Here is a 144,179-nt window from a genome sequence, read left to right on the forward strand (position 1 = left end):
ACTTAATAGTCCTCAAACAAATCAAGGATTGTTCATTAATATATCACTCAATTTATGGATGGTTAACTTGAGAATAATTTGACTACTTTGATATCCAATTAAAAAAATATGATTACGTGTAACATATATGGATAGTTTGGAGAATACAGTGACAATGGTGATTTTTTTTTTTTTTTTTTTCTGATAAACGATCACGGTGATTGATGGTCAAGAGAATATCATGATGATTAATTAGTAGCTTAGTTTAGCCATTTGTGACAGAGAGATATAGTGACTTTTGGCTAATATTGCTGTCTTGGGATGGTATTTTGCTGACTTGTTCATAGTGCGATGCTCGTGGGCTCTACATTGACATGGATTTTTAACTGAGTAAAGATCAGCTTGTACCTAATCTAATAGGAAACTACTTACATGTAAGACTGTCACTTTAACTTGCAAATCTCTAATTTGAATCTGATAGTGAATAGGTTGGGTATGAAAACGACATCATACTAGCTGAGATTTTTGAGTTGGATGAGAGTTTAAAATTTTTGTACGTGACCTATCCATACCTGTATAAATTTGGCGATTTATTATATATGTACATACATACATTTACATACATATATAGTATTAGTTATATATATATATATTTCAATTGAAAAGAAAAAAAGTAATGACATGTTAGAACATGTCTGGATATTTATATTTGATTTTCAAAAAATTAAGTATATGTTTTTAGCTTCTAGTGTATTATTTTACATAGTTAACTAAGAAATTCTTATAGTTCATGATTTAATTTTTGGAGCATGTATGGGATGGTTATAAACTTTTCAAAGCATGGACTGTTTAGTTTGATTATCTCTTCAAGATAGTAATATTTGACACCTAATTAGTACCATGACCTAACCTTTGTATAATCCGAACCTAATACCTATATTTGTTATCCATGCTCGAATTTGATTTGATCATTCAATGGATTAGATATTAAAAGTTAGACCCACTATCTTAATGGGTATGGCTTTGAATTTAGTAAAACTTGGACATAAGCCGGCCCAGCAACACCCCTATTTATATGTAGGGTAGCAATGGGTTAGGTATTGGTCAGGTTGACCAATACCCATATTTGCTACATTTGGAAAAAAAAACATACTTGTATCTATCCCGTAGCTTCTTGGGTCGGGTCGGATCAGGCTCCAAAGACAAATCGAGTCAGATCAAATTGGGTATATCTGAATCGATCTCTCATTTTATCCTTCTCCATTCCACATCTCTGCTGCCATCCCATCCGGCCATTCCCACACCCTACAAAATATCATACTTCCACCAAGATTAAGCTCTCAAAACCTCAAGGGACCAACTCACACCTCTACAACTCGCACGAAATCCCATATGCTTGAGAAAACCCCCAACTAGAACCTAAAAACCACTATGATCTCTCGCAGGTGCTCTCCTTCCCCATAGATCTCTTAAAAAGAGAATGAAATGAAAAGAATAAGAAGCAAAAGGAAAAAAAAGATCAATTTATGTGGGAAAAAATCTTACCTTTTAATTTCTTTCCATCTTTCCTTTGTTTTGATAGATTTTTTCAATATTTTTTTCCGATATTTCCTCTATTTTTTTGGTGCTTAGGAGTCTCAATCGGGTGGGAGGCTTGGAGTGGCCAAATAGGGAAACTCAGATAATTACTAAGATTTTGTCGGAACCATAGCTATCGAGTCGCCGCTGCTAAGGGTAGGGGGTGAAGATCCACCGAGCCGCTGCCGCTAAGGATGGGGGGTGGAGACTCACCAGGCCGTCGGGTCGCTATAGTGCCGCTTGGATGTCGGGGTGGTTGGATATCAGGTAGGGATGTGAAAGCAGATTTCATATGAGAGAGAGAGAGGGTGGAGAGGAGTGGGGATCCATCGGCCATCAGACCACCGCAGCACCGGTTAGGTGTCAGGATGGTCAGATCACTTGATGGGGGTGGGGGGTGGATTTTAATGTAAATGAGAGAGAGAGAGAGAGATGTTAATTAATTTAAATAAGAGGTATTATCAAGGTGGATTAGAGATACATATGCCATTATCCATATCCAACATGAATCTATTTCGAATATGTTTTCTAAAATCCATACCTACCTTGTCTCTTAATCGGATCGGATTGGGTCAGATATCCATCGATTGGAAAAAATTACCACCGCTACTTATACATGGACTATTTGTTCAAAGCACAAGCATTGATCTATTCTAGTCTCAAAATAAACCAAAATTTGACCATATTTACATTATTGACTCAAAGAAGATAGTTGGAGCTACGTTGAAATTTGGAGGTGTTCATTGCTGTAGTGTAGTCACAAATCCAAAGTGCCATCATTAATCTTTCATAATTTTATTATGGAGCTTGAGAAAGAGAATTAGATGTACATATATCTAATGGTTCAATGGATACAGTGGTTTTTGCCTCTTGATATATTCTATTCCAAAGCAAGATTGATGAGGGTACACTCCTATCATTTTATACCCAATCGTGACCTAAGATAGCTGCAGAGTCAAGTGATTACTCTAACTAAGAAATAATCATCCAAAATTATTTATATATAAATTTAAAATCAAAAGTATGCAATTATTATAATTCTTTTACTAATATTATTAAATTTATTATAATTATAAATATTTGTCTCAAATTTTTTGTTCTACATTATTTCGTTTTTGTTGATAAAATTATCATATTTTTTTAAGCAAATAAGAGTTATCACTTGTCCTACTTCTTAAGAAGAAGAACTATGGATTTAAATTTGATAGAGATGGCATGGACCACTAGTCTCCAAGAGCCTTTTTTGAATATCTCTAGTTGTAATTAACAAAAATATTTAATACTAATTAATCAGTGGCAAGTTCAATAGTAAAGAGATAAATCAATTGCGTATGATAACATCATAAAAGGTAAATTATTTCTTAATTTTAAAAATAATTTTAGATCATTATATTCAAACATTTCTTATCTTAATTTCTAAGTTACCAAAATTTTTAATTATTCAAACATTTCTTATCTTAATAGGTAAGTTGGGTAAGCCTAAGTTATATAGATGATTGAAAGAAGTGCATTTAAAATCAAAGAAGTTATTTCTATTATAAGTAATAGTTAAAATCCATTTCATTTTATCATCATGATCCCATTAGAAATCCTAGATCTTACATCCTACATTATGTTAAATAATTCATCCAAGTATACGCCAAATATTGCTTATTTATATGCGTACTGATCTTAAACCCTACACAATATTGAAAATTAATCCAACATAAGCCAGATATCAACGTTGATAACTATTATTAATTATTTTAATTTATTCATTATTGTTCAATAAAAGCCACCTTATGTCTCATGCAAACTTTGTCGGCAACACTCACAATTCTTAGTCTTGTATCTTCGAGCCAATTTTGGTTTAGATTATTTTTTGTATATAAAAATGGCTAACCTAAATATATAAAAATAAAAATCTAACCGAACTTTCTCATTCTATTATCGCTTATCACTTTTTTATTTAATTTTTTTTGTTGTAGCTAGAAGCTGTACATATTACTTTTAAAGAAATCGACGGGTCTAAAGTAGGTCCAAGTTGGATAGAAAATGTATAAAAAAAAATCTAAATCTAAAATATATAGTTCTCGACAAAAATACTTAAGCTAAGCATGAAAAGATTTTATTATTATGAATATGTAGATAAAAAGTGTAAAATCAACTTTAAATCCAAGCTAGTTCCTGACAAAAATTACTTTTATAGTTCATTCATTTGTTTAGTTTTATTTTTTATAAATTAGCCAAAAAAAAAGATTAACTTATTATACAAAAATAACGGCCAAACTGAACTTTTACATTTCATTGTCATTTATCATGTGTTTATTTAACTTTTTTGTCGCATCCAAATGCAATACATAATAATTTTAAAAATTGCCTGTTCTCTAGTAGATCTAAGTCAAATAAAAAATATGCAAAAAAACTAACTTAAAGTTATATAATTCTCCATAAATATCAAGCTAAGCACTAATTAGATTATATTACTATAAATATATAGATAAAAGTGTGAAAAACTAACTTTAAATTCAAGCTAGTTCTTGACAAAATTGTCAAGCGATGGTTCCTTTGATAGTCCATTCATTTGTTTGGTTTTATATTTTGCGAAACAATAAATAAAGTTTTGCTTTATTAACTACTCACTAAAATTATATATATACATATATATAATATTGTAGATCTAAGTTTACAATCTTTTGTCGGTGAATAGATTTTCTTTATCTTAGTGCGATAACCACACCACTTGATATTAAAAACTCTCCTTGACATATCTCAAAAAAATCAAAATATCAACATCTTTGAAAATATCAATTTTTGTTCTTAGACATTTACCAACGCAGCATTATTTAGTTCGAGTCTTTTGGTTTAACACCATCAATCCATATTTAAATACATTATAAAATGTAAAGAGTATTGGAAGGGAATTTTCTTCTTAGCCCGTCAGCTGGCTAGTCAGACTATTTTATACTAATAATTTAAAAAATATAAATAATTTTTTAGTTATCAATAAAATAAAATTATAGGTGATTTTTTACTGTCCCTCCAAAAATAGAAAAAAAATTTGTGAGATAAAAGTTAACTAATATAGATCCTCCATTGCAAAGTATTTCCGCGCTTCGATGCCAATAAAATTATGCAAGATATCAAAAATAGGGCATTTTGATAATTATATGCTTGTTGGTTAATCATGAATACCAACCATCAACCACAATAATCCCCATTAATCCGCACATCATTTATGTAATTATGCATTTTTTAGAACATCGAGAGCTCCCAAAAATATTAGTTGTTCATTTTGAAAAAAATAGACATATATATTATTTTTTTAAAAAGAGTTAAATAAAGAGAGTTAGACAAAGTGAAAACAATCCCATCATAAACCATTCAAAATCTAAAGAGTTTTTTATATATATATCCTTTCAAATATTTAAATTTATATAAATATTTTTTAAAAATTAATATCTAAATGTATACCCTCATAAAATATTTTTTTACATATGTACCCATATCATCTAGCACTGTTAAAAATTAATGATTTAAAATTAAAATGACTAAAATATTCTTATAAATAGATGTGTAAAATTTTTTTTATAAAAATATATACATAAATAGTAATTTTATGAGAATATTCACATAAATTTGAATATTTGAAAGAGTACACGTATAAAAAATCTTTAACATAAATACACCTCTCTTGGTTCGTTAATTCTTTTCTTATTCTAATAAAAAATAATTAATATATATAATTAAAATAATATATATACTTAATTTATTAATTTATATAGATAAAATGATCTTTTTATCAAATGATATATCAAAATTATTTTATCTAGAAAAGAAACAGATTGTAACCATTCATATTTTTTTAATATATAATAATATATTTCTAAAAAAATATCTAAACCTGATATTAGATGAATAGCTTATATATTTACATAAAATAGAAATAGTTATGAATTTGGACATTATGTAACGATCAAAATTTATAATCTTATTATATTTTATTTTAAAAAAATTTATCGAAAATATCTTTATGAAGTGTATAAGATATATCATATTGTTATAAGATGGACATAATCGTTGCATCTTGCATAAAAATAAAATAAAATATAATATTTTAATATATAAAATATTATATAATATCATCATCGTAGTATTATATCATGTAATATGTTACTACATTGTAGAGTAAGAGGATCTAAATCCATCTAGATGAAATAGATAAAAGTTAAATAAAATATTTTTACATATATATCTTTCTAAACATTTAAATTTAAATGAATATCTTCAAAAAATTATTAATTATATATATATATATATATATATATATATATATATATATATATATATATATATATCCTTATCAATTTTTTTTTTCACGTCTATCCATTAAGATATTTTAATCATTTAAATTTTAACTATGAATTTTTTAATAATATTAAATGATATGGATATATATGAAAAAAATAAAATATATATATATAAAATAAATATTTTATGAAGATATATATAAAAATATTAATTTTAAAAAATATTTATATAAATTTAAATATTTAGAAGGATGAACATATAAAAAAATTTAAATCTAAAAATATCTCGATCCACTCAAAATTGAATTGGAGAGTCTGCTCGGCAATCAAGCACCATCCATGTACTCCATTAAGACCCGTGATCCAAATCCATTTTTAATCACAGACCATTGAATATATACAGATCGTCCATGATGGAAAATCTGGAATTCCAACGTACTATGTGTGCATGTTATATTACAGAATTTCTTTGCCTTATTAACCAGGTGACCTTTACCAAAAAAAAAAAGAACAGGTGACACTCGGCCTCGTGTTGCGCACCCACATAACACTTCGTTCGTCCCAGACTGCCCCTCAAAGTTTGCTTTCCTCGCCCATAAATACCTCTCCCGTGGGACCCGTCTCCCTCACTGCCTTCCACCCTCTCCCTAGAGAGAACGACAGAGAGAGATCCAGAGAGAGATGTGGTGACACCTCTCTTCTCTCTCAAGCTTCTTGGCACAGATCCAGAGGAAGATCGGAAAAGATTTTTTTTCTTTCCAGTAGTTCGCCATTGGCAAGTCCTTTGCTTCATTATTGCATAAACATATATATATATATATATATATATATACGTATATACGTACCTGAAAAATTTTGGTTTGAAACGCTTCAGTTCCTTAGGGGCTATGTCCATTGATTGGTTTAATTGAGTTATTTATAATCTAATCTATATTTTTATTTTTCGTTGCGTGCAGGCGGAAGACGGCGGTTACTTTCCATCAGGGACGGCTTTCCTATCTGATATAAAATTCCAAAAATTTTGATACTCTTACCCTACGTTTCCCAGAATTGAAGAAGGGTAAGCTTATCTATTTACTTTCCTCATTGGTATAAAATATGTTATCTCTTTTTCTATGATACTAAAATAGTAGAATAAAGGGAACCCCCAATCAATGACCCATCTCTGCAGCTATTTTGAGCGTTTGGTTTGTAGATTAGCACTCCCAAAGATTATTTCTTTTTTTTTTTAATTCCAACAAATAGATATTCTGTTCATACTTTTTATCGATAAATAAAACAATATGTTATAAGTCAGTATACACAAACAAAATCTATCTACCTTAACAATATCAATAAACTTATGAGGCAAAGTTACCGATCCCCACTGATAGGTATAACACCAAAAATAGCAGGCAAATCAGTTGATTAATTGGCATATATACAGTGATCAATCATCATTTCAAGACTAAGAATTTTAATAATTTATAATAAAATATTGATTTTAATTTTAAATAGTCAGGGAGATGACTTTCATATGATCTGAATGACAATTTTATAGTAATTGTTAGTGTTGCAAATTATAAATATATGCAAAGTAAACTTAAAATACTAAAGTACATTTACTTTTGCGTAAATAGATTTCTAAAATTTGAAGTACTTTCGAATTTTAATTATATAAATTGTTTATTTGAAATTTTTGGAAAAACCGACCTCACGCTTCCAACACGACATGATGCCGATGTGGGCAAGGTTACTAAGGTGGTCCCATGTGTCAGTGAGAGGGTGTACTTGTGGGTGGCATAAGAGGCGGTTTGTTAAATAATTTTGTTTGCTTCCCATAGCTTTGGACACGAGTGAGGGTCTGGCAAAACGTCCAAAAACCCCACCCTGGACCGGGTTCCCTTTGCGACGAGCGTTTTTCTCCTTTGAGATTTCCTCTTGGGTGAGAAATGGGGTGCTCTTACACATTACAGATGGAAAACGGAGGGGGGCGAGTGTGCCTCTTCCTTGATCAATATGATCACACCCGTCCAGTTCATCTGGGGGGATCACGCACTTTGGCTGTTCAATGGATCAGACGGCTGTGATCTAGACCGAACAAGACAATTCTTCAGCTAAACCTAAGCTGTTTCAATCTTTTTCCAGTTTAGCTAATAAATATTGCATCATTTTTTTTTTCCTGTAATTTTGCAGATCAGTTCCTCCAGTGTGTTCCCATGCTGTGAAACCTCCAAATATTTTCTCAAAGCGCACCTTCCTATCTTCTAATATCATATGTGAACCCTCTAAATTAATTACCAATCTGCTTGGTCTCTGGTGACCTTTTTCCATTGGAAACTACTAGTCTTAGCTGATATAATGCTCTCATCTCTGTTGTGGAAGAAGAAGAACACATATGCCACCACCATTCAAGCTTCCAAACAAAATCGCACCTTCATCCCTGAGCCACTTGGCCTAAAAAACTTCGATGATGCTCGTCGCGACAACCTGCATTGCATCAACCGTCGCATTTGTTTGTCTCTGACTACATCTGTGCACAAGATAGAGAGGAGGTACAATTTCGACCTCGACCGAGCTTGCGTCGGCTCATATGGGAGGAAGCAGCCGGTGGTACTGTTTCCACCTCCTTTGCCAAAGTTAGCCAGGACCCAGGATCAAAAGAGCTACATGCCATGGAACTATAGGCGGCGTTACTATAATGATGGTCGCATGGTGATCAAGGAGTTCAAACTTGATCACCATGATTATTTCCAGGTGAGTAGAGAGAACAAGCAGTTTTCCCTTCAGAAGGTGTACATAGACAAGGAATCCCTTGCGAATCAAGAGAACGAGGCGCCAACTCATGACGAGCAATCCCTGTTGCACCAAAAGATGGATAAAGAGAAGATGACAGTAGTGGTAGATATGGAAACAATGGCGGAGGAGTCTCCATCACCACCAACACAGTCATCTAGTGACTCGGGATCATCATCATCATCATCTGACTCCAACTCATTCCCATCGGACATAGAGGAAGAGGAGAGTTGGACCGATGAGGAGGACAAGTGCATGGGTTCTGGGAAAGTCCTCCTGGAGCTACAGCAGCCTTTCAGGAGGGAGATGGTGGAGGATGAGACGAATACACTGGCTTTAACACCATTAACCTCAGCTCCCCCATCGCCTAAGCCGGCATTCCCAGAGCTCTGTGAGGAAGCCTATGCCATCGAGAATTCAATCTTGTTCAAGGGGCAGCTGCTGGCCTAGAAGGCTTGACCAGAATTTTGCAGAGCTACCACTATATAACTTGTTATTCTTATTTAACTTGTTCTCTCAAAAACAATAAAAGAGTTTCAAGATACAAGAAAAACCATAGACGGAAATGAATGTTGAATATAGCATTAGAAGCTTGAGCTCAAATCATGAGATAAAACATGTTTATTGTAGACATAGTAATGGTGCAAAAAGAGAAAAAGCTTTACATAAATAAACCTGGGAATACTGCCGAACCATTTTCTCTAGGATCAGGTTTGAGCTAAAAGAACTAGAACAGACTTCCCTAACCTGAAACAAATCAACATACTTATGGAAACTCAAGGAAAAGACTCACTCCATGCATCTAATGTGTAATTTTGAGTACCGCCTCTTTGGGAATTTGGCGGCTAATTTTCCAACTTATTATATTGATCTATAATAAGAATTCTAGAATTCTTTGGCTTCAAATAGTTCTTCCCAACAAATATAAACAAAAGCGCCTAGTTTTACTAAAACCGAAGTCCTAGCTAAGGTCAACCAACCTACTATTCTGCATGACAAAAGACACCTCGGTTCGGGAAGATCACAAAAGACATCTCGGTTCGGGAAGATCACAAACGGTGCCATTCTGATCTCTCGGATCGGGAAGATGACAAATGGTGAGTGGCGGTGCTGTGTCTGGGCTCCACCGTTTTGCTAAAGCAAATCCATTCTAACGATTGTAACGATTTCTTGGATTTGAAAAGAACATAATTTTATGAATTTGAATAGACTTCTGAGATCCATTTTGATGTAACTGAAACTGAATCAGATACCAATATATCCACGCCGGTATTTTTTTATTTAATAAATATAAATATGGATACAGACATTAGTCCAATGTAAAAATTTATATTTTATTTTTTTAAAATAGATATAGATACAAATCAATGTATAGATAGAAATAGTAATATAAGTCAGATAATTAAATATTATGATACAAAATAAAAAAAATTAGTAAGTGAAAAATACAGAAATCATGTTTATATATAGTATGTTAATATGATCATTTATTTTTCTTAAAAATTTATGATTGTCATATAAAATTAATAGAATTACAAATAAAATTAAATATTTAGATATAAATCAAATAGTTGTCTATCTATATCTATATTTATTTTTCTTTGATAGCTATGTATACAGATATAATGTTAATCGAATGCTCAAATTTAAATATATCTGAATATATTTAGATACAAAAATAAATTTAAACAAATATTATCCAATTCATGACTTTCACCTCTTTAATGTGAATAAATTTAGCAACACAGTGTCTTATAAAAACAACAAGAGCTAGAAGATCAAATGATAAGAGAAAAAAGCCAGAAGGGCTATGATGCATATATATAATCTGCACTAGGAGGTTTAGTTATGATTAGGATGTGGTAGATGCTATGGTTCACAAGCATGTGACATTATATTCCCTAGATGCCCTTGAATATGAAATGAAGACAGTTCTAACACTTAGTCACCTAGGCATTATCATTTAATGAACAAATTGTAGTCCAAGTTGCACATGATCATGTGTCAATTGTAACATCCGGCCCATTGGGCCTTAAACCCAGCCAAAAAAAAAAAAAAATGAAGAAGACTCCCGCAGAGAGTCTTCTTCTCCCGATCGGCTCCTAATCGGAGTCAGAAACCTCATCGGAGAAGAGTCAAACTCCTCTCCTCCGGTTCTATTTAAAGGGGAGACCCTTCTCCCTTCTTCCTACCAAAGAATCCTGGAGCGAAACGGCGAAGATCGCCAGAAATCGCTCGCAGAAATCGTCACTGTGCCCGTCGCAATTCCTCGCCGGAGAGGTCGCCAGAACTCGAGGTAAGTATGTGGTTCTCTTCCTCTTTTCTCTTCCTTCCTTTCCGTGTCGGTGTGCACGCTCGTCGGTGATCAGAGTCGCCGGATTTTATCGTGGGAGAGGTTTCGATTTTTTTTGTTTTTCGGATGTCGGTAGTCGTCGCCGACCACCGATTTGGGACCCTTGGGATGGCTGTGCGCTCTCCTTCGGCTACCGGCCATTCCTGTGCCGGCCGATCGTCGGTCGGCCAACCGTATGAGGGGACCATTCGGTCCCCTGTTTCATTTTTTTCACCCAGGGAGGCCACGGGAAGAAGTAGAAGAAGGAAGAAAAAAAGAAAAAGAAAAAGAAAAGGAAAAAGAAAAAAAAAAGGAAAAGAAAAGAATAAATAAATAAATAAATAATAAAATAAAAATGAGAGAGAGTTTCTCTCTCTTATTTCAGTCTGAACCATTACTTTCTCTCTCTAGAATTGAATTTTCTCTCTACTTTCTCTCTCTAAATTTTTTTCTTTCTAGATTGTTTCTCTCTCTTGATGGATTTCTCTCTCTAAAGTTATCCTTCTAAGATTAGCGTAGTGAAAGACTTCATTTTGATGATTTTGATCAAGTTTAGGGAAGAGTCTGATTCTAAGTGAGGTTTTGATTTGGGATTTGATTAGATTTAATTTTGAATTAAAATTAATGTAAAAATATAATTTTGGATAATAGGCACTGAAGAATCTCCTAGAAGTTAGTCGATATATTCATTCAGTGCTCTGTGAAAGGTAAGTAATGAACCATCTTTTCGAGATATTTCATATTTATTCTGAAAATAAATAATTATTCTCTGAAATTATGCATGATTTATGAAATTATGTTTTGAAAGAAAAGTGCTTTTGAAATATTATGGTACGTCGATTATGCACATGTTCAGTAAAAAATTATGATATATTATGATACAAAAGTGTTTTGATACAGACCGGATTTATGCTCTCAGCCTAACTATGTTTCAGTGGGCTCCGCCAATGAGGATTATACGTTGGTACTCAGTGGACCCTACCAGTGGGGGTTGTGCGCTGGTATTTAGTGGACCCTACTAGTGGGGGTTGTGTGCTGGTGTTTGTGGACTCTGCCAGTGGAGGTTGTGCGCTGGTATTCAGTGGACCCCGCCAATGGGGGTTAAACGTTGGTCATAGTCGAGGCTGTTGAGTTATGAGTATTTTGAATTGAATCGGATTTATGATTATATTATATGTGAATATTTGAAAAGATTGAATTTGTATAAAATCAGCATGAAATATACTTTTATGTTTATTTGCAGCATTGTTCTTAAAAATTATATAATATCTGAAATATCTAGTTGAGATATTTGTTACTTACTGGGCTGTCTAGCTCATTACCTTTCTTTCTATTTTTCAGATTCAGATAATTAATTACGAACGTGAAAAAAAATATTGGGACAGAGATTTTAGAGGCAAGATTTAGCATTGTCAACTTCATTGAACTTAGATCTATTATTTTATTTTTAGTAAAATTTTATTGGATGTAAGATATTTGATTTAATTACTTGAATTAAAGTTGAATAATAATTATTTGAATTTATTCCGCTGTGATGCATTGATATCGTGATGAGATGCCTTGCATGTTTATGGAAAGAGTTCTTCATAAGTATACGGTGGTTGCCGCGACCTCCTGCTCGCGATCTCGGACCGGGGGCGTGACAATTAATATGGTATCAGAGCATAAGTGGATAAATTATGACATATAGAATTAGACATAGTATGAGTGTAGGTGGGTAAACATTAGAAATATTGGGACGTTAAAGTATGAGCATCATAATAAACCCATCCTAACAAATAGATAAATGAATCTAATAAAGTTTTACTACTACAAGGTTATCATGCCTCTCCGTAGAATGACAAGAACTACTCAAGGAATTGCAAGAGAGACATCACAACCACGAGATGGTAGCACTCCCCATCTGACCAGTGGCACCCCTCAGGAGGAGGGAGTCGTAGATCCTAATAGGAGTACTTCGAGAGCACGTCAGGAACCAGATATGGCTCAGTTAATACAGACCCTAATCAGGATGGTACAAACGCAACAACAAATACAGCAACAAATGCTTGAACAACAGCAGATACAATGAGATACACAACAACATCAGCATCCACCATCACAACATGGAGAGCAACCAGTACAACGGAACAACATTTTAGAGTTTAAAAAGCTTGCTCCTCCAGCTTTCAAGGGGACTACTGAACCTTTGGAGGCTGATAACTGGATAATGGAGATGGAGAAAGCCGTCACTGTCCAAGAGTGTTTTGATGAAGAAAAGATTCGATATGCAGCTTATTTACTACAAGGAGAAGCATACAATTGGTGTCAGCGATTACAGCGCAAGTATGAACAAGACGGTGAAATACTTACCTGAGAAAGATTTCGGATTGCATTCTACGATCAGTATTTTCCTCAGAGTATAAGGATCTAGAAAGAGCAAGAGTTTATTTATTTGAAGCAAAAGGGTATGAGTGTGATTGAATATGAAGCAAAATTTACAGAGTTAGCAAAATTTGCTTCGAGATTAGTGGATGGTGAGCAAGAACGTGTTCACAAGTTTGAGATAGGACTGAGAACTGAGATTCGAAAATAAGTGGTTCCATATGAATTGACAACTTATGCAGATGTGGTAAACAAAGTACTGATAATTGAAAGAGAAGTCAATGAAGAACGCATGGAAAGGGAAAGAAAGCAAAGAAAGAGAGCAAAATCAAATAATACACAAGGGCAGAATAATAAAAACATCAAAAGTTCAGCTAAGAGAGCAATAGATAATAAGACTCAACAGATTGATGGTGAGCAGTGCTCCAGATGTGGCAAAAATCATACAGACAAGGATTGCTATTGGAATACAGGTGCTTGTTTCAAATGTGATCAGATAAATCATAAAATTGCTAGCTGTCCGCTAAATACTGAAAATCAAGTTAGCCAAAGAACTTATGAAGGATAACATAAGGGTGGTGGACAGATTTCTAAAACCCTGGGAAGAGTTTATGCACTTACTCAACAGAATGCACAAGCTTCCAATACAATGGTGACAGGTAAGAAAAATTTTGAGGACAAAATTTATTTTTAGGAGGAAAGAATGTAACATCCGGCCTATTGGGCCTTAAACCCAGCCCAAAAAAAAAAATGAAGAAGACTCCCGCAGGGAGTCTTCTTCTCCCGACCGGCTCCTAATCGGAGTCGGAAACCTCATCGGAGAGGAGTCAAACTCCTCTCCTCCGGTTCTATTTAAAGGGGAGACCCTTCTTCCTTTTTCCTACCAAAGAATCCTGGAGCGAAACGGCAAAAATCGCCAGAAATCGCTCGCAGAAATCGTCACTGTGCCCGCCATAATTCATCGCCGGAGAGGTCGTCGGAGCTCGAGGTAAGCATGTGGTTCTCTTCCTCTTTTCTCTCCCTTCCTTCCCGTGCCGGTGTGCACGCTCGCCGATGATCGGAGTCGCCGGATTTTATCATGGGAGAGGTTTCAATTTTTTTTGGTTTTCGAACGTCGGTGGTCGTCGCCGGCCACCGATTTGGGACCCTTGGGATGGTGGTGCGCTCTCCTTCGGCTACCGACCATTCCTGTACCGGCCGATCACCGGTTGGCCAACCGTATGAGGGGACCATTCGGTCTCCTGTTTTATTTTTTTCACCCAGGGAGGCCACGGGAAGAAGTAGAAGAAGGAAGAAAAAAAGAAAAAGAAAAGGAAAAAGAAAAAAGGAAAAAGAAAAAAAAAAGAAAAGAAAAGAATAAATAAATAAATAATAAAATAAAAATGAGAGAGAGTTTCTCTCTCTTCTCTCTCTTCTTTCCGTCTGAACCCTTACTTTCTCTCTCTAGAATTGAATTTTCTCTCTCTACTTTCTCTCTCTAGATTGTTTCTCTCTCTTGATGGATTTCTCTCTCTAAAGTTATCCTTCTAAGATTAGCGTAGTGAAAGGCTTCATTTTGATGATTTTGATCAAGTTTAGGGAAGAGTCTGATTCTAAATGAGGTTTTGATTTGGAATTTGTTTAGATTTAATTTTGAATTAAAATTAATATAAAAATATAATTTTGGATAATAGGCACTAAAAAATCTCCTAGAAGTTAGTCGATCTATTCATTCAGTGCTCTGTGAAAGGTAAGTAATGAACCATCTTCTCGAGATATTTCATATTTATTCTGAAAATAAATAATTATTCTCTGAAATTATGCATGATTTATGAAATTATGTTTTGAAAGAAAAGTACTTTTGAAATATTATGGTACGTCGATTATGCACATATTCAGTGAAAAATTATGATATATTATGATACAAAAGTGTTTTGATACAGACCGAATTTATGCTCTCAGCCTAACTATGTTTCAGTGGACCCTACCAATGGGGATTATACGTTGGTACTCAATGGATCCTGCCAGTGGGGGTTGTGCGCTGGTATTTAGTGGACCCTGTCAGTGAGGGTTGTGTGTTGGTGTTTGTGGACCCTGCCAGTGGGGATTGTGCGCTGGTATTCAGTGGACCCCGCCAATGGGGGTTAAACGTTGGTCATAGTCGAGGTTGTTGAGTTACGAGTTTTTTAAATTGAATCGGATTTATGATTATATTATATGTGAATATTTGAAAAGATTAGATTTGTATAAAATCAGCATGAAATATACTTTTATGTTTATTTACAGCATTGTTCTTGAAAATTATATAATATCTGAAATATCTAGTTGAGATATTTGTTACTTACTGGGCTGTCTAGCTCATTATCTTTCTTTCTATTTTTCAGATTCAGATAATTAATTACGAGCGTGGGAAAAAATATTGAAACAGAGCTTTTAGAGGCGAGATTTAGCATTGTCAACTTCATTGAACTTAGATCTATTATTTTATTTTTAATAAAATTTTATTAGACGTAAGATATTTGATTTAATTATTTGAATTAAAGTTGAATAATAATTATTTGAATTTATTCCACTGTGATGCATTGATATCGTGATGAGATGCCTTGCATGCTTATGGAGAGAGTTTTTTACAAGTATGCGACGGTTGCCGTGACCTCCTGCTCGCGATCTCGAGCCAGAAGCATGACACCAATCATTCATGCTCTCAAAAGTACAAGTGTCACATATGCGTCTAAGAGTAGTAGTGCTATGCCTAACAACTTGGCACGCCGAACTCAATTGAAATTTTATGACAATCACCATGTCTAGTGTCCATGCACAATTTTTGCATTCCAATTTATACACAAACATGATACTGTGTTCTAGGAAGCTTTCTCATGCATTATCATGTTAACATGTAAAACTTGTGCTTAACTTTGACTTCAATTCTTCTAATTGTGATACAAGCATGCTCTAAACTTTTAAGACAAGGTATTAATAGGCCAAAATTTGAGATATTAGTTTATATCAGTATTTGGCACCCTCGGGTACGATATATATATATAAATATCTTAGGCCTTGACCTTATTATCTCACCCAATATAAACGATTAAGTCCAAGATATCTACAGATGCAATATATCATAGTGCTGAAATTTTGATATCTCGATCTGACCACCACCTAGGAATCTCTTTGTTCCTCCAAATTTTTTCGCTTACTATATTGTCCGAGATCGCCTCAGATCTGAGCTTATAACCGTCACCGATATGAACAAGGGAACGGAAGGGTTGGGCCATTCCTATTTCTTTGTCCAAAACCACAGAGTTCTTGTGATTGCTTGGGTCCATGATTTCAATTTGTTGGGTTGGGCCATTGCTATTGGCCCGTCAGGGTTCACCATGGACGCTTTTTTTTTTAAATAATAATAATCGAGCAAATTAGGTAGCCTTCTTCTTCCCTAAAAGCGGCTTCAACCCCGAAGGAAGAAGGCTCTCGTCCACATCTCGGATACCTCCGACAAGGAGAGTTAGCAAGCACGAAAGGGAGAGGGAGGGTGGGGGATAGGGAGATGGATCCCGATTCGTTTCGCTCGACCTTGTCCGGCCTCGCGCTGGGGAATGTGATGGCCGCGGCAGCTAGAGATTACCAAAAGGTGAGTTTTTTTTTTTTTCCAATCAGATCCACTGTTTTTTCTCGCTATTTTGATTCCAATTTAGCGAAATCTCCACCTATTTTCGATATGGAAAGGATCGAACAGAGCTCGTGTCTTTATCGATGAAAAAGATCCTTGTTTTGGTGGTTTGATGACCAAATAAATCTATTGTGGTTTTCCTTCTAGTAATTGATTGGGTGATCACTGCTCAGCTATGCAAAATCCTTATTTTTTAGCCTAATTTAAAATAAGTTTCGTGATTATCAGTTGTTTTTATTTCAAAAGATGGGATTTCCGTTGTGCTAGTTTTATTATAATTAGATGATGTATTCTGAGATCATTATTTCTGTGTTTAATGTGCAAGGTTTCAGCTGATCAGACAAGGAAACGGGAAAAATTATTTTTTTTTCCTAGCATGCTATATATTGGCTGCATTCAAGATTTAAGAACAAGGTTGCTATGTCCTACTTACATTGATTTTGAGAATAATGAAATTACAACTGAATGCACTAGCATAGAAACTCGAGTAGGAAATTTGGATCGTGTCAGTTTATTTTAGAATTGGAACCATTGGATGCAAAAATGAATTAGAATTTGCAATATTTTCAAGTCTAGTTGTGATGTCTGATGCTCTCAGGCCTCAGCTATGCATGTAGAGGTGACCATGTTGGCTTGATTGGAGTGGCCATCAAGAAGTTCAGTGCATGGTTGATATATTCATTATCTGTGAAGAAAAGGAGCAGAAGATCTTCAACCTCTTGGCTGTCGTTTGGGTGTTCTGAATTATTATTGGGTATAGATGAAAAGTCGGTACTAAGAGTGTTAATGGTGTTCCATACATTCAAAATAATTAATCCTTCCCTCTTGGTGATGTAACTGGGTGTTTTTGTTGAATAGAAGGTGGAGAAGTCAGATCTGATAATGTCCATGAAATTAGCAGTAAACTAAGCTGGTTTGAAAGCAAAATTTCTTGCCTTTGCAGGTCACAACTGCACTTTCAGGGCTGAACCTTATAAATCTGCTGATTTAGTCCTTTTCCTTGTTGATTTCTGTATTTCTAATAAAGCAGTAGAGAACATTGAAATTGTTAGAAGTAAATGATTTGGAGGACAATTTCTTGATCACAAAATCATATTACTGATTCAGCACAATTATTCTATGGGAAATGAAACCTTCCTTGGTAGATAGTTTATCCATATGTTAGTGAATTTGTCTTCTGTCTTCTGGCAGTATATTGCATGAAGACAGGAGTAAGGAGTTATTTATGGCTAGACGGTGATAAAAATTTTATCCTATTCATGAATGATTGATAGTCTGAAGAATTGCCTTGTTAGGACCATTCTTTTAACTTTTGCTGCTTACGGTTCATGAGGATAGGTTTTGAGTGTAAAATTTATGTGGTTTCTTGGAACTCAATGCTGAAAAAAGGCTGAAGGTGGACTACAGAATATTGATCTGTCTAGCTTGCTTAATGGTCCATTTAGCATCCTCCTACCAAGCATGCTATGTAATGTTGAAAGAGAAAATGGATTTTTAGGAAAGATTTGTCTTAATTTCTTTAAGATGGCTTTTCTTAATTGGGAAAGAAACATTCCATATGACAGTAGAACTTGCTGTGCTCATTCTGGATGGGTCTAAGATTTTGCAGTTGATCTTAAAAGGTGCTTCAAAAATATGTATTTTAAACATTCTCAAAGGTCAAGGTTGGACTTAAGAGGTGGTTCCTGCATTGTGACTGAGAGAACGAGACCATTTGGCATGTGTTCCTTGACTGTCCCTACTTTCAAGTTAGACCATTGCTTTGTGAAGAGTGGTACCAAGTGTAATTGATTTCGATATCTTGGGAATCTTTTTTAAGGTCCAATACTCATGCAAATTTGACATTAAATAATAACATTGGTAGCTAATTATGGTATACCAGTACTTTAGGCATAGTTACTTGGATTTGTGGTTTCTGTTTCGAGTGTTAGTAAATTGCTTACTTGGTTGGAATTCTTTTGGGACAATCCTTGTAAATTTCAAGCATTTGGTGTTTGTACATAGGGACAACAATCACTTATTTATATAAGAAAATCAAGTACATTTAAACCTGTACTAGAAGGAATTTTGCTAAATGGCTCGATGTGAGCTAAGCCTCCCTTTCTCACTATGCATTTTTTAATACCTCCATTTATTAGCTTGAAATAGTTTATCAGGTGACTCCTCTTAGATACATACTAGTATATAAATAAAAGGGGGAAGACAAAGATGTTTGTTAAAGGCATGGTAACCAACTATTGAAAGTGGGTCCAGCCAGGTTGGGTTTCCCAACTGTCCTAGCCTTGCCTAAAAGAAGTTTCAGGCTTCAGGCCAAGCCTAGGCTGGAAAACTTACACACAGTTAGGCCTAAGCTCGGCTGGGCAGACTTGAGCTTGACACTGGGTCTTACATGGTGGAGGGTATCGATGGCAGTCCTGCAGAGCATGGCAAGCTTTCTTGCATCCTTGCTAAAGCTGCCGTATCTGCAGATGGAGGTAGTGAGGTGGGAGGCAGCATGAGTGTGGATATCACTGACAGGTTGGTGGTTGACCTTGCCGTGGACAAGGTTGAGGGAGAACAGTTTTTGAGCATGACTGATGGTGGGCTCAGCAATGTTGGTGGAGGCAAAGTCAATGGCAAGGGCAAGGGTGGTGTAGGATAACCTATAGGGTATGCATGGGTTGGGACAAATTGTAAAATGTGGGGATTTGGGTTTGGGCTATAAAAAGGATAGCAGATTTCAAGTAGGGATTAAAGGATTAAAGGACAAAAATAATCCATGAAAGCATCCTTCATTCATAAAGAGAACATAAGCAATGAAAGACAAGAAAACTTGAGTACAAAAAAAGGTACTATAGAACCAAAGAAGAAGGGTTACTGATTTTTTGCAATCCACCGTGTTCTCGAGGTTGAAGTCAAGCCATCATCATCCTAGGAAATCAAATGCAACATTCCTTCATCAATAGAGGACGTTCTTCTTGAGATTAGGAATTGTTCCAAGGGTTGTGGTTGCTGGTTTTGATGTGTCAATGTATGGATGTAATGTGGGATGAAGAGAAAAGGCTTTGGGGGTGGATTGGTATGGGCTGCAAGGACGTTATAAGGCTAGCTTTGGCAGCATGCTGGAATATAACATATGGAGGGATTTTGGTTGAGTAATGATGGGCAGGGGTATTGGAAAGGCTTTAGGTTAAGGAAGAGAAGTAGTGAATGCAAGGGAATTGGACTCACTCTAAGTCGTCCACACTCACTCCGAGAGGGAAGTCATGGCTCACACCACTCAATATGAAGGCAAGAAGAAATTTTAGTCATTGCACTGTGCTTCAAACTTACATCAATGGGGCTTTTGTTGCCATTCTTATGCATCCAACAAAGGAAAATACATCGAAATGAAAAAAAGGAATAGACAAAATAAAAGCATCATGATATTGCTCTGCTAAGCTTTCATTTTTGCCTTGATTTGAAAAGACCTCAATTCTTGATTGATTGCCTCCTATAATAGATATCCTACATATCCTTCATTGAAAATTTTTCAATTTCTGACTACAGACTTCTTTTTTTTTTTAGCCAAGATCTTAAAGATTCTTTGACATCTTAATTAGATCTTAAAATATTGCACCTCACATTTCAAAAGTATCTAGCCTTTCCTTGTTTGTCTTTCTTGCCTTCCAAGAAAAGGATCTCGGCTGCTGAATGAGATTAAGTCTTGGTTATTATTACACTACTCCCTAAAATAGCTATGATCTTGCCATATGATTACAATTACAGGATACCTCCATCAAGCTCCAATCATGACAAAGATGGTTGGCCGTCAATCCAAACTGGTAGGAACCGTGGAGTCATCTCTTGCCATCTTGTATGGACACGAATGGTCTCCAAGTCCCGTCAGAGGGGTGGAGGATGGAGTTACTGTTGGAGGGAGGAGGCGAAGGGGGATTAGGGGAGTTGGTTATAGAGTCGAGGCAATCAAGATGACATTGCAGGTGGTGACGAGGTTGGAGTGCTTTCGGCCAAGGGTGGGGCTACCCGAGGTTAGGAGGCCACAATAGACGCTAGAGGAGATTAAATCAGAGGGGAGAAGGAACTTGTGGATGAATTGGTATTAGTGTTAGGGTTAGGAATTAAGATCGGAGGGTAATGAAGCCATGGAAGGTTGGGGGAGGTGGGAGGGAGAGGAGGAGAGAGAGAGAGAGATTTTCTAGTTCCTTCTATCTAGGGCTGGCAAAATATGACCCGACCCGTCAATCCGATCCGTGTTCGATCCGCAATAAACAAGCTCGGATTTAGGCTAAACGGATTTAGGTCATAAATGGATCGATCCGTTTAACCCGTTTAATAATTGGATCGGATTTGGATTTTAGATATCTGACTCGTTTAATCCGTTTAATATCCAGATCAGATTGAGTCAGATAACCCATTTAACTTGTTTAACCTATTTCTGACCCATTTAATCCAACCTGTTTAACCTGTTTAACCTATTTAAGATCCGTTTAACCTGTTTAAAATCCGCTTAACCTATTTCTGACTCATTTAACATGTTTAACCTAATTTGACCTATTTAATAAATGGGTTAAACGGATCGAGTCGGGTTACTTGTTTAATAAGCGGGTCGAGTTCAGGTTTGAATGTTTGATCCGTTTAATAAACAGGTCGGGTTTGGGTTGACGATTTTCTGATCCGACCCGTTTATGATCCGACCCGACCCAATTGCCACCCCTACTTCTATCTAGATGAAATGGTGGAATGAGGGGAGGGCTCTTGGCGACGGAGGTTGAGGTGACCGCGCCCAGGGTGGGGGGGGAGGGTGCAGAGAAGAATGGGATGGGGGAGAGAGAAGGAAAGAAGGCATATAGGATGGGGCAAGGTATGCTGAACCGGTACCACCGGTCGTATCGGCCGACTGACGGTATGATTCGGTACGGTTTCGTACCGTACCGAACCGACGAAGGCAAGCAGACTCGAACCAGAAGAAAAGAGAGAGAGAGAGAAATAAAGAGAGGGAAAGAGGAAGAAAGAAAAGGAGGGAAGGAGCCAGTGGGACCACCGGACAGCCTCCGACTGGCCGTCGTGGCTGTCGGAGGGTGCAGTCCATGCAGACGGCGCCGCTGGTGTGAAACAGCGGCGTCGCCCCTGTTTTATAAATTTTTTTAAAAAATCTAATTTTAAGTGAAGCCGGTAAATAGTTTGCTGGCTTCATGATTTTTGTATTTTTTTTTAAATTCCTTAAGTCGGCAATTAGGTTGCCAACTTCATAAGTTTAAAACCAAAAAAAAAAAATGAAAAACCGAAATAGACGGTCGTCTGTTTCGAAAAAGAAGGGGGCGGAGCCGCGGAGGGCCTCCGCCTGCTCGACCGCCCTCAGGCCGTCTACGTCGGCTCACCGACCACCGGGGGCCTCGTGACGGAGGCGCCGTCCGTCCTACCCCGCCCGCTCGATCGCCCTCAGATCGTCGGTATCGGCTTGCCGGCCACCGAGGGCCTCATGACAGAGGCGCCGTCCGTTCGATAGGTCCCTCCCCCCTCCAAGCTCTCTCTCTTTCTCGTTCTCTTGAAAGCCCTATCGGGCGATACGGGACTCGAAAGCCCTCCGGCGGCCGCAGTCGGCCATCGCCGGCTTCCGACGGCTCCCACCTTTCTTCCTCTTCTCCTCTCTCTCTCTCTTTCTCACTTTTTCTCTTTTTTCCTTCCGTACCGCCGATATACCGAATTTACCGGCCGAATCGTGCCGGTTCTCCATCGGTCCGGGGTTGGGGTGGGGAACAATGGGTTGGGGTTAGATAGAATTAGAGTGTGGAGGCAGCTAAGCCAGATAAGACTTTGAATCAAGCATTGGATTGGACTCAGTATGGGCCAAATTTATTTTGGCTCTACACTCCAAGCCTCAATTTGAAGTGAACCCTCTCAAGCTAGGCCCATAGCCCAACCCCAAGCTGGTCTAGCCTAATGGACCTCAGGCTGGTCTGGGCCCATTTCCAACCCTAGGCCTTGTATTTTAGTAAATTGAACCAAGATATGACAAGATTGATGGTGATGATTTTAGTTCTCATGTTAGATTGAAGATTCTTTTCCTTCTATTCCAAATTTACTGTTTCAATAGACATGCTATTCTGCCATTTATATAATCCATCTTTCATTGTTTTCAAAAAATAAATCATTCCTTAAAATTAGTATTTTTAATAAATCAATCTTTTTAAAATATCACTTTGTGTTTTAACCTTTTCACTTTTATTGCACTAGCAAGGTCTGCATGGATTTTATCTATCTACTTAGGTATATTGAAACATTTTAAATTCTTTCTGATATTTGTAGTCAGTGCTGCTTAGTATCATATATGTCAAAATATTCAAGTTCAGTCTCATGTGTCAGTATTTCTATCTGTGAGGCATAGATTTTCTCTCTTTCATGTACATTTCCCTTGTTATTTGCCTAGTGCATTACTCTCTGAAACTGCCACTACTTTTTTTTTTGGACTAATTTATTCAGAAATGGGTCATCTAGTTTCTCATATTTCTGTATAATGAACTCAGTTTTGCTTGAAAAATCGCTAATGCATGTTTATGTTGACCATTTGGGATGTTTTTCATCCTTGACACCCATACAGTTTTTGCTTTTTATCTTTTTAAGTGCATTATATTTTTTTCTCTAAATAAAGTGAACAATTCTAAATATCCTTTCTTAATTTTTCCACCCACCGAGTAGGACTCTTCGTCAGCCCATAAGTTTGTGTATGTGTTCCTTTATCATCTGATCAGGATGATCCTAGAGGACTTTCTTAAGCAAACAATCCCATAAGACCCTAGACAATTTAGTCCTAGAGGCTCCTCATAAACCATTTTCATTCCTTGCAAAGTATTGATAAGTACAAGATAAAGATTGGAAATTCATCCAAGATGAAACCTCGAAGAACTGAATGAGAAGATTTTGGGATGGAGGCTCAAAATTGCAGGTCTTTTACAACTGCCTAATTCATGTCTCAGATACAACTAGGTCAAACTATGTGATCCACAAAGTCCACAACCCAGAAAGTCAAGCCCTTGCTGATGTGGATGCCCAAAGAGAACTTGTCGATACTCTATTATAATGGATGCTTGTTGGAAAAATTTTCATGCATTAGATTTGAAGTTATTATAGATTCTAGTCCAGTGCTATATTTGCTTACGCCAGCAAGGCTTTCAGGAACAGTGAAAGAATCAAAATTATGTATTGTGGCAAGGATGAAGGAGATTAATAAGATGTGAAAAGACCTGATAAATTTTAAACAACAGACACCTTTCAAATTTTGTGTCTTGTCTGTGATGATTGCTTTGGCTTATAGAATTTGGATTTGATATAAATATATGAAAGAATGGTGCACATCGATAAGATTGCTCCCTGTGACCTGGAGGTTACATGTACGAAACACGGAAACAGCCACTTTGCACATAGGGGTAAGGCTGTGTACATTTGGCTCTCCCTAGACCCTGCAATTGCAGGAGTCTCGTGTACTAGGCCATCCTTTGTAGAGAATGTTGATGTGCTATTTAGTGATCAATTATCACATATTGTTCAAAATATGAGTTGTGGAGCACTTAAATCATGTCCCAGCATGGACCATGGTCCACTTATTCATGTCTAATATTATTGCTATCTTGCACTAAATCATCAATAATAAGTTAGAGGTTTTAACTTTTAAAACTATGATCACCAATGCTATAACATATAACCAAATGCTCTGCATTTGAGGTGAAGCTAGCTTTTGCTGTGATGCCTCATCATGTATATACAAGGATTTATGAATACCATGACTGTAACCATCAAGGCTTATCCCAACTATATAGGGTTCAGCTCTATGGATCCTCATTTTGCCTAGAATAACTGTTTATGGATACATATCAAATTTGGATCTTTTTCATCATAGTTTTGACATGTTCTCTTGACGAGCTTTCAATCTAATGTCAACCCTCCACCTTTCGCACTTGGGCTTTTGATTGGCAATGGTGGTATTGTTTATGAGTACACATTATTATTTTAGTTATTATGCTCCTCTTTGGTCTCTCTAGGAGAGTGATGAAATAACGTGGTTCAACTGTCAAAAATTTGGGAGGGGGGCATTTATAATTTCCTACAAAAGACCTGGACCAGAGAACCTCAAACCCCAAATGTTTGCCTTCATATCCACCATATCTTTTTGTTTAATTCTCAATTGCAGAGTATATCATAACCATCTGTTCCAGGTGCCTCCTGACTGACATTAAGGTTAGGAACCTTCACTCTTATTACTCATTTCATGTGTCATCACAGCTTTTCCTTTTATTACCAGTTCTATGCATGGCCCATCAAGATTGCTATATACCTTGCTCCAGCCGCTGATGGGGCAGGAAGTGAAAATTTCATTAGGTTGTTAGGCAAGGATTGCTGAGAGAATTTTTTTAGTTTGGACATTTTGCTCTCCATAGGAATGCCATGTACTGGGTTTAGAGAATAAGATGCATCTGTGATAAAGTATTTAGCTGTCATCATCAATTTTTTCTTTAAGATGGTTAATTTTCATATTTCATTAAGAATGAGAACTTTACTGGTTTTGTAGGAATTGTTAGCCAAAGAGAAGGCCCAGGCAAAACCAAGTACGAATGAACAGGTTGATCTTGATGAACTGATGGACGTAAGTTGTATGGCATTTGATCTAAATCTTTAAGCACGAACTTAAATCCTAAATGAAATTATTTATCTTTAATTGATTTGTTAATCAACTAAATTTTCTAAATTATAAATCAGGATCCTGAGCTGGAAAAATTGCATGCAGAGAGAATCGCAGCTCTGAAGGTAATTTGAGGACCCTACCCCTTGTTTTTGGAAGTTATGCATGTACGTTTTTGCAATATACCATTTTCAGCTAATATGGATTTATGGAACACTTTATTATAACAGAAAGAGTGTGAGAAGCGAGAAGTCCTAAAAAGGCAAGGTCATGGAGAGTATAGGGAGATAACTGAAGGGGACTTTCTAGGGGAAGTCACTGGTAGTGAAAAAGTGATTTGCCATTTCTACCACCGTGAATTTTATCGTTGCAAGTAATCTATCTCACATAATGTTCTATATAGATGATTGCCGGTTCCTATTATTGACAGGATTGTCTTAATGACCCTTGTAGGATAATGGATAAGCATCTAAAGGCCCTGGCACCATTGCACATTGATACAAAGTTCATCAAGCTGGATGCTGAAGTTAGTCGACACTAACCTTTTTGCCTTTGTGTAGCAAAAGAGAGACTAATTGCTTTGGTACTTGATGCAGAATGCGCCCTTCTTTGTGACAAAATTAGCAGTCAAAACCCTGCCTTGCATTATATTGTTCAAGTGAGGGCTCCTTGTTTTTTGCTTAGCATCTAAGCTTCTAAGTTCATCTCTCACCCGATATTATCGTGTCCTTTTAATGGTTCTAGCCTATCAAGGGATAAATCACTATCATCTCTCTTGAGGGCCAACTTTCTGCATTTTACCACTACTATGAATGACTTCATATGGTTAATTCTGCTGCTCTGACGCATCCAATGGCAATTGTCCCAGAAATGGCATTGCCCTCGACAGGCTGATTGGGTTTCAAGATCTTGGCAGCAAAGATGATTTCACCACGGGAACCTTAGAAAATCTTCTGAAAAGAAAAGGTAACTTTCCTTCAATTATCTTTTGCACGGCTTATCTTTGGGGGATGCATAAAAACTAAAAAGCCTCCAAAAATTTCAGGCATCATAGATGAAAGGAAAGGACATGACAATGATGAAGATGCAGATGATGATACGGACAGTTACAGACACAGGAGCATCAGGTCTTCTACAGTTCAGGATTCTGACTCAGACTGAGCAGAAAGTAATCCCACCATGTTTTTAATCTTTATGTCTAACTTGACCATATACTCTGAGAAAGATATTTTTGCACATGCGCTAGTGGTTCTTGAACCCATAAATTCTGACAAAGCAGCAGGGCTTCAGATCATCTAGGATATGTACTGATACACCACCTTTCTTATTTTGTCTTCATCCAGTTGCCCTTCCTGTTCTTCTGTCCAGACTTGAGATTGCTAGCCTATTTTCAGCAGTTATTATTGAGGAATTCCCTTCAGAAATCCAGAGGTTAAGATAGAGAAAGAAAGTTGGTGTGTAAAGCTGGTTAGTATCTTATGGTATGTTGTGCTGCCCCTGTTCTCAGAATGATATATGGTTCAAGAGTAAACATTTTATTTTTACTTTATTTTCCAAATTTTTAGAGAGTTGCGTGATTATCAGTAGAGGTGTTCCTGAGAAGTTGTCCTGCAGTTCTTCCAAATCTGTGGGCTTAAATATTGGTAACTTGGTATATAAACTCTGGGATCTTCGATAATGTGTTCCTTGCAATCTATTTGCAGCTGTGGCATTAGGATGTATAATCATCTTGATGTATGAATATAAATTCAGTTTCATTAAATTGAATTGGAGTTCTGTAGCTAACTTTGCAAAACAACTACATAATTTGAATTCGAAGCTTATTATATAACCTCTTTAACATGCAACACTGAAGAATAGTAGGTGAATTTTTTAAAATACTGTCATTGTTACTTTAGCCAAATCACTCAGAGTCAATCGGATGTGAAATTTAGGCATGAAAATTTTGCACCCAAGTGCCCAGCCCCATCAACCTCCTTTAAAACTTTCTGACCCAGCATGACTAGGTCATCATAAAAGGTTGACTGGATTAAAGAGGCTTAACTCTCTAGTTACAATCACTGCTAATCAGAAATTTAGCAATGGTAACTTAACCGAATCAATTTAAAGCGGTTTCCTAAAAGCAAAGACGAACCGACCATCTACAAGGACCGCTTGAAATTCGATCTAAAAAATTCAATTTGATTTGATCTATCAGTTTCATATTCTATTTTATATTAAAATTGTTAAAAACTATTTTAAAAAAATTAAAAGTTATATATATGCATGGACAGATATATATATACACACATACAGACACACGCACGTACAATCAAACAAGCCAATTGATCATGCAGATACGTGCGTGCGTGTGTGCACGCATACATCCAACCATTATATTATTTTCACACATGCATGAGCACATATACATTCAACTATTATATTATTTTTATTAAAATAGAAATAATGATATTAGGACATATTTGTTTGAATATTTAAACTCTTTAACATAACATCATCTAAATTTTATTGTTTTATGGAATTAATTATCAAGTGCTTATTACACACGATTAACTGATACAGAACAAAATTTAAACCTAAAACCTCACTGGTCTGGGTTTCACAAAATCCGGACCTAACATTACCCCTGCCATGAACCACCCATTAGTAAAAGGAAAAAATGCCCATTTTTATACTCCACACGGAAGCACCATATTAGCAAACAAGCGATTCACAACCGCACTTTCTGGTGCACCTACCATGTCTATCTCGCTGCCAGTTCTCAAGATACCGCAAGGAAAAGAATGATCCAAGACAATCATGAGGATATCAGTAGCGCGGCCGGTAGCTGTAGCAAAGAAGGGCTAGAATAGCAGTTAAAAGCGGTGGTCCGGAGTAAGAAGAGCTAGCAATAAGTGGTTCACGCTGAGCTAATGGGCGAGCTAACCATTCATTATGGAACTCGGGGACAACCATTTTGCATCACATATTGTTCAGACACAAGCCAAAACCTATATTTTGCTAAATATAGAAGAAAAATTCCCCAGCTCATAAGATTGTCCTCAGGGCCACGAGAAATTGATTAGTCCAAACATAATAGCCCCAGGAATCACCTGAACTGGTGAACAGAAAACCAAGCTCACCAAGATGACTAACCTTCTCTGCAAAAAGTAACCCAGATCGATCTGCTGCTGGTTATGATACAAAGTCACCATGACAAGAGACGAGAGGCAAGAACATCCTTCACATACATACTGACATAGCAATCAAACACAAGGAATCACTACTCTCTGATGCTTTTGCCCTGTGCTGCAAGTTTAGCTGACACCTGCTCTTCAGACAAGGGCAGATAGTAGATCCTTGGAGAGGCTTTTGTTTTCTTGAAGAGATCATCAAGTGTCATGACAGCTTGTTCCGGTTTCTTCAGAGGAGGTGGTGCTAGTGGTCGTTCTCTCATAGGTGGATCGAATGCAGGTGGTGGAGGGGGGAGGGTTGGTGGGGGAGGTAGCTGCTGCCTAACGGTATGTTGAGGAGATGGTTGCGATGCCTGCGGTTGCTCGAAGGAAGATGCCTTCGGTGTCATGGGGCTGGGACTGATGGGTGCAGGTGACTGTGGTGGGGCTTCAACATGATGCTTTACTTCCTGAGGGTCAACAAACTCAGCCAATAGAAGTTTCCCACCATTAGTTGGCCACTGGAGATTGTAGACAGCATTTCGAGTTGCTACAGCCTCCTCAACAGATGAATACTGCAAACAGTAACCATATTGAATTTGTCATTTGAGAATTAAAAACTCGTAACATTGAAGAAGTCCATGATCCAATCCATGAAACCCAACAAAAATGTTAATCCCACCTCTTTGAATATTTTCATTGGCTCTACAAGCAGTTTATCAACACATAGTACTGTGCTGAAAATCAATTAAAAAAATCAGTAGCTGTTCGTGACAAAAAAGAACAAGCAAGCAATAAATCCAGAATACTCTATCTTCTGCTTTAATGGTTACATTTAAAAGATACATCTTAGAATGGCTTCTTTGATTCAGTCCCAAAAAAAAAGGTTTGAAAAAAGAAAAGTTTATCTCAGTTCTGAACTGAGATAAAGCGGCAGATACTTGTAAAGCACATCTACAGATAGCAACCTTGTCCCCCTTGATATTCCAGCAGGAATGTAATCATGGAGGGCGGTGGTGCTGGAATGATGCACAACCACCATTACACCAAGGATGACTATGTTTACAGCTTTTTTGCCATCTTAGAGATTCTGGAGTTCCAAGCAATGATTATTAGAAAGAATAACATTCACCAGATTTGCAAATATCAAATGTGTGCAACCAAATGGTCAAATAGCATAATCAAATGCACAAAAATGACTTAAATTTTGACACTAGGAACATCCATGCAATAACCTTGGATGACAAATCAAGTGCAAGACCCGCAAACAACACCCCCCCCCCCCCAAACAAAAAAAAAAAAAGCTACAAATTATGTAAGAAGTAACTCAGGAAAAAAAGGAAAAAAGAAGTGACAAGGAAACATACAGTCACATAGCAGTGGGTCTTGATTTGGTCCATCCAGAAACTGCAGACAGTTCCAGTTTTCGCAAGCAGCTCTTGCACAGCTTTCAGAGTAAACGGACGCAAAAAACGATCTATTCTCAAGGAAGTTGTTGGCGGCTTTTGTGATGGTGGCACTGCAACATAATCATAAGAATTAATCCTTTTTGTGGAATATAATCATCTGAAACACAAAAATCAAACCTAGCATTCTTGATAACTCACCAACACGCTCCTTTGGAGAATCTCCACTAAGTGTTGAATCAGACCTAGTGAATGTACGTTTGGTAGCAGGTTGTAAAGCATCCTTGAGTGTGGTTGAGGTACTGATGTTGGATGTTTGCTGTTCTGGAAATTTAATGTTCTCTAAATTCCACCGCCGTTGCCGCTTTATTGGCTCATTGATCCTAACAGCTTCATTGTCTGTCAAGAAAGATTAATAAAGAAGATTGAGAATTTCTTAGGTTTTTCTTTATCCAATAACACTTGAAAGTATAGCACTCGTACAACATACTACCTAAAATCTCATCATGCAACTACTTGTTAGAAAAATATTTGCACGAACAAAAGTGCATTAAAGAAGGATAGACTTGGATGCAACAGTAAGGTTGCTCTATTGTGACCTAGATGTCACGAGTCCGCAATATGAAAACAACCTTTCTGCATGTGAGGGTAAGGCTTTCCTGCAGTTGTAGGAGCCTTGTGCACTAGAACACCCTTTTTATTAAAGTGCTGTTGCAAATGCAGATAAAAGATTTACTATTATATTTCATGGATCATATTTGCGTAGCCACTATATATGAGCTTTTCAACAAAAGGGATTAAAGAATGCATTATAGTATAGTTGCCAACTACAGTACTACAAGTAGAGAGTGAAACTAACCATCAAGACTTTGAAACTAAAATAATAGATGGAAAGCAAAATTACTACTAATTGAAAGAATGACAATTATCACAACATAAATTGGCAAAAAAACCTAGTTAGCACCTTAGTGCTCCACAAGCTCACAGCCTGCCAGCACTAACAGTTCAGTTTATCAAGATAAGATATGTCATCCAATCTGTACTTACCATACATGTTACTCTAACTTCGCTAGCTACAATTCTCTTCACCAGACTGCATAAAAAATTATAGGTGATAACGTGGCTGGTATTTCCATGATAACATGATGGAGGTAGCTAAATCAGTGGAGAGGAGAGGTTTTACTTGCTCTTAATTCTATAATTACACTCTTTTGAAAATATACAGATCAAGTAAATAAATCAAGAAGAACGAATACCAATGGTATGGCAAAAGGTAAATGTTAGGAGCCAGGTGGGTGTTAGTTCCATCACCTCAACTTAAAGGGCACTATCTGACCATACGTTAACAGTAAGCATATGCACCCCCCCCGCCCCAACAAAAAAAAAAAAAAAAAATCTTATATGTGGAGGATCATCCTATATATTTGCACATATCCAAGGTTTACCGCCACTTCAAACAAAAAATATAATTACTGCCAAGAAACCATCCACATTATCTAACTCACTGTATCTCTTAATAACCTCTTATCACATAATTTTGCTACTCATGCAACTAGGCATTTTAAACCCCCATTTTGGTCCTGCAGAAGGCATCTGCCTCCACAGAAACAATACTATCTAATTATCATCTACATGTACGAAGAAATACAAGCACATATGAATCTTCCTTCAATCAGTCAACCGCACTTGGGGGGAAATATCAATTTATTGACAACCACATTCAAGGGAATGGACGAACGGACAATCATCAGGAAGCACTGAACAAATCATAGAGAATATTAGGGCATGCTTGGCGTTGCATTTAGAAAAGTCCTTTCATAGCTTTTAAAGCAAAAAAAAAGTACCTCCCAAACAAAGAGTGTTTGGTAACAGCATCTGCGAAGTGCTTCCAAAAGAACAAAAATGTTAAAGTGCTACTAAAATAAGCTAAAAAGAACTCTAGCTTTTGGCTTTAGAAAAGCAGAAGGAACACGAAACACGCATTTAGTATGATATAGTGTATGGTTAAGTCAATTTCTTAGTTAATTGAGGTCAAGCCATATAAGACTTGCATGAAAAGTATCTTTACCCACCCTCGGAAAAAGTACAAAGCAATTGAGAACAAGCTGTTCCAACAAACAATTTCTAAAAGCCATTTTAACCCACCCTATATTTAGAACATTAACCGTTAGCTATATCACATTGGCGAGGTGAAGACTCCTATAAACCAAAACTGGAAACTGGTTTTGTTTGCAGCAAACTCACCAAGTTTAGTTACATGAAGAAGTTAATGCAGCACTATCACCAAGGTCCTCCTCCACTGCTATTTGCACATCAGCATTTCTGCTGAGCAAGAATATGCATGATATACCAACAGTGTTGCTGCTGAGTAATAAACAATAAAGCATATGAACAATGGTACAGCTATTGTGTGCAACACTAACCATTGAGCCAATAAGAATCTTTAGCTAGCTTCCTTGGAAGATAATATCCATGTAGGTACTAAAAACTACCCTGATTTAAAGGGCTAGGTTTTCCCAAGGAATAACTGGGAATTAGTGATGTCTTTAGACAACTCTAAGACTGCAGTTTCAAGACAAAGCCAAACGGAAGCTAAGCTTTATGTGAACAAATGGGTTGCAGAAGGCTATTTCCAGTCAAAATGCCATATGAACAAATTTACAAACAGGTAGTTTCCATTTCTATGGGTTCTAAGGTTAAGGAGATAGGTGTCTAACAAGAGAGGACAGAGCTTCTCTGGGTTATGGTTTAATCAGAAACCCTGTAGCATGGATTAATGGAAAGATAGAGGGGTTTGAGAGAAATTCCAGTCCTGAGGATGAAAAAACGCAAGCTTTTTATTTAAATAATAATAGAAGAGTAAATGGCAGTTGCATCATGTATATTTAGTGTTGGAATATTTACTATGTTAAGACTTCGGCTTAAGTTTTCAAAATTCAGATATCACTGATTGGTCATTGACATGAACCGAGGCTTGCCTCAATGGTTGCACCCCCTTTGCCTAGCAACCAGAGGTTCTAGATTTCAGTCTCAGGTAGCACATCGACCTAGGTAATTATAGTGTGGGAGGGTCTCCATCTCTCCCTCCGAAAAGAGAGATAATGCACGCACAAGTGAGAGAGAGTGGGAGAGAGAGATCACTGACTTTGAGGCTTTGGTAGTATTCTTAACATAGAACCTCTTGTTTGTCAGCTTAATGGCAGCCCTCCTAACATAACTGAAAGTTACAACAATCCTAACCATAATACTCACAATCTTTAGAGAAAGAAACAGGCATTTAGAGCTCTAAGGCGACACACAAGGATTGCCACATAACTCCAACAATGAAATCTTGGCTACATAAGAATAATCAAACAATCAACAGATATTAATTCATTGTTTCCATCCTAATTCTAATAAAACAAATTGATAATACATTAGTAATGATGTTAAGTAAATTTGGCATTAGAGAACTCCACATGTACAACTTAATGGACAAAAGGATAACCAATGCCGGAATTAGCAATTTACATTATAAGTCTAATATTGGCAGCCAACAAAAAGGTAATCTCAATGGTGAAAATTCATCTAGCTCTCTTTCTATATCTAAGGAATAATACATCAATGCTTAAACACTCAACAACTGAGGAATTCAAGAATGCCGCCAGAACACAGTTCAAGAAGTGGTGACCTCCTAAAGCCTTCCTTTTTTTACAAAGTCTGTTCCAGGCCCAGTCGACTAATGTTCTGACATAATTAAAACTATGTATATATTCTTAACCATAAGCCTAATATCTCCACATATGGTAATCAAGGACTTAGAAAGATTTGTCAGTTCCTAACATACATAACCACATTAAAGAACAATTTCAAAAGATGCCCATCAACTGATAGATGAATGCTCTTACAGTATGGTGGTCAGTCAGTGCCATATTAAAAAGAGATGACAAGACGGAGAAATCAGGGCTTGGTTCCTCAGTTCTCTGGTCGACCGACCAGGTCAGTGCAGTTCTGATGACAAACAATATGAAGCCATAGTTGATTTGTCGAACACCCAAATACCCTCAAGGCCACCAATCCCTAAAGGTTCACCTATATAGAAACCTTCAGAAATATATGCAGTAAAGGGAAACCCTAATTCTTCAATAGCAACAACTTTGACAAGAGTTCTTATGCTTAAAGTGGTTCACACAGCAGTCTCTTAAAGTGAGTCTACAGAATTAATGCTCTTGGAGTTACATGTATCAAAATTCAGTCCTAAGTCATGTAGAAAAGATCTTTTTTCATGTAAGTTGGAAAGGGAATAGTGTTTCAAACTTAGTTTAGAAGTCCCAAAGTTCACACTGATCATTACAACCACGAACCAGATATGTGAGCGAATGGTTTTTGCAATCACTAAGTCAAAATTTCTGAATCTTCAGAAATTTCTTGATGTCAAATATTATATATGGTTTTCGCAATCACTAAGTCAAATTTCTGAATCTTCAGAAATTTCTCAATGTCAAATATTATATATGGCACCATAGAGAAGCATATCTATGACAGTAGCAATGGAAAATCGAGACCGACAGAAATGAAGTTATATCCTGTGGAGCTTGCTTAAACCATTTCTAAAGAAAATATAAATCATTACAAATCAAAACAAAAGAAAAAAGAAATGATTCACATAAATAAGAAAAGGATTCATGCTTCATGTGAAACTAGCAGAATAAGAGGCCAGTAATGCACATGATAACAGAAGGAAGCATAAAGGTCTAAAAGAACTCCATTAAGATTTGAGAGCAATCATGGTTTAATTCCAGGTTGGCTAGGTTTTGGAGCCTAGGGCGCGAAGCCTTTGTGTCTGTGCAGATTAAAAGACCACAATAATAGTTGTAACATCTGATATGCAGTATAAATAGACCCCCAGCAGGGGAAGGGGGGCAAGAGAGATCTGCTTGTTATCCCAATGTAACTTGTAGAAAATCTTTAACTCATATAGCCTTTCCAGAAAAAGGAGGGGGAAAAAAATAATATGTAGGTAAACCTGATCGACTGCACCAATATTATTAAGTGCTCTAAATCTTTAAGGTGCATTTGCTATCCTACTATAAAGCAATAGATCAAACAAGATTAGTAATACGATAGTCAGTTCCCACTAATGTTGACTTTTCTTGCAATACAAAGAATGCTTAAGATAATTTTTGGCATACTTTTTGCATTATTACCTAATATAAGAAATATTTTTGCAATCTAACTTATTTTTAAATAAATGAAGCATCTAAATTATAAAGATCAGAAAAAATGTTACTAATGCAAAATGATCATAGTGATCTTATTGACATTTCATCTCATCCAATGGAGATGTCAAGGTAGATTTGTGGTGATCTTAGGAAAAGTGTGGTTATAAAAAGATATATGTACAGAGACAATGGATACAGAAGACAGAAAGTTAAAAAGGTTACACTTCACATAATATGGGTAACTTTTTTAATCATATCAAAAAGACAAATGCGAGCAGGAGAGAGCAAAGAAAATTTGGATGGGAATGGTAAAAAGGATTTTGGGGCAACTAATCCATTTTGATGCTTCAGTTCAGCTCCTCCCCCCTCCACACAAACCCAAAAAAAAAAAGAAAAAGAAAAAACACATTCAGAAGAAAAACTGGTCTAATAAATATTTTTATTCCCTATTTGGTTTGGACCATTAAATTCTGATAAATTCCACAAAATAATAAACCATGGTTTGTGATTACTTACTACACCAACAGCTTAGCAATATTATGCTTTCACAAAATGGTTTACTAGCAGTACTGTTATATTGATATTAATACACAGATTATTTCTATTTCCTAAAAACTAATAAAAACATTAATGGCATACCAAAAGCTCCTTTCCACCCAACCAGAAAATGTATGTTGACAATAGACATACGTCATAGAAAAAGAAATAATCAGTTAACCAACATACCAAAGGCATAAATAGAAATTCAAATGCATGGACATATAAAAATATGGTGAGAGATGATAAGAGCATTTCCTACAACTAGACAGGTGAGAAAGGGAGGTAGCTAATAAAGGAGAGATTCAAGGATTTAAATTCACGAAAAGTTGCTCCGTATTGCTTCCAGGCAGCTAACAATGTTTATCTGCACAGGCAGATATCACATAACATGCTCAGCATTGCTAAATAGATGTTGTGAATGGAGCTGAGCAGGCTCACTTTATTTCAGAGAACTGATGTATTATTTACTTTTCTGAATCACTTATGCATACTATTTAGCAAACCAATAAGAAAATATGGAAATTTCTTTGATGCAAAAATTGCATGAGAATAGCTACTAATGTATGGTGTATATAAACAATTAGATACCCCGATACCAAAGAACATGTCATAATACCACACGAACAAAAAAGGGGCAAATCAGCCTACAAAAGACAAGTGACCAAAAACCAATGAAAAATAAGAGGTTATGACTGATGAGAATAACATGAATATAGGTAAACTTAGTAGGAGTACCTTCAAGTTTTCTCTTCTCAGTAGGAGCAGTAGGCCCTACCTTCTCTTCATCAACAGTATCCTTCTTTTCAAGAGAGGACCCACCCACCGCAGCAACAACAGAGGTCCCCATTTCTACAGTGTGCACTTCGCTGGCCTCAGTTTTTTCCCCCAGTTCATCAGACTTAATATTGGACTCAATATGCTTACTTTCCAAGACATCCTCCTCCATCGACTCATCACCTGAACTCCTGTCTAAATTTAATTTTTCTGGAGAACCTCCATCTGCACTATCTTCATTCTTGCTAAGGTCCAGATTTGTCGCATATTTGGCATCTGTTTCTTCCAAAGAGACCTGGTTCTTAACTAGCTCTTTATCATCATCCAATGGGTGCAAATCATCACAAATGGGAGGATCATTGCAGGATGATAGTTGCACCATCTCTGGCTTAACAACTTCTAAGTGACAATTATCAGCATTCAAATTATCCTTTAGTTCATTTTTTTCAATAATTGACACAGAATCAGTAGAAATTGACTCACACTTTACTTGGGACCCTAAATTTGGGCTGACCTCAGATACCTGATTGTTTGGTTCCGATGGGCTGAGCTTGACATCCTCAATGGAGGGCTTTGATTCCTCCTGCTTTTTGTCATACTGCAAATCTTGGCCACTTGAATCATTATGAAGGGTCACGTGTTGGCTTTCTGTGATGGTATCTTCCACAGAAGCTGCAGCACTGCCTTCCATGGAAGCTGCATTGACGGATGGTTCCACAGCTTCTGCATCTGATCCCAAAGGAGGCGTTGGATCCCCATCTTGAATGTTGATGGCTTGATTGACATCTGGAAGGCTGCCATCCATGTCAACCATAGTGGCATCCTTATCAGTTTGCTCAACTTTATCTGTCATGACTTCAGTATAAGCCTCTGCTTGTGGATCTTCTCCCTCTTGATCACCATTGTCCTGAGGATCTGGAGCAGGATCCAAGCTATTATTCACTTCTTCTTTAGGTGATTCTTTCTCATTCCGAACTGCTTCATCTAACCTCTTCACCAGGTCCTCCTTGAGACCCTTGATGGGCAGCTTCCTTCTACGAAGCTCTTCCTTTAATTCAGTAACCTTCCATTGATCGATGGGTTTGTTGTTCAGTACACAATACAGTGACGACATCCTCCGTAGGTGGCTAACACCAAACTACGATTTATCTTCACAATCCTAATAAACAAAGTAAAAAATGTTTCACATTTTATTGTAGGTGAATTATATCAAGCATGAAAACGTAGACAGCAGTATCAATAGCTCAAGAAGGTCTCAGATACCAACAAACAAATAGTTTATCAATCCGCTTGATAATCATCATTTGAAATTTTTTTTATATTGAACAGAAATTCCAAAACAAAATAAAGCATATTTTATTTTATTTTTTTTAAATGACGGACACATCTTGAGGAGGGGAGAAAAATATTCCCTCCTGGAACTATCTAATGATTTGATAAAGCATCATTCTGAGAACTTGAAACCAAATAAAACGAGAAACCTTGAATAAAAGAACTACGAGACCAACCAATTTCATCTACAATGAGTGCTTAAAATGAAAGACGGATCATGCACACAGCGCAAAATCCCTTTGTGAATCGAATCAAGATGAAAGAAGGATCCAGGCTAACAGACGCAACTAGAGCATTCCAATTTCCACCTAAAAATCCAAAACAAAAGCCATACAAGGTCCGATACAAATCCTAATCCTCGAAATAAACAAAATAAAAACAGCGCAGCCGAGAAGCCACAACCCTGACAAAGGCTCTAGATTCCATCTATCTGGAAGAGTGCCGATCAAGAGAACTCACCAAACTGGTGGCTTTCCGGACGGGCGCGGGCGGCAAATTAGGAGCTCAGGTACAGAGCCGGACGAAAAACCCTAATTCCAGAACAGAAAACAGGCATTAGATGGAAACCAATGAAAACCTAGTTGAAGAAAAAGGTCGGAAAATTCAATCTTTAGACCCGATTACAGCCCACGTAGGAATCCATCCATTCTCCGCTTAAAAGAAAAAACCAAAAAAAAAAAAAAATCCACAAAAAAGGAAAAGAAAAAAAAGATAAAACGGAGAAAAAGAACAGCAAAAGAAGGAGAAGGGAGTTCGATGAATTCTTTTCGAAGAGGGTCGAGATGGAGGATCGCCTCCCTCTTTCGAGTTTCGAGGGTTTCGCTCTCGGGCACTGCGGTCTCGGTCGCGAGAGCTTCGAATGGCGCTCGAGAGAGATGTGTGGGTTTGATGCTGTGGATGGCGATGGGCTGGGTTGGGAACTTGGGACGTGGAGCATGGTATGGACAAAAATAGGCTGGCTACATAATGTTTCGGTGTACATACGGCGAGGGCGGGCGCGGGGGAATCGACGAGCCGTTGGCAGTGGAATCGACGGTTTAGGATTTTATTATTTGCCCGCAAATTGCTTGGGCATGACTGTGACACGTAAAAGGGCTGATGATTTGTCCCATAACAGTTCTATCGTGTAGTGCGCCAAGCCGGATTGCGCCGATTCATGCATGCGGCATGGATTTTTTTTTTTTAATAATTTATTTTTGTAACATGGCTGGAACCTATAATTTAGTGCGATGATGAGGGGTGGATTAGGTGCGAGCGGCGACAGCAACATCACACGCAAGTTTACATTGAAATTGTTTTGCTATCGAGTGAATATATTTGTATAGTATGCATGGGAAATTGGATTAACAAAAATATGCATGCTTCTAATATGAGTGTTTAGTACGGTGACATCATCTAGCTAGCTTGATTATATTTTTTTTATTAAAAAGCTCGATTGATTAAATATTAATAGTGAAATTTATAAATACAAATGATGGGAATGAGATTTACAATATCTTATTTTTATAATAAAATAATTAAAAAAATGTATATACATATTTCGCCCAACATGTTAATGCAAGTTGAAGTGAAATGAAATGATTTCAAACGTGTCATGACATATAGCATCGTTCGAGTATATTGACAAAAGTAGTTTTGACGTAGATTAAAGATTAAATATCAAATATATATGTAAGGCATATGCATGAATGAACTATGATCCCTCTCTAATCTTTTTTTTTTCAACTTAATTTTGTTTCTCAACTATGATATTTTTAGTATTTCTTATATTAGGTTCTCATGGACTCTAAGTTTGTTTGTTTGTTTCATTTCTTTATTATATTTTAATCATCACATTTATTTTTATAAAAATATTATTATTAATTTATCTTGATCTAAATTTGAAATGATAAAAAATTATCATATTTTAACTAGCATCTAATGATAGAGCTCACCCAATATTATTATGAAGCAAAAAATAAGATTTAGAAAACCCTTATCTACATAGAAAGGATATAAAATATCCAAAATAAGACTGAAAATTTCTAGTCTAAAAAAAATAAAAAATTCTTAATGGTTTTGAAGTTTCCTTCTTTCTTCACTTTTGAGTTAATATTTGTTGAGTTCACGCGCACCGGATTGGATCGATCTAGGCTTGTGATCTAATATATAATCTCTTTGAGATAATTCACCAAACACATTGCAGGCATAAATAAACAAAGACAGAGAAATCAAGATTTACGTGGTTCGACACAAGAGGCCTACATCCACGGGAAGGAGAAGTAATCCACTATAAATCCGTCCCGAAAAATAGATACAATATGAGGTATAAAATATCTTTTTCCGAAACCAACAAGAAGGCAACAAAGTATCGAATAGAAGGCAACCAAGATCCAATCGGATCTACCAATCTCAGCCTCGACAATAGATCAAGGTAAAATAATACCTGAGGTGAAGATACCTTTCTCAGTCCTCGGCAAAAAATCAAGATGAATACCTCCATACCAACCGAAGCAGAATAGGGCATCCGTGAAACCGAGAAGGAAGAAGACAGGTAGACCACCAACAGAAAAAACCAATCGGGAGAAAGCCAGGAAGCAACCCGCATAGAAGTACAAGCAGGAGAAAGCCAGAGAACATGCCTGCTCCAGCCCGCACCGGAGCACAAGCGGGAGAAAATCAGAGAACAGGCCCGCACCGAAGCGCAAGCGGGAGAAAACCAGAGAACAAGCCCGCACGGGAACCCTAGCGGGAGAAAGCCAAATCGCACAAGAACCCTGGAACCGCTGCTGAACCTGCACACCAAAAGAAAGATGCCCGCGGCCTTCTTTTAAAAAAAGAAAACCTTCTCAAAATAGAGATTCACCCGAATTAGAATTCCCAACTGTCACGGGAGATATACAAAGAAAGAATAATTTGGAGCAATATATAACAATCCTCCTCCTTGCGACAAATATTGTACCTTTTATATCAGATGTAGATTTTTTTTTTTAAAAAAAAACTCTTTATAACCTCCTCCTCACCACAAGCCCCGCAGGGCATTACCAAATGCTTATACCAATCAAGTTCAGAAAATTCCTGAACTTAATTGCAGGGATTGGTTTAGTGAACATGTCAACTGGATTATGGACAGTGTATATTTTCTGAAGTCTGACATCATCTTTCTCTACCAGATCTCTGATGAAGTGATACCTGACATCTACATATTTTGTTCGTTCGTGATACATCTAGTCTCTGGCAAGGTGCAAAGTACTCTGATCGTCACAATGAATGTCTAAACAATCCTGTTCGAGACCCAAATCCTGTACCAACCCTTTTAGCCAAATAGCTTCCTTTGCTGCCTCTGTCAATGCCATATATTCTGCTTCAGTGGTAGATAAAGCAATTGTAGACTGCAAAGTAGCCTTCCAACTGATTGCACATCCAGAAAGAGTAAACACATATCCAGTTAAAGATCTTCTCCTGTCTAAGTCACAAGCATAATCTGAATCACAAAATCCTGTAACTATGCAATTACTCTGTGCAGTAAATATCAATCCCAACTTAAAAGTGCCTTTTAAATATCTAAGTATCCATTTCACAGCTGACCAGTGAGCCTTTCCAGGCTTATCCATGTATCTGCTTACTACGCTTACTGTCTGTGAAATATCAGGTCGAGTGCAGACCATCGCGTACATGATGCTGCCAACTGCGCTCGCATATGGCACTCTAGACATATATCTCTCCTCATCCTCAGTCTGAGGAGAGTCTCTGGCAGAAAGTCTAAAATGACTGGCAAAGGGGGTAGTGACAGGCTTAACTGTAAACATACCAAATCTGTCTAAAACTTTTTCAATATAACTATGCTGAGTAAGGCAAAATCTACTTGACTGCCTGTCATGAATAATCTCCATCCCAAGTATCTTCTTTGTCGGTCCAAGATCCTTCATATCAAATGCAGTACTGAGCTCGACTTTCAGTTTCTGGATGATTAACATGTCCTTGGCTGCAATTAACATATCATCCATATATAATAACAAATAACAAAAGGACCCATCTGAAAGCTGCTGGTGATACACACAACTATCATATGGAGATCTACTGTATCCATGGTCGATCATAAATCTGTCAAATTTACGGTACCACTATCTTGGAGACTGCTTGAGACCATATAATGATCTCTTGAGTAAGCATACATGATCTTCTTTATTTGAAACCTCAAAATCAGGTGGTTGTTGCATATAGATCTGTTCCTCTAAATCACCGTGAAGAAAAGCTGTCTTAACATCTAGTTGTTCCAGCTCCAAATTTTGAGAAACAACAAAAGCAAGTAACACACGGATAGAAGAGTGTTTGACTACAGGAGAAAATACCTCCTTGTAATCAATACCCTCCCGTTGACTGTATCTCTTTGCTACTAACCTGGCCTTATATCTAAAATCTTGAGGAGTGGCTCCTTCTTTCCTTTTGAAGATCCATTTTGCAGCCAATTGCCTTCTCACCTTTTGGTAATTTAACTAACTCCCAAGTCTGATTCTTTTCTAGAGACTGAAGTTCTTCAACCATAGACATTGTCCATTTATCAGCTCGTGAACTACTAATAGCCTCCTGATATGTGGTCGGCTCATCACCAATGGTGTCTGCAACACTCAGAGCATAATAGACTAACTCAGCACAAGCAGAATTCTCAAAACTATACCTTTGAGGTGCTCTGATCTGACGCCTAGGTCTTCGAGTGGCAATACTATCAATTTGATCCTGAACTTGTAATGTCACCTCCTCTTGAGTCTGAATCTGTGCATCTGTCTATTGTTGATGTTCATTGTAAGTATCTTCACTTGACTGCTGCTGCTGTGATTTAACAGTCTGATCAATATCTACAACAGTCCTATCCTGCTGACCCCGATCCTGATCACTTTGAGAAGAATTAGGCTGTAGCTGCCTTGAAGCAGTGGCTGTCTCATGAAATATCACATCCCTGCTGACTAGAAATTTTTGAGATCCAGGCTCTATGCACCATAATCTATAGCCCTTTACCCCATATGTATATCCAATAAATATGCACTTTTTAGCCCGGGGGTTCAACTTTCCATCTCTTACATGTGCATAAGCTGGACACCCAAAAATTCTGAGTATTGAATAGTCTGCAGGTCTTCCTGTCCACATCTCTTCTGGAGTCTTCATGCTTAATGCTGATGCTGGAGATCGGTTTATTATATAGCAGGCTGTGTGAGCGGCCTCTGCCCAAAAATCTCTACTTAATCCAGAACTAGATAGCATAGATCCGACTCTCTCTAGTAGTGTCCGGTTCATGCGTTCTTCCACACCATTCTGTTGAGATGTACCCATTGTTGTTCTATGTCTAATAATGCCTTCTGACTTGCAAAAGTTATCAAATTCTGTAGAATAAAATTCTAAACCATTATCAGTCCGAAAAGTTTTCACCTTCCTTTCAGTTTGCCTCTCGACCATAGACTTCCACCATTTGAATGTTTCAAATACATCACTCTTATTTTTAATGGTGTATATCCAGACTTTTCGGGAGTAATCATCAATGAAAGTAAGAATATATCTTGATCCACTCCTGGATGTAATTGGGGCAGGTCCCCATAGGTCAGAATGAATATAGTCTAATATACCATTTGTCCTATGCACGCCTGTAGTGAAGCTGACTCTGTGTTGTTTTTCAAATATGCAGTGCTCACAGAATCCAAGTGTACCAATCTTCTGACCACTCAGCAGACCACGTCTGCTCAGCTCCTGTAGACCTCTGTCTGAAATGTGTCCTAGTTTCTGGTGCCATAAATGTGTCAACTGCTCAAGAGAAGATTGTACTGCTGATGCTTGACCAACAACTTATTGCCATCCAGGTAGTAAAGGGTGCCACTTAATTTTTCTCTCAATAAAGTTAATACCCCTTTATTGATAGTTATAGATCCTCTACCCCATCTGCCCTCATATCCTGCTCTGTCAAAGGCATGTATCGAGAGAAGGTTCTTTTTTAATTTAGGAACATATCTGACATCATCCAATATCACCATGGTATTTGAATTAGATTTAATTTGTATCGTTCCAATACCTTCTATATTACAGATACCATTATCTCCAAGAAGAACAGTACCACCTTCACAAGATCTAAAGGAAGAGAACCATTCCTTGTGAGGTGTCACATGGAAGGATGCTCCAGAATCCACGATCCAAGTATCAGCATGACTAACACTGCAGGCAGCTGTAAATACTGCATCATCTGATATACTGCTATGACTTCCTGAAGAAACTGCAATTGATGCTGTATCAGAGATTGTTCCTTTATCCTTTTGTTCCTTTTCCCTTTTAGATTGTAGAAGTCTACATTCAGATTTTCAGTGGCCTGGCTTTTTACAATAGTGACAAATACCTGATCTTTTGGGCCTAGATTTTGATCTATTTTTGGACTTACTTCTACCCTGTCCCCCTTTTTTCTGTTCATCTCTACCTCTAACAGTAAGATCTTGAGCTGAAGTCTGAGCCTAATGCTGAAGCTGTACTTTTAATCTAAGTTCATTGGATAACAAAGTAGCTTCTACTTCTTTAAGACTTATTGTTTCTCTTCCATACAGCATGGTAGTGATAATATGCTCAAAGGACTTGGGCAAAGAGTAAATTAGAATCAAAGCCTTATCTTCTTCATCTACATCGACACCAACATTTACTAGATCAAGCAGGAGCTTATTATACTCATCCAAGTGATCCTTAAGTGAAGTTCCTTCTGTCATACAAAATGTGTATAATTTTTTCCTCAAATATAATCTATTAGTCAGGAATTTCGCCATATATAAACTGTCTAGTTTTTTTTATACACTTTTGGCTGTATCTAGTTCCACAACATTGCGTAAGACTTTATCACTTAAACCTGAAAACAAGGTTCCTAGGGCTCTCTCGTTAATTTCTTCTTTAGCAGCTTCATTATCTTCCGGGATTGAATCCATACCCTTAAGGGCTTTTGCAACACCTTCTTAACCAACAAATATTTCATCCTTACCTTCCATAGTGAAAAATCTTCCGTGCCATCAAAGACGGCCACTTCATGCCTGATGGTGGTGGAGTGAGAGACAGACGCCGGATCATTAGCCATTGAAAAATTTTGTTTCTTGTCACCAGCCATCCAAGTGCTTTGATACCACTTGTTGAGTTCACGCGCACCGGATTGGATCGATCTAGGCTTGTGATCTAATATCTAATCTCTTTGAGACAATTCACCAAACACATTGCAGGCATAATAAACAAAGACAAAGAAACCAAGATTTATGTGGTTCGGCACAAGAGGCCTACATCCACGGGGAGGAGGAGCAATCCACTATAAATCCATCCTGAAAAATAGGTACAATATGAGGTATAAAATACCTTTTTCCGAAACCAACAAGAAGGCAACAAAGTATCGAATAGAAGGCAACCAAGATCCAATCGAATCTACCAATCTCAGCCTTGGCAATAGATCAAGGTAAAATAATACCTGAGGTGAAGATACCTTTCTCAGTCTTCGGCAAAAAATTAAGATGAATACCTCCTTACCAACCGAAGCAGCACAGGGCATCCGTGAAATCGAGAAGGAAAAAGACAGGTAGACCATCAATAGAAAAAACAAATCGGGAGAAAGCCGGGAAGCAACCTGCATAGGAGCACAAGCAGGAGAAAGCCAGAGAACAGGCCTGCTCCAGCCCGCACCGAAGCACAAGCGGGAGAAAACCAGAGAACAGGCCCGCACCGAAGCACAAGCGGGAGAAAACCAGAGAACAAGCCCGCACGGAAACCCTAGCGGGAGAAAGCCAAATCGCACAAGAACCCTGGAACCGCCGCTGAACCTGCACACCAAAAAAAAGATGCCCGCGGCCTCCTTTTAAAGAAAGAAAACCTTCTCAAAATAGAGATTCACCCGAATTAGAATTCCCAACTGTCACGGGAGATATACAAAGAAAGAATAATTTGGAGCAATATATAACAATATTGTATGATGGATATGAGAAATTAAAATTATTGCAAGCTAAAATTATGATATTTTTAAGTAAAAATTTTTGATTCACCTAGAATATATCCCAACTTATATTAAGCTAGGTCAAAAAGATCAAAATATATATTTGTAATTAAAGATAAAAACGTGCTCCATAAAAAATTCTCTCAACCTTTCAATAACATGAATATTTAAAATAAATTATATTTGGGAAAAAAAATCTTTCACTATATGAGATGATTGCCTCATTTTGCCGAACCATATTTAGATGGAGCTAATATAATAGACACCAAGAATCATTACTAGTCATTATAATAAAAAAAATATTAGTTACTAAAAAATTATCAACTATAGTATAAAATTATAATAAAAAAATATTAGTTATCAAAAAATTATCAACTATAGTGTAAAAAAATTACCATCATTGCTTGAATCATCTTGTATCAAGTAAAAATTATTTCTTCAACTAATTAAAATATTCAAAGTATATAACCAACATAAACTTTACAAAGCTTTACAACTAAATTATAATTATTTTGATTATATTTTCTCATCCGTGTATACATTTGCATGTAAATCATGAATGCATCAAAACCACTGTGACAGTCGTTGTGACACGATACAAGCCGTTATTTCAGGCATTTGATTTTAGCCTTGCAACTCCGGCTACAAGCTATCATATTCCCGCGGGATATTATCTCAGCGGAAACCCGTTTCCCTCTCCATCCTTGGCAGTTAGAAGAAACCCTAAACCCTCTTCTGAGCTCTCTCTCTGTCTCCCATGGCGCAAACCCTAAGACCCTAACAATCCAATAGAAGGTTCCCAAAATGCCCCTCCCAACCACCAAAATATCCACCCGTCCCCTTCTCCGCGTTCTCCTCCCCTCCGCTGCCCGGCTTCTCTCCTCCGCCCCCGCCCCCGCCCCCGCCGGCGGTGCCTCCTCCGATGCCCGGACCCAGAAGCTAGAGAGGATAGCCGACGAACTCCTCTCCCTCACCAAGGCCGAGCGCGACGACTACTCCATCCTCTTCCGCCTCAAGCTCGGCCTCAACCAGTGGATCCCCGCCGGCGGCGTGCTCGCCCCAGGGGCGGTGGCCGGGCCAGCGGCGGAGGCCGCGAAGCCCGCGGAGGAGAAGGAGAAGACGGCATTCGACATCAAGCTGGAGAAGTTCGACGCCGCCTCCAAGATCAAGGTCATCAAGGAGGTGCGGACCTTCACGGATTTGGGCCTCAAGGAGGCCAAGGAGTTGGTGGAGAAGACCCCCGTGGTGCTCAAGAAGGGGGTCACCAAGGAGGAGGCCGAGGCCATCGCCGCTAAGCTCAAGGAGGTGGGCGCCACCATCGTTTTGGAGTGAGTACGAGAGGTGAAAAAAAAAAAAAATCTCATCTTGTTTCTTTGTTCCAAATTTTTAACTTTTGTTTAGTATCAGAAACTGGTAGCCCAATATGAATAATACCATTTTGTCTTGCAATGCCAAAACCTCTTATTTGATATGAAGTCATGAGTAAATGGGTATTTGCAATGTAGTTGATGGGCACTAAGGCATCATTGTACTGATGTGGGCAGGTGTTTGAATAATGTTGGAATTGGATTCAATTGCATGAAGGAATTATAAATTTTTCTTGGAATCCAATATCGTCTTATTAATGTTTGGACGGGTTCTTGTTGTTAGTAAGTGGTATTCTTCCTGGGTTCGTGAACCTCTGTAGAATTTTGATCTCTTGAGGACGTTCTCTGATCTAATAAGGTGATTGGTGCAAAGTAGTTTATCATGTCTTTTACAAACAGACATATCGAATACAATTAAGATTGTTGAAATCAAATTGTTTCATTGAGGGGTGATGCTAGTTATTGGTTAAGCACAGTCTTTCAAGAATTATTGCTTTCAGCTCTAACTTGCTGTTGTATTGATGAGGCAGGTGATTGTTTTACATTGTTTTCCATTAAGTTAACATTGTGTATTTCTGATAGGATACACCATCAGATTATTATGTTTGAAGTTGGCATACTTACTACTCACTCCATCATATATGCGAAGTCTGCTCTCTGGATGTGTTTCAACTTTCAGGGCTCACCTGCAATGGTTAGTTTAGTGTATCTTCTTTTCCATTCTCTTTGCAAGCCATACCGTGTGCATTGTAATCAAATACCATTTTTGTTGGTTGCTGTGGTCATTTCTTGCATGTTTTTTCATCATTGTTTAACTAGTGATTATAAGTACAATACACTACTAGTTGAAGGTGAAGTTCGAAATGCTGATAGTTTGCAAAACTGACATGCTCTTCAGATGTTCAGTTATTATTGCTTGTTCTTCTCCAACTATTGGGTTCCTTTGAGGAGTTAAGCCCTTCTCTCAATAAAATTATTTATCGATTGTCTTTGGTGAACCAACCTTTAACATTTAAGGCCCCACATGCATTTTGATTTCCAGATAATTGATGAGAGGAGGACATGACTGAAAGTCAGAAAAAAAAAAGTGGAAGACAACTTTGTAAAATATAAGCAGTCAAACCATCATAAATCTTTGTGAATGCAATTCTGAAAGGAAGTGGAAAAAAAATGATTTGTAGGCAAAATTTATTGCAAAATGTACTCCATCAAGAATTTCGTGGGTGTTGAAATTTTTTTATACTAAATATCAGAGAGGGGGATGATCAAATCTTTCATAGGGGAATCACCTAAACCTTGGTTCAAAACAAGGTCATGTCCTATCTTTTAGTGCAACTTCTATTTGTGGCTTGTAAGGTCAGATATTGTCTGTTCATCCTTTGATGGTCATATTGTTCATGCTACATGAACCTTCTCAAGCTTTCATCATGCTTGACCACCAACTTAATCAATTCTCCTTGACTACAAATGTCAAGGTTCAACCTGGATACTCACATAGAACCCTTATTAAAATTCTCATAAATTACACTTATTTTATGTGTTTTTATTTACCTAGAGATGTACATGCCTAATTTTGAAGAATTTGGTCTGTACCTATACTGAACGGCTTCCAATGCTATGGACTCAAGCTCATGGTTTTGCAGTACACCCTCTAATATGCTTATATTACCATTGCTATATCCTTGGCTTACCATAAAGCGATTTCCTTCATGTAATTAAGGTCAAATTTGTAGATCATATTCCACAGTTTAGTCCTATCAAAGTAACAGATTCAGTGAACCTTTATATCCATATTCATGAACCCCGCTATTTCTCTATTTTTCTGTTCCACAGCCCTTTTGAAGCAAAATCAGCCCCTCCAAACATTATGTTTTCCAAACCTCAAAGCATATATATGAACTGCCTTAATTGGTTCTTCATTAGATGTAATCCCCCTTTAACATGCTTGTTTCTAATAATGCAGTATATATTCAACAGATCTAAATGGGCCATAACGTGATAAACTTGACTTACATGATGAATATGCCCTTTTATTTTTGTCCTGAGCCAAATGCATGCACTCTTTATTTTACATAACCATGAAAAGGGCAGAAGTGCAGAACTTATTGCCATCATAAATCATTGTTGATGTTACAGAGATGCATTGTTCGCAAAATATGTCAGCAAAAATGTCTCTACTTCAGCCATCAGCTACAATTTATCAGGAACATACTAATTCATCTCTACCTTTCATATAGCAGTACTGCATCACATTGTTACATCAAGAATTTGGTCTTGAGCTGAATCCATGTAAACCTGCCACCTGCATGCAGAAACAAGTGAAACTTGGACCGGTATTGCTGCTGCATGTATAGCTTGCTAAACTAAGAACTTTCTTGGGGTGAATCTCTAACCAGAGACATAAATGTTTTCAAAGTTTATGTAAGATGTATCTTTTGCATTTTTAGAATATGGAACACACAGAGCAGGTAAATGTTGCACAACTATTTACTCCCTAGATATGCAGACATGAAATTATTATACAAAACAGTGCACGAAATCTCTATTTTAAGATACAGAAAACCTTAAAAAAAAATATTAAACCTATCAACTAAGAGACTGAAATCTCACAAAGCCCAGTAGCAACTATGTAATCTAAGGTCTAAAATCTGAAGAATCACGGAGTCGCTGCCTTAGACAACAAAACTTAACTACATAATGAGCTTATATAAACAGAATGGTATATATTCTATGATCATTTAGAATCATGATGATTATTATTTAGAATTAAGACTTCATGAATACTGCACATAAGATCATAATGCTTAGAAGTCCAATAATTCCATGCTGTAGAAACCAGTAAGGACTAACTCCAAAAACATAAAATTTAAGAAATTTTTTTTTTTTTACATGTATCCTCCCAAATGTTTAAATTTATATAAATATCTTTTCAAAATTAATATATGCATGTATATCCTCATAAAACATTTTTTTGTACATATGTACCCATATTATTTAACATCGTTAAAAATTAATAATTTAAAATTAAAATGATTAAAATATTCTTATGGATAGTTGTGTAAAAAAAAAATTATAAGAATATATATATATATATATATATATATGTGTGTGTGTGAATAGCAATTTTATGAGGATATTCATGCAAATTTGAATATCTAGAATGGTCTTTCTTGATTTGTTAATTTTTTCTTTATTCTACTAGAAAAAAATTAATATATACAACTAAAATAATAAATTTATTTATTTTATTAATTTATATAGATAAAATGATCTTTTTATCAAATGATATATCAAAATTATTTTATCGAGAAAATAAATACACCTCTCTTGTTTTGTTAATTTTTTCTTTATTCTAATAGAGAAAAATTAATATATACAACTAAAATAATAAATTTACTTGATTTATATAGATAAAATGATCTTTTTATCAAATGATAGATCAAAATTATTTTATTTAAAAAATAAATAGATCGTAATCATTCATATTTTTTTTAATATCTAATAATATATTTCTAACAAAAATATCTAAATCTGATATTAGATGAATAGCTTGTTTATTTACATAGAATGGACATAGTTGTGGATTTGAACATTATGTAACAATAAGAATTTATAATCTTATTATATTTTATTTTAAAATTTTTATCAAAAATATCTTTGCGAAGTATATAAGGTATATTATGTTGTTATAAGATACACATAATCATCCCATTTTGCATAAAAATAAAATATAATATAGTATTTTAATATATAAAATATTATATAATATCATCATCATATTGTTATATTATATATTATGTTACTACATTGTAGAGTAAGAAGGCTTGAATCCATCTAGATGAAATAAATAAAAATTAAATTAAAATTTTTTATATTTATATCTTTCTAAATATTCATATTTGCATGAATACTTTCATAAAATTACTATTTGTATATATATCCTTATAATTTTTTTTTTGAATATTTACTCATAAGGATATTTTAGTTATTTAAATTTTAAATTATTCATTTTTTAATGATATTAAATTATATGGGTATATATGCAAAAAAAAGATATACATGTAAAATAATTATTTTACGATGATATACATACAAATATCAATTTTAAAAAAAAATTAATATAAATTTAAATATTTAAAAAAAATATATATATAAAAAATTCGAAAAAAATAAATCAATCCATCAAAAAGCTCGCACCTTTCTTACTCATCAAACTCAAATCTTTTCCTAGTTTAAAATAACTCACCAATCCCATTAATCAAGAAAACCAAGGGAACTACAAAACAAAAACTCAGGCATCTGCCATTACTGGGGAATTGGGAGCACAACTGTGAAGCGGAAAATTGAAATGCATAAAAAAAATCCGACTGCAAATTAAATAATTGATATCTTAGAGAAAAAAGGAAATTTGGGAAATTAGAAAAAATGGATGGAGAAGAAAAGAGGAGAGGGGGGCTTGAGGAGGAGCTGGTGGGAAATTATCATCGGAGTTGCTGATTATTATTGGTCTCCCTTTTGGTGGCTAGACTAGTTGTATCGCATCAAAGGAGGCCGTGCCATTGCTGAGCACCAAAGCTATGGGGCTATTGTGTATCCCAATTGCCTATGTGTAAGTCAAACTGGACCGGTGTTAAAAACCAACCCCCATTTCCTAATTGAGTTGGACTGGGTTGATGCTCTTTCAAAGTAAGGATGGCAACATGCTGACTATGGGGTCAACAAAGCTATACCTCTACCAGCGGGATGGGTAGGTACAGACTTGACTTTTGAGGCAACGCGAGGCAAGTAAGGTTAGATGGAACGGGTTGGGTGGATCCGGTCGATAAAGTTACATCAGCCAATTCTTTTGCATACTAGTTTTATATTCTTTGAGAGAGGATTTGTGAAGAATTTTATATATCCAAATCAGGTTTAGATGGGTTTTACTGTTATGTATGCACGCCCCGAGTCTATTGCGGGTCAAATATGAACCACCTCTTTTATATATATATATATATATATATATATATATATATATATATATATATATATATATATATATATATATATATATATATATATATATATATATATCCGCCACGTGCCCATTCTACCCGCAGCATGCTTCCTTCTCCATCCCTCTCACGAGAGAACTTCCGTTGGGGTTTCAGGCACAGTGATAGTGGCGGCCAACGAAGAGGGCTTGGGCCTGCATGTAGATGTTAGTGGGGTCGCTGGTGGCCACCGTCATCTTGTCCGCATCGAGCTGTAGTACCTGATCTGTAGCAACTGCTCTAAAGGGGTCTACATCGAGTGGGCCGTCATCGAGCTGTAGGGCATCATCAAATCCTAGCCATCCAACGGTGGTTAGATCCAGGGTCTTGAGATCCGATACCTCGACTGTAAATGGGGGAGGGGTAGCAGGTGCTTGGCGGCAAGGTAGCGGAAGCAAAGGTCTTGGAGGATGATATGGGGGGAGGAGCTGAGGAGGTGGAAGGTATGGCGGTAGTGGCAGCCGAGGAAGAGGGCCTGGGCTTGCATGTAAATGTCAGCGGGGTTGCTGATGGCCGTCGCCACCTTGTCTGTGAAGAATATTGTCAACGAGTACAAGATCCGTAGCAACTACAGCGAAGGGGCCTGCACCGAGTGGGCTGTCATCGAGCTCCAAAGTGTCATCGAACCCCAACCATCTATCAATGATTAAATCCAGGATCTCGAGATTGGACACCTCTGTTGCAAATGGGGGAGGGGTAGCAAGCACTTGGCAGTGAGGTAGTAGAGTAGAGGTCTTGGAGAAGGACGTGGCGGGGCGGGGGGTGGGTGCAGGAGTTGAGGAGGTGGAGGGCACGATAGTAGTGGGTGAAGAAAATGAAGATGGTGGGTGAAAAGGAGCAGGAGGTGGAAACGGAAGTCATTAAAATTATTTGCCATAAGATACTCTTCAAGGTAGGATCAAAGCCTTGATTTGAGTAAATTGGGATGTGATAGAAAGTATTGATGGAATGTATGGTTTCAATTCTTTAAATGCATATTGAAAAATAGTTGGACAAAAATATCTCTTTCATATTATGACATTTTAGATCAAATTATGTTTTTCTATACACACAAAGACATAATATATCTCAGGATGTCATAATTTTTTTGCACAGGATGTCATAATATGACGTAGGATGTCATAATTTTTTCTAAAGAGTAGAGATATTTTCATCATTCAAAATTTTCAAAACGAAAAGAAGAGACTGTGGACATTAAATATGTATTGAAAATTGATGACTATGTAGACCAATCAGACAGGATGATACACTTTACATTGGATTTTTTGTACCACCCGTAGTGCACAAAAAATTTTTTGAAGGGCATTTGGTGGACTAGGTCCATTGTTGGCCAAAGGCAAAATCCTCTATGCTGCTATTATACATAAGCAGAAGGAAAGAAGTGAAGGATTCGATTTACAGTAGGTCCACGATGGATTTGATCCGCCTAGTAATTTCTCCTATATTAGCCCGGTTCAGAGTGGTCCATGCGTTTAGGAAGGGGCTTGGGACCATGGTCTAGTCCATTGATACCTACACCACCCACACGTATTGTCCCATGCATGCTATCATGAACCTACAAAGCATCCAATAAACCCACTTGAGCTTCTAAATAATCCAGCAATATTTTCTTTTTCTTTTTTTTTTTTTTTTCATTTGAATAATAAAACATGGATCAAATATGGATCATGTTATTGAGCTCCATTGGCGCCCCATTGCATGTGATATAATTATTTCCGTGCTCATTTTTCCATGCTCTATTGTCAATCACCAACAATAATTCAGCTCATCGGATGCAAAATGCATGTTGGAGACATTAGCTGAGAGGAGCTTTAGTTCTTCATACAAATAGGAGAAATCCGCCCAATAATAGCATGAATCACACGTTGCCCTCTGAATTAATGGTGGCCCAGCATCTAATTTGTGCTAAGCTTGCATCTTAGTTGGATAAAGTCATGGCTCGGATGCACGCGCAAGTTAAATGCAAGTGCAACCAAGCCGGGCAAAACCGGCATTTTCCGTCTGTCCGTGTTAATTAAATTGGTTCAAAATCTCTTGGGCGAATCTTCTCATTTGCACATGGCAATGCCTTCTTAATTAATCGTGTCACATGATTGGGGATTTGTCCTATTCCAATAGAAGAACGGATGATACCACATGTCTCAATTTTGCTTCACGTAATCTAGCGGTCGGTGGCCACATGTTCGGAAAGAAATAAGAGTATAATAATCTTTCCATTAGCCTACAATGTTTAGCGCCTGTGGCCTAATGGATAAGGCGTCTGACTTCTAATCAGACGATTGTGGGTTCGAGTCCCACCAGGCGTGCTTTTCTTTTTTTTTTTCTTGGGGGTGGTGGCGTGGTTCTTTTTTTTTTTTCTTGGGGGTGGTGGCGTGGTTCGGCCGTTCGGGGTCAGGTCGGATGGTTTTCAATAGCGAGCCCGCCCCTTTATTTTACTGGCTGTCGTGAAATTTAAAAATCATAACTTTAACTATTTGTTTTTTCTTTTTAATTGCTGTCATAAAATTTACAAATTAGATTTTTAACTTTTTTTTTTTTTTTTTTTGTTATGATATAAGAGGGCAAGTGTTGTTTGTTAGTACACTTCTTTTTCTCCTTGGATTTTTGTTGAGGTTTTACTCCCCCCCCTTCTCTCTCTCTCTCTCTCACTCTCTCTCATAGCAGTAACTCCACCGTCAAATTGGCAATAGCACCAGGACAACACTGTGAATAAAAAAGAAAAAAAATCATGAAACTGCAATAGTAGAATTGTACAGCATGTCTAAAACGAGCGACAAACATGTCACAATTTTTTTATTATAACTGTAACTGAAAAGTTCTATTATTTCAAAGCATTTCAGATTCATGTGAAAGATTTTTTTTTTCCATCCAAAAATGCTTCTTGGGGGTTTTTAGAAAGCAACAGCCATGGATAGATTAAGTGAGTTCAATTAACTACAAAATGAAAATCTAAATGGAGCTTTGCATGGGACCATCTTAATAAAAAAAACTTGATGAGAAGAAAGAAGTATAACATGAGGAATCATATACAATGAAAAATTTTTCTTACAAAAAAAAAAAAATCTTAGGATCATCCACATGGTGAACATGGAGTCAATCAATGGAATGAAAGGGTCACTTCACGAGATTTTACAAATACAAAATCATGCGCCTTGATTTTCCCTACGGTACTTCTTCTACATTAATCATAAGAACTGCAGAAAATATGTGGCTTCTTTTGCTTATAATGTCCTTAAATCACATTTTAGTATGCCTCTTTGTACTTCCCAAAGTTATAGCAAATAATGCCCACAGGTCGTTTTACATTTTGAAAGGTATAGCATGTAACTCTAGCATGTCTTTTGAACATTTTGTGCTATGACTCATAGCAAGATACTCTTTTCCAGGTCTCTCTCATTATTATTTATTAAACAGAGAATGCATATGGCATGGAACCTATTAGGGGCCTCTTTCTTCACAGGCCAGCTCTAATTCTAGTCCAACCATAACATATTTAAGAAGTAGATCATTTATTTTGTGTATAACATACTTTGCTTCCTATTCAGTCTTGCCCACCAACAGATCATAATCGTAACAAAGAATGAAGATTAAAGTGAGTAATTCTTATCACATTGTATGACATAACAGTCTTTCCATCGACTAATATTTCTATAAGCTAATAATCTGGATCATTATACAAAGGCCAAACAGTCATTTCAGGACGTTAATGTATACATATAAGGAGGATGGTGCGAGGAATGATACAAGGAGAGACATATACAAGTTATGTGATCCATTCTGTTATGAAATTCTAACGACGTTAGTTCTTTTCTTTATTTGAAATATTTTTAAAAAAAAATATTTTTTTTTGAAAACTCGAAGAGTTTGTGTCCTGAGATGGATATTAGTTGAAAGTTAAAGTCCTAAAATGACTGTTTGACCTTATACATGTACTATTAAGTCCCTAGCTTATTACATGGGTATATCCTTACATTATTGTGCTTTATAAATAAATTAGAAAACATTTGCAAAATTAATGTTTCTCTACATATTAGACATTAAAGTCTTGATAAAAATAAATTTCTAAATTGATTAGTCAAATTTTAATTCGGCATACAAAAGATACAATCTAGAATATTCTCTGTTATAATAGGAGTTATGGATTCCATATACATTCCATAAAACTCTATGAAACTCTCATGTAGTCCAACATATTCATATATAATCTTTTATTAGCGGTCACTAGTCAACAATATCAAAGTTATATAAATTCTACATAACGCTTAGTAAAACCCTGTGTTGATAAAGACTTTCTATAAATTATAATTGAAACATAGTACTCCTTAGATTGATGGTGGTTTAATAAAATTTCTACTTATACTCTCCGATACGACTATAATGAAAGAAGAGGGGCTCGGTGATGAAGTTGTGCATCTCCTTTGGCTTTCTCGCAGCCTTACTAATATTGATCTCATCCAAGCGAAAGTGAAAGCTAGTAGCATCAATGACTGTTCTCCATATTTAGTGCAGTATATGATGGCAAAGGTAGAGGTCCTACAAAATATATGAGAGAAAAAAAAATGTATAGATAAAACATGCGAAATTATTAGTTGATTAGATGATATGCGGGCCAATATGCTCTAATGCATGGGGGTCTTTTCTAGACATGCCCATTATCAAGAAATTTTATAGAAGATATTTTTGTCCATCGAGAAGTTCAATGGATGAAAATAAAAATAGTTTCACTGATGTTCTTTTTCTCATGGAAGTGATGGTATCGGAGAATATTTATATAATTTATCTTTGCTCAGTAATATATTAATCAAGTTATTATTTTAATATTAATAAATTAAAAAAATTTATTATAAAAATATTATATATTTAAGGCCCAAGATGATCCTAGCATATACCTCCACTAAGATTTCTTTAGCCACGATTAAAATAGATATGAATTCTCTATTTAAATCATTTATTTTTTCTACAAAAAAAAATATTTTACACACGCACGCACACATAACTTATTACATATCTGTGCTCAAAAAGTAATTTTTTTTTATTTTTCTATCAAAAAAAATAGCTATTTATATATATTTCTTAAATTTTCTTGCTTTTGCATGGATATCTTTTTTTTGGAATTTTACCGGACGGTATCTAATGATATTATTATTATTATTTACATTAATTTTTTGATAAAATTATATAAAAATATAGTTCTTCATAATAAAAGTTAAATGCTAACTCTTTTAAAGATATTAGAAGGATAATATTGTCAAATAAAATTCAAAGCGGTTATCTTAACCCCACCAACCAAAGATTTAATGAGAGCGTTATCTACGCAGAAACTATATATATATATATAGCAAAAAATTCAAAAAACTCTCCAGCGGCGCGTAAAAGCTGAACGGAATGTAATTGCTCATTCCTGGTACGTGATGTCGGGGATGAAGCGGTATTCATCTTAAAGTCGTGTCATGATGAACAAATGGAATTGCCGTCCGGGAAACGCTCTCCATGTGACACAAATCGCCTTGACCCAGCAACACAGTGGAAAAGAAAAAGTAGGGGATATTAAATTCTGGCACAAGGATCAGATAATATTTAATGCTTCTGGCGTTTTGACCGCGGCATTTTCGTCTCGGCGCTTTGCCTTGGTGGCAGTTAAACAAAGGACCACATGTCAAGTTGGTACTCTTTGCTTGATTTGTTGACACATTACCTGGGACAACTCTTTATGACCCTATAAATGTGCGAGGTGCGTGCATGTTATCCTGCCCATGACACGCCAAAACAAGTAAACGAGGGAGGGTAGGACGCACTGTTTTAATTATCAGAGCCTTGTGAAATGCAAATGGCAAATCATTGACAAAAAAATATTAGCATGTATATTTTTGCTCATCGACAACTAGACCATTAGACAAATAAAAGTAGAAATCCTTAATTAGAATAATAAAATATGTATATGACTTGATGTGTATGGCCTCAGGAGCACCAATTGGAGGGTCGCAATTTATTTTATATGCATGAATACACACATTAAAATTATAAAATAAAATATTAGAAAGGACAGGAAGAATCGACTCAGCATCATCTTAGATCTACCCACCAAAATATTTCATATTCTGTACAATATAGAAGGTAACTCTGCCCATGGCTTTATTCGACTTTCAATTTATACGAGATGCTTGAAAGAAGGTACATATAGATTTGGACCTTTAATAACTTTAATATTATTATATGCTTTGTGAAACTTGATTCTAATTTGATCAATTTGGATCAGATTCTATTTGTTGAATCATTAACCTATATAATGATTATCACACATAGTACAAGCCAAATAGATGTCAAATTTGGAAAATTAAAAAAAGCTAAATCAAAGGTCTCACTTCTATGCTCTGTAATCAGAGGTTCTGGAATTAATCTTTACATAGTGCGTTCTCATGTATTTGAAATTGATATTCAAACCCCTATGCAAATAGCTTAATTTGTACATTTTTAGAATGCAGAGTAACCTGATTTCAAAGCCTCTTGGGAAAATCCACCAAAAAACAAAAAAAAAAGGGGCCTCTTGGTAAGAACCAGATGGTCCAAATTCACAGTGCTAAACGTGACATGATTTGGCATTATTTAAGAGCATCGAATCATAGGATTAATAACTCAGAGTGGACTCAGTTAAAAATTTGTGCTAAGTTCTTTTGTTTTTTATTTTATTTTTTTTTATCTCGTCTTAATTTATGGACTCAGCTTCCCATTTCAGATTCCAGCAAAGTTTTTTTTTTTTAAAAAAAAGACACTACTTCTTGGTCAAGAGAAGTCTATATTTTCATTCATCTTGGCTGTGATCGTGGTCCAGAAACTATCGTTTAAGAACCTACTTGTAGCTGTGGTCGGTGCCGAAAGAACCATAACGGGCTGGAGTTTGGCTTCCGCTCCCAAACCCGTCCCGCCTTTAACTGTCGGCGGGTTGAGATTCTACATAAAATACCTTTTTCCGGAGCCCAAATAATGTAGCAAGGAAGTTGGCAGGAGAAAATTGGTCCACAGGGCCCACAGGATTTGTGCCGCAGAGCAGAGCCTGGTCTCATCCTCTATTACACGTGGTGGAAAACATCTTTGGTAACATATTTGGGTTTCAAAGCATCCATAAAACACCCACAGGAGATGGGGAGCGCGCCGACTATTATATATCGTCGTCGTTGTTGGCGTGAGGAAAATAAAGTTAAATAAAAGAATAAAAAACCCCTTAATTTCTCTCCCTCAGTGGTTCCGAGCTGGTGAGCGAACAGAGTAGGAAGCACGGGCCGTTGTCCGAAGCATCTTCATCCCACTCTCTCTCTCTCTCTCTCTGGGAATTGCGACGCTTTTGCTGCTTGGATCGATCCGAGGTGAATCAGCGCCCATAGGATTCGTGTACTTTTTTTTTTTTTTTGTTTGGAAAATTCAGCAAATTTTGTTCAGGATGGATGATATGGACTTATCCGTGTGCGATTTGGGACTAATGCGGTTGATTTTTTCTGGGTTTGTCGTTTTTTCTTTTTGAAATTTTGGGATGCGTTTTTTCGTCGGAAACTTATGCATTTGGTTCGCTTTTTGGAACAAAGTGGGAAAGTTCGGCGGATATGGGTTGATACGTTATGTTTTTTGCTCGGCTTTAGTCCTGTTTCTGGACCTGGTTCGAGGATTACTTCTATTTTGCTTACTTACACACGAAGCAAAGCTTGCTTTTCAAATCGGTATACAATTTTGGGGAAAATAATTTTTCGATAATTCCTATGAAATTTACATCGTTGATGAATTGATTTTGGCAGCTTGACTGTAAGTTTCTATCTCTACCTTTTTTTTCAAAAAAAAAAGAAAAAATATATATCATGGTTTCTGTGGTATTTTGATCTGTTCTGCCTCAGGTAGCAGATCTTAAAACTCTTCATTTCTCCTTATTTTAGCTTCTTAGAAGATGATAGCATAGAAAGCGGAGATCTTGGTCTACTTAACTGCGGGGCGCTTTATACCGTAGCAAAGCTGGCGGCGGCAATTGCTTTGAGGTATACCGGCAGCAATGGTGGCAACCATGGAGCTGCCGATATGGTAAAGACATGAAAATCTGTTTTACTGTTGCAATCGAGCTAGTTGCGTTCTTTCATTTTTGATGGCTACTTTTGTATATTCAATGTAGCTGTCAATGTCATGATTTATTCATCGTGGGATTTATTTAGTGATTATGTTGTTCTTGGTTCCTGGTTCGTGCTGATTCTGTCTTGAAAATTGTGTTGCTTTGGGCTTGAAAGTAGAAGTCAATCATCTGTTGTCCTAATTTGCGGTGCGTTACGGTGTTGGAACCAATGCAAGTGTCATCTTCCTCTTGTATCTTGTGCCATCTGGACCTTTGGACAACATAACTGTTGTAATTCCGTTGATTTCTCATCGTTCTTTTATATATTCTAAAGATGAAGTCTAAGAACTGTGGGCATGATTTCTTATAGAGGAGATTGAATCGTGTTGAGATACTGGCTTTTGGTTTGTTTTTGTTGGGTTTATGCTCAATAGGTCAAATAACAAGGTTGATGCCAAAGATGGAAGCTTCATCTTGCCTTTACATGTGAAATGTTATGGGTCATATTTCAGCCATTCAAAGCAGAATTCAGGACTCCATACATCCCATAAAGAGATAGAAACCTTTGTTTCATGCTACCATCAAGGAAATCAAATCCAAGTGCTAGGGGACATTTTTATGATTGTGTTCATCAACCGCAATTCATGAAGCAGTTTAAACATTTTACAAGAAAAGGGAAAGGAAAAAAAAGCATTGATCAGGGAGAAGCTACAAAGAAGTGTTATCTTTAGTCCTGTATATCATACAACCACAATATTAATATGGGAGCATTACTTATGGCCTACAAGTCAAACAGAAATTGAACTAACAAAAAAATTATTATTTAAAGTTGCGGCTACTTCAAAATGCATTAGATCATAGGATTAAGACAAACCCAATCAGATGTCATAAAAGATTATTTAAAAGTACAAAGATAATTTCAGATTTTTGAACAAAATCATTGAGTAATGACATAACTATCCATGTGAGAGCTATCTAATACTTTAATACTTTGAAGTATAAAGTAATTCAGATATATTGTTTTTACTGTGATACATGAATGTTTTTATGGGTAATTGGGTTTTAACAATAAAATGAAATTTCCATCTAGCCTGGAACATGGAAGCTGATCTTTGGCTTCGTTGATGCCCCCCTTCTGTCTTTAATTTTCTCCTTTTATGATCACAGGAAAGAAACGTGGATTCCAAGGTTCAAGATCTGGAGTCCCCAACACCATTCTCAGGCATGAAGATGGTCCCCAAGTGAGTTTTTACCTAATTTCCATTGTTTAAATATCAAGATGGGGATACGTTTGTATCATTGCCCTCTGCCATCCCAAGGTGCACAGAGATGTACATTCTTGTGCACACACATGCACATTAAGAATGTGTCATTCATGTGATGAGCAATTGAACATCGTGCAGCTCTATGGAGTTTCTGCAAGTTTAAGCAGTTATTTTTCTTCCTTTTTTTTTTGCTTTTTAAAATTTTTACCAACTCTTGACTGCTCCTCTACAATCCGTATTTCCTTTAACAGTGCTAAATTCCATGGGAGGACATTGAATGTCCTATGGATGTTTGGAAGGTTTTGCTTTATATACTTGTGGTGTGTCTAATATAATATATAGGCATACCTATTTTTTTCTACTTTCTTCTTCCTGTTCATAACCAGGAGAGAACACACCCAAGATGGAATCTTCTTGTTTAAGTTGGTCAGGGTCAACCGTCTATCTCACCCATCCTATCATTGCTTAAAAAAAAATGATAGTAAGAAGAGAAGGCAGGGCAACTAGTCTGGCCAAGTAGAGTCATGTTTATTTGTTCCATGTAGATGATAGAATTGAATCACTAAAGAGAATGATGTGGCTCTCTATGCATTTGACATTAAACTTTATGGTAAAAGATGGACATTCCCTATGATGAATTTAGAGGATGGAATGCTTATCTTTTTCCTCCTCGTGCTTGGAAGTTTTCAGCCAAGTGTGTTTCTCATAAGAAATTCAGATGTTGTGCTTCTGATTAATTGAATATTTATTTGTGCATATTGAAAATTCTGTGAAACATTCCCCTCAAGTCATAAATGAGTATTATCATACTCATCTGCTATACAACATATCACATATTTAACCAGTTTTGCATTTTTAGCCACCACAAGAAGACTAATATTCCAAAAGTTTTAGTTGAATTTAATATCTGTCAGATACACAGATATAGGTATTGCAAGAAGGCTTCGAGGGAACATTGTCACTGTCCAAAGAGCACATGAAAATTATAAGCCTATTTAGATACATCTTCTCATAAAGGCAAATATCATTGTAATTAAATTTATATTTATAGGAAGCTTGAGCCCATCTAGTGTGAAATGTAGATAGAGGTTTTGGCAAGGACATCAGTCTTACCATTCATGAACTGAAAGGGATGAAATTGATAGGAGCAACAATTGATTTTCTTATGAGCCCTTCAATCATATTACTCAAGTTCCAAAAAATACATTAGAAAATCTTGGTCTACAAGAGCATGAGCACTGTGTACATTGTTAAGAGTAGCTCTTTAAGGCTCACCTAGCCTTATGGTTTGAATTGATGCTCTTAGAAAATGCCCAAGGTCTCATTATGAGGTTATATTAGCTAGGAATACACATCACATTGAATGGCTCATGAGGTACACATGCCATTGCCTTTATACTAAGTTTTATGTGATATACAAAATTTGTAGCTAAATTAGACTTATTTTTTTTTGGAGAAAAAGGAGGGTGTGAGCCACCACCCATCCACCCAGGTGCAAGCAGGATTTGAACCCAAGTCATTGTGCACCACTGCCCACTGACTCTACTGAATATGGTAGTTGGCACCTGTGATAGGTTAGACATTCTGATGAAGGCACTGTGTTGCATGTGGCATTCAGTGTCAAACTAATATTTTATCTTGCAATGTAAGCTTTAAGCATATGTTAAAGCAAAAATGATTTAATAATATCTATATGCTTAGTTTCTGCATGATTTGATGTGTAATCTTAGATATTTATCTTCACCAAAGTTTGAAGTAGTAATCTGAAACACTACAAGTTGTATCCTCTGTATTTAATTTTTCACATGATTTTACATATTTCCCTTTTTTTTAATACGACATGGTGCTTAAGCTTTATCCTTTGCCTCATTAAAACTTTGTTTCCTTGCCATATACTTACAGTGGAGTTCTTCTATAGTTGTTGATGAGATTCCCTGCATCTTGGTCTGTCATATCATTCAATTAGGCACTGGTGTCTGTTAATGGATCGCCATTTAGGCAAAAATGGTTTACAGGGGACTTCCTCTGTGTGGTCTACTTATGAAACTATAAAATTTTTACCTGATTCTGGATGCAATCAAGTTATAAGAGCATGTATTCATGGTCATATGTGGGAGGATTGGGTGCAAAGAAACTCTTAAGTCGTGTCTCTGTTTGCTGAGATTTAGTTAAATTCTAGTCTTCTGGGAGAAGGTTGGGGAGTTTATTGTTGTTTATTGGTAATGGACTTGGGTTTGTGTGTTGGGTGAGGTTGTGTGTCTAAGCATTGGTTCCTTCTAATAGCTAAGCACTTCTTCTTGTGGAGCTACATCCGAGTATCATAGCAATATCTGTATTCAAGTGCTGGATACTCAAGGCTAAATCAAAGAGTCCAGGTAATAGGGATTATTGTTCAAAGATCCTATTCTAGGACTTGGTTGGCTAAGTAATTAGGTCACTAGAATTGTATTTTGATGGCTATTTTTGTTGGGTTCCATAAAACCGTGAACTTGAATTTCTTGAAATTGTCACATTTTTTAAGATCATGAAGTGTATCATATGGTCCTTAGAATTATTTTGGTTGGATATGGAGTTATAAAAATAGGAGTTCTTGTATTCTTAGGGGTCTTGTTTATGAAGTATGGTGCCTTCTAGTTTTATGAAAGGGAAATCTGCTATAATTGGGATTAAGTTTCCAGAAAATAAGTTCTCTGACTTTCTTCTCCAACTAATCCATCTTCTTTATTCTATTAATTTGGGACTGATCTACAGCCTTAAAGAGGTCCTTATTATTGAAGATGTTCAGTAAAATACCCATAAAATCAGATCTAAGCTTTATTTTCAGATCTGGATCCTATGCAGCACATTCAATACAGGATGTTACTGCATGAATTCTGCAAGATACGTCAAGTGATGCAAACCGGCATTCTAGATTGTAGTGGATTCTATGTTCCAAGGTCAATTTGTAGGTTCTAGGCTCCTAGCCTCCATTATTTTCTCGGCTTAAGATAAAGCTTATATTACAGAGAAAATGATCATAAATTTCTTCTCCATGTTATCTAAGGGACCTTTATATTGAGCATAATAACTTGAATATAGAACATCGAAGCTTATATGATTGTGATAAGGAAAAGCGTATGATCGTGAAAGAAAAAGCCAGCTGTATCAATCATTTAAAGTCTGTAGATACATTAGTTTATGCATAGATAGACCCCCAGTCAAGTCACTCCATAGAATTAACTTCCACAGAGGCTACACCACTTGCTAAGTTCAAGTAGCCTCACATATGAGCATGTGAAAATTAGTAGAAAGTAACATAACCTGACATATGGATGGTATCCGTTAAGATTCGCTGTCTCGGTGCCGAATCTCATACCAACACCATGCTGTTCGGTACAGTACACCAATGTCGGGATGGTGTGGTACGCCAGGCGTGATATGGTGGTATCAAATTCACCCTTTCCTTGACAACTTTGTTTCTATAGTGGTCCTTAGGGTCACTATAGTGACATGGTGGTGTCAAATTCACCAAACCATCGCATCTTGTATTTTTATTGTTGCATCATAAACTAGTATATTAGAAAGTTAAGATGCCGGTTTTTGTTTATTGGACCATAATGATTCTCCAAAAAGTAATCTTCATCCATATTTTCTTGATGGTTCCAAACAAAGTAAACAACTGAAGCCTAGAATAGCTGATACTTGTGGATTCCTGTGACTTCTGGACCTCACTAAACTATAAGTTCCTTTCAGGGACCATGGTGGAATGGAGGATTCAGATGGGACACTATCAAGTGTTGCCCTATGTATTGAACAATTGCGTCGGAGTACATCAAAAACCGAAGAAAAAGAAAACTCTCTGAAACAGTTGTTAGATATTATTGAAACTCGAGAAAATGCTTTGGGAGCTGTTGGATCTCATTCCCAAGCAGTTCCAATACTTGTTTCTCTTCTCAGGTCAGGGTCATTTGGAGTAAAGATACAGGCTGCCACTGTATTAGGCACTCTTTGTAAGGAAGATGAGCTAAGGGTAAAAGTACTTCTTGGTGGTTGTGTCCCTCCGCTGCTTGTCCTCCTTAGGTCCAGCTTAGTGGAAGGCCATATTGCAGCTGCAAAAGCCATTTATGCTGTTTCTCAAGGTGGCGCAAGGGATCATGTTGGATCAAAAATTTTCTCGACAGAAGGAGTTGTTCCAGTTCTATGGGAGCAGATAAAAAGCAGGATCAAGAATGGAAGCATGGTGGATGATCTGCTTACTGGAGCATTAAGAAACTTATCCGGTAGTACAGAGGGGTTTTGGTCTGTGACCATAGGAGCTGGGGGAGTTGATATACTTTTAAATTTGCTTGCAACTGGACAAAAGACTATCTTAGCAGACGTTTGCCATCTTTTAGCATGTATGATGATGGAAGATGCATCTGTTTGTTCTAAGGTTTTGGCTGCAGAAGCTACCAACCAACTCCTCAAGTTACTGGGACCTGGTAATGAAGTTTCCATCAGAGCGGAAGCTGCAAATGCTTTGAAGGCTCTATCTGCACGGTGGAAGGAAGCGAGGCGTGAGATAGCTACTTCCAATGGGATCCCTGTTTTGATAAATGCTTCTATAGCTCCATCAAAAGAGTTTATGCAAGGGAAGTGTGCCCAGGCATTGCAGGAAAATGCAATGTGTGCCTTGGCAAATATCTCGGGTGGATTGTCCTATGTTATTTCTAGCCTTGGTGAAAGTCTCGAGTCATGCGTCTCACCTGTGCAAATTGCTGACACTCTGGGCGCTTTAGCTTCAGCCCTTATGATATATGATGAGAATGCTGAGTCTACTAGTCCATCAGACTCTTTGGTTATTGAGAAAATTTTGGTGAAGCAGTTTAACCCGAAGTTACCATTTCTTGTACAGGAGCGTACAATAGAAGCACTGGCCAGCTTGTATGGGAATGCAATTCTCTCCAGGACTCTAATCAATTCTGATGCAAAACGCTTGCTTGTTGGTTTGATCACTATGTCAACCACTGAGGTGCAAGATGAGCTTATAAAATCTCTACTCACACTTTGCACTGAAGAAGGCACTCTATGGCATGCAATGCAAGGCCGTGAGGGGGTTCTGCTGTTGATTTCTCTTCTTGGCCTATCGTCTGAGCAGCAGCAGGAATGTGCGGTTGCTTTGCTTTGTCTATTATCTAAAGAAAATGAAGAAAGCAAATGGGCCATAACTGCTGCTGGAGGTATACCTCCTTTAGTACAAATTCTTGAAACAGGATCTTCTAAGGCAAAAGAAGATTCTGCAACTATCCTTGGAAACCTCTGTAACCACAGCGAAGACATACGAGCATGTGTTGAAAGTGCTGATGCTGTTCCTGCTTTATTATGGCTGCTGAAAAATGGAGGTGAGAATGGGAAGGGGATTGCAGCAAAAACATTAAATCATCTCATCCGCAAGTCTGATAGTGGGACTATAAGCCAGCTCTCTGCCTTATTAACCAGTGATCAGCCTGAGTCTAAAATTTATGTTCTGGATGCATTGAGAAGTTTGCTTTCTGTTGCACCCCTCAGGGATTTATTGCATGAAGGAAGTGCTGCAAATGATGCTATTGAAACAATGATAAAGATCCTGAGCTCCACAAAGGAAGAAACTCAAGCTAAATCAGCATCTGCTCTTGCAGAACTCCTTCATTGCCGCAGAGACCTGAGAGAAAGTTTTATTGCCGTGAAGGCTCTTTACACAGTAATGAAGCTGCTTAATTTGGATTCTGAAAAAATTCTAGTTGAGGCTTCATGCTGCCTTGCAGCTATTTTTCTATCAATTAAACATAACAAGGAAGTTGCTGCTGTTGCAAGAGATGCGTTGGCTCCACTCGTTCTGCTTGCTAAGTCATCAATCCTGGAAGTGGCAGAACAGGCAACACATGCTTTGTCCAATCTTCTTCTGGATAATGAAATATCACTTCATGCATTTCCAGGAGAAATTATTTTTCCTGTCACACGAGTCTTGCGTGATGGCTCTATTGATGGAAAAACACATGCTGCAGCTGCAATTGCTCGTCTTCTTCATTGTCACACCATTGATCATGTGGTATCTGATAATGTGAATCGTGCAGGGACAGTTCTTGCACTTGTTGGTGTCCTCGAATCTTCTAATATTGAAGCTGCTGCAACATCAGAAGTTCTTGATGCACTAGTTTTGTTGTCAAGGTCAAAAGGAGAAGATGGACATGTAAAACCTCCATGGGCGATCCTTGCTGAATATCCTCACACAATAATTCCTTTAGTTTCATGTGTAGCTGAAGGGACGTCTTTATTTCAAGATAAAGCTATAGAAATACTGTCAAGACTCTGCCATGATCAGCCTATGCTATTGGGTAGTGTGATATCTAACACGTCTGGATGTATTTCATCAATTGCAAGACGAGTTACTGGATCCAATTGTGCAAAAGTCAAAGTTGGGGGAACGGCCCTTCTTATATGTGCTGCAAAAGAACATTGTGGAGTAATGGTGGAAGCACTAAATGAGTCAAACTTATGGACTGAGCTTATTCATTCTCTTGTTGGAATGATAAATTCTACAAATTCATCAGCTGAACACAGGGACGATGAATGCATTCTAGATATAAGCATTAGCAGGCATCCTAAGGAGCGATATAAAGATGGTGAAGATGAATGTAGCACAGCTGTGATTGTAAGTAACATTACAGGCATCTGGCTGCTTTCGGTTCTTGCTTGTCATGATAACAAAAGTAAAGTTGATATCATGGAGGCTGGGGCAGTTGAAATTCTCACCGATAAGATCTCTCAATACACATTTCTAGCTATGCAGGTACTTAATCTTTTTTCCCTTTGGTTTACTTTTTTGAACTAGAGGAGCCTATTATTTTTGTGATTAGATACCTTTTAGGGTTGTGTTTTCATGCAAACTTTATTTTTTGGAACTATTCAAGGGTATCCATGAATGTGGGACATAGAAGTTGTACAATATCAATATACAACCAACAAATACTCAGAACAAGCAAAACAGTAATATAATCACAATGCCATATCTACAGCTTTAAGCTATGTTTTTAAGGTGAGACTCACATCACTCTTGAGTATTTTCCCTGTCCAATTGTCACATTTAATCATAGCTATGCCATATGGATCAGATTTAATTGGTGCCTTTGGAGTTTGGAGAGCTTAACATTGTTGAAGGTCTTTGTTTTCCTTTTATTCCAAATATGCTAAACAAGAGCACTAACAGTCAAGCACGCTATCTGAAATGTGCTCTTGTTCTTAATAAATAATTTCTTCAGCCTTCTTTAAGACTTCAATGAACTATCTTTATCTACATCTAAGAATCATGATGTGTGATAACCAATGATCCAGAAGGATCCCCGAACTCGATGTGGACCACTTTGGCCACTATGGATAGGGCTCGATAGGGTCCAAAAGTAAGATCCGCCACATCGGGAAGCCAATTCGCAAGCCAAACTTCCGGAGGCCATAATTTGGTCATACGACGTCCAATTTCGATGATCTTTTTTTTTTTTAATTGGGCAGTTTTTCGAGATCTATGATGTGATGTCACCTCGACGAGGGGACAGCACCCTTAGTGATCAGGGCAAAATTTCTTCATTTGGGTCCCGAAATAGACTGGTCAATGCAAAAATTTTCCTTACAGATAAGATTTTGATCGAGCATAGCATCCAATCCGAAAAGAATCTGACGGAGTGATGGAAAGCAGAGTTGATATAGAAGTCGAGATCTATCTCCTGAAGAGTTTTATCTCTTTGTAGATTATTTTTACTTGATACATCTATTCTAGATAAAAAAGAGTCCCTTTAGAATTAGAAGAGGAATCCGACCCAATTTGTGTTAGGGCAGACCTCATAATTAAAAATAGAGAGTATGTACCTCATTTTTAATCAATAAGAAAGAAAGAAGAAAAAGGGACTTGATCTCTACTTTCGAAAATTCTCCTTTTCATCTACCTTTTTCTTTGAGAGATCCGAGTTGAGCGGGTTGAAGGAAATCTTCCTTCCGCCTGATCGAATCAACCAACCTGATTACGGATGCGGAATTAGTAGTTCTTGGTTTATTCCTTTCTATTTGAACATAGAAAACATATTATGGCTAGCTGCAGGCCCCTTTTCTCAACATAGTATTGGGTAGGCTACTTACCATACACAGCCCTCAAGCAGCCAGCACATTTTTTAGAACTGAAGCCTTCGTGCTAATATATCTGCACCAGCCCTCAGCTAACAAGATAGCATCTTGTCAGTTACCAGGCTCCAAGCAGAAATTACAGAAAGATATCCTTTAAATCCCAACTTTGAGAAGGCCTCATACTTTTCAATTTGGAGTTGGAAGCAGTATGCCTCTGATCAGACTCCAAGCAGCATATACTTCCCTAGCAGGAGGTGGGGGCAAACACCACCTTCCACCTTTTCTTTTGATGTAAGACCACCCTCCGCTCAATAAAATTGTTGCTAACTTAGTTTACCTTGCATCGAAATTCTATTGGGCTCTCTTTCCTATGATCTCCTTAATTGGACCTTGTTCTAGATTAGGCCATTATCTATTCTGTGCTTGATTGCTTTTTCTGTTATCGTGCGACCTTGCATGGTCTGTTATGTGTATATACTTCTGTCCATTTTGCGATGGTTACATATATTGTTTCTTGTGGCCAGCTCTGATGCTTATTTTTATATTTATGAACATAAAATCCGCAGAATGATTCTACAGAAGATAGCACTATATGGGCTTGCGCCCTACTGCTTGCTGTATTATTTGAAGAAAGAGATGCCATGCAATCAAGTGCAATAGTGCACTCCCTTCCGGTGCTTGCAAATTTGTTGAGATCAGAGCAGTTAGCAAACAGGTATTTTGCTGCACAAGCACTGGCCAATCTGGTCTGCAATGGTAACAGAGGGATCCTGCTGGCTGTTGCCAATTCTGGGGCTGCTGGTGGGCTTTTGTCTTTGCTTGGCTGTGCTGAAACTGATATATCCGATCTTCTGGAATTGTCAGAGGAGTTCTATTTGGTACCCCATCCAGAGCAAGTGGCACTGGAGAAATTGTTTAAAGTTGAAGACATCAGGGTTGGTGCAACTGCTCGGAAAGCCATTCCTGCACTGGTTGACATGCTCAAACCGATTCCAGATCGGCCAGGTGCACCTTTTCTGGCTATGGATCTGCTAACTCAGTTAGCAGTAGATTGTCCCTCAAACAAGCTTGTGATGGTAGAATCTGGGGCTCTAGAGGCACTTACTAAGTATCTTTCACTTGGTCCACAAGATGCAACAGAAGAAGCAATAACAGATCTATTGGGTATTCTATTCAGCAGTGCTGAAATACGGCGACATGACTCTTCATTTGGTGCTTTAAATCAACTTGTGGCTGTCCTACGTCTTGGTGGAAGAAATTCCAGGTATAGTGCAGTGAAAGCATTAGAGAATTTGTTTATGTCTGAACATATCAGAAATGTGGAATCAGCTCGGCAAGCAATTCAACCCCTAGTGGAAATTCTAAACACTGGTTTGGAGAGGGAGCAACATGCTGCTATTGCTGCACTTGTGAGAGTCTTATGTGATAATCCATCAAGAGCCCTTGCTGTCGCAGATGTTGAAATGAATGCAGTTGATGTTCTTTGTCGGATTCTATCCTCAAACTGTTCAGTGGAGCTGAAGGGAAATGCTGCAGAACTATGTTGTGTCCTATTTGGAAATAAAAGAATTCGGTCTACGATGGCTGCCGCACGCTGTGTGGAGCCTCTGGTGTCTCTACTAGTAGCTGACTGTAGCACTGCTCAACATTCAGCAGTTCGTGCGTTGGACAAGCTATTGGATGATGATCACTTGGCAGAATTGGTTGCTGCACATGGTGCTGTTGTTCCTCTTGTTGGTCTCCTGTATGGTAGAACTTACGCACTTCATGAAGCAATATCCAGAGCTTTGCTGAAGTTAGGAAAAGACAGGCCAGCTTGTAAATTGGAAATGGTGAAAGCTGGAGTGATTGAAAGCATTCTCAATATCCTTAATGAAGCTCCTGATTTTCTATGCACAGCATTTGCAGATTTACTTCGGATTCTAAGCAATAATGCTAGCATTGCAAAGAGCCCATCCACAGCTAAAGTCATGGAGCCTCTTTTCTTTCTACTATCTAAGCCAGAGTTTGGTCCTGATGGACAATATAGTGCATTGCAGGTTCTTGTTAATATTTTGGAGCATCACCAATGTCAAGCTGACTGTAACCTGACACCAGAACAGGCCATAGAACCCCTTATTGCTTTACTGGATTCATCAATTCAATCAGTGCAACAGTTGGCTGCTGAGCTCTTATCCCATCTGCTTTCGGAAGAACACTTTCAGAAGGATCCAGTAACACAGCAAACAGTTGGTCCCCTTATTCGAATTCTCGGGTCGGGTGTGCACATTTTGCAGCAAAGAGCTATAAAAGCTCTTTCTAATATTGCGTTAATTTGGCCAAATGTAATTGCAAAAGAGGGTGGTGTTTATGAGTTGTCCAAACTGATTTTACGAGCTGATCCTCCATTGCCTCATGCTATATGGGAAGCTGCTTCTTCCATAATATCCAGCATTCTACAGTATAGTTCTGAATTTTACCTGGAAGTGCCTGTGGCTGTGTTAGTACAGTTACTTCGCTCTGGAACAGAAACTACAATTATGGGTGCGGTAAATACCCTGCTTGTGTTAGAAAGCGATGATTCAACCAGTGCAGAAGCAATGGCTGAAAGTGGTGCTATAGAGGCACTTTTGGAACTTCTCAGGAGTCATCAGTGTGAGGAAACTGCTGCAAGGCTAGTAGAGGTGCTACTGAACAATGTGAAGATTAGAGAGACAAAAGCTGCTAGAGCTGCTATTGGACCTTTATCCCTGTATCTTCTAGATCCACAAACACAATCCCCGCAAGGGAGGTTACTGGTAGTTCTTGCTCTCGGTAATCTTTTCCAAAATGAGGGTCTTGCACGAACAACAGATGCTGTGTCAGCATGCCGAGCACTGGTAAATCTTCTTGAAGATCAAGTTACAGAGGAAATGAAAGTTGTGGCTATTTGTGCCCTGCAAAACCTTGTAATGTACAGTCGATCCAATAAAAGAGCGATTGCGGAAGCTGGTGGTGTTCAGGTTGTGTTAGACCTCATTAATTCCAGTGATCCAGATACGTCTGTTCAAGTAGCAATGCTTATCAAGCTTCTTTTCTCTACTCACACTATCCAAGAGTATGCTTCCACTGAGACAGTGAGAGCTATTACTGGTATGTTCTTGTCAATTGTCTTGTCATCTCCCCTTTAATTCCCATTGAACTTTGCTAGTTGTAGCTACTATAGAAGCTTTAAATTGGCAACAATAATTGTAGAATGATTAAACAACTGCCCTGGACAACTGTCTGAAATGCGAACCAAATAACATAAGAAACAAACTGTGTTCCACTTCCATTTGTAAGGTTAGAGAAAGCATTAAGCAGGTAGGCCAGGGTTTAGAATTTCAATTCAGTAGCATGTTTTGGTCCAATCTTGTGATGAATTTCAGCCTTTTGTTCTCTCAGACAATTGTGGATCAAACTGTGTTGATACTAGAGAATGATACCTTTTGTTCAGGTTAAAGATATATGATTTTACTAAAATCTGATAAATATGGAAATGGTACTATCGCAATTTAAGAATTTAAAAGATGTATTTTGATATTAAAATATTCAGTGCTTATATTCTGACAATTACAACTCTGTTTTGCCACCCATTTTATTCTGTATGAACTAGATAAATGTATTAGAACTCGTACATTTTTCTTCATATATAGAAAATGTTGTAGCTAATAGTGTTAGACTTCATGTTTTTTTTGGTAGTCATGGGATTTGTGTTAAATTTGGCTATTTATTTTACAATTCATGCCTTATTAATTGCAGGAGCCTACATCAAAGCTGCCTTTCCCACTCTTCATCTATACTCCATGCTCTATACTTTACCACTCATTTTACCCTGAAAGGGTCTAGATTATCTGAAGCATTGTTTTCTGTCTGTAATGACCTGTGCACCCTGGTATTGGGTGTACCATATTGAACCTGTTAGGTACTGGTATGATATGACGCATGATACAACTGTTGTCTCGCCTTCAACAATATACAATGTCTTGGAATAAGGGTGTATTGTACTGACCTGACCTATATCAGTTAGTCATGGATACAGGGTCTCATATCAAGACTGAAAACCTTGATCTGAAGCATCATATTCTACCATATCTTGTTCAGTTTTAGTTATCAATATACAGTAGAGTAATGAGGAATCTAGAGTTTCAGGCTTCACACAAGAGTGATCTAACCAACCTTGCTGTAGGACAACTGTTAAAGAGACAGCTAGATTTGTTAAGTGTAGTCTGTCGTATATGCCATAGTAATGATAGGGGATTCCAGAATCTTCTGTTCCTAACCCATTATTACAATATGGTGGATTTAGTCTCGGTTCTGAAGTTTACCTGAAGGGTGGTAAGAGTCTAGATGAAGTGAGGATATGATAACTTTTGATATGCGGAACTATGATCATATCTTAGACACATATAAGCCAAACGGGTGCGGGTGCATGTGCGTGTGCATGGGGGGCAGAGCAAGGGGGATCAGCAAAATTTGTAAGCAGTGCTGTTGCCTTTTGATTTGCACCATTAGTTTGCTCAAAGCTTGCTGATAGCATGTTCCATCCTTTATGCTTATGCATATCTTTTGCAGTGACCAATTAGTCTTTTTCCCCATATGCAGCTGCTATCGAAAAAGAGATCTGTGCTAGTGGCAGTGCTAATGAGGAGTATTTGAAAGCATTGAATGCACTGCTTGGCAACTTCCCCCGCTTGAGGACTACTGAACCGGCTACATTTTGTATTCCTCATCTGATTACCTCCCTGAAGATTGGCTCAGAGGCAACTCAAGAGGCAGCCTTGGATTCACTTTTTCTTCTAAGGCAAGCTTGGTCAGTTTGTCCAGCTGAAGTTTTCAAAGCTCAATCCGTTGCTGCATCAGAGGCTATTCCTCTGCTGCAATTCCTGATCCAGTCTGGCCCACCTCGGTTTCAGGAGAAAGCTGAACTCCTGTTGCAGTGTTTACCGGGAACCCTGACAGTAATTATAAAGCGTGGTAACAATTTGAGGCAATCAGTGGGAAATCCTAGTGCTTACTGCAAGCTAACTCTTGGCAATTTTCCACCTAGACAGACAAAGGTAACGTATAGAAGTTTAATCACTCTTTACTTCTTTGCAGGGGAATTGTTTAAACCAGAACCTTTCTTTCTATGATTTGACTTGTGGGCCATAAATTTACTAGAAATGCTATGGCGGATGATTTACATACATAATTTATTCATTATAATATTATGTTGCAAACACCCTCGAACTGCCTGTCCATGAGGCCCATTATAAGTATAATCCACTCTTTAACAAATATGATCCTTTTAATACTCCTCTATACCAAAAAACTAGAAACAATAGAAGTATGTTAACAAAATTGTTGGAGTGGACGTATTAGTTTCCATTATACCTTCCTTCAGAGTCAACCATGCCCCAAACCTTGGATTTCACCATTGTCCAACAATTAATTTTATTAGCAGTCCCCGTTTTATAAGTATCCTGTCTTGGTTCAGTTCTTCCTACAAGAGAGGTCAACAAGAGAGACGCATCTAGGAAGAGTGGAGAGGCACCTATAAGTAGGCTACCACCATCACCATAACCATCAGGCCTCGTCTCAGCAATTTGGGGTTGACTTTATGGTCCTTGTTTGCCATTTGTTCCTGGTAAGGGCATAGTCTGGTTTTATGACAGGCTGGTAGCTATCTCTGGTCAAATGGAATCACAGCCAACACTTTACTTCCTCTCACATGAATTACACATGCCCAGGAACCCTCATAATTTTCAAACCATTCTTGTCTTTATCTGGTAGAGATACTAAGGTTGTTATCATGTAGATGCTGATGTTTAATCACGGGAATGCTTCCAAGTTCAATCTGGACATGCCTGTTCAATCTTTTGTTTTCATCTCTGTTTTAGTGTAAGTCCAAACACAAATATGCCTTAATTTTCTGTCAAATTGTTTTTTGCAAGAGGCCACTAAATATGCCTCTTCATTGGGATGCTTTGGTTTATTACAACTGCAACAAGCAAACTGGTTAGATACTCAAACCAAAACTGCTGGATATCTAGGTGTGAAAGTAATTGGAATATGCAGCAAGCTAATTCAGCTGGGCATTTGCTATAGACTTTAGTTGTGCGGGGTAAAGTATTTTTGCATCACTTGAGTACAGGTCTGTAATAAGAAATTCTTAGATTTTGGGAGGATCCAGCATATAGAGATGACAGAATGCATAATGTAAGCAGCAAAAAAGCTGTACACTTGAACTTCATGCGGCATTAAATTTCAGATATGTTTAGGTTACAAGTTTTCACTCTTCCTATATATCATTTTTTTCCCACTTATATATGGTCTGTTGATGGTGCTGTTACATGGTACACAATCTTGAACCCCTTACAACATTATGAACCTGTTTTAAAGTAGAATTTATAAAGTCAATGCTGATAAGATTGGATAAGGCTTCTTTTTACACGCACATTCACCTTGTAGATATATGAGTATGTGCTTTGTTTCAAAAGGGTCTCCCACTCTTTCTTGGATTCCTGGACAGTTTGCTTGGCCACCCAAAAGGCAACAATGCCATTGAGCAATTATTGCTCTGATACCTATTGATATTAGAGAATGTTGGACTTAAGGTCCGCCATACACCTTGTATCAACTGTACCGGTATTATGTCTGTACTATATTGAGATTCGGTTAGGTGTATGAGCCGAACTGGTCTGTACCAGTCTGAAACGAGTGGAATGGCCCTGTACGCCTACTCCGACCATGGCTTGGAGCAAGAAAATTTGTTGGAAGCTTGTCCCAGTACCAAGTGCGTACCATGCTGTACTGATTGTACCGTATCATACCAACGATGTACTGATACAGTTTTCGGTACTGGTTTTGCAAACCTTGATTGGAATATTGCAATAGCATAATTAGTCCCTGTGGCACAATAACCAGAATGTGAATGCTGTAAAGCTCATTAGCCATATGTTGAAGTCAGACTTATCTACTTCGTTATACTTAATTTTTTCCCATCAGTTAATTGCTTATGGCTTGGTGTGCTTTTCGGTATTCCAAAAACCTTTAGCCTGATAGATGATCTGCTTTTAAAAAATTATGTATGTAGATAATATAAGTATTTACTGTGTATTAAATTACTGCTATTGTGTGTCAGTTGTGGAATTGTGTTCACACTGTTATACTTGCTCCATAAGCTAATATTTGTCGTGATCTTTTAGGTTGTGTCTACTGGTCCTTCACCTGAATGGGATGAAGCTTTTGCCTGGGCATTCGACAGCCCTCCCAAAGGACAGAAACTTCACATATCTTGCAAGAATAAAAGCAAATTCGGAAAGGTAACCGTGTGAATAGGATACAGATGTCCTCGAGATTATTGTCTATCAAATTACTCTGAATGTTTCGACCTTTCATCATTTCTATTTAGAAGAGTTTATATCAATTTCTTTTGGTTTGACAACAGAGTTCATTTGGGAAAGTGACCATTCAGATTGACCGAGTGGTTATGTTGGGATCGGTTTCTGGAGAGTATATGCTGCTGCCTGAAAGCAAAAATGGAGTTTCTCGAAATCTAGAAATTGAATTCCAGTGGTCGAACAATTGACAACCTCAGATATCGTATGCCAGTTTTCCTTGTAATCATTAATAAGAATAAAATTGAAAGTCGTTTTTTTTTTAATTATTTTTTTACTTACAACCTTGCTCTTTTAATGTCATTATATATGGTCAGCTAAGTGTTTTCTTATTTGTCAATACAGTCAAGAGCAGATCTGTAACATGCGTGGGTCTTCAACTGTTTCCTTGTAATGCATTATTCTTTGATTCTTTCTTTCTACATTTGCCATGAGACAGCGGAACGGAGAACAAGTAGCTTCTCATCCTTTTGCTTACTTTTTCTTTCTTTTTTTTTTTTTTAATTCTTTATTTTTTTTAACTTTTTGTTGCAACTAATGCATGTAGAAACATCTATACACACAGATACATGTATATAAGAGAGAGAGAGAGAGGAAAACCTGGAAATCGTGTTGTTGGAACGTGCTAAAAAAAAAAAAAAAGGTAGAATGTCGATGTTGTTATTTTGAGTGTAGAAGGCCGACGAACAAACTATATGACCATGGATTTCTATCAATCGAGAGAAAGAAGTTGCAGCGCTTTAACTTGGCTTTTGTGGTTTACATGGAATGGTAACTGTTTTTTCTTTCTTATTTAGAAGCGTTTTTCAAATTTTTGTATCAGGTAGGGGATGTGTTAGTCATAATTGGCTGATGCAGACTAATATTTAGTGGTTCCAACCATCTGGTGCCTCTTAACATGCTTAGGTGATTCTATTATTTCTTTAGCTTGTAGCAGAATCTTTAATCTGTTAACTCTCTCGCCTGTGACAAGAATTTTAGAATTTATTCGACCCCACAGTATTTTTTCCCATCTGACTCATTTGAATGACCTTGAAACCATTGATCAGCATGCTTTGTGGTTCTTTGAGTTGGTTATTATGGTTAGCGTCAAGCAATAGAGGTTTTGTCCAATTGATGCCATTTGGGTATATGTTCTGAACTTATTTCAGACCTCATTTGGAATAGAGTATATGTTTCTTTTTCAAATTAGACAAATGATTCTACATCTTTTTTTCTTGCATCACTTTATGTTCCTTAATGACATCTCAATGCATGTTTTACCATCATTAAAAAAAAAAAAATCGACTAGTAAGAATGCAAGCTGGAGATTGTTTCACTCTTATCCCCCATTTATATCTTAAAATCATACTTTGCCAATATTTAATAACCTAAGAGTGTTCAATCTACATGCATTTTTTTTCCTTTTTGTATAGGCACCATATCATGTGCAGGTGGACATCTATAATGATCGATGTGGTTTACGTGGCCTGTAGATAGATTTTATAAACACATATACACTGGATTAGCACTGTTCTAATAATTTTAATGTTAATAATTGCTACTAATAATATTAATGATCATATACAAGTGCCTTATGTTATGCATGGCTTTAAGAAAGGAGCCATTACAAATATAGTCTTTTCATTTTTAGGACTGGTAGGTGGAGTCGAATGAGATTATGACTTGACACAAGGAGCATTCCTTTTTTTTTTTCCCTCTGGAATGAGATTATGACTTGACACAATGGGCATCCTTTTTTTTTTTTTTGAAAACTGAGCAGATTTTATGTAAAGTCTCACACTGTAACTCAATATGATATAGGCTGGTAGAATACAGTTTTGGTGTCGATATGGCAAAAATTAGATGTAGTAACATGTGTCTGTAAGGAATAATACCGAGGGGTGTTCTAGCGTGAATACCTTGTGGATTTTGGTATGTTATGGTATGATATGGTGGTACGGATTAGTACGATAAAATACTTACACCCACAGTTTGTTTATTTATTTTATTCATTTTTAAGAGGTGGGCTATTTTGACCCAAGTGGTGGAACGAATATTGTTTAGCTGGTTTAATGTATTGAGTTGATACTTTTGATTTTCTATATCGTGCTACCTATCCTCATGCTTAAACACATCCAAGTGACTTGGCTTGGGCTTAAATCTTCCAAGGATGTTGAAATATAGATCCTGGTCTAGAGAATCAAATATAAATTGTAATGCAGTGAACTTCAATAGTTTCTACGCCTATTAATCATATATGTTAGCTGTGAATAACTTTAAATCAAGATTTTAGGTTCCAATGGGATTGGGGAGAGGGAGGGGGGTCTCTCGGTCGTCCTACTCTATTTCTATGAGAAAACAAGATGCGACAAGATTGCAACTTCGAAACTTATCCATGTGGGGAGAGAAGAAGTAAGAAAAAGAAAGAAAATGAAAGAAAGATGAAGAAAAAGAAAAAAGTTAAAGAATAAAAAAAAAGAAAAATTAGAGAAAGTAAGGAAGGAAGAAAAAAAGAGAGGAAGCAAAGAGGAAAGGAGGGAGAGAGAGAGAGAGAAATGAAAAAAGAAAGAAAAGAAGGGATAAGAGAAAGAAAGAGCAAGAAAAAGAAAGAAAAGAAGATAGAAGAAAGAGAAAAAAAAAAGAAAGAGAAAAAAAGAAAAGAAGAAGAGACGGGAGAGAGAGAGGCTACGGGACCACCATTAAGATAGAGCAGAATAGTGGGGCATCCCGTTTTATGGATAAACTAGGATAACCTTATCTAACGGAATTTAAAATCTTGCTCTAAATAACACATGCAACAGAGGATATAATATAAAACAACCAAATAAACTCTATAATTATCGTGGCAAAACTAAATGATTTGGCTCCATGCAATCCATAATTAGATGTTTAGTTTAAGATAGTACTAGGCGATACACATTTTTCATACATGTGTATATAATAACTATAAAAGTTGATTATCAAAAAAAGAATTAAGTCTGGCATTGTGTTTCATTTTGCTTTATTAATCCTATATATTAATTAACTGCCTTATTTTCAAAATTTGCCTTCTTATTTGCATAGGCTTTTAATAGAACTTCAAAGAGTTCTTTCGGTTTCTATGACCTTAATTGTGTTACTATAAGGTTGGTGCTTCCACTTGTCACTGCTCTTCTAGGTCCATGACAAGTTTTTGGCCGCGTGCAATGCTTCTTTTGATGTGGATTCATCATCTAATTTTTGAGATTTTTGGATTAAATTGAGAAGGGTGTAATTGAGTTGTGCAAAGTCGAATAGATAAAAATTTGAGTTTGACTCGATTCAAAATACTCGAACTTGAAATTCGATTTGAGATTGATCAAGTCTTGATATTTCAAGCTCGAGTTTGGCTTGATAAAAAGAAGGCAAAATTCAATATACACTGAATTTGATTTGAATATCAACCGAGCCACACTAGAACTCGAATTTGAGTTTTAATCTATTAATAATATATATATTAATATATATTATAAATAATAATAATATTTAACTCAAATAGGCTCATGAGTTTTCAAGTCGAGTATCTTGCTATCTGTACTCAACTTGAAAAATTAGTCAAGTTACTCGAGCTTGATAATGGTTGAGTCAAATCAAATTTGAACTTGAATTGAGCTTGAGTAGCTCGACTCATTTGCATCCTTACCAAATTATTCTTTTAACATAGTCTATAAAATTTGACATGTGCATTTCTTATGATTGAAAATGAATGACTGTGATCTATTTATGTCATCAATTAATCAAAATAAAAATTCGAATAAGCAAATTTTCATTATGTATGGGATGATATTCTTTTATATTTTTCATGTAGCTTTTATAAGTAGATGTTATGAATGATTGTGATCGATTGATGTCATTAGATTATGCATGAATCTACTTAGATATTCTTTTAGAAATTTTTGGGATGTTCAAGGGAGAGTGTATGTTTGAGATTGAGAGAGAGAGAGAGAGAGAGAGAAGATTATGAGTTGAGGGTTTGATTATTTTTTCTCCGATCCCATCTGTCACAATCTTGTCCAATTTTTTCTTGTAAAACGATCCCATCTGATTAAAGATACTTTATGAGACTCTAAAAAGTCCAATTTTTTGGGATTTATGAGATGGAAATTAAAAGCCTGGTTTCTAATAAAGTCTGGCGCACAACATTTTCTTTTCCTTCATTTTCTCTAAAAAATCCCGCTGTTTTTCATTGTATGAGATCGCATTCGAATGTGCATTGAATGTCCTAGAGTCAGCCACCCAGGCTTTCTCTTTATATGTAGGAGATTTTGATATCTGATCAATATAGACAAGCAAGCTTGCGGAGGAGAGTCAAGATTTCTACAAAGATGATTCATCATCTCTGGTTGTTTTTCAGGTCTTCATCATAAATCTGGTCCTGAATTTGGAATGGGCTTTGTAAGAACCATGGGACTCAAGCTTCTGGCATTTGTCACTATATATTTGATTTTTAATTGCGGATTTAAGAGTCAAGACAGATGTAGGTTGTCAGTGTTTTTGTTGTGATATAGCTTCATTTTAAGTAATCTTTCAAGATTCTCTTTTTGTTGCTTTACCTGAGTCTCTTGGAATTTGTTTGGTTTACGAAAAGAATTTTTTTTTCGAAATTTTTTTTTTCGAAGAAGTAAATTATTTTTTAAAAATAAAATTTTAATATATTTAATTGGTCATAAAAAAATAATTTATTGAATAATAATTTATATTTGATTGAACATCCATTTTTTTGAGAACACTGTGTACAATACCTATTATATCTTTAATAGATATAAAATCATACATTTTTTTCCTAAACTTTATATAAATAATAATATTATATTTATATTAATATAAAAATAATATTAATATATTATAATATAATATTACATCAAAATAATTTATTGTATTAATATAATATTAATATATATTATATTATGTTAATATAATATTAATATTTTAATATAATAAATTTACTAATACATAATAAATATAATATTATATTAATATAAATATTAATATAATAATATAAATAAAATATTAATATTAATAAAAATATTATATTAGTATAAATATTAAAATATAATAAATAAAATAAAAATATAATATAATAAATAATATAATATTAATATAATATAATATTATCACTATTAAGTATTTCATCTTAACCATCCATAATATTTTGCAAAATCTTAGTCGTAAATTTTGAAGGATATTTTGGATAAGAAAAAAATCACTATCACTTTTCATCTCATTAAAATTGAGATGTGCCAAAATCTATATCTTTTGTAGATTTTTATTTTCTATGAAATATGAAAAGTGATTTTGTTATAGCCCAAAGCCCAAGCCCATCTAGCAAGACCCAAGCCCCAAAAAAAAAAAAAAAAGAAAGCAGGGGAACCGGGAAGAAGACTCCCGGTAGGAGTCTTCTTCTCCGATTAAACCCCGGCAATCGGGAGTCCTAGGACCCCCAGGAGTCCTAGGGCTCTCTATAAAAAGACCCTCCCCTTCTTTAAAAGCCGATCATCGGTCCTCTTCCCCTCTCTTCCTCCCTGATTTTTTCGAATTAGAGCCACGGACATTTGTTTCATTCTCGCCGTGATTGCTCGCCGGTGGGGTCACCGGAGGCCGAAGTAAGTTTTTTTTTCTTCCTCTCTTCTTTCTCCTTCTTCCCGTGCCTCTGTGCGCGACTGCTAGCGATGGGTGTCGCTGATTTTTGATCGAAGAAGAGATCCCTGTTTTGGTCTCTTCTTCCCTTGGGTTTTTCGACGTCGGCGATCACAACCGACCGCCGGCCTTGCCTCTCCGAACCCGGGAGAGTGGCCCCCCTCTGCCGCCGGCCTTCGCCATGTTGGCCGTGGCCTGAACGGTCGGTCAAGGGAGGGGACCCTTCGGTCACCTGTTTCGGCCAGGAAGGAGCCCGAGAAAAAAGAAGAAAAAGAAGAAAAAGACAAAAGAAAAAGAAGAAAAAGAAGAAAAAGAGAAAAGAAAAAAAAAAGAAAAGAAAAAAAAGAAAAAAAGAAGAAAAAGAAGAAAAAAAGAAGAGAAAAGAAAATAAAAAGAGAAAAAGAAAAGGGAGAGAGAAACTTTCTACTCTCTCTCTCTTAGATTTTTAGGATTTATGGAATTAAAAAAAAATTATTATAATATAATAATAATAATTAAAAGAAATATAAGAAGAGTTTTCAGGGATCAATCCAAAAATCCTGGACGCTGTCGTCTAGTTAATCCATGTGGAGACATTGGATTTTAATAAATTTTAATTTTTTTAATTCGATGAAATTTTGATAAAAAATATGATATTTGACGTACCAGGTCCGGAGAAGGATTTTCAAGAATTCTAGAATTCCTAGTTTGGATTTTCTTTTGAGGTAAGTAGTGTTTACTTTTATTGAATTTATCTGGTAAATTATAAATTTTGAATTAAATAAATTCATGGCATGCTTGTGATTGAAAATATTTATTGAAAATAATTGTTGAAATTGTTTATGATTGAAGTTATTTGTTGAAATTATTTATGATTGAAGTTATTTGTTAAAAAAATTATTATGATAATGTATGATCATAAAGAATGATATGATTGATTTGACTCGAATATCAATTATCTATATTATTTTTGAAAATAATATATGAATTGGAAGATGATATGAAATTGACAACCTGACTATGTAAAGGACCCCGCCAATGGGGGCATATACGTTGGCAATTGATGTCCTGAGGGTTTATGTCGCCAGCGAGACCAGCGACATGTCGCCAGAGAGACCAGCGACAAACCGCCAGCGAGACCAGCGGTTTCAAAGGATTTGGCTGCCAGATGATTCGCAGCCTACCGCAAGCAGATACGCGGTATTATGACCCTGCCATAGGAAAAATATGGTCATAGTCACGGTTGGTAAGAAGAAATTAAGAAATTGATGAATTTAAGATGATAAGCATAATTTGAAATTATGATGAATTGAATTTTATATATGATTGATAGTATGATTATGATTTCATGAAATTACATATTGATTTTGTTATTATCAGTAAATCGATATGTATAGTATTATTGTTCGATTCATTCAGTTAAAGATATACACTGCTTATTGAGCTATTTAGCTCATGATGAGTTTTATGTTTTTCCTTACAGATCTAGAAAATTAGCATGATGCGGGATTCCGGTTGGGAGAGCGATTAGAGATGGAGTTAGCTCATTTGATTTAGGATTTTTTTTAGAATTGATTCAAGACTTTTATTTTAAATGTTGACTTTGTCAGACAATTAATTTTTTTTGGACACTGAGTTTTGATTTGTTATTTGAACCAAGATATGATTATTAAAAATTAAAAAAAAATATTTAACTTTATGTGTAAGATATCATGATGAAATGCCTTGCATGCTTATGAGAAAAAATTTTTATGAGTATGCGGCGGTTGCCATGACCCTCGATTCACAATTTCGGATCGGAGGCGTGACAAATTTTTTATAATTTTTTTTTTATATTTTTTTTTTAAAATTCTAATCCGATAAGTAAGTGATTTCTTCCCCGCTTCTGATAAATTACTTTCGCCCCTCCACTTCTTGCGAACCAAACGGGCCCTCAAATATCAAATGGAAATGGATTGATTTTTTCTTTTTCTTCCGTTTCTTTATTGTCATATCCATTGCTTTGCCTCCCCAAATGCTATATGCATCAGAGCCATTGATCATATTCAATGGCAAAAATGAGTGCTTTCCATTAGATGGGCCTAGGGTGATGGAGTTGTCTGTCCATTGTTCGCACTATGGTTCAGTTTCCCGTCCCCTTCCTATGAGGTCTTTTCTTAATGGGCATGATTGATGTGGATGCCCCCACCACCAGCTTCCCCTCTCACATGATTGATGCGGGTTGTCTTTCCTTCCTTTCAATCATTTACATACTTAAAGTTCATTTAAAGGCCTTTCATTCTAGCCCACTGCAAAGTTCATACTGGTGCACCATTCTAATCTCCTGTCAGGGTCTCCAGTACCATGTTTGTCGTGGTGTTTGCACTTGGCAATCGATGATTGGAATAATGGTGTTTAGTTTTTTTTTTTTTTGGTAAAAATAATGGTGTTTAGTTGCCCCTTTTTTCCGTATGAGATCCTTTTTCAGAGATCTGTTTCTCAATTTTCTTTCCTTCCGCCCTTCATTTTTGAATGTGAACGTGGTGGGACTGAAAGCCTCAATTGAATAACAATATTGCCATACAAAAATTTTTGTTGCATTTTGTTAATTTGGTAGATTGGGCCCTTGGGAAAATTTAGGAGAGACAAGAGGTAACCTTCCCTTGGTATATATTCCTAAAGGCTTCCAACCCTAATGAAGGTGGCATTTGTTTAAAGAATACCATCATCAAAAGACTACACCAGCAGGCCAGTTTGCCTCCTAAGGAAATTCTAACATGCAGGGTAAAAACACATCAGCTTGGCATGTTGGCAATGTTACGACAACTTTCCTTTAAGACAAAGCTTGCAGTAACCAGCATTCAATTCCTTCGCTGTTTTTTTTTCACTTAATGAGTAATTAAGAGCCACATCCTCCTACTTTTTCCAACAAAGTTCCACCAGCTTTGCGTTTTTACACTTCTTTTCTTTTTTTAAATAGAAAAAGCAAACCTTTACCTAAGAACCTACCAACTTTTTCGTAACTTTGGAGTTAAAACCGATGTTTAGGTAGGGGATATGCTGATCCTTGATCTTATACAGATAGTTTACATCATTAAATCTACCATTTTATGCTATCACCATGTGACGATCACAAGCCCATGCTTGTTTGAGATATGGTCTTTTTCTTTAACACGAGAAATCCAGGAAATTCACAGTACATGCTGGAACTAGGACAGCAGGTCAGGTTGCAATAAGGGAGGAAAGAGTAAGTAGAAACACGGGATGGAATCCAACCAAAATCTTGCCAGGAGTTTTCATTTCCTACGGCCACCTTGATCAATCTTTTCAGGATATATACAGACCTCGACAACACGTACAAAACAAATAATTCTCCTGCATGACTAATATAATACTCGGACGGGTGATCTGATAAAAAATTCTGGTGACGTAAGTACAAGTCCGTATGTCAGTAAACAATTTGGTACCGTCCGCTTTGGCTTGTCAGATGAAATAAGCTTGCACATGAAGGATCTATGTTTAGGTTGTACTGCAATATGATACTAGATATATATAGCATGCTAAAATACGGGAGCAAGATCCATATTGTTAGAGTGATGCACCTGATGCTTGTCCGTGGCCTGGTGCATCCTGCAATTATTCTACTAATGAAACTAGCAACATGAAAGTTTAATGATTGGTTGTCCCTATGTAATCACAAAATTTTGTCAGTTTTTGGAGAATTATGGTTGAAAGCAAAAGACTTTCACTAGTTTTAGTAGAAGATTGGAATTCCAGTGAAGGAAGTAGGAAGTTTTCTATGCATAAGCACAGAAGATAGAGATTGGCATTACTTGTTGGCGGATTTCATGGCATCGCTGAATATCTTTTTGCTATTCTATTCTTCTAATTATTGATCTATAAAAACTGAATAGTTCTTAGTTCTCCTTTTTTTCTATTCTCTTTTCAAATTTAACTTTGTAATTTATCTCAATTGATTTAGTTTTTGGTGGCCAAGCTTCCTCGAAAAAGAAAAAAAAAATCTAGAAGCACCTGAGAAAGAGAAGCAAGGCCTGCTCTCCTTTTTAAACAGAGCACAGCAGACGGTGTAGTGCACGCAATACATGCGCCTCCATAAATTAGTTAAAGAACGCTCTTATAACCCAACTTTTTCACTAGAGAAATTAGTTAAAGGGGAATATTCTTATAACAACATATTAAAATTTTTCTTTAAAATACAATAATATCATCTCTTGATTATAAAAATACAATATATTAAATTTTTATAATCAGGAGTTTTTTTTTTTAAAACTCCTGATTATAAAGTCTGTTTTAGTAATAGCTAGCATCTCTATTGTGTACGCTACTATCAAAGCCGACTTTGGAGAAGCAAACAAATAGTTTGCATGTATGCCTTAAAAAATAAAAAATAGCTGCCGATGGGTCCTTTTGCTGTATAATGGCTATTTCAGACAACATTGGGGATAAAAATGAATTCTATGGGCGTTCATGCAAAAAAAAAAAAAAAGTTATATATATATATATATTCTGAAATTTGTAAGGGGTATCCATGTAATTTTATTTTCTTCCTCTTTCTGTCCACCGGTCTTCAGAGACCGGGTCCCTCTAATTGTACTGCTCTCAAGCTGTAAGCGGCTTCTAGCGTTTGCCAACAGCTTCCTAGACTAGTATCTCATGAAGGATCAACTTCACCATTGTCGCACGTACCAGTATCCTAATACTGTAATTTGGAGGCCAGAAGGCCAACAAATATCTTGCAAGTACAGTGGCTTCCTCTTTTAGTTTTTGGACAGCTGTGCTGCCTTTCTTTGTGCCCATGGTTTTGGCCTTGGATGGTGAGAGCTTTCTTGTGGCTGGCCTGTGCGCTTTTAAAACGCTTATATAAGGAGGGCTTGGAAAGGGGGAGAGAAGGCTCGGTATGAGAGAGTGGGAGCGGGGTGAGGAAAGGCATCCAGGAAGTTTCCTGCACCTTCCACCAGCAAATATCCAGCCACCCACATTAGCTTCATTATGGTCTATAAATTCTCAGCTTCACTTCATATCTCTTCTCATAACTAGTAACATAGCCCTTTTTTGTTGTAGTTCAGCTCTTCATTGGATCCGTTTTAGTTTGACCACAGATTAAGGAAGCCGTTAAGACAAGTCTTTTTTTGCATCTCCTTCTCCGTGCCGATCACATCAATTTGAGTGGTTGCCTCTGTTCATCAGGTCCATTTCAAGAAAAAGCTGCCTGTGGTCCTTTCCCGGGACCTTTCTGTGGTCTCTCATAGTAAAGGATTCGAACATCTCTTATATCTTTCCATACCAAAATCCATAAATCCTCGGCAGATCTTGGAGCTATTTCCTGCATAGCTCTCTCCTTCCTCTACTAGTGCTTTTTCTCAGCATATCTTTAAGACGTTTTGAACCACGATGGGAGGCACCTTGGAGTACTTTTCTGGCTTGCTGGGCAGTGGTCACAAACACAAGAAGAAGAAGCAGTTGCAGACTGTGGAGCTCAAGGTCAGGATGGACTGCGAGGGCTGTGAACTTAAGGTCAAGAAAGCCCTTTCCTCCATGAAAGGTCTGATCCTTTTCTCCGCTTCCCTGTAACCTAATCTCACTCGTCACTGATGGATACTGGTGCTTTTCTTTTAACTTGAAAACTGGTTTTCTAATGCATGTTTGTGGCCTTTGCAGGAGTTCAATCAGTAGACATAAACAGGAAGCAGCACAAGGTGACTGTGGTTGGCTATGTTGAACCGAATAAGGTCTTAAAGAAGGCTCAGTCCACAGGGAAGAAGGCTGAGATCTGGCCTTATGTTCCTTATAACTTGGTCACCCATCCTTATGCTGCAGGGGCCTATGACAAGAAGGCTCCTCCAGGCTATGTTAGGAATGTGGAGTCTGTTGCAATATCATCCAGCCAAGCCAGCAAACAGGATGACCAGATCACCAACATGTTCAGTGATGACAATCCAAACTCCTGCTCTATCATGTAAAGAGATCATATATGTCTAAGCTCCTGCTATTCTAGATCATATTAGAGAAGAAACGAGGGAAAGAAGTTCGACAGATGATATCTTATATACATATATATATATGTAGTTTGTTCTTTTAATTGAATTATGGAGGCTTGGAAGAGAGTTGCAGCTTTAGGAGCAGGGGAAGGGGTTTCTGCCTGTTGTCTCTCTTTAGTACTTTCTTAAAAGAGTTTGTTATAGTTAAATGTATCTATGCTACTATTCAATATAGAACATAGACAAGTCTCTGTTGGGTCCAGTAGGAAATGAGGTGTGGGTTGTTAGATGACAGCTATGTATTACCTAATGAGATCATCTGTCCTTGAGCAATGTGGTTGCAATTTCTTTTCCTGTCTGGTTGTGTGATGCCTTGCCCACAATTCCCTTGGGGTCTGTACCAAATGTTCCCATGCCTCTAAAATCCAGCAAGAAATGGGCCCAAGACCATTGTAGAAAGAAATGGGCCCAAGTAAGTAGGCCTCTACTCAGCTCATTTACAACAAATCAGATATGTCATGAATTTGTTTCGAGTTAAATCAACTATAAGTTTGTGCCGAAAAAATAATTACCTAAAAAATCTATATTTTTGTGCCATTTTCATTTTTAGTATATTATTATTTTTAATTATATATATATATTAATAAATGATGCAATATTGATTTGTCATCAATCATGGCATTCAACTTTGCTGTTAAAATGTAGATGTGGAAATGACGGATTAATGTTTGATAAAAGATGTGGAAATATGTTGGAAATAGGCCAGATTCATTGTAGGGGGGCGAGAAAGAGAGACGACATTAAGTTTCTTGAAAATCTCATTATTATTTATCCTCTTAATGTCTTCCCATTTGTCCAATATATTTTCATGTGCTTTATTAAATGTTATTTTCACATTAACAATAAAATTGGATCCTAGTTGATGGTAGATCAATAATTTATAAAATATTATATTTAATTAAATAGAAGGCTGATGTGCTAAAATTAAAAAGATGTAAAGGTATAGTATTCTTTAGATAATTGAGAGTGAGAGAGGGGGAGAGAGAGGGAGCAAAAAAAAGAAAAAGACAAATCCTGCCCGGTGGGCTACCAAATACTGTTTCCGCGTGGTTCTCCGAATTATACCGTTTCCTTTTGCCGCCTGTCGGAGTTAATTTTGACGGATATTGACAGATTTGCTCACACCCCCCGCCAGGATCCAAGTTTAGAAAGCGTGTGATTGCGAGGGATTCACTGATGATATGGTGGGGGAATGTACAAAAAGAAAGTAACATTCGGACTTAGTGCACCTGCTCCGGCACACTCAAATCCACAGCTTACTGACACGTGGGGACCATGTGCGAGGCCCGCCTCTGATGGAAAGGGTGTGAGACTGGGTGGTCCCGGACTGAGGAGCCTGAATTGCTTTAGAAAATTAATGCAAGTGAATCCAAAGGATACAGTTCAGTGTAACGGGTCTACGGTTTTAAGTAAAAGCATTCTGTCGCGTACCTGGAAGCGGGGCATTTTCGCCTTTCTAGTAACACAAATAGGGAGGGAAGGGGCATACTTGTAATTAACTGGTAGGTGCAGGACTTGAGAGGAAACAAGTTTAGGGGATATGGACTTGGTGAAATTTTTTCGTTAGGGACTGCAAATTAATTAGTTGTTGGTTCTCGCTTGTGATTTAGTTAACCAGATTATCTAATTTCTTGGTGGTGGGACGGATGCTCCAAAATGCTATAGTAATTTCAAGCTATAATTCTTACGATGACTACCGACGAGGAGGAATAGGAAGGATGGCAACAATTGGTTAACTACAATTACTATATATATACTCTAGAGGTATGCTAGCATTTTAAAGAATTCATGTGACAATGGCTAAGGATATTATTTTTGGACAATTATAATTTTATAGATTGGTTATCTTAAAAAAAGTGATTTATATTTGTTACTTTTGTTGCACTTTTAAGATTCATGCTATCATTATTGCATGCTAAGCAATGCATTGTAAATTTATTTAGGCGCTGCCTTCAATTTTGAAATCCGTTATTGTGGCAAGTAGGATAGAAGTGGAAATACTTCACAACAAATGTAAACTACACTTTATTATAAATTATCATATTATACATGTATATGAGAGAGAAGGGAAGGGTTTTAGTCATTAGTAGTGGCTAATGGCAACCCAAATAATAATAAAGGATGGTGAATGATACATAACACTTGACTACCTTGTAATCGTATTCTTCTCCAACTACTAGATGGGATAACAAAATACAGAGTCAAATATTGGATTGTAACCACTTCCCTTTATGGATCTTTGATCACAATCATCATTACTAGCAACCTAAAGTTCGTTGAAGAGTCCAATGAGTTTTTTGGTCAACAAATAAAAAGATATTTAATACAATCAAGCTTTTATAGTATTATTGAATGTAAACACATGTTAAGTAACAAAAAGATATGATGGATGTGACAAATTAAAAAAAAAAATTCCACAAAAATATATTACAAACCTAAGTGGTAGATCAATATGAGATGAAAACTTGGCAAAAAAATATTATCACATTTCTAATACTTGATTCTTTGAAACAAACTTTATTACCCTGATACCAATTCACATAATTTCATTAATTTTTACTCTATTTTGTGTATTTTTGGGTCATACACACTTCACTTATTATATGCAAAATTATCCCTTCAAGTGATTTTTTTTTTACAAATAAGCACCTTACTCATTTTGATCAAAACAATGTAAAAACATTCGGTTGATTGGCCAATTATAACAAATTAAATTGACTAAAAAGCCCTTGTATTGCTTCTCCTATAAATACCTCCCATTCCTTAGGTTTTTTTCACTTAACCATACCAATTAACCTCCCTCTCGTTAATTTTATTCACTTGACCATACTCATTAATCTCTTTCTCTTAACAATAAGATCCCAATCTCTCATTCTTTCTATTCAATATTTCCCTATCATGGTTCAAAGGAAGGTTTCCGTTAAAAAGATGACAGACGAAGCTAGTCTTCATATTACTTACTCCAAGTGTAAACATAGTCTTACTAAAAAGTCCTATAAGATGTCAATACTTACTGGGACAGAAGTTGCTCCCATATCGTTTTCAAAAGCTCATCGATTGGATTTCTTTTTCGGATTTAATAGGTAAAAATTTCATTCTATATATAGACACAAAAATATAAGTGATATTCTTTATGACTTAAATGCTTTTATTTTCATTTTTCAGGATTGAAGACGTTATAGGGCATTACGTGAGGTCACCTAAATTTTTAGAAGTATAGTATGTTATCATCAATACCAGGAAACAGATTTCTTTTTGTTCTTATTTAGCCTGGATTTTTTTGTTAATTTGAAATTGTACTAATCTCTCTTTCTCCCTCTTTCGTTGCTACTTTCATAATCTTCTATTTGGCAAAACTTGTAGTACTCCAGCACAACAAGAGGTATGAAACAAAGGCATTCTTAGATACAACAAAAGTTAAATATAACATATGCTTTCAAAAAAAAAAAAAATATGTGGAATACATATGGCTTAGCTATCTTTAATCATTCTATGTTTTTTTTTTTTGTTATATGAACGAATAATAATATGCAGCCAGCTTTGAGGACACTCAGCGGGACAAGGAGTCAAAATTGTACCAACTCATCCTATCCTACAGAGTTTGTTCTACTCTCTCCCTACCAACACCCCCCTCCCTTCACCCCTGAATTTGCATATTTTGCATCAAAATTCCATGAGCTTTGGGTACTGCATTTATAATGATCGTCTTGTTTCATTTAAGTATGGAAAAAATTATGCTACGTATGTTATAAAGTACTGTTGCATTAATTTAGAGTTCATTGAACGGCAAACATACTATACAATTAAAAACTTTGCCTATGTAGGTTAGCACTCCAATATAATTTTGTTATTAATATTTGTTGGTGGATGTCTGGTTAGAATACCATCTTTCAAGATTTTTTCGGTACCGCACGATGCAGCAGGAAGAAAGAAAAAATAAAATAGAAAGTAATCAAATACGTGTATCAGCCAAAAAATGGATCGTCTTCACGGGACATGCAAACTTCACTATGAAAAAAAGAAATATTATAAGAAGAGATCTCACTCTCAATCCTCGTACATCCAATTTCTCCTTCACAGAAAGTTCTCCCTCACAAAAGCTTTCTCTCTAGGAAAACCCCTCGGAACTCCTGAAAAGACCGATATCCGCTGTCCAAGAGCCTCCTTGCTCCTTCTCCTCTCAGCATTGCACTGCTCTCTCTCTCTGGATTCTTCTTTGGTCTTCGGCCTGATGAAACCGCGCCCACAGCCACAAAAAAATCGAGCCGCACCAAAACAGCTCCGTGATCAAGCCTTAAAAAGGCTTAAAAACCCAATTAGATTAAGCTAAGGACTCCTAATGACATCCAAATCAAGCCTCGGACCATTGGATCATAATCGGAAACTACCAACGTCCTTCGATCGCACATCGGTCTATGGAACAGTACCATGGACCGTGAGAAATACATGGAAAATGCCCACGTGGTCCATGGACCTCCCTGTGCACCATCCAATCCACCGTGGATCGGGTTGCGGGCTCCTAACAGCGCGCATGGGCCTGGGTCGGCTCGTGCGCGTTGGTGCGCCTGGGCTTGGGCCGCACCCTGCGTGCTCAGGCCTCACGCAACCGCACCTAGGCCGTGCCCCGCCGCGCGTGGCTATGGGGCCGCCACTTCACCGACCCGCTGCCGGCCGCCGGCGGTCCTCCGCCGTTCTGAGTTCTGTATCGATTTCTCTCGTGTATATCTCCTCCGTCCGAGCTCTGTTTGAGATGATCTTGATCTCGTTAGACTCTATTTTTCATCACAGACCTCACTGTGGGCTCAATGTAGATCGAATCTCGAGACATCAAATCCTAACAATCTCCATCTTGACTCGATATTTGGCATCCTCCTAACTCCGAGAGCTTCTGGATCTCTTCGCCCTCATACCCTGGGACAATCATCTGCTGATCATGGATGGACAAATATGGGAGTCGAGCGAGGTCGCTCGATCCTATCTCCATCATTTGCTGTTCTTTTCCTAACTTGAGACCTGCTCGGGATATCATCCTGCAGCAATAAGAATCTCACCTTGCGATATCGCCTTTCATCCTCCCGAATCTCCTGTCTCATGCCCGATCTACCTCCACCTGGAGCTCCACCTCACTCTGAGCTCCTCCTGGCTCCTGAAGCTCCATCTCACTCTGGGCTCCTCCTGGCTTCTGAAGCTTCACCTCGCACTGGGCTCTCCATCAGGTAATAATGTCCTCTCCTCCTCTTCTTCTCCTTTTTTTTCTCCAGAACAATCATATCGCCGCGTAGCACCTTCAAAATTTCTCCATCAGCTACCGTCCTGTAGCCTCTCGAATCCAGTCTACTCAGTGAGATAAGATTCCGTCTAAAATCGGATATGTATCGGATCTCCTCCAATCTCTTCACTGCATCATCATGTGTCCTCCAGCTAACCGTTCCGACGTCTCTGATCACACAACTCGATCCATCCGATAGATAAATAGTATCCTCACTATTCTCCAGGGAGTCAAACTACTCCTCTCTGTAACATACATGATAGGTGCATGCAGAATCTAAAATTCACTACTAGGAAGAAGTAGATACCTCATCAGATATCTCTAAGATATCTCCTTCTGAATAGCTACTGACCGTCGCTATAGTAGCCATCATCCGATTCTTGAGTTGAGAGCAATCTCTGGCTAGATGTCCCAACTCGTCACACCGATAACACCTGATCTTGCTCAAGTCCCTCCTGGATTTAGACCGCCCTCATCGCGATCTCTTATCGCTCTGTCTACCGCCTCCTGGTCTTTCAGAAATCATCAAAGCTGAGATGCCGCCATCTGAGCTCGAAGCTGAATTCTCCCTCTTGAGAACCTCATTCTGGAGTATCGCTGCGGTGATCTCATCCATCTTGATGGTGCTCTTCTCCACTAGAAGAGCAGTCACCAAGAACTCATACGAAGGGGGAAGCGACGCTAGTAAAACCAGTGCTCTAGTCTTCTCCTCAATATTCTCACCAATGCTGAGAAGGTCGGTGAAGATTTTCTGAAAGTGGCTTAGATGCTCCTGCATGCTCTGTCCCTCAGTCATCCACAGCTGGTAAAACTGTCTCCAAAAGAAAAGAGTGTTGGTGAGAGATTTCGTCATGTACAACTCCTCGAGCTTCGACCACAGCACCGTCGGAGCAGCCTCATTAAGTATATGGATCACCATCTCATCCACTAGGTACATGCGGATGGTACTCACCGTCTGTATCTGTAGCCGTTTGTAATCCTGTATCTCCATGGTGGTCGGCTTCTCCTCGCACAAGAAAGCATCGATCAACCCTTGTTGGATGAGCACATCCTTCATCCTTGCCTGCCATAAGGAGAAATTGCTCTTTCCATCAAACTTATTGATCTCCATCTTGACTGATCCTGTCTTCTCCATCTTCAGTCTTGCTTACCACCGCTGCAATCTGCATCTTTTTACCATCTTGCTCTGATACCATTTGTTGGGTAGATATCTGGCCAGGACACCACTTTTCAGAACTTTTTCGGTACCGCACGATGCAGCAGGAAGAAAGAAGAAATAAAATAAAAAATAATTAAATACGTAGATCAGCCAAAAAAGGACTCATCTCCATGGGGCATGCAAACTTCACTATGAGAAAAAGAAATATTATAAGAGGAGATCTTATCCTCAACCCTCATACACCCAATTTTTTTCTCACAGAAAGTTCTTCCTCACAAAAGTTCTCTTTAGAAAGATCCCCCCGAACCCCTGAAGAGACCGCTGTCCACTGTCCAGGAGCCTCCCTGCTCCTTCTCCTCTCAGCGTCGTGTTGCTCTCTCTCTCCGTGAGTTCTTCTTTGGTCTTCGGCCTGATGAAACCACACTCACAGCCATCAAAAAATCGAGCCACACCAAAACAGTTCCATGATCAAGCCTTAAAAAGGCTTAAAAACCTAATTAGATTAGGTTAAGGACTCCTAATGGCATCCAAATCAAGCCCCGGATCGTTGGATCATGATCGAAAACTACCCACGCTCTCTGATCGTGCATCAGTCCACGGAATAGTATCGTAGACCATGAGAAATACGTGGAAAACACCCATGAGGTCCACGGACCTCTCTGTGTATCTCTCGATCCATCGTGGATCGGGCTAGGAGCTCCCAGCGACGCAATTGGGCCTGGGTTGGCCCGTGTGCACTGGCGCCTGAGCTTGGGCCGGTCTGCGTGTGCTGGCGTGCCTGGGCCTAGGCCGTGCACCGTGCGCTGGGCCACGCCCTGCGTGCCCTGGCCCCGCACAGCCGCGCCCTGTCGCGCGCGGCTGCACCGCCGCCGGCAACCGGCGATCCTCCGTCGCTCCGGATTCCATATCGACTTCTCTCACACGTATCTCCTCCGTCCGAGCTCCGTTTGAGGTGATCTTGGTCTCGTTGGACTCCGTTTTTCGTCTCGGACCTCGCTGTGGGCTCAATATAGATCGAATCTCAAGATATCAAATTTTAATAATATTAAGTTAGTTTACGTTATACAATGAGAGAACATTGGATCTATGGGATTTATTTTTCTTTTTCTTTTATTGAGATGAAAATTTTAGATTGTATACTTCCTTATTTACCACAAGACAAATTGAAACAATATTGATGGATTTACCCGAACCAAACTTCTAACAATAAGAATATTTGAACTATATAGATTTTAAGAATTTAATCAACTCCATTATTAATTATGCATCAAATTTGAATGATAATCAACACATACTTGATTTTTTTTTTCCTTTTTTTACTTTTTAAATGTTACATGACATCACTTTAAATAATTAACATTGTGTTGTTTAATCTAATAACCATTTTTAATATTTTGATCTCATGGACATGGCTTGTTCTGTGGAACTCTTGGGGCATCACAAATTATAGAGCAATGGTACGCACAAACCAACTACCAACTGCTTATATATGTTTCCATTTCCTTTCTCTTGCACATTTATTAATTAGTATTGCCTCAAGTAAATCAATCTGTGATTACCATTCCATATTTATTTTTTAGGCCCTTCGACAAGAGGAGGAAAGGAAGAATGCGGAGTTCAGGAAAGCCATGGATACTCTAAATTAAGTAAACAAGTTCCATTACTTTACTACCAAAAAAAAAAAAAGAAACAAAGTTCCATTACTTTTTGATGGATGCAGAAAAGAATATATTTCAAAGTTATGTTTTTGGTTCATGCTTGGATCCTTCTGGACCTTGTAGGACCTTTGAGGTGGAGGAAGGTGAAATCAGATTGATTGATTCGATCTGTAAAATAAAAAGACATGAAAGTGTTCTGATTGATGCGCTGCAACATTTTTCGAGTAGAAACGTGGACTTCAATATATTCATGCTTGTATTTTAACACCAATCTTAGAAATTATTTATTATTATTTTTTCTTTCTTTCTGGTTGTTGGTGTGGTTGTCCGAGGGGTAGGTTAAGCTGCTCTCATGCTTATCGTTTATCTAATTCCTATTCAGATGTATTTGCTTCAAACCTCCAAGTCATTGAATGGGCCATCAACTAGCCAGGTCAGTAATAAGATCAGGATGCAAATGGTGAATAACATTGACTGTTAGATTTATTTTATGAAATTTATAGGCTTTCATTCCTTGTTTTTTTAATTTCTTTTTACAACAACTTGGTTCAAAGCCACTCTTGGTTGGAAGGAACATCACAGGTCCCAAGTAAGTAAGGGAATTTTTTTTGTTAAAAGGAAAAAAGAAGATCTGCGTTGAAAAAAAATAATAACTTCCCAGTTTCATGTTGCGTGCATTTTCTTTCCAGAATCACCTTCTAGAAAGTCAGGAAAGGCAGTTGTCTGAGCTATCAAAGGAACAGGTGAATCATATTAGCCTCACAACCTACATGGTGAATAATATTAGCTTCTAGGTTTATTTTATGAAGCTTCCCTTCTTTTTTTCTTTTAGAACAACTTGGTTCAAAGCCGCTCGTGGTTAGAAGGGCCATCACAGATCCAAAGTAAGGAACAGAAAGATCTACAAGGAAGAATCAAACTTTCAAGTTCTCAATCTCATGCTGCATGCGCGCATTCGTTTTCTTTCCAGAATTGCCAGCCCCCAACTCAGGAATGGCAGCTGCCTCAGCCGTTGAACACACATGTAATAGAGCTTTGGTGTACTGTAGTATCAACTCTTACCTTTTTGGCCATATCTTGCATTCAGATCTCTCAAACTGAACTTGAAAAATAATTTGTATCATTAATTAAGAGCTTAATGTTCCCATTATACTAATTATACAATATTAATTGTTTCTCAATGTTGATTAGGTGTCAAATGTGGTGAATAAGCAGACATATGTATATCCAAGTGGACCATCAACTTCCATCTCTGTACAAGAAAACTGGAGCCATCAAGGTCAATATAACTCCGAAGTGCAAAGGTGATACTTTTTGTACTTCTAATTTGTCATAGCAACTAGCATCATCATCTTTTGGAATGCAGATACATTAAGAATATACAATTGAAGGATCATATAAGGTGCAATGAAAGAGTTAATTAAATTGCTGACATGACAAGCCCATTTGGATTGCACTTCAGTTTGAAATATATGCTATACCTGTGCATGTAATGTATCATGCATACACACATATGTATGAGAGCGCATACTTATATATTGGGAAATTCATTAAAGATCGTTAAGAATATAAATGTTTTTTGAGATATTTTCTTAATGGAGATTTTTAATAACTTCATTCCTCAAGAAGGAAGCATGAAATAGTATCTTAACTAGAAAGTCCAATTTGTTTTGGCTCTATTCGAAAAATTGATTGGCAACAAGGCTCATGAAAGACGGATGAGAACCCTCGGGCTTTGGCTGGTTCAGCCCTCGGTAGAGGGCAGCTTTACTTGATATAGGGTAGTATGTAGGGACTTGGCCTTCTTTTCTATACCACAAAATAGGAAACGAAAAACAGGAAACATAAATGAGGGGAATACCTGTTTGATATCCGTAACCTGAAACACTGTTTTATTTGTAATAACACATGTCAAACAATAGTATGTTCGCATGGCCAATTCTTTAGTATTATTCAGGAAAGGGGAAGTTAATGACCAATCCTGCCATGGACTATACTCTAGTAAAAATCTCTTGGTGACCAGCCTTTCTAATACCTGGATCCCCTGGCGAAGATTTTTGAATGGCCACAGGCCATGGTTGACATTATTGAGTTTCAATGGATAGGAAAGGAGTTGAAAATTAAGGGACCTGTCAACTGGACCTGTCAAGATATTTGCAGAGGTCATTAATTCGACCATGCAATTCTATTACAATTTCCTTGGTTGGACGTGGCACATATGAATCTTTATATTGTCTATCGAGGTTCTCACGCATATTTATTTTTGAAATGGTTATTAATGAAATTTGTGTTTTAACACAAGAAAATGCCCAAAGTTCTGGTTCGCCGATATGGCATGTCTTGTTCAATAATATTCGGCTGTGGAATAACTTAGTAAAAAACATATATGCTAACTGCTTCATCTCTCCTTTCTCTTTTTTTGTGTTTCTGCTTGATGTTAGTCTGCCATTTCCCTCGGTACAATATCTGCAAAACAATATATTGAGCCAACCTCCAGACCAACATCTTCCACCTCAGAATGCTTGGAATCCAAGCCCTCCAGCTCCACAAGCAAGTGCTTCGTATGCGCTTTAAGACATTGCAGAGGAGCCTAAAAACGCTGTAATAGAACTAATTCAATATCTTCTTTTCGTGATAGGGAACAAGCATGCTGCCATCAAAGGAGGCAATTACAGAGGAGGCTGATTACTCATACATGCTCGCGGACAGCTATAGTTTTTCAGATTATTTTGACCTTGAGAAAACAAGAGCAATGGAATACTCATGGTTGACTGATTCAATTGTTGTTCGAAAATGGTGTATATTGATATTAATCATGAGAAAGCATCTTAGATACTGTTAGCTTTTTTCTGCAATTGTTCATTTTTTTTTTTCACTTGAATGGGTGCAATTGCAGTTCCATGCCACTGCATTTTTCTCATCTTAACCATTTACAGCTCATGATGTTTGAGGGTAACCATTTGATCAGAGATGACAAAACAGACCAGTCTTTATTCGAATATTCCCAGACCAGTTCTTCTCACATCCATCATTAATATTGTGGATAATAAATAATGCAAAGAAAGGTGCCGATTTATCAAGTTGACCCTATTGGATGGGGCCATCTTCTTTCCTTCTTTTTTATTTTTTTAAATTGGGAATGAAATAGCAATGCTCGGGATGTTGAATGGTCTGGTTTATTTTGATTTATTTCTCTGTAATATCTGAAACAAAAGGAGGAAAAGATTAGTAAAAAAAAAAAAAAGAAGGAAAATATATATATATATATACTACTCATCTTTCATCTGATCGTCGAAAGGGAAGCAGGTGAGACCTAAAGTGGTGATCTTTAGCTTTCAGTAGTTAGCTCAGATCCAAGACCGGCACAACCATCTTCCACCCATGTCGGCTAGGATTTCAAAGGGGCGGCTAGGGTTTCAGAGGGAAAGACAAAAAGAAACAGAAGAGACGGCATCATCTAGAGGGTTTCAAACCCTTATATACTATCGGATAATGGATGGTGGATCAGGCCAACAAACCTATTAGCCTGTCCTGAAAAGCCACAAAATATCCACATTTCGGCCCATTTGTATTTCATTCCAGAGAAATTTTATTTTATTTGCTGATGTTGCATTTTATTTCAGAAGAATTTCAATTTCTTGTTACTGTAACTGTATATAAATAAGCTATAACCGATAGATTTGAAGGTAGAGAATGAAATGATAAAATTTTTCTCCTAATTTCTTCTCCTCCTACCTCTCAGATCTGAGAACCCTCTTTCGGATCAACCTTTTCCTGAAAACTTCTCCCTTTCCTCCTAATTCTTTTCTCCAGATCTATTCATACATCTCCAGAATTCTTCTCTGTTCCAGACTTTAGATCCATATTTCTTACATACAGATTCAAGATCGGCGCCAACCAAAAAAAAGAAGCCCAAAATTCTTACCAAGAGCTCTGGGATGTTACAAATTTGGTATCAGAGCACAGATTAGAGCCTTGGATCTGGGGCATGGAGATATGTTACCATCAAACTACATCTACTTGATTCTGCAGATGGTTATCAGTAAGATAGTAAAAGCTCAGGTTAATGGAGATTGACAGCAAGCCATCAATCCAACCAAGTAAGATACTGAACATCAGGTAGCTTTCGAACTGATTTGAATCTACTTCCAGTAGAGACAAAAGTAAATGATAAAGAATGTATCAGGGTCTTTTAATAGTGATTACTGTTCTAACAAGTTAGGAACAGCAACCTGGCCTCAAGAAGTCATCATAGGCCATCTTAACCCCTGACATAATTTGCTGTCGCCAGGAGCTGTAGAAATTTTCTTTTTCATTAAACAGTCTCAAAATACAGTTTCAAAATAGTTTCAAAACAGAAGAAATGGCAGAAGGAACCAGATTGAAAGAAATCAATGAAAACATACAAATATTAGAAGAAAGAATGCAAACGGTCTCTACTGATTGCCACAATCATATTGAAAACCAGTTACAACAAATATCTAATGAATATAACATAAAATTAGGAGTGTTTGCAAGATAGTTAGATGAAATACAAGTAGAGGAAAGACAGAGATATGAAGCTTTGCAAATAGAAGCTGCAAGGAGGCATGAAATTATGATGCAGAAATAAAATCATAGGCATGAGCAGTTGCTGAAGTTAATGTCACCGCAGCCATCAGTTTCTCAGCTTACTCCTTCATTTACTGCAAATAATAACCCATCAGCCATAAGAAATAAAAGAACATACAATTCAGAGCAACCTGACATTAGTTCATCAGCCATAGCAGCTGAGGATAGGGGTAAGGGGATACTATCCACACCGTATTATCAATTGGATAGGATGGGTGATATCCAGAATAGATCCTATTTCACTTACCTTATCCGAAATTAAAATTTTTCACTTTCAATGGTGAAGAACCCAGGGAATGAAGCAGTAAAAGTGAGCAATATTTTAAAATATGTCAGATCCTTGTTATCCAATGGGTAGAGATAGCCACAATGCATTTCATGGGAAAGGCACAGATGGAAGGAAGGATACCTAATCGATAAATCAAATTTGAGTTAGAAGGAATTAGTAGAAGCAATGAACAGAAGGTTTGACAATGGCAATATGAAACAGTTGATTAGGAACTTTAATAAACTGGTACAAATAAGCACTGTGGAAAAGTATCAAGAAAAGTTTGAAGATATGAGAGCTAGGATGATGCAATATAATCCGACATTAACTGAAAGATATTTTATAGAAAGTTATATAAGTGGATTAAAGGAAGAATTGGTACTATATATTGATTTATTTCATCCTACAACCTTGGAAGAAGTATATGAGCAAGCTAAATTACATAAACAGACCTTGCTAATGATGTGAAAAAAAAAGCAAGATGAATTACAAAACATCTACAACAAAGTCAACAGATTATTTTCATCCAAAATTAGCAGTACAGAAGGAAAGTATAAAATCTCAAACTATCAGAAATCCAAAATTACCTCAGAAGAATAGTAAGCAACAGTGGGAACAAAGAAGATCTGCCGATCTGTGTTTTAAATGTGGAGAGAAATGCCATCCAGGATATCAATGTTCACAAAGAATGAACCAATCTGTTAATGCCACAATAGAAGCTAATGAAGTGTTTGATGAATAGTTGTTGCAAGAAGAAGAGGAAGAAGAAGAAGAGAAGGAGACTGACAGAAGAAGAAAAAGAAAAAGAAGTAGAAACAGTTGTATATGCTTTAATTGGACAAAATCAAAATGAAACTATTAAGATCTAAGGAGAGGCTAGTAACAAAACACTAGTTATTCTAATTGATACTGGAAGTACTCACAGCTTTATTGATTGCCAGGTGGCCAAAGAAGAAAAAGCTATACTCATTGCAGCAAATCTACTAATAGTAACTGTGATAAATGGACACAAAGTTTTAAGTAAGCTTAAATCTGTTAACTTTAAATAGACTATGCAGGGAGAACAATATCAGGTAGATTTAAGGGTGATAGATTGGATGGATCCAGTATAATCTTGAAAATTGATTGGCTGAGAACTTATGGTAAAGTAACCTTTGATTATTTGGATAATGCAGTTACCTTCATTAAGGAAGGAAAACAAATGACATTAAAAGGTATTATAGAAGGATCTAAACTAAAGTTTACTAAGGTTAAACTTTAAATGATTACTGCTACACAGTGGTGTAGATCCGGACTTAAAGGAGATTATTGTGCTGTAGGACATTTGATGAATTTTGGTGGGAAAAAAATAGAAGCAGAGATACCCATTGCAGTGAAGAAGGTGTTAGAATAGTATGTTGATGTGTTTCAAGAACTTAAAGATTTGCCTCCCAATAGGCCACAAGATCACAGAATACCTTTGTTACCAAGAACTAATCCTGTCAATATTAGATCTTACAGGTATACCCATGAACAGAAGAATGAGATTGAAAGACAGATACAAGAAATGCTTAAGAGTACCATCATTCAGCTTAGTACTAGTCCATATGCATCACCTGTGCTTTTAGTTAAAAAAAAGATAATAGCTGGAGATTTTGTGTGGACTACAGGCAGCTCAATAAGGCAACAGTGAAGAATAAATATCCTATACCTCTAATAGATGATCTTTTGAATGAACTTGAAAGATTTCAATATTTTGCTAAAATAGACTTGAGATCAGGATACCACCAAATAAGAATGAACCCAGAAGATGTATATAAGACAGCATTTAGAACTCACATGGGTCATTATGAGTTCCTGGTCATGCCCTTCGGGTTAACTAATGCTCCTGCCATATTTCAAGCTATCATGAATAAGGTATTTTTTCTTTATCTTAAAAAGTTTGTATTATTTTTCTTTGATGATATTCTTGTATACAGTAAAATTTTAAAAGAGCATGTAGACATCTCATAGAAGTTCTGAGTATATTAAGAAAGAATCAGCTATATGCAAAAAGATCCAAATATTTTTTTGGATGCAACCGATCCTGAGAAAGTGGCAGCCATGAAAAGGTGGCCTATTCCACCTACATTGAAGGAATTGAGAGGCTTCTTGGGACTCACAAGATATTATAAAAAGTTTATAAAAGGATATGGAGCGATTAGTAAACCTTTAACCGAACTTCTCAAAAAAGATAATTTTCATTGGGATGAAACAATTCAAGAAGCATTTGAGAGGTTGAAGGAGGTAATATCTACAGCATCAGTTTTAGCAATGCCAAATTATTCTTTATCTTTTACCTTGGAAGTAGATGCTAGTAGATATAAAATTGGAGTAGTCCTCACACAACAAGGAAGACCTATAGCTTATGTCAGTAAAGGATTGAGTGAAAGGAACAGAGCACTCTCAACATATGAAAAAGAATTCTTAGCTATTTTGAATGCTATAGAAAAATAGAAGCACTACATTAGCGCCCAGCCATTCATCATTAAAATAGATCATCAAAGTTTAAAGTATTTGTTAGAACAGAAAGTAACTACTATAGCTCAGCAAAAAAGAATGATGAAGCTTATGGAATTAGATTATGTGATATATTATAAGAAAGAAAAAAAAAATCAGGCTGCAGATGCATTATCGAGGTGGGGTTTTGAGAAAGAAAAGGTGCAAGCTATTACAGCAGTGGTACCTATATGAAGTTTAAAAATTGTTAACAGTTATGAAGGGGATCATTAGATTCAATAGATTATAGCAGAAGTACTTATAAAACTAAAGTCACAAGCTGAATATATTTATAAACAAGGAGTGCTCAAGTTCAAAAGAAAAATTTATATTGGAAAAATAGGAGAATTGAGACAGAAACTCTTAGAACTGATGCATGCTTTAGCCGTAATATTGAACGTGGCCGACCAGTCTAATTTGGTATGTTCTGAATTGATCAATTTGATATGGTTCAGCGAACATTACCTTTGGCATTTTTAGCTGTGTAAGTCAATTATCTTTTTACTTTTGCATGAAAAACATGACTTATGTTTGAAGTGATATTTGAAAATTGTGGGTCATCTCTAGGCATCTTACATAAGTTGGAGTCATGCTATGATGCTGTCGTTGGAAAACATATGTCATGTTGCAATGCTATTTGTTGCTATCAATCTCCTCGTCGTCTGTTCATCGAGAATGAGCACCTCCAAAATGAAGTCTGCACTGATCGGAGTTGTCTCCGATAGAGACCCTCCGATGCTTAAGTCAGAGAAGGAGAATGGACAACAGTAGAATGAGAATGGAGACAAAGCTCAGCATATCAAAATTAGCTTACCGAAACTTGTTATCTTATCCCCTTTTTATAGAGTAGATCGTTGTAACTACCAGATGTGGTCCCGCATTTAGCGACGTAGGATCACATGGTGGTAATCTCGTAGTGGGTTATTAATCTTCATGGATTACGCCGCGATATCAGTAGAGTAACCATTCATGACGGTTATGATATATTTGAATGAGTCGGCCGACTGTGCGTCGGGAGTCGGTTGTCGGTTAGTAACTCTGAAATACCGACGACTGAAGTAGTTTATTGTTTGTAGAGTCCAAACATCATCGTCCATCGATCTTGATTCGGTGAGGAGTGTTTGGTTGGTCGGTCGAGAGTAGCGTCGGCCTGTTCTGCCAACATATAGTCGGTAATCGCTTTCAAAATTGTCTGTTCGTTTGGTGGGTCAGAGTAGGACATCGGTCGGTGTGTGCCGGAGATCGATCGGTTTATGAAAATCGATCGGTTTACTCCAACAATTGCCCCCCCCACTCCCGAGTCCAAAAGTGGATCATCGCATGCGTCGTCACGTGGTTAATTACCTTGGACGAAAGGAGTTGTTGTCTGTCATATTGAATTCTGGCTCTGACACTACTTTCGTTGGAGTACGGTCGAACAGTCATTTTGTCGCTTTCGAGCCATCGTATCGACAGGAGAATTTGGTGTCAGACGTCGTATCGGGAAGATGAGCTGGCGCCAGCTGTTACATTGGGAAGGCGAACCGACGTCGCGGGATTTAATTCTGGCATGTAGATTTTTGCCATGTGTCGGGGTGCCATTAGGTCGGAGACGTTCACGCGGATAGGGATGACATGGTTCAATCTAGGGCAGGTGCGTCGAACCGTCCGATCCATGGTCAGCTCAGATGTTGCCCCGTGTCATCATCCGATAGATCTTTGATTCGACCGCTTTCATCTCGATCGTTGATAGATCCTATATATAGGATCGCTCTCAGTCAAATCTTCACTTTTCCCTGTCCTTGGTATTGGGACTCTGTCGGATCGTTGCCTCTACACCCAAGGTTGTTGCTCTAGCTCAGGTTAACTTTTCTTTCGAGTCTTTTTTTCTTGAAGTTTTTTTTTTCTTTAGAGTCATTTTCATGGCTAGGATTTCTCCTTCTCGAGAAGATCGGTCAGAGAATCCGACTGATGAGTCCTAATTGAATCCAAATGTGGAGGCTTCTTCACTTTTGAGACCGAAAGTTGAACGACTCCGGAAGCAGTTTTACATCCCGGAGCAGTTTCAACTTTTCACCTCCAGGGTTGATGGTCAAGTGAATAACCCACCATCGGGTCGGTGGCCTTCTACGTTGAAGATCTTCAGGCGGGTCTTCGATTTTCGATTTTGAAATTTATCCAGAATATCTTGGATTACTACGAACTTTGTCTGGCTCAGCTGGCATCAAATTCGATGCGGCTGATAATCAGCTTCGCCTTATTGTGTCGGATGCTGCCGACCGTCCCCCGTCCTTCTCTTTTTTGGATTTTTGTCGTCCTCCGACCCCACCTGAAGGCCCGAGGATGGTGGTTCTTCAACTCCCAAAAAGGTCTTTCATTCATCACCGATCTTCCATCGTCCATTCATGGATGGAAGAACCAGATTTTCTTCGCCTCTTCTTCTCTTCCCTGGGGTTTTTCTTCTCGTTGGGGCAACCCCCGAACTGGTCCTAATGACAACAGCCGAGTGGAGGTTGATGACCAGGAGGACTTTCATCGGCTGAGAAATATATCGGTTCCGAAGCAAAAAGAGCTTGTAACCGAACAGACTTTTTATGATGCCGGTTTTAGTTCGGTTCCTCGTCTAGGTATAGTACAGTGCAATTGGTCGGTTATTTTCAATTTTCTTCGTGTTTGTTAACTTGCACTGACCTCCGTTGTAATTGCAACTATGCAGCAAAGAGTACGTATGAAGGCCCGAAGCATACGTGTTGGCTGGCCCTCGGGCACTTTAAATAATCTAAACCGAAAGCTGAACCGCAATATGGAACATGGCTGACCGGTCTGATTTGGTATGTTCTGAATCGATCAATTTGGCATGGTTCGGCGAACAATACCTTTGACATTTTTAGCCATGTAAGTCAATTATCTTTTTACTTTTGCATGGAAAACATGACTCTTGTATTTGAAGTGATATTTGAAAATTGTGGGTCTATCTCTAGGTATCTTACATAAGTTGAAGTCATGCTGTGATGCTGCCGTTGGAAAAGATAAGTCATGTTGCAATGCTATTGTTGGAAGCATAGAGGGATAGCTCACTATCTACGGGTGCAACTATCTTTTTGCATCGAGGGAATATCATAATTCAGTCTACATTTTGTTTTTTTTGGGTAGAATAATTCAGCCTACATTAAAAGATCTGGTTCCATAATATACGTTCCTCTAGGATGCCTTTAGTTGTGAAACTTGAATGACTACTTTGGAGTGATTAAGATGCGGGTTATTCCACGTTCCATTACATTGGTTGGGCGCAGGTAGAGGCGAAAAAAATTATGGTTTAGTTACAAAAGGGCCGATGAAGGGGGCATTCTCAGAAATTAGATTTGGAGATTTGTAGAAAAGTGGAATTTCCAATTGGAAGAAAGACTCAAGGGTCTATTTGGTTGGAAAAAATTAAATTAGGAGATAATTTAATGATTCATAGGAATCATTTATTTATAAAGATGATTGCAAAAAAAAATAATTTTTACTATATTTGATTAGTAGAAAAATATTTCGAAAAATGATATTAGAAAAAAATTATTATATTTGATTGGAGATAATCTTATATAAAAATATGATAAAATTTACAAATATATCCTTCAATATAAAATAAATTTTTAATACTAGAATAGTATTATTATTTCTAATTAATTTTTATATAATGACTATAATCATATAGCTCTTTGCATAATGTTATCTCTATCTTAATTTTTTTTTTTTTTTTGTAAAAATTTTTCATTGAATGAATTTAGAAAGATATTAAAACATATTCAATAATTACATATGTAGTTTTATTAGAGATATTTTTATCAAGAATGGATTGCCATTACTCATGAATTTACCAGCACTAACCCTTCCGTGATATTTATTTTACTTTCTCTTTCTGAAAAAATAATTATGAGTCCATCAATTTTTTTACATCTCTCTTCTATTTTTCATATGAAATATGGTAGTCTGATATATATGGTAGTCGATCTGTGAATCAGATATATAGCTTGCCGGTTTATTATCTAGTCTAGATTTAAATGGCTATACAATATGTAAGAATTCCTTTGGCAACGTGATACTGCATGATTTTTGGGTTGCATGGTTATTAACGAGTAATACTCGACAATATCCAGTGCCTTCTCCACCACACTGTACCTTGCATCCCAACGAGCAAATTTGTGGGAGTCTGACAGACCATTCTATTGCTTTTATTCTCTTATCAAAACCGTAACCCAACTGTCTAGATGTGCCCTCATACATACATCATACATAGATATAACTTTAAAGAATATAAAATCATTGCATGATATATAAGCTCATATGATTTATAGTAAGAGCAACCATCAACAAATGATACTGAAAATAGACATCCTAGATTCTATCAAACTGCATGCACTCAGACAGGCAATAAGAGCAAAAAGATCAAATTGTTAGAGTGCGGTGACTGGATCCTCCTCTTTCGAAGACACTCTGCAATGATGGATGCGAGCTCCAGCGACTGGATAAACAATATATTACCTGGGTATAGGGCTTTGGGATTTGTGGGTGGAGGCATGAAAATGATCCGAGGGAGTTGGAGCCGATTTGGCCCATGGCTCATGTAGGCTAAAAGACAGAGCAGCATAAGTCTATTTGGACCAATCATGAGGTGTTTATGAATGGATTTATGGTACCTACAAATAAGTTTGGATTCTTAACGTGATGAGAATGCTAAGGTTTAAATTTAAATAGAGAGCCTACGAGTATGTGTGCAGGTGTATAGCTCCATATCGGTTATACATTGATAAATCTTGAATATTTATATAGAATCAAAAAATATAAACAATATCTTCCGGTAAACCATTTTTTAGTAAGATTTTATGAAAATATAGAATACAAAAAGGGATCAGAAGAGGAGCAGGATGATTTGCGATGCTGCACTTTTTGCTTGAGGTTCTCGGTCCAAAATCAGAGTGTTTAAATGGCTATTGAGATGGATTAGTGAGATTTCGACCATTGGGAGCTCGCACAGGATGCTTAATTAGGAGAAAAGAAGGGATTATTTTGATGGGAGATGCTTGGCTAGGCTGGTAAAATTTGTTTTTGGTCTGAAGCAGGCGTTGACTGGGTGGTCGACCGAAGCTGTAGTTGCACCATGGATTCTATAGACAAAAGTCTACTGGGCTTGATTGAGAATTGAGCCCACTTCATAGAAGGCTAATCAGAGCAAAATGTTCCTAAAACTTGGTAGAGACCAAAACAAATTGGTCTCACGCATGCCTATTCCAAGCCATGGATGTCGCCAGAACGTGAGATCTGCTCCATTGCCCGTGGTTTTCCTCCTTATGCCTCTCCTCGTGATCTCACGTGCCACCGGCCGCTAAGAACTTTTTGAGTCTAGAAGCTGACCTCAAACTTGGTTCAATTGCTGGCTTGATGGCTAGCGTGAACTCACTTGAGACATTTGGTTGGCGGGAATGGCATTGAAGTGAGCCCATTTTGAAAGCTACCGTTCAGCGTTACGGCAAATCAAATTATGTCCTGAATTGGTTCGATCTCAAATCAAATATAACTATATAAGTTTGTAGCCTCAATTGACAAACCATAACCAGTGGGTTACTATAGAGAAATTATTATCTGGACCATGCATAGGTAGACCAGCCAAATCCCACGGTGGATGACATGCCACATTAACCCTAGTATTTCATGAATTTCTGATTGCGCATTATCCACCGTGCACATGCTTCGAGATTTGTGCCGATCTATCTGGGCACGATCCTAGCAATAATTTCTCGTGATTAAATATAATTTCTGCATGTTTAATTTTGATAGATATTGGCAACTTTGCTGATGCCACATGCTCGGATCTAATTTTGGAAAGCGTGTGATGGAAATGAATTCATTTGAGATGTAGTGCAGGAATGATCCATTCAAGATCAAGAATGATATGAGTGGAATGTCCATCTAAGATTAAGGATGATATAGATGGAGATGATAAGATCACCATGTTTGGTTGCACCATGGTAATCTTATATCACAGTGATTTCAAATCACCCTCCAATCCAATGATGGAATATCCATTCTCAAGATCAGGATTCCAAGATCACCCATAGATAATAATCATGGATTAAAATATAAGGATAAAAATACCCCTCAATCTAGTAAAAAAATTGATATATTAATATACCATTAATACATTATATCAATATTGTACATATAATATTATATTATATTTGATATTATTTATTATATTTATGATATATATTATATGATAATATATTATTAATCATATTATTATTCAATAATAATTTTAAATTAAAGTAAAAATATCTTATTATACTTTATATTTATATAATAAAATATTTAATATATTACTTCAATTTGTTTTATTTTTCTAATCAAAATAGATATATGTATTAATAAATAATATATTATAAGTATAAATAGAAATATTAATTCTATAATAATAATTAATATATTTTTATAGGATTAATAATTTATAGGACTAATAAATATGTTTTTACAGAATCTATTAATTATTAATATATTAATAAATATAATAATATTTTATTTATAAAATGTTATATATAATTAATAAATATATTTTTATGAAATATGTTATGAATAATTTTGTTAGTATATAATCATTGATATTGGATTTCTATAAAATATCAAATAGATTGCTGGAGGATTTTAGTTACTAGACTATGGCCCATTAAATGTCACTAGATTATGGTTTATCAAATATTATGATTTTAAATTACTGATGATCAGATTATTATAAAATTTAAATTTTAGATCACCGTAATAACCTTATTTGGATAACCAAGCGATACCTACAAATTTGTCGCCTCAATTGACAAACCATAACCTGTGGGTTACCGGAGTCGGTCTCCGCGTGTTTAATTTTGATGACGCCACCTGCCCGGGTCCAAGTTTGGAAAGTGCGTGATTGCAATGGATTCACTGGAGATACAGTGAGGGAATGGATACAGAGAACGTAAGATTCCGACTTTGTGCACCCTCTCTGGCCACACCCAAGCCCGCACCATCCGTTGACATGTGGCGACCACGTGCGAGGCTGGCATTTTCAAGGAAGGAGTGTGACCTTGGGTGGCGCAAGAGTGGGGAGCCTCGATTTCTTTAGAAAATAAATGCAAGGGAATCTAAGGGAAAATGATGGAGTGTAACGGACTACGAATCTAGGTAAAATGGGCATTTTCGTCTTTCTAGTAATACAAATAGAGAGGGAAGGGGTATTCGTAATTGGTTGGTATTTGTAGGACTTGAGAGAAAACAAGTTTAGGGGTGAAGTTTTTGTTCTGGATTATGAACTAATTGGTTGTTGGTCCTCACTTGTTTATTTAAACAGATTATTTCAATTCTCAGTGGCTTAAAGGATGCTCTAAAGTACTATAGTAAATTGGAAGGTCTGATGCCCTGTAGACTATTTTCAAGATATAATTCTTTTGATGACTATGGACAAGGAGGAATGGGAAGCGTAGCAACAATTTGTTAGCTAGAATTATGGTGTACTTTGGAGGTATGCTAGCATTTTAAAGGATTCATGTGACAATAGTTAGGAGAGCTCGATTGTTCTTAACAACCATATTATTCTTTGATAATTAATTTCTGTTTTTTATAGATTTGATACCCGAGAATGTGGTTTATATTTATTATCTTGGCACACTTTTAAGACTCCTATTTTTATTATCGCGTGCTAAACAATGCATTGAAATTTTGAAGTTTGTAATTAAATCTTTGGCTGCGGTTACCAGTATTAGCAACCTAACTGCTTTTTGTTGACCTAGGTGGCAGATTGATATGAGATGAAAACTTGGCAAAAAAAAAAAAATCATGTTTCTAATACTTGATTCTTTGAAATAAATTTTATTATCATGGTACCAACGCACATAGTTTCACTTAATTTTACTATATATTTTGTGTAGTTTTGGGTCATACACCCTTCACTTATTATATGCAATATTATCCCTCTACATTTTTTTTTGCAAATGAGCCCCTCAGTCATTTAGATCAGATGATGTGAAAATATTTAGTTGACTAGCCAATTATAACCAATTAAATTGACTAAAAAGCCCTTGCATTGCTTATCCTATAAATATCCCCTCCTCTTGGGTTTGTTCACTTGACTATACCCATTAACCTCACACTCTTTTGGTTTATTCATATTTAAGCATACCCATTAATCTCCCTCTCTTTAGATTTATTCACTTGACCATACCCATTAACCTCTTCCTCTTAGCAATAAGATCTCAATCTCTCCTTAACCTTCTCATTCAACACTTCTCTATCATGGTCCGAAAGAAGATTCCTATTAGGAAGATAAAAGATAAAGCGAGTCTTCATATTACTTATTCCAAGCGTAAATATGGTCTTGTAAGAAAGTCCTATGAGATGTCAATACTTACTGGAGCAAAAGTTGCTTTCGTATCATTCTCAGAAGCTCATCGATTGAATTTTTTTTGTGGAGTTAATAGGTAGAAATTTTAATATATATATATATATATATATAGATATAAAATATATTTAATATTCTTTATGGCTTAAAATCTTTTGTTTTTATTTTTCAGGATTGAAGATGTTATTGAGCATTACGTGAGGTCACCTAAATTTTTAGAAGTATAGTATGTTATCATCCATACCTAAAAATACTTTTCTAATTGTTCTTATTTTGGTTTGGTTTTTCGTTAATTTAGAATTTTACTAATCTCTCTCTCTCTCTTATTACTACTTTCATCATCTTCTATTTGGCAAACCTTGCAGTACTCCGATACAACAAGAGGTATGAAACTAAGACATTCGTAGATGCATCAAAAGTTAAATATGACATGCACTTTAAAAGAAATATGTGGAATAACATATATACTTATTTTTAATCATTTTATGTTTCTTTTCTTTGTTATTTTAACAAACAAAAATATGCAGCATGCTCTGATGACACTCAGTTTGATAAGGCGTCAAAACGGCACCAACTCATCCTACCATACTGAGTATGTTCCCTTCCTCCCCTCTCTTTATCTTTATCTCTTTGCTTTTTCCACCTAAATATAAGCATATATACATAGAGAATAATGAAAAAAAAAAAATTGCATATGGACATCATACAACTGTGATAATGGAGTGTTGAATTTGCATATTTTTCCTCAAAATTAATTGACTCATTTTGGGTACTGCATTTGTGATGAATGTCTCGCATTTTGGATACTACATTTAAAATAGGGAGGTGCATTTAGAGTTCATTGAATGGAAAATGTATGATGTAATCAAGAATTTTGCCCATGTAACTCTAATATAATTTTGCTATTAATATTAGGTTAGTCTACTTTATCCAATGAGAGACCATTGGATCTATGGGATTTATTTTTCTTTTTTTTTTCTTGAGATGACAACGTCAGATTGTATTGTTCCTTATTTGCCATAAGAAAAATTGAAACAATGTTTATATATTTACTTGAATCAAAATTATGACAATAATAATATTTGGACTATATAGATTTTAAGAATTTAGGCAACTCCATTATTATCCATCAAATTTTTATGATAATCGACATATATATTGTGCTTCCTAATAGTAACCATTTATTATATTTGGATCTCATGGACATGGGTCATTCCGTGAAACCCTTGGGGCGTCACAAATTGTAGAGCAATGGTATGCACTACTGACTACCAACTCATATAGGTTTCCATTGCCTTTCTTGTATTTTTTTTATTAATTACTATTGCCTCAGGTAAATCAATCTGTTATTAACATTACAAATTTATTTTTTAGGCCCTTCGACAGGAGGAGGAAAAGAAGCATCAAGAGCTCCAGAAGGCCATGGATAATCTAAAGTAAACATGTTCCATTACTTTTTGATTGACGCAGAAAAGAAAATATTTCGAAGTTATGCTTTTTTATTCATGCTTGGATCCTTCTGGACCTTGTAGGACCTTTCAGGTGGAGGAACATGAAATCAAATTGACTGATTCAATCTCTAAAATAAAAAGACATGAAAGTTTTCTAATGGATGCGCTGCAACAGATTTCGCATAGAAAGGTGGAGCTTCAATATATGCATGCTTTGCACTCTAACTACAACATTAGCAATTGCTCTCTCTCTCTTTCTTTTTCTTTTCTTCTCTCTCTCTCTCTCTCTCTGGCGGGTTTTTTTTTTTTTTTTTTTGGGTGTTGTGTTTTATATCTCAATCCTTTTCAGAAGCACTTGCTTCAAACCTACAATTCGTTGAATGGGCCGTCAAATAGCCAGGTAAGTAAAAAAAAAAAACATACAATGCACGTGATGAATAAAATTGTCTTCTAGATTTATTTTATGAAGTTTGTAAGCTTTCATGCCTTTATTTTTCATTTTAGAACAACTTGGTTCAAAGCCACTCTTGGTTGGAAGGATCATCCCAGCTCCAAGTAAGTAAGGGATTTTTTTTGTTAAAAAAGAAACAAGAAGCCTCAATAAAAACTTAAATTTTGAGCTTCTCAATCTCATGTTGCATTCATTCTCTTTCATGAATCACCTTCTCGAAAACAGGTGAATCATATTAGCTTCATAACCTACATGGTGAATAATATTAGCTTCTAGGTTTATTTTGTGAAACTTATCAGTTTTCCTTCTTTTTATCCCTTTCAGAACAACTCGGTTCAAAGCCGCTCGTTAGACGGGCCATCACCGATCCAAGTAAGAAATAGTTGTTTCTTTTTTCTTTTAGAAATATCTCTACAAGGAAAAATCAGACCTTCAAGTTCGCAATCTCATGTTGCATACTTTTTCTTATCACAATTGCCTGCCCCAAAATCAGGAATGGCAGCTGCCTCATAAGCCTTTACACACACAGGTAATAGAGCTTTGGTGATCAGAGTATCAACTCTTGTCTCATTGGCCATATCTTGCATAAATTCAAATCTCTTAAACTCAACTTGAAAAAATGTAATTGGTAACATGCACTAATTAAGAGCTTAATGTTCCCATTATATTTATTATACAATACTAGTTGTTTCCCAATGTTGATTATTATTATTATTATTGGTAGAAATGGAGTATTCATACAAGTCTTGTGTTAATGTTGATTAGTTTTCAGATGTGGTGAATAAGCTGACAGATGCATATCCAAGTGGACCATCAACTACCATCCCTGTACAAGAAAACTGGAGCCAGCAAGGTCAATTTAACTCTGAAGTGAAAAGGTGATACACTTTATGCTCCTAATCTGTCTATAGCAACTATGATCATCATCTTTCACAATATAGATACAATGATATATAGGCAATACAATTGGAGGATCATAGGAGGTGCGATGAAAGAGTTGAATTATTGACATAACAAGATCATGACATGAAAAGTTCATTTGAATTACACTTTATTAATTGAGTTATGTACTATACGTTTGTATATATGTGTTATACATACATACATGCATGCATGCATATGAGAGTACATATGCATAACTCCATAATAAAAGGAAAATTTAGTAAATAGTAATTAAAGATGGAGTATTTTAGAATATTTCTATTATATCTTAGAATTAGATGTGGGAATCGGATCGGGTCGGATATAAATAGGTTGACTCAAAAAATTATGGACTCGAATCCGACCTATTTAAATAAACATGTCAGATTTTAAAACCCAAACCCGACCTACTTAATAAATGGTTATCCGATCCGATCTGTTTACTATCCGTTTATAATAATCTATTAAAAAAAATCAATCGGACTAAGACCAACACCAATCCGGCAACCCATTTAAAAAGAAAATAAAAAATAAAAAACTAAAAGCTCTGCCCTGTCGGATCTCCACCCGACCGCCCTCCTCCCACTCTGCGCCTCCGCCCGACCACCGCACTGTCCCCACCTCCATCTTTGCTCGACCACTGCGCTGTCGATCGCCCTTGGAGCTCGAATTGAGCCCCTCTATCTTCATGCCCGAAGACAAACTCCTGATGGCCGACGACGATGAGGTCGTGGCCGATCTCCTCGAGCTCCGGAACTAGCTCTGGTAATCAATGGAGGACGAATAGGAGGATGAGGAGAAAGGGAGGATGAGCGGCACCATCACAGTGGAGGAGCAAGATGGCGATGAGGAGGTGCAGAGAACGACCGACGAAATGCAGGAATGGAGGGCCATCACCATCGCGGGCTTTCTCCGAGGAGGAGGAGAGAGGGAAGGAAGGGGATATTGCAGTCGTCGCCACTGGTGCGAGCGGCGGAGTGAGCAACCGTGGGGGCGGTGCAGGTGTTGCGGGGGCGACGGTGTAGAGGAACTCGTGTGCTGGCATGGAAGAGGGAGGCGATGGAGGGTGAGACGGTGAGAAGTGAGAAGTATTTAAGGCTTTTAAGCTTTTTGGAAAAGAAGAAGAAGAAGAAAAAGGGAAAGCGTCACTGGGCCGCTCAAATTTTTCGAGAAGGGATCAAAATTGAAGTGGGCCACCTAAATTTTATCAAAATTTAAATATTTTAAATAAAAAATATAAATGGATTAAACAGATTAGGCAGATTGAAAATTTTAAACCCGAATCTGATCTATTTAATAAATAGGTTAAATAGATCGATCCATTTACAATTCGAACCCATTTAATATCAAACTCAAACCTGTTTATGGCAGGTCGAATGCGGGTCGAATTGGCCGATCGGGTTATATTTTGTCACCCCTACTTAGAATCAAAAGTTTGAATAATGATACACAAAGAGGACTACTATATCACTACATTGTAGACTACTCTTAATAAGTACAATTATTATGATAATTAATAAATATTTAATTTTTTAATTGTGATTTATAATAATCAAAACTCATTATTATAGTGGTTATCTTTTTCTTTTTAAAAAAAACTTTATTCTCCATTGAAAAATGAAGAATAAATCTTGAGTTCAGTGAAAAAAATCTTTTATCAGATTTGAATTGATGACTAATGCCTTACCATTACTGTACTGCTGAGTCAAGAGGGCCCATTTTATTCCATTCATAACATCAGAGAAGGAAAGACTTTTCGGATTTAGTCATACCATTAGATTTCATTAACAATTTCAAAAAAAAATTCATACTATATATTATCATACTATGGTGATGATTATCATAGTATGATGATGGCCATGTGGACATGGCTCTTTGGTCTAATAATTCAAGATACCTATATTTCAAAGAGGCAGCAGGGATTCGACTTCCCCTAAAGATAGAGAGGAAGTTGAACATAGTTTTATTGTTAAAAATATATAATATTTTTTCAGAAATATTTTCTCTGTAGAGATTTTTAGTAACTTCTTTTTTCCTAAAGGATGCATGAAATTGTATCTTAACTAGAAAGAACGATTTGTTTTGGCTGTCGTTGAAAAATTGGTTGGTCAACAAGGCTCATGAAAGACAGATGATAACCCTTCGGCCATTGGCTGGCCTAGCCCATGTAGATGATAATTATTTATATTTATTGGAATGGTTATGAAAGAAATTTGTATCCTAACACAAGGCAATGCCCAAAGCTCTGGGCCATCTATATGAGATGCCTTGTTCAATAATTTTGGCTGTGAAATAACTAAGGAAAACCATGTATCCTAACTGCTCAATTCCTCCTTTCATTTTTGTGTTTCTGCTTGATGTTAGTCTGCCATTCCCCTCGGTACACAATCTGCAAAACATTATATTAAGCCAACTTCCGGACCAACATCTTCCAGTTCAGAATGCTTGCAAGCCAAACCCTCCTGCTCCACAAGCAAGTGCTCCATATACGTTTCAAGACATTGCAGAGGAGCCTACAAATGCTGTAATATAAAGCTTCCACCTGATTTTGCCGTATATAAGTTCAAATCATATCTTTGGTTCGTGAAAACTAATTCAATATCTTCTTTAAATGATAGAAAACAAGCATGCTGCCATCCATGGAGGCAATTGCACAGGAGTTTGATTACTCATTCATGCACACGGACAGCTATTTTTCAGATGATATCGACTTTTAGAAGGCGTGCAATATATAGAGTACTCATGAAAGACTTGTTCAATTATTGATCTTGGATGTTGTTGGCATTTTGCTGCATCATTCTTTTTATCACTTGGATGGGTGCAATTGCAGCTAAATACCACTGTATCTTTCACATCTTAACTATTTACAGCTAATGTTTCAAGGTAACCTTTTGATTCGGAGATTGTAAAACACACAAGACTACTAGTCATTTTTGTGCCTGTGGCCATCTCACAATAAAGAACCGGTTTCTAAAAAAATACAAGCAAATATAGGACTGAACACACAAAGACCTACTTGCTTATCTGGTGTAATGTTTGCGAATTGTTGTAAGAAGATTCTAATGAAGTTCAAAAATGGTATGAGCTGGTACATGGTGATGTGAAGAGATACTGAATGCGAGCTTAAGCCCACCGAGCAACTCATTGGTACTAGATTAGCTGATCTCCCATAATTCTTGAGAGCAGTTCCATGCTTGAATCCTCTTAGAAGTGGTTCAGGTGTGGTTTGGCACGGTATAGACAGAATAAAAACAAGTTTTTGGGTCAACTTGGCCAGTTAATTTGGGTTTTGGGGCCAATTGGCTACTCGAGCTGGCCCCCTCCAAGATCTTCTAACCGAAAAGCGTATTCATATCATCGGTTATGCCTAATTGAATAGCCTACCGAAAGTTTTGAGGGCCTATTGATCAATTTATCCTTATGAGCACTCCAGTTATTATCCAATACTACGCTGTATATCATCTATGCAATAGTCCTTCAAGCATCCAATGCTCGAGGGTTGATGCTAATGAGATCAAGATCACCTAATACTGTCATAACGAGGCCAAGGGCCCACCACAATTAAAAATGGGCTGGTGAACCACGTTTCCAGGAAAGAATTAAAGCTTTGAAGTATGAAAAATGTTTCACCGCACCACTCTATTCCCACTTTAGTTCTCGCCCTGCGGTGATTGGATGGATGGTATACGAGACCCACCTGTTACCTATGTCACTCTCATGTACTGCATCAGTCCCATTCATGGTGGCCTGGTACTCTCAATGGGAGCACTCTCAAAATTTTCTCAGAATAACCAACATGTCTCAAAATACTTAGTTTTGTTGCTTCTTTTCCATTAAAGTAACAAACTAGGTGATAATAGAAAAATTGTATAAGTTAATAAGGTCAAATGATGCAGTCCATGAAGTCACTAGAGTTTGGTTACTGATAGGGGTGGCAATACCTAACATTGACTTGCCAAGTAGCATGAACTCATCCAAAATTTGGGTCGAACCTAAAACCAACTTATTTGTAAATGGATGAGAATGGGTTGAGAGATTGCAATCTGAAGTCACTTCAACCTGACCCGAATCTAACCCACTGCCGCACTTACTTCGCTCAAAGTTACCAACCCGCAGGAATTTATCCGAAATAAATATTTTTGGGTTTGCCATTTTAAATTTTGGTCAAAAACTGATCACCTCCAAAACTGATCCCACCCCCCACCCACCTCAAAAAAAAAAAAAAAAAAAAAAAAAAAAAAAAAAAAAAAAAAAAAAAAAAGCTGAAGCAAGCAATTTCTTAGACAAAGTCCTCGTCCCCCCCCCTTTTTTTTTTTGTTATTTTTTGTTTTCCCTTTATGATGGAGTTCATCACCGTTTTGCATAAAAAAATAAAATATTTTTCTTCTTCTATTCCTTTTTTTTTTTTTCTTCTTGCTCTTTTCTCCACTTTGTTACAAAGAAGCTAGACGGTAAATAAATATTGGAATGCAAGAGTTGGAATGGGTAAGCGCTACAACTTCTTTCCCTTTGTTTTTGCAATCCATTGCTTTAATATAACTCAAAAAATATAAAAATTCTTCTTCCATACTTTTTCTCTTTTATTCTCACTTTTCTCTCCACGTTCTTTATTGGAGCCCAAATGTTGGAATTAATGGTAAATCGTACGAACTTCTTTGCTTGCTTTTGCATTCTGTTGCTTTGTTAGGAATTCAAAAGATGCAATTCAACTCATTCTTTTTTTATTCTATTGCATAAGATTTTTTTTTTTTTTTCTTTCTTAATTTCTCCTCCTTCACGGTGAGCAAAAAAATTTTGAATAGCGCTAGATTCACTTTTTATAAATATTATATTATGAGTTTGTCTTACTTGCATTGAATAAGTTAATCAAATGGATCATCAATAAAGTTAAAATTTAAGGATTTTAAGTACCCATTATAACTTGGTTCTTGTGTCCTTTTGTTAGACCTGTTCTCTTGTTTTTTAGGTTTTAATTGAGGGAATAGTTTGATAGTCTTTTTGATTTTTTAACTAAGTTCACAACCACAACCATCATTTTCTTGTAAAATAACCATAACCACCAAACAATGTCCCACACATGTCAACTCAGCCCTAAAGGAATCTGTTCACCATCTTGCCATCCTTTTTCCTAAGAACACTTGCGTCCTATACCAAAAGAGTCCTTGCTAAATACCCTTCTAGAAGTTCAGTCATTAGGAGTTAGATCCCAAAAATAACTGGACATCAGTTGGTAAATTTGCTAAACTTGAAGTAGGCAAAAAACTTGCTTAGAGTTATTATTGGTGACCAGGTTCTATGTCCTGCTTGTGCCTATTTAAAGTTTATTATCCGATTACTTGAGTGGTATGTACTGTCTTTAAGCAAGAAAAGACGTAGTTTAGCACATCTTAATCACGTGACCCATTAACCGGCACTCTTGTCACCCCTACACCAGCGAGAAACAACAGGGTCTACATATGATTGCTGGACTCTAGAAAAACATATGCGAGCAAGGTAAAAGTTTCTGGGTTAACATCATATGTCGAACTTTGATGATACGTGGATCCTATGTCCATTTCAAGCGAGGATTTTTGTAGCTTAATTAGCCAACAAAGAGACATGCTATCTAAATTTCTTAAGTTTATGTATCCTAACTCCTTGTAGATAAACAACCCATTGTACATAGGCCTGAAGGTCATCCATGAGGATTGTTTTCATTTCTTCCTTGGGTATTTTCTCGATTATGATGTACCAAGTAAATGCTATCGTATGCATGGCTGCAAGTATTATAGTAGTTATAAGCATTCCTATTTATAATTTTTATTACTACTTAAATTATTTATAATTTCACATTTCTGTGAAGTGTTTGTCCAAAAAAGAAAAAAGAAGATATATTAGAAATTTCAACATCAAAAGCATGCCTTTTAGGTTTATGTGATTTCGATAAAATCTAAGTAATAAAATCATCAGGTTGTTATTGTCGGATTTTTGGTTTCAAAATGAATTTAAAAATAGTTTATTTTTTGGTTTTACATTTACTTTTCTGGAGAATCAAAAGCCAAGTCTTTATCGTTTGGAAAAATGAAATGACAGTCTTTACTATTTTGGAAAATGAAAAGATTATATGTTTAGTGTGGGGTTTGAATCTGGTATACAGTTGGTATAAATACATTGAAGGATATTGTGGTCAGCTAGCATCCTATGTAGGAGGCAAAAGATGAGATTTGATTTCTTGGGTCTCGATATGGTTCTTAAATTCGAGTATTTCTTCGTATGACAGTTTAGGTCTATAAATATCTTCCTTCATTTTATAAATGAAGGATGCTAGAAAATCCAAATCCGGCTGAGGGGAGAAAACCAACTGCTTGTAGATATTATTTTCTTATATTTGAGGAGGTTCTGAAGATTAAAGGACTTGTGGCATCTTGTCAGGTTTGTGCTTTATAAAATTTGATATGAAATTTATGGATGGATAAATGATTATTTATCTAATAAATTTATAAATAGCTAACAATTATAGCGTCTATTCACTATAAAAAATTTAATTTTTTACGATAAAATTTTTTCATCGCTAAAAATCATATTTTCATCGCTAAAATATTTATGACGAAATATATCATCGCTAAAAGTTTGTAGAGAAAGCCTCGTAGCAAAAGACCTTAGCGACGAAACGATTTTATTTCGTCGCAAAAAATAGTAAACCTAGACGATGAAATATTCGCTGTATTAGCGATGAAAAAATTTTATCGCAAGAACTTAAATTTTCGTCGCTAAAATTGCAATGAAAAATAATTTCATCGTAAAAAATAATTTTTTATTTTTTAATTTTTTTATATCTTAACGATGAAAATTGAATTTCATCACAAATATTAGCGATGAAAATAATTTCATCGCTAAATATAGTGATTAAAAAAAAATATCCTCTTATTTTTTGAGACGAAATTTTTCTTTCGTCGTAATTTTTTGCGACAAAAAACAAATTCGTCGTAAAACATGACGACGAAATTCGTTGCAAAAACAATTTGTCACAAAAATTTCATCACGATAATTGTGATGAAATAAAATGTTCGTTGCTACAATTGCGACGAAATTAAAATTTTATCACGATAATGGCAAAGAAATAAAAATTTTGTCACAATAATTATAATGAAATAAAATTTCATCGTAAAAAATTAAAATTTTTAGCGACGAAACTATTTTTTCGTCGCAAAATTAGCAATGAAATAAAAAATTTCATCGCAATGTATAATAAAAAATTTATTTTTTTGGGTTCATAATTTTTTTTTGTGACGAAATTAATATTTCATCGCTAAATTAAATTTTGGATAAAACATTTAATTTTTATTTTTTTTATCAAAAAAAATCTGCTCAAATACAAATTCTCAGATCAAACATATTTTATATAACAATATATTAATACAATAGAAATATTCTAATTCAAAATACCAATTCTAAGTAACAAAAAGTTTCATAACCATCGTTGACATATACAAAAATATAAGTCCATACACCATTTTAAATTTAAAAAAACTACAAACTAGGTATGATCCACTCGTTGGCCTCGTTCCCTTCTCCAGGCGTCGATCCTTGACCCGATATGTGTCGTGACGGTGGTGCAGAGGCAGCGTCATGTGACTGTAGAGGTGCTAACTCAGAAGCATCAATACCGAGCCGTCCCACCATCGCAGCTACTATCCTCTCGAGCGTCTGACTACGATTCATCCAGTAACTAATCTGATCTTGCATCATGCTCATGGATGTCCTAACTATCTCTGACACCGATGCATCATCAGACTGGTCGAATGACAAACTGCGTGATTTTTTAGACCGCATGCTATGATCAGATCCTAGCTGCCGCTCGAGGACGGTATCCAAAATCGTATCATCTGTCATCAAACAAACCTGCTGCGATCCAGTATCACCATCAAATCCAACCTCCCTCGTCGCCTGCTCTCTCAATTGTAACATTTTTCCTTCACAATAAACCAAATAAAATCATAAATTTTTTTCAAACTCTTTAAAAGTATTCAAAATGTAGAGTAATGATACTTACATGATGCTGTCTCGCCTCCTCGGTCATGAACTCGTCACTCTTGTTTTGATAGAATTTAGCATAGGCGTCGACTCTGGATAGTCCCTATTCAAACAAAAAAAAAGAAAAAAAAAGATATCAAAATAATATAAATATTTAATAAGAAGTTATAAAGTATGATTGTAAATATAGTTACGTACTATCCTCTTCATTCTCTGTGCAAAAGAGGCACTTCCTTGCGTGTGAATAGAATCAATCTTACTCCTATTCACCTTATTCGCCTCCGATCGTCGCTACAAAATACATACAATTATAACCAATACAAGACATAACAAAATTAAAATAACTTGAAACACTAGACATACCTGAAATGCCTCACTTCCAAAATGCTCACATAACCACCACCAATCGTCACTAGGCCCAGCCCAATTTCTGTATGGCTGGGTCACAGGATCAATCCCCTTCGCCTGCAGCTCATTATAGTATTTATGAAGCCTACATCGTCGATCTCTGTATCTATTTGCAGTCATTTTGAGAATACATGCCGTCACTTCTTCGTCGGTACAATCCTCGAAGTCAATATTATCCCACACAGTCATCATACCAAAAAGCAAATACATAAAATTATTCATATAATAAAAAATTTATTTATATAACCAAAAATAATATGGATCATGTAATGATATGCAAGACATCCAAATTTAATTCTTACCTTGATGTGAGAGACTAGAGCATCACGTTATCGAGGAGCTACATGCTTGAAATTTTCAGCAGCCTACGAAAAATGATTCCACATATACAAACTGATCTCATTTGCGACGATACTAGCCTCTGTGCTAATCGGATGATCTCAAAATATCTGTATCTTCGACTTTTCATTGTGCGTATGCACATATTTTTCCAAAATAAGACCCCTACTAGGACCACGCACTGCACATCGATGCTGTGTTCCTGCATGTAAAAATTGGTGAAATGAACATATATCATGTATCACTAAATGCATATAACAAAAAAAAATATATGGTTTATAAATTGATAGAGATGTACCTGTAAGGAGATGATGCTGCGGTGCCATGACCTCCGGCTGGGCAAGCTCTGGCTGAGCACTAATCTACTCTGTAGACTCAGACAACTGAGTCTCATCTAAATCTCTGACTCATCATGCAAAATGCTAAAGTGAGGACGTGTATCATCAAGCGGAGCCTGCTGCCTATCTCGTGAACGTCTACGTCCAGGATCAGTCATGATGCTTCAATGATTAAAATAATTTAAATCAGCACATAATCAAAAAAACTCAAGTATTACATGATGTAACAAAAAAAATAAATTGAATTACTTATTTATATTAATTATTGTTCTCAGATTTTGAACTCGTATCCATATAGTCATCTTCGACGGGAGTCATAGAAGACTTCAACCCTGAAGTGCTATCATCATCGTCGTTAATGAAGTCATTATTGGATCATGCTCGTGCCCGTGCCCTTATCGACGATCCAACAATAGAAACATCATCAGGTTCATAGTCGTCTCTTTGTAATTGTCCTATGTCAATCGTATTATCTGGCACCAATATGTTATCTGGTGCTTGCATTTGATATGCTTCGTTTTCAATAATTGCACGGACTTCATTCTCTAGATCTTCATCGTTCGGGCATGTGAAAAGTGCGGGATCAAACAAATGCCTATGCTGAGCCCTTATTGTAACTTGCCAAGGCTCTTTCATTTTGTTATCATCAATATACCACACTAGTCTCGCTTGCTTTGCAAAAATATAAGGATCACTTTCATACCATACATGACCAATGTGGACACTGACGAGTTGAGGATCTATAACAATTGGCCTGTGTCGTCCTAAGTCATACCATCAATACTTGAATAACACAATCCGTTGAAGATCACTATATCTCAACTCTATAACCTCATGCAGAACACCAAAAAAATCTATTATTTTACCCTTGTGCTCGCCCTCCACGCTTATTCCACAATTCTATGTGGTTCGATCGCGATCGCGATTTTTCGTTAAATGTTTTCCAATATGGAAGATCAAACAACTTGCTCCTTTTTCTCCAATTTTCGATACTTGTTCGCACCCCTACTTGGCTGGCCAGACCCTTACCAAATATGACATCCTGTGGGTTGGGTAACTGATTTAAAATATTATCCGTAGACCAGAATCTTGACTGCACACGTCGTTCATGCTTGCCGTTAAACTTAAAATTTCTCCTCCATCTATGATCATCTGACAAGAAACGTCGATGGCTGGTAAAATAAATCTTTCCACGAATACGATCCGATGTAATATCATCGTTACAAGTTGGGCATGCTTTATATCCTTTTGTACACCATCCAGAAATATCGCCATATGCAGCAAAATCGTTAACTGTCCAAAGCAGTGCTGCATGCATGCGAAAGATGCCTCCTGCAACATGATCATATGTTTCGCATCCTTCTTCCCACAAATATTGTAACTCTTCGATCAACGGCTCTAAAAATATGTCTATGTCTCTTCCAGGGGCACGAGGACCCAGGATCAACAAGGCTAGTAGATTAAAAGGTGATTTCATGCACTTTCATGATGGTAAATTATAAGAAAATATCATAACAGACCACATACTATAAGTAGTACTAAGATTATCATATGGATTAAATCCGTCTGTTGCCAACCCTAGCCTGACATTTCGTGAATCAGCTGCAAACTATGGATGTTCATGATCAAAATGTTTCCATGCATCTCCATCTGATGGATGTCTCATGACATCATCGTCGATATTATTTTTTTCCTTATGCCATCGCATGTCACAAGCAGTATGCCTCGATATGAACAATCGACGCAATCGTGATGTAATCAGAAAGTACCGCAAAATCTTGCATGGTATTTTCTTTTTCTTCTTATCCTTACCACGACTTTCTTTCCATCTGCTTGAATGACAAATCGGACATACTTGTAGATCTTTTTTATCCTTTCGAAACAGAACATAATCATTCGAACATGCATGTATCTTTTCACAGCGTAGGCCCAAGTCATCGACTCCCAAACCAAATTCTTTCAATAATTTTTTGGCTTCATAATGACTTGACGGAAGTAACTCTCCCTCTGGCAGTAAGTCCTTCAAAAATTTGAGCAACCAATTAAACGAATTGTTTGACCACTTACCAAGTGTCTTCATATGTAATAACTTTATTACGGCGGACAACAGAGAGTACTTCTTACAACCAGGATAAACATCACTTTGTGCATCTCTTAATAGACGCTCGAATCTATCATTTATAGATATGTTACTGACCTCTTCAGCTTCTTGTCTCGGAATGGGATGCTGATGTTCTGCTCTCGCTTCTACATTTACTTCAAATAATTCCGAATGGAGATCCTCTAAAATTTCTCTATCTTCTGCACCGAGTGTTTGTCTTTTACGACTGCATGATCCACCGACTGACGACGAATTTATGGGACTCCTGGACAACATGCTCGAGCTAGTCTGCAAATCTTTACCATGATAAGTCCATCTCTTGTAAGTCACATCTATACCGTGTTCGTATAAATGATTCTGAATGTCCGATAAGGTACATCAAAATAAATTCCTACATCGACGATATGGACAACGAGCTTTTCCATCTTCTCTAGTATGATTGGATGCCACATTCATAAAAGACGTCACACCCGTAATATACTCAGGACAGAACTTATCACGCAATGACATCCAACTACGATCCATACCTACATATTTATGATGCAAACTATACAATCAATTTTATGTAATAATAGTTGACTAACGCCTTATATCTCCTACCTATAGAGTGATGGTCCTATCTCATTTAAGAACGTAAGAATTTAATATTGCAATACATGTCTTCTATACCAAAAAAATTTTAGTAGCATTTCGACGCAGTTCTCCAGATATACAAGCATTAAAGTTGTGCTATGTATCCAAATAACATGATCGAAAATACCGATAAAACTCTGTGATATAGAAGCACATGTGTTGTAATATTAAATTCATTCACGTGCCCAAACTATCTACGAGGACAATTCGAAAATAGTGTGTAAAGCACCAATATTTTTTTTCATAAAAAAAAAATATTGGTTTATACATGCTATCCTCGAATGAAAATTCTAAGGCTTATAAATTTATTATGCTATAATTAATATATTATTATTATAATTATTTTTATTTTTAATATATTTTTAAATCATAAGTAAAATTAATTATATCAAACAAATAATTATATCTAACATTATATCTAATTACTAAAGTAACAAATAATTACTTCTAATGGCTAAAATTAATTGAGAAAAAAAGAATAAAAATTAAAAAATATATAAATAAAAAAAATTATTTTCACCTTCAACTCTTCCGTGAATTCGATAGCTATGCAGTGACGGTGACGGCAACCGACGATGGTGGTGGCGGCCCGACGGCGGTGGCCCTACGAAACCAGACAAGCCAGGTAAGGGAGAGTGACAGAGAAAGTAAGGGAGGGAGACTGAGAAAGAAAATGAGGGAGGGAGACAAGGGAGGGAGGGGTCGACCGACGGCGGCGACAGTCTTGCAGACCAGATAGAACGCGCGGCAGGCGGCGGCGGGGGATGGGAGGCCGAAGCGGCAGGCGACGCCGCGGAAGGGGCAGCGTGGGCGAAGTGGAAGAGGGGCAGAAGAGGAGGAAGAAGATGAAGGAGAGGGCTCTAGGGTTAGGGTTTCGAGGGATTGGAGGGAACTGGAGGGAAGGAGGGAGAGGAGGCGAGAGAGGGAGAAGGAGGCGGAGAAGAGGGAGGATTCGAGGGACAGGGTTTGGGAGCGGAGGAGGAGGAGGTCGGAGTCGGAGAGGAAGCGGAGGGAGAGGGAGAAGGCGGAGGGAGAGGACAGGCGTGAGGTCCTCTGCGGTGAAGGGGGGACTGGGAGAGGGCCTACTCTTCTTCCTGGAGGTGGAGGCGGTGGAGGAGTGACGCTTTCCACCTCCCATGGGGGAGGGAGGCCTCGACCGGCGATGGTGGTGGGGAGGGAGGACTCGACCGGCGGTGACACAGTGGAGACCGAGAGGGAGAGAAAGAAATAGGATGGTGCGCGGAGGAGAGGGTACGAGGTGGGAGGGAGACGGTGCACTGGGGCTGGGCTCGATAGGCGACGGGGGGCGGGCTCGAGCGGCGACGATGGTGGGGAGGGAGGGCTCGATGGTGGCGGGGAGGGAGAGAGAGAGGATGGTGGTGGGGAGGGAGAGCACTTACTGGGAAGGATGACCGACGATCGGGGAGGGAGGACTGTCGCCGAAGATCGAGGAGGGAGAAAGATCTTTAACGACCGCGACGGCATGGGCAAAGGAGAGAACAAGAGGTTTATTTTGAATTGGGGCAAATTTTTGCCCTATTTCAAAGTCTTTTTTTTAATTAAAAAATATTTAGCGACGAAATTAATTCGTTGTGAAAAGTAAATATTTTATCGAAAAAAAATATATTTTTTGCAACAAAAATTTTTTCATCACAAATGATTAATTTTTTGCAACGAAAATTTAAGTTCGTCGCAAATATAAAAAAATTATCATAAAAATCAAATTTTTTGCAACGAAATAAATATTTCGTCGCATAAAATCAAATTTTTAGTAATGCAATTATTTTCATCGAAAAAAAAAAAAATTAGCAACGAAAAATTTTTCGTCGTCAAAAAAAATAATTTTTTGCGATGAAAAAAAGTTTCGTCGCTAAAGATCAATTTCTAGCAACGAAAATTAAAATTTCATCACAAAATATTCAAATTTTTTCAACAAAATAAAATTTAACGACGAAATAGTTTCATCGCTAAATATAAATAAAATTGATCGAAAAAATTCTTATTTTTTGCAACGAAATATCAATTTCGTCGCAAACAATGTAATTTTGTTTGCGACATAATTTTTTTTCGTCGCAGAAAAATATTTTTTTGCTACGAAAAAAATATTTCATCGTAAAAAAAATTATTTTTTACAACAAAAAAAAATTTATCGCTAAAGATCAACTTCTAGCAACAAAAATAAAATTTTCGTTGCAAAAAATATAACTTTTTGCAACGAAATTTTTTTCATCGTAAATATCTGATTTTAGGGATGAAATTTAAATTTTATTATAAAAGCTTAATTATTTACGATAAAATAAATTTCATCGCTAAAATTTTATCGTTAGAAATTAAATTTTTTGTAGTGATTGTAACTATATCAAGAACAAATGATTATTAATAAATAATTTTTGTAATGTAGCAAGATCGATGCATCTGCCTGTTCATCAACAATGTCGCTATGGCGGATTTTTTTTTTTTTTTTTGGTAGAATAAGGAGCAAAGCTTCATTATATTAAAAGTGTTACCATAAAACCAACACACTAAAAGACAAACCTACAGGTTGAGAAACCAAAACACAAATGGGAGCATTGTAAATGCACCTGAACACAAGCAAATATTTGTGAGCAAACATAAATAAATACAAGAGAACAACAAGCTGGGAGAGGAGAAGTTTGAAGAGCCTAAGACGCCAATTCCAGCAAGTGATAAAGTAGGCCTGCAAAGATGGAGATTCTTATATGCATCTATATTGTAAGTTGAAGCCTGACCCATGACTTGGGTCATGATTATTAGGGCTTCACACTGGGATCTGTAGAGCTCCAATGGTTCTGTTGGGTAAAGATAACTATATGACCTGCAGAAAATATTCAATATAGCAACAGCAGGCCCAATCTCCATCTGTAATTGATAGCTGTTTCTAACCTCCATCTGTAGGTAGCAATAAGAGGTTTGAAATATAACAGAGGGCTTCCATTATAAAGTAATGATAACAGCCAATCCTCATCCACATGTTGCACCACCAAGATTCTTTGGAATAAATAGTGGCTCCAAGAAGATGCAAATTGCGCCATATCAGAAGATGCAAGGGAACTTGCTTGTAAGGCAATTAGAGGAACAGTTGATTTGGAGGACCTTATGCCTCCGTTTGCAATGCAAATTATCAACTTGTTGTAGAAATATATATACGGCTAGAAAGATCCATAAGAAAGGATAATATAATGAAACTGAAGTGGCTCGTAGATAGATTAACAGTCTGACCAGATAATATGCAATAAGAGTCAATGATGGGCGGAGACAGAAAGTTTCATGGACAATGGCTCTAGAAACAAACACACAATCATCAGCGAAGAAGATTTGAGAAACCGAAGGACTACCTTTTATTTTATAAACTTTCAACATATGAACTTGTTCTGCATATTGCAGAAATCTACAGAAAAATCTTAGAACAGAGAATAAGCATGTGAGAGGAGAGTGAACACTCTTGTTTAAAGCCTTTGGATAAAATAAATCAATTCATAGGAGAGCCATTGACTAGTATAGCATAACTAGAACTAGTTATGCAAACTTGAATCCATGGAATGTATTTTTAATGAAACCCAAATTACTTCATAACTTAAAATCTGAAAGGCTAATGAATTTTATCAAAGGCATTCTCCATATTGATTTTCAGCATTATTAAGCTTCAGGGGCTTCACAAGAGAGTGTATTACGTCTTGAATCAAAAAGATACTTTGAGAAATATATCTTCTAGAGACAAAAGCCCCTACTTCAAAAGTGATAAGATTGGATAGGATCAGCTTCGTATGCTTCTCCAAAAGCTTTCCAATGATTTTGTCGATAATGTTGCAAAGACTAACAGTCTATAATCTATTACTGTTTTAAGATGGAAAACTTTTAGAATAAGGGTGATATATATGCGCTTCCAAGAGTTTAAGAGCACAAAAAATATTAAAAAAATATTTGACCGCAAGAATGACTTCATTTTTTATCAAAGGCCAAAATTGTTGGAAGAAGGATGCCGGAATTACACTTAGGCCCGGCGCCTTATCTGAATGCAAAGTCCTGATTGCCTCCCCAATTTTCTCCTCATAACATCTTGATAAAGCAAGTTATTTTGCTCATGATTAAGATGGCAAGTTCCATGGTTTTAAGATTGGGGTTCACCTCCCATCTATTTTGGAAATGCTCAAAAACCAGGGGAGACATGAGATCATGCTTATCCACCTTCTCTCCATTGCTAACTATGGCAGAAAATGATGTTTAACTTTATATAAATTGCTTGGTGCATGTGGATTTGGAGCCTTCATCAGTCAAGTTCACCTATTTTATTTTTATAAATATAGGAATGCATGGAGATATGCAACGCACAATATAATTCTCCTACTTACCATCGTCGGTAGAAATCTGGCGCCAAGTCCATTAGTGAAACCTTTCCCTGGCCACCGATCATGCCTACCAACCATTGGATGTGGATGGAACCCACGTACCCTCCGACACATTGAAAAAAAAGGAAAGAAAGAAAGGAAAAAAAAAAAGAAGAAGCAGAAACCGAGTGGAAAACGAACGCGGTAGGATGTTTTTGGTAAACCATGGGTAGAAAGATGTCGCTTGGATTCTTCGAATCGCATATTGCTGTCGGGTTACACGATTCATTGAACCTGGACGTTTTCTTTTTTTTTTTTTTTTTTTGCACCTTCATCCTCTCTCCTGGCTGTATGGATATGTTCCAGATCGTTCATGGCCATTAAGCGTGGGATTCCAGCTGGTGCGATCTTCCAACTGCAGAAACGGAAATGCTTTTGTAACACATAAATGTAACCCAAAATAGTGACTCAGCTGATGTGTTGCATTCTGATTGTTCCATCCATATTTACGTGGTCGGTGGTGACGGTTGAGTACTTTTTCGAGTGATTTTTTTGAGTTACCGTATGATTGCTCTAACAGAAAAAGGGAAATTCTAACGTTTTTACCCAATATAAGAATCCTCCATTAATTCTAGCCTGTTTTGTTACCTAACCCTTCCATATTTACCTTCTTATTTTCATATATTTAGAGGGGGTTTTTCTTTACTCGTTTCCTCACTCTTGACTCTTTTGGGGAATCTTAGGAAGAAAGGAGGAGGATTACAAGGGACTAAAAAATAATTAACCTGGTGGTGGGGCGGCCAAGTTGCCGAGCAGGCCATGGTCAAAGGTTCCTGCTCGCGGCTTTTGCTTGGCTTTATAAAAGGTTATCTTTTTCCTTTTCTCTTAAATCTCTTTTTAGGCTCTTCTTCTGCTTTTTTTCCCTGTTTGATTCCCTATATATTTTACAAAAAATAAGGATTGCAAAAGGAAAAGGTGAATTTTTTCCTTCTCCCTTAGTTGGACTATTTGGATGTCGCAATGTTGTTTCCTTTCGTAGGTTTGAAAATTGGGGATGATTTATGGTTCATGTCTTTTTTTTTTTTTTTTTTTTTGCTTCAAATTAATTTTTTTTTTTATTTTCTTTAATTCGTAGGAATTCATTTTGGAATCTTTTGATCGATCCATATTGGCTGCTTTTAGGTGAGTTTTACAATGGGTGTGACGTAAAGAATGATGGAATTTTATTTTGAAATTTAGGATATTCATAGAAGTAATAAAAAAATAACCCTTTTTTATTGTGAAAATTGATCTCTGTTTCTTTTCTCAATGAAAAAAGGGAGAGAGACAGAAAAGAATTGAACTTTGTTTTTATGGTGCATGTATTGATTTTCTGATCATTTTATTTTCTTTTCCTTTTCGAGGGAAAGAATTTGGCAGAAGCCCATCCCAAATATAATAAGCAAGCAGGAAAAGTACAACAGCAGTTAGCCAAGACAAACAGAGGTATAAAATAGGTCATTTTATTTTTCTTTATTTTTGATGAACACTTTATTTTTCAAATACACCTTTTCCCTCTTCTGGAGTGATCATTGGTCTGTCATTGAGGTTTTGTAGCATATGTTTTTCTTTTATACCCTGCCTTTTCTTCTCTGTCAACTAAAAGTCTTCATTTGTGAGTAGGATTTAAAAGTAACAGAAAATTTAGAAATGAAAATATATAAAGACAAAACTGCGGAAGAGCATCTGTATGCTAATGATACAATTTATTTCAGAAAAAAAAATCACTGATAGATTGTATGACCCTTTTCAAATCATCCTAAGCTTGTTCTAGCTTCTGTTTTATCCATTTGTAGGATAATCTTTACGCATGCATGGTTGTTTTTGATTACTGTAAACATCCTATGTTCATGGGTTATGCAAACATCATCTACTTTTCTTTCTGATGACTTACCAGTCAATAACCATGAAAGAAACAAATAGTGATAGCAAGTGTATAATGGATAGATAGGGAGGCGCAGGTATTCATATATTTTATTTTGTAGTATTAGCAACCATTTTGCAATTTGATGAGAAGCAAATTATTAGAACCGTGAATGGTGTCTTTCCTGGTGACCATATGCATTTAATGGAAGTTTCATGCCCGTTCACTTTGTGAAAACATCGCAATCAGAGAAGTCTTGTCTCATGTTCCCTCCCTATAGATGATTCCCAGCCTACTCACATCTATGGAAATCGCATATTTTGAATTAGACCAAAACAAGGAATATAGAGAATAGAGTAATCAATAATTACTTCCAAGCCAACACCCTACTAAGGTTGCTTATTGCATTTTTAGTTTTTTTCTGAGGGCATGGTTGTCTATTACATTGTGAGCCCTGGAGTTGCACTTTGATTAGGAGAAGTATGAAAAGAAAAAAGTGTCCTACTTTTTGCCAGGGTCTAATCTTTGATTATTTTTTTTTATGGCTTTCTGTATGTTGATTGTGGTACATATGCAATCTAGGTTCTCGACTGTTAGCTTGGTAGTTTGACTTGGAATTTTAATAGTGTTCTATGTGAATTACTTTTTGTCGTTCTATATTTCACTTGCTTACTTCACAAACATAAACATTTATCAAAACGACTGTACTGTTTGATTGGAATAGGGTATCTGAATGTCATTCTGCATTGTGTCTTACGACTGATCGATTGTCCTTTTTGCTAGTCTCCATCAAATGTTTATATTCAGTGCAACAGAAAATATGATAGAAACAAAGGCTGGATTATGCGCTTTGAATGGTATTTGTTTGTATGCAACTACTCCATCTATTCTAACTACTATTTTTTTCAGGTGAAAACTTGACACCCTGATCCTGCATCCTTGTGTCCATCGACAAACTAGTTCATGATGCGTCACTATGTTTCTGATGGAGTCGAAAATAAGGAATTGGATGCAACCAGCCTTCCCTCCTCAGAAGGCCAGAGAGAGAATCCACACTCTGTCCACAAGGTTGGATTTCCCCCTCGGAGGAATTTCTTCAGAGAGTTCAAAGATGTTTTGAAGGAAACATTGTTTGCGGATGACCCTTTACGCCCTTACAAGGATCAAACCAGATCAAGGAAGCTCATACTAGGCCTGCAATTTCTTTTTCCAATCCTTGAGTGGGGAAGAGAATACAACTTCAGTAAGCTGAAAGGAGATATTATTGCTGGACTGACGATTGCTAGTCTCTGCATCCCTCAAGTAACCATCTTCACACATAATAATATGATATGATACTTATGAGCAATATGGTGGATAACTTTTTTAACATGAGATTCGACTCCTAACTAGGACATTGGATATGCAAAGCTTGCAAACATGGACCCACAATATGGGCTCTGTAAGTAATATGAGTACTCTTTTACTTCATCATAACTTTTAGTTTGTTATGCAAAACCTTTGAGATGGGTTTCTTTCTTTCTGATCGTTGCAGACTCCAGTTTTGTTCCACCACTGGTTTATGCCGTAATGGGTAGCTCAAGGGATATTGCTATTGGACCAGTGGCAGTCGTGTCTCTCTTGCTCGGGACTCTTCTTCAGAACGAGCTTGATCCTGTGACAGAGAAGGAGGAATACATCCGGCTGGCGTTCACAGCAACATTTTTTGCTGGCATCACTCAAGCAGCACTGGGATTCCTCAGGTAAGAATTGGACCTCTTGTTGGTGCCTATTTTGCCTTCCTAACTCTAATTTCATTATCGGGTATATTTGCAACTCCAACTCATCTCACATGATCGCATTTTCAGATTAGGCTTCCTCATTGAATTCCTGTCTCATGCTGCCGTTGTTGGATTCATGGGTGGGGCAGCCGTTACAATTGCTCTTCAACAGCTAAAAGGATTTCTTGGAATAAGAGATTTTACCAAGAATTCTGACATAATTTCTGTTATGAAGTCTGTGTGGGGCTCTGCTTTCCATGGGGTAGGAAATCTATTGCTCCTTTTTGCTCAGATGAAGATTTACTCATTAATGCTGCAGTGGTATTGATAGTCTTTTATGAAATTTACCCTTTTGCAGTGGAACTGGCAGACGATACTGATAGGGTCAGCCTTCCTGGCATTCCTTCTGTGTGCTAAGTACATTGTAAGAATCTACTTTCGTTTCATTTGAATAGCTTAAAAAAATAATAATAATAAATCACTTAGTACTGCTGCTACTTCTAGGACTCTTATGGTTTGAGATCAACAGGGAAAGAAGAACAAGAGACTTTTCTGGGTTCCTGCAATTGCTCCATTGATCTCTGTTGTTCTATCCACCTTTCTTGTGTACGTAACACATGCTGAAAACCATGGTGTTCAGATTGTAAGTTTTTAGCTCTGTGATATTCATTCATGAGAAGCAAAATAGTCATTTTTTCTCATTGGGTTTACTGGATTCTATGGCTGAAACTAACTGAAATACTAATGCATGAAAGGTGAAACACATAGAGAAAGGCATCAACGCATCATCTGTTAGAAAAATTTATTTGACTGGTTCATATGCCAAGAAAGGTCTCAGAATTGGACTGGTAACTGGGATGGTAGCTTTGACGGTATGCTAATCATAAATCTTGATCACCAGCCAGGAGTGTAATGTGTTTGTCTTACTTAACACTAAACTGCTGTGGACTTATCAGGAAGCTGTAGCAATTGGGAGAACATTTGCTGCCGCCAAGGACTATCAGTTGGATGGAAACAAAGAAATGGTAGCACTGGGAACTATGAATGTCATTGGTTCAATGACTTCTTGCTATGTTGCCACAGGTAAGCATATCTGATTTACTTTGGAAACAGACGTTGAGTTGGTAAACACAAAAGCAAAATGCTGAGATTAGTGATTAAAAAAAGATTATGGTTTCATATGCAGGGTCTTTTTCACGATCAGCAGTAAATTGCATGGCTGGCTGCCAAACAGCAGTCTCCAATATGGTTATGTCAGTAGTAGTACTTCTAACCTTGGAACTAATCACACCTCTATTCAAATACACCCCGAATGCCATTCTTGCATCTATCATCATATCAGCTGTTGTTGGCCTAATTGACTATGAAGTTGCATTTCTTATCTGGAAAGTTGATAGATTAGATTTTGTTGCCTGCATGGGAGCTTTTCTTGGTGTGGTCTTTGTATCAGTTGAGATTGGCCTGTTAATTGCTGTAAGAATCTGGCCATCCTTTTGAATATTCACTGGACATACTTTCCTATTGGAACTTAAATGCAGTTCGATGATTTTTCCCCTTAAATAGGTCTCAATATCAATCGCTAAGATCCTTCTGCAAGTAACGAGGCCAAGGACAGCTTTACTTGGGAATCTTCCAGGAACTACGATATATAGGAACATTGAACAATATCCTGAGGCTACCAAAGTTCCAGGAGTTCTAATCGTGAGAGTTGATTCTGCCATCTACTTCACCAACTCCAATTATGTCAAGGAGAGGTAATGACTCATCTTACCATCTTGATGAATTTGATCCTTTTGGTTCTACTTTTTAATATTCAGGGGCTACTAGTTACTAATTTTATTTCTATCCATGATAAAAAATGAGGCTAGATATGCATGTGGAGATTTTAGTCGGGCTTCAAGAACATGCCCAAAGATTAGGGGTTGTTTGGAACCCTGCAGCTCCACTGCATACTGCAAGTTGAGCTGCAGCACTGATGCAGCTCAGACCCAAAAACCTTGCTTCTATTTTTTAGAGATAGTTGCATACTGTAGATTGAATTATACATCATCATACATATATGTACTCAGGGAGAGCTGCAGACAATTGCAAGTTTATATTTTTAATAATGCTGCCCCCAACCTATATTATCCAATTCTTTATTCTAAATCTCCATTGATTAGAGCAATCCTAGAAAATAACTTAATATTTACTTAAGGATTTGTTGAGAAGTTTAGAAAAGCATCTAAGAAAAACTGTAACTTCCTAGTGTTACCTTCCTTGGTACTGCAGTTCCTCCTCTGAAGTTTCAGTTATGCTCTTCCAAGGTAAATCTAGAATCTGAACTGAAAAATGCTAACCATGATTCATTTCATCCATACTGGTTTTCTATCTCCTAAGAGATCCTTTACACAATTCCATGGATCATGCCAGTCATTTTTGTCTGTTCATCATTAATTGTTCTCTTATATTTTAGCCATCATATTTCAACAGATTCACCATTTCTTCTGTATAGCTTAGATTTTTAGGATTTGGAAACTTGAAAGTTATCCATGCAAAATCTAAATTCCACACAAGAGAACTTGACGAAGAATTCCATTGCAACAAATAAGAAGAAAAGAGTACAGAGATGATTCTAGTGAATTCACTAAGGATACTGAAATTCCAAGTAACTTCAAGTGCTTCATTTCTCCTACCCTTCTTTAGAACGTGCTTGGAGATGCATAGAACCTCAAACCTACCCATTACCAATGATTGAATCATATGATGTAGTAGCTCATGGTCATTTGTGAACTAATGGACAACAGTGTTAAGGCTATCTCCAAGACATACCTTGCAGCTGCCCTCTGTTAAAAGTTAAATATTTCTATTTTGTTTCCTTAAACTTTAACACTGATTGTATCCTTTGATACTCTCACTTTCTTGAAAATTCCTAGACAAATCAAAATCAATACTCCCTCATCTCTTGAAACTACCTTCAATTGTTATATCATAATTCTAGCTCCTTCACTCAACACAGTTGAGGGTTATCTATCTTCAGAAATTTCAACCAGACTGCATGAACCCACTAATGAATTAAAAGTAGAGAGTCAGCCATAACAACACTGCATCATATTATAACAAGTCATCTCCTGTTTCAGGATCCTAAGATGGTTGAGAGATGAAGAAGAACAACTTGAAGCAAAACAACTACCAAGGATCGATTTCTTGATTGTTGAAATGTCACGTAAGATATCTCACACCATGTTTCCCTCTTCTCCTATATATTGATCTCCTAAATTCATGTAGACTTCATGAATGCTAGTCATTAACATTCACTACTTGATGTTCTTTGCAGCGGTGACCGACATTGACACCAGTGGTATCCATGCCTTGGAAGAGTTGCACAAGAGTCTTCAAAAGCACGACGTCCAGGTTAGAGCAAAACTCTCCTACATATATACCTTACTACTATATCTCAAATAATGGCAAACATTAGTGAAGGGATAAGGTCTGAAGCATGGCTTACAAGTCTGGATATGTTTCCTTCAGCTTGTTCTTGCCAATCCTGGTCCTGTTGTGATCGACAAGCTCCGCTTAGCCAAGTTCACAGGGCTCATTGGCGATGACAAGATTTTCTTGACGGTTGGAGAGGCTGTGATGATTTGTGCTCCAAAGGCAAGGGAAGACGCATGAAGGAAAGAGAAACTACTGCGTTACCTACATAAGTGAAAGAATATCTCGCAATGAATTCTGAGAACGGGTGCAGTAGCTCCTATCTAAGAGTTGGTGCAAAAGCTCTATAACAAGAGAGGGAGATATAAAGGACGGTGTTGTTATCGTGGACATCGCAAATTATTGAGTGGGGTAGTAACCCTGAGTGGATCGTGCACTTACTAAAGTTGTGGGCTAATGTGGAACAGTGGTTTTCTGGATAAGATGGAGATGGAATTCCAAATCTCTCTCTCTCTCTCTCTCTCTCTCGCAAACAGGCATGCACAAATTTAGTATCTTTGTATGAATAATCTAACCTTCAATGATTAAAGTTTATAATCTTGAGTAATCTATAAAAAAAATGGATTGTATTAAATATTATTTCTTTCCTTTCTATGAAAAGATTGTACTCATCACTGCTAAACCATGATCTATATTTAAATCGTTGATTTGAATGGTCGGTTATTTTTGTACCAAAAGAAATGGGTGGCTATTTATTTTGCATCACACGATCTGATATTATGTTCTAGGACAATTCTTCCAAGTGCATGCCGTTTGATATTTCCACCCATTTTGTATTCCTGAGACCATTCCAAAGCTTTGGATTGCCATATATTCTAACCCATTACATTATATTATGGCTGAAAACGGAATGGGTGCCGGCATTTTTATATCTATATTTATTTTATTTGATGAATATATATATATATAAATATGAATATTGATCTAATGTAAAAATTTATATTTATTTTAAATAAATATAAATATAAATTAAATATTAAAAATATAGATGTAAATATAGATATAAATTAGATAATTAAATTTTATGATTGTAAAATCAAAAATATTACTAACTGGATGATAATTAAATAAGATTACAAAAAGAATTAATTAAACATTCAAAGGTGAATCGAGTAGTTATCTATCCATATCTATGTTTATTTTTTTTATCGATATAAATATGGATACATATATTTAATACTCAAAGGTATATTTAGATTCGGATATGAATATTATTTGGTCCGCTTTCATCCCTACTACCGTTCAAAAATGTGGTGGTTCCATTTCTTTCATATTGGTTGACGTTCCAAACTACTATGATTGTTTGTGACCCATTTAATTTACCGGGGAAATGACATGATCTAGATATTAGAATCTTATCTCAAGAACAAATAAAGACGAGGAGGTTTGGGTGACTGCTTCAAAAAATTCACCCTTGTTCAAGTTAATGTACTCATACCTTTTAGCTGTCCATTGCATTATACTGATCAACATTTCTCGAGATAAACTTTGGTCCAAACCAAACCCACCAATTCAGTAGACACTAACAAGACCTTAAACAAAGTCAAGGCGATTATAAATGTTTTTCGGTAGAAAGGCTATTGTAAATGTTGATATCAAAATTTTGAACAGGTTGAGTACTATCATAAAACAGATCTATTTATTTTGGAGCACATTTGCTTCAAATGCGTCTAATTGTATGATGTTTTCAAGTAAACACCTTTCTTTTGTCTTCCTAAGGATTTTTATTTGGTTTTTAATCGCATAGATCAAAGTTAGATGCAAAAAAAATGCGAAGAAATGCATTGGATGAGCGATTCCAATATACCATTTCATTTAGCGTTAACCAATCAAGCATGGGAAAAGGGACCTCTTGCTGTATGGTTCCAGATCTTGACTCAGAATTTGGGAGTTGATGTGATTAGGAAGGCCCATAGAGCTGTGGCTCTTTCCGGAGGATGGATCAGAGATTGCAGGACTTGGATCCAACATGCATAAGAAATATGGCTACAAGCTTGTTATGTGTAGATAGAGGTGTATATGGTCTGATTTGGCCTGGTTTGGAGATATTCTTAAACCAAACTAGTAAATTAAGATTTGCCAATTTTACAAACTAAACCAAACCATTTTGTCACTCCAACCAGATCAGACTAGATCGGTGAATTATAGTTTGGTCTGGTTTAATTAACAGTTTGACATATTGCAATATAGAATACGAAAAATTTTGAGAAAGAAAAATATTTTAGCCAAATAAAGACTGAAATAATCAAGATAGCTTTTAGATCAATGTATAGTTTCAATTTCTGGAACCATTAAAGTGAAGATTATACATTTAGGTCTTATTGCCGTTATATAAAGATATTCACCAATTACAGGTATTATTTGAAATCTGCAAATGCACAACCAAACAAAAATGCCTATCAGTTCTAGAGGATTCAAATTATGCAATGATCCAAAGTACAGAGTGAATTTACTATTACTAAAAGAAAGCATTAAAATTTTAGAGATTAAAAGACTAAAAATTTGATATTTAGTTTTTTAATCCTCCAACTAGAAATTAGAAGTGCTGCACTATGAAAACTATTTGGAGTGAAATATGAAAAAGACTATTTATAACTATTGTCAAAGCAATCTTTAGTTGCTTCAATCTTCATTACGTTGAAGTACCTTAACTTGAAAAAGCTTAGGGGACAGAGACAATGAAGTGGATGGCTAAGGATAAAAGAGCCAACCGAAAGCTAGGCTCTATTTTAGAGTTTATGTATTAGTATAATATATACACACATATTACGGTTTACAGTTTGGTCTGATCCAATAATTTTGCAAAATCAGACCAGACCGTTAAATCATTTTATATAAAAATCATAAATTAAATCAAACCATTTTAGTTTTCAAACTAGACGATACTGATAAAAATAGTTTGGCCTGATTCAGTTTAATGGTTTGAACCGTTTAGTGAATACCCCTATGTGTAGATAAGTCAGCGTAATGAACTAAAGCTTCGATCAAAAACCATGCAGCAATAAGACCGAAATCGGATCGGATACAGATCGGATACCAGCATCTCTATATCCATATTTGTTTTATCTGACGAATACAAATACAAATATGAATATTATTTGGATGTAAAAATTTATATCTATACTTATTTTAAATGGATACAGATATAATTTAGATACTAAAAGTATAGATATAATTATGGATATAACTTAGATAATTAAACGTTATGACTACAAAATTAAAAATATTATTAGATAAATGATAAATCCAATTAATAACAAATTTATATAATTATATATTTTTAAAAAATTAATAAATATAATATAAAATTAGATAGGATTATATATAGATTCAGATATTCGAATATGGATCGGATAGTTATCTATCTATATCTATATCCATTTTTCATAAAAGATACAAATATGGATGCGGATATTAATCGAAATATCTGTATCCTTAAATTTCTATCTATATCTGAATTGATTCAGATATAAAATTAAATTTGGATGGATAGTATCCATACCACTTTCACCCCTATGCAGCAACGAACAAAACAAGTGCAACGAAGAACAAATATCTACCAAAACAAAAAGATTTACAATAAATGAAGAAGCATATTTCTTTCTTATCTTTTTTGTAATCTTTTAGAATATGTTTAGTTAGGAAGAGTTGGACTCCAGAGTAAAAATGAACATGAGGAACTCTCATTCCAGCTATTTGATTGGAGGAGTCATATTTCTGTTTCAATTTTGAGGAGAAATGAGCATGCCCTAGTCTTTCAAAATTCAATCCCTGTTCTCCCCTAATATTCAAATTTCATTCTAATTTTGATTTCTATTCTAATTTTGAAACTAAATACATTGAAGAGATATGGCTATTCTAATATTTATTCCAATATATTCTGATTCATCTCAAACCAAACGCGCTCTTGGGGCATGTTTGGTTAGCGAGAGTTAGACTCTAGATTAGGAATGAAAATAAGTGACTCACATTCTAACCGTTTGATTAGGAGGTATGCCATTTCATTCCGATTTTGAAAAAAAATATCTTATTCTAATTCAGATTTTTGAGAAAATTAATGAGAATGTCTGAATCCTCCAAAATCCAATCTCTATTCTTTTTTAGCACTCAATTTCATTTTGATTCCGATCTCGATTTTGATCATAAACCAAACGTATTTGGAGATATGACCATTCCGATTCTTATTTCAATCTATTTCAATTTTGATTTTGATTTTGATCGCACATTAAGTGCACCCTATTTTATTTGCCATTAGAATGAAATATATGATAGATGCTAGGATGCTACGATTCATGGATAGAAAAACAATTGGAGTAGGAAAAAAAAAAAAGGAATTGTAGCCTTCCTTTCTCCATCTCTCTTTATTCCAGTGTTATATTGAAATACAAATCACAATAAGATAGAAGAAATAAAATGACAATGTCTGGCCTCCACTCTGTTCATTTTAATTCAAAAATTGGCTTTTATGCATTAGGGGAAGAAGAGAAAGCAGAAAGAATAAGCTAAACATGAGATTTAGAGAGAGAGAGAGAGAGAGAGAGAGAGAGCGGCAGTAATGGGAATGAGACTCCATGTGATGCATATTATTTTAAAATTGGCCATTTCACAACATTCTCTTCTTTTTTTGCTCTTTTTCCTTCCTTAGCTTCTCCTTTTTCTTCTCCTTCTCTATCTTCCTCTTCTTTTCCTCTCGTTCCTGTTTCTTCCTCTCTCGTTCTTTCTCTTCCCTTTTCCTCTTTTCTTCTTTGTCCTTTCTCTCCTTCTCGTCCCTCCTTCTCCTTCTCCTTCTCCTTCTCCTTCTCCTTCCTTGCCTCTTCCTTCTTTGCTTGCTTCCTCTCCTTCTCTTTCCTTCTCCTCTTTGCCGCCTCCTCCTTCGATGCCCTTGTGGGCTTTCTACCAATAGTGAAACACATCTCCTCTAAGAATTAACCACCTGTTCCATGGAAGAGAGGTCATTTAGAAAACTAATGTTGTACAATAGTTGTTGGTTTTGTGTGCTTTCGCCGCATTTGTTTAAGGAGAAACCAAGGCGCCTGCCATGGTTCTGCCAAAGGCCGGCCCTTGCGTAGTTTGTTACATATTATTACACTAACGAAGGAGAAAAGACAACCATAATGTCTTGTACTTGATAGTCACAAGCCAACCATTGCATCCAGGGACCAAGGAAAAATTCTTTTTAGTTCCATGAGAATTTGTTCCACTCTTCCATTCTTTATTATCTTTCTTTCTTTTTTTTTTTTTCCCAAGATAAAATGGAGGAGCAAGGTACTCCCCCATATTGATT

The 144,179-nt window shown here is 36.7% G+C and overlaps 7 protein-coding genes, 1 long non-coding RNA gene, 1 other non-coding gene and 1 pseudogene across 21 annotated transcripts; 6 read left to right on the forward strand and 4 right to left on the reverse strand.

Moving 5' to 3' along the window:
• Positions 1 to 16,736: 16,736 nt before the first annotated feature.
• LOC105041651 (thioredoxin domain-containing protein PLP3A) lies at positions 16,737 to 27,166 on the forward strand. 2 transcript variants are annotated; one of them, XM_010918622.3, is made up of 9 exons: positions 16,747 to 16,927; positions 25,512 to 25,586; positions 25,700 to 25,747; positions 25,853 to 25,995; positions 26,076 to 26,148; positions 26,219 to 26,280; positions 26,491 to 26,588; positions 26,668 to 26,790; positions 26,966 to 27,166. In XM_010918622.3, exons 1-8 carry the CDS (start codon positions 16,844 to 16,846, stop codon positions 26,781 to 26,783), a joined length of 699 nt encoding a protein of 232 aa, XP_010916924.1. In that variant the 5' UTR covers positions 16,747 to 16,843; the 3' UTR covers positions 26,784 to 26,790; positions 26,966 to 27,166. The 2 variants fall into 2 exon arrangements, with proteins under 2 accessions (XP_010916923.1, XP_010916924.1); XM_010918621.3 differs by having other exon boundaries at positions 16,737 to 16,927; positions 26,668 to 26,975.
• A 1,354-nt stretch (positions 27,167 to 28,520) lies between these two features.
• Positions 28,521 to 38,954, reverse strand: LOC105041650 (uncharacterized). Its single transcript, XM_010918620.4, has 5 exons — positions 38,487 to 38,954; positions 36,657 to 37,854; positions 30,382 to 30,579; positions 30,142 to 30,293; positions 28,521 to 29,349 (listed from the first exon to the last, which is right to left on the reverse strand). Exons 2-5 carry the CDS (start codon positions 37,807 to 37,809, stop codon positions 28,885 to 28,887), a joined length of 1,968 nt encoding a protein of 655 aa, XP_010916922.1. The 5' UTR covers positions 37,810 to 37,854; positions 38,487 to 38,954; the 3' UTR covers positions 28,521 to 28,884.
• Positions 38,955 to 46,649: 7,695 nt separating this feature from the next.
• LOC105041649 (uncharacterized) lies at positions 46,650 to 49,849 on the forward strand. Of its 6 annotated transcripts, none has more exons than XM_073254079.1 (3): positions 46,651 to 47,324; positions 47,946 to 48,057; positions 49,500 to 49,849. In XM_073254079.1, exons 1-3 carry the CDS (start codon positions 46,801 to 46,803, stop codon positions 49,644 to 49,646), a joined length of 783 nt encoding a protein of 260 aa, XP_073110180.1. In that variant the 5' UTR covers positions 46,651 to 46,800; the 3' UTR covers positions 49,647 to 49,849. The 6 variants fall into 6 exon arrangements, with proteins under 6 accessions (XP_073110179.1, XP_073110180.1, XP_073110181.1 ...); XM_073254080.1 differs by having other exon boundaries at positions 49,601 to 49,849; XM_073254081.1 differs by having other exon boundaries at positions 46,652 to 47,324; positions 49,604 to 49,849.
• Positions 49,850 to 54,629: 4,780 nt separating this feature from the next.
• Positions 54,630 to 54,702, forward strand: TRNAR-UCU (transfer RNA arginine (anticodon UCU)). Its single transcript has one exon. It is a non-coding gene; the product is annotated as a tRNA-Arg (tRNA).
• Positions 54,703 to 59,593: 4,891 nt separating this feature from the next.
• On the forward strand, positions 59,594 to 77,647 carry LOC105041648 (protein CELLULOSE SYNTHASE INTERACTIVE 1). Of its 3 annotated transcripts, XM_010918616.4 has the most exons (8): positions 59,594 to 59,757; positions 60,316 to 60,457; positions 61,650 to 61,723; positions 65,480 to 68,534; positions 70,423 to 72,967; positions 74,459 to 74,913; positions 77,044 to 77,160; positions 77,286 to 77,647. In XM_010918616.4, the coding sequence occupies exons 2-8, from the start codon at positions 60,455 to 60,457 to the stop codon at positions 77,424 to 77,426; spliced, it is 6,390 nt and encodes a 2,129-aa protein (XP_010916918.1). In that variant the 5' UTR covers positions 59,594 to 59,757; positions 60,316 to 60,454; the 3' UTR covers positions 77,427 to 77,647. The 3 variants fall into 3 exon arrangements, 1 of the variants encoding a protein (XP_010916918.1); XR_003800341.2 differs by lacking the exons at positions 77,044 to 77,160; positions 77,286 to 77,647 and adding an exon at positions 73,616 to 74,331 and having other exon boundaries at positions 74,459 to 74,596; XR_003800342.2 differs by lacking the exons at positions 77,044 to 77,160; positions 77,286 to 77,647 and adding an exon at positions 73,616 to 74,331 and having other exon boundaries at positions 74,429 to 74,566.
• A 10,355-nt stretch (positions 77,648 to 88,002) lies between these two features.
• LOC105041647 (heavy metal-associated isoprenylated plant protein 23) lies at positions 88,003 to 89,005 on the forward strand. The gene is made up of 2 exons (XM_010918615.4): positions 88,003 to 88,393; positions 88,510 to 89,005. The coding sequence occupies exons 1-2, from the start codon at positions 88,243 to 88,245 to the stop codon at positions 88,809 to 88,811; spliced, it is 453 nt and encodes a 150-aa protein (XP_010916917.1). The 5' UTR covers positions 88,003 to 88,242; the 3' UTR covers positions 88,812 to 89,005.
• Positions 89,006 to 123,066: 34,061 nt separating this feature from the next.
• On the reverse strand, positions 123,067 to 124,828 carry LOC140856106 (uncharacterized). The gene is made up of 5 exons (XM_073253274.1): positions 124,639 to 124,828; positions 123,957 to 124,542; positions 123,792 to 123,884; positions 123,613 to 123,696; positions 123,067 to 123,532 (listed from the first exon to the last, which is right to left on the reverse strand). The coding sequence occupies exons 2-5, from the start codon at positions 124,221 to 124,223 to the stop codon at positions 123,515 to 123,517; spliced, it is 462 nt and encodes a 153-aa protein (XP_073109375.1). The 5' UTR covers positions 124,224 to 124,542; positions 124,639 to 124,828; the 3' UTR covers positions 123,067 to 123,514.
• Positions 124,342 to 128,550, reverse strand: LOC140856286 (uncharacterized; annotated as a pseudogene).
• Positions 128,551 to 132,426: 3,876 nt separating this feature from the next.
• On the forward strand, positions 132,427 to 139,075 carry LOC105041646 (sulfate transporter 1.3-like). Of its 5 annotated transcripts, none has more exons than XM_073254085.1 (16): positions 132,427 to 132,623; positions 132,894 to 132,940; positions 133,162 to 133,243; positions 134,571 to 134,963; positions 135,054 to 135,102; positions 135,196 to 135,403; positions 135,509 to 135,683; positions 135,780 to 135,845; positions 135,951 to 136,064; positions 136,177 to 136,293; positions 136,378 to 136,504; positions 136,608 to 136,894; positions 136,985 to 137,175; positions 138,541 to 138,626; positions 138,738 to 138,814; positions 138,932 to 139,075. In XM_073254085.1, exons 4-16 carry the CDS (start codon positions 134,625 to 134,627, stop codon positions 139,073 to 139,075), a joined length of 1,980 nt encoding a protein of 659 aa, XP_073110186.1. In that variant the 5' UTR covers positions 132,427 to 132,623; positions 132,894 to 132,940; positions 133,162 to 133,243; positions 134,571 to 134,624. The 5 variants fall into 5 exon arrangements, with proteins under 5 accessions (XP_073110186.1, XP_029119358.1, XP_010916916.1 ...); XM_029263525.2 differs by having other exon boundaries at positions 133,168 to 133,243; XM_073254084.1 differs by lacking the exon at positions 132,427 to 132,623 and adding an exon at positions 132,661 to 132,733 and having other exon boundaries at positions 133,168 to 133,243.
• LOC140856531 (uncharacterized) lies at positions 138,576 to 139,048 on the reverse strand. The gene is made up of 2 exons (XR_012139787.1): positions 138,909 to 139,048; positions 138,576 to 138,793 (listed from the first exon to the last, which is right to left on the reverse strand). It is a non-coding gene; the product is annotated as an uncharacterized lncRNA (long non-coding RNA).
• Positions 139,076 to 144,179: the final 5,104 nt, after the last annotated feature.

The sequence above is a fragment of the Elaeis guineensis genome, chromosome 3 (assembly GCF_000442705.2).
Source record: "Elaeis guineensis isolate ETL-2024a chromosome 3, EG11, whole genome shotgun sequence".
Lineage (NCBI taxonomy): Eukaryota > Viridiplantae > Streptophyta > Magnoliopsida > Arecales > Arecaceae > Elaeis > Elaeis guineensis.

Excerpts from the sequence above, each read along its gene's own strand:
- LOC105041649 (XM_073254078.1), top strand. The coding sequence starts at position 46,801 with ATGCCCCTCCCAACCACCAAAATATCCACCCGTCCCCTTCTCCGCGTT. Across the intron at positions 47,325-47,945 it reads GGCGCCACCATCGTTTTGGA|GATACACCATCAGATTATTA; the intron begins GTGAGTACGAGA and ends TATTTCTGATAG.
- LOC105041650 (XM_010918620.4), bottom strand. The coding sequence starts at position 37,809 with ATGTCGTCACTGTATTGTGTACTGAACAACAAACCCATCGATCAATGG. Across the intron at positions 30,580-36,656 it reads TGAGAAGAGAAAACTTGAAG|ACAATGAAGCTGTTAGGATC; the intron begins GTACTCCTACTA and ends CTTTCTTGACAG. Across the intron at positions 29,350-30,141 it reads AGACCCACTGCTATGTGACT|TATTCATCTGTTGAGGAGGC; the intron begins GTATGTTTCCTT and ends TACTGTTTGCAG.
- LOC105041647 (XM_010918615.4), top strand. The coding sequence starts at position 88,243 with ATGGGAGGCACCTTGGAGTACTTTTCTGGCTTGCTGGGCAGTGGTCAC. Across the intron at positions 88,394-88,509 it reads AGCCCTTTCCTCCATGAAAG|GAGTTCAATCAGTAGACATA; the intron begins GTCTGATCCTTT and ends TGGCCTTTGCAG.
- LOC105041651 (XM_010918621.3), top strand. The coding sequence starts at position 16,844 with ATGGATCCCGATTCGTTTCGCTCGACCTTGTCCGGCCTCGCGCTGGGG. Across the intron at positions 16,928-25,511 it reads CAGCTAGAGATTACCAAAAG|GAATTGTTAGCCAAAGAGAA; the intron begins GTGAGTTTTTTT and ends CTGGTTTTGTAG. Across the intron at positions 26,149-26,218 it reads TCATCAAGCTGGATGCTGAA|AATGCGCCCTTCTTTGTGAC; the intron begins GTTAGTCGACAC and ends TACTTGATGCAG.
- LOC105041646 (XM_073254085.1), top strand. The coding sequence starts at position 134,625 with ATGATGCGTCACTATGTTTCTGATGGAGTCGAAAATAAGGAATTGGAT. Across the intron at positions 135,846-135,950 it reads TTCTGTGTGCTAAGTACATT|GGAAAGAAGAACAAGAGACT; the intron begins GTAAGAATCTAC and ends TGAGATCAACAG. Across the intron at positions 138,627-138,737 it reads CTTGATTGTTGAAATGTCAC|CGGTGACCGACATTGACACC; the intron begins GTAAGATATCTC and ends TGTTCTTTGCAG.
- LOC140856106 (XM_073253274.1), bottom strand. The coding sequence starts at position 124,223 with ATGAATAATTTTATGTATTTGCTTTTTGGTATGATGACTGTGTGGGAT. Across the intron at positions 123,885-123,956 it reads TTGGAAGTGAGGCATTTCAG|CGACGATCGGAGGCGAATAA; the intron begins GTATGTCTAGTG and ends TGTATTTTGTAG. Across the intron at positions 123,697-123,791 it reads CACAGAGAATGAAGAGGATA|GGACTATCCAGAGTCGACGC; the intron begins GTACGTAACTAT and ends TTGTTTGAATAG.
- LOC105041648 (XM_010918616.4), top strand. Across the intron at positions 61,724-65,479 it reads GGCATGAAGATGGTCCCCAA|GGACCATGGTGGAATGGAGG; the intron begins GTGAGTTTTTAC and ends AGTTCCTTTCAG. Across the intron at positions 68,535-70,422 it reads ACACATTTCTAGCTATGCAG|AATGATTCTACAGAAGATAG; the intron begins GTACTTAATCTT and ends TAAAATCCGCAG.